The 116,631-nt window shown below is 45.8% G+C and overlaps 2 protein-coding genes across 6 annotated transcripts; one reads left to right on the forward strand and one right to left on the reverse strand.

Annotated features, from left to right (window-relative positions):
• Positions 1-34,706: 34,706 nt before the first annotated feature.
• hmgcs1 (3-hydroxy-3-methylglutaryl-CoA synthase 1 (soluble)) lies at positions 34,707-94,556 on the forward strand. 5 transcript variants are annotated; one of them, XM_060834438.1, is made up of 9 exons: positions 34,707-34,940; positions 80,878-81,335; positions 82,116-82,241; positions 85,439-85,603; positions 87,554-87,722; positions 88,012-88,182; positions 88,294-88,526; positions 92,134-92,300; positions 93,834-94,556. In XM_060834438.1, exons 2-9 carry the CDS (start codon positions 80,888-80,890, stop codon positions 93,921-93,923), a joined length of 1,569 nt encoding a protein of 522 aa, XP_060690421.1. In that variant the 5' UTR covers positions 34,707-34,940; positions 80,878-80,887; the 3' UTR covers positions 93,924-94,556. The 5 variants fall into 5 exon arrangements, with proteins under 5 accessions (XP_060690421.1, XP_060690406.1, XP_060690428.1 ...); XM_060834423.1 differs by lacking the exon at positions 34,707-34,940 and adding an exon at positions 65,129-65,309; XM_060834445.1 differs by lacking the exon at positions 34,707-34,940 and adding an exon at positions 78,252-78,317.
• Positions 94,557-97,858: 3,302 nt separating this feature from the next.
• LOC132826648 (serine/threonine-protein kinase NIM1-like) lies at positions 97,859-116,160 on the reverse strand. The gene is made up of 3 exons (XM_060842634.1): positions 115,357-116,160; positions 112,180-112,448; positions 97,859-100,437 (listed from the first exon to the last, which is right to left on the reverse strand). Exons 1-3 carry the CDS (start codon positions 115,643-115,645, stop codon positions 99,694-99,696), a joined length of 1,302 nt encoding a protein of 433 aa, XP_060698617.1. The 5' UTR covers positions 115,646-116,160; the 3' UTR covers positions 97,859-99,693.
• Positions 116,161-116,631: the final 471 nt, after the last annotated feature.

Consider the following 116,631-nt stretch of genomic DNA (forward strand, 5'->3'; position numbering starts at 1 on the left):
AGCAGGAAAATCTTGGATGCTGCCTGAACTGCTGTGCTCTTCCAGCACCACTAATCTAGAATCTGGTTTCCAGCATCTGCAGTCATTGTTTTTACCTTGTTCATCCGCAATGACATGCGCTTTTCCAGCACCACACATCTTGACTCCTGATCGGTCAGTGTGTCAGCTCATAGAATCCCTCCGGTGTGGAAGCAGGTCAATCGAGTTCACACCGACCCTCTGAAGGGCAACCCACACCCCAATCCTATCCCCGCTACCCTGCCTTCCCAATGGCTCATTCACCTAACCGGCACAACTTTGGGCTGAGAGAGGAAACCCACACAGACACGGGGAGAATGTTCACGCAACAAAGGACACAAATTAGCTGGAGCAATGTAACCATCCTAACTCAAGTCAAAACAAAGACACGATGGAGAATTCCTTAAAGCCTGGCTCGCCAACCAGAAGTCAGTCAATAGACACATTGAACTGGAGCCTATATAGAAACCACTCAGACACAGGACTGGGGGTACCAACAAACAGAAACACAGAAATACCAGGCAGGACAGCCCACCAACACCTTGTCAAAGACAAACTGATGATGTCACCTCATGAGGCAACCAAAAACACACCAGTTCGACAAAAGAGTCCATGACTTAAATAGTTGAAGTCAACTAGGAGAAAGGGGGGACTGCTGACGAGATCAGAGTCGAGAGCTTGGCGCTGGAAGAGCACAGCAGGTCAGGCAGCATCCAAAAAGTAGGAAAATTGACCTTTCAGGCATAAGCCTTTCATCAGGTGTCTCTGTTTTGGCCGCACTAGGATGGTTACACCATCCCAGTTGAATTTGTGTCCTTTGTTGTCTGAATATTGTGTGGGTATCCTCCAGATGCTCCAGTTTTCTCTCTCAGTCCAAAGTTGTGTAGGTTAGGTGAATGAGCCATGGGAAATGTAGGATTGGGTAGATGAATTGTTCTTTGGAGGTCAGTGTGGACTCAATGGGCCAAATGGCCTGCTTCCACACTGGAGGGATTCTATGAACTGACATCCAGTGTCAAAAAGTGTGGTCCTGGAAAAGCACATATCATTGCTGATGAAGAGCTTATGCTGGACCCAAAAAAAATTAGATTACAGCTACACATAGTATATCCCTAAAAATAGTATAACCATGTGTCAGAAAAGCAAGAAGATAAACATCACAGTCTCTCTCCAATGGCTCTCTGCAGTAGACCAAAACAGGAGGTCTCCATGTGGTCTGACTGATGGCGACCACCAAGCACTGCCCTGGGCTGCTGGTCACTGGTGTCCTCTCTCCAGAGGACTGGGCTGGGTGTCCAAGACTGAGAGAAGGGAGGAAAACTGGGAGAAAAGAATGAATGGTCAGAGCAGATAAGCTCTGGCTGGTGCATCTTGCTCTGCTGCCATCTTAGCAGGCATTTTCATTATATGAGCATTAATTTTATTGATTATTACAGTATCTTTGTCACTAACACCATTGATTTTTGATTTATACTTTGTCCTACAGTTGTCCTACAAATTACTCCCACAAATGCCTTGATATTTCTGATCTCCACACAAACTGATTAAATACCTTGATTTTTCCAGTCTTATATCAATTTGACCCCACCTCCATTTCCTTTCTCCCTGCCCTTCCAAAATACCAAATACAGGGAGAGACAGTGAGGTCTGCAGATGCTGGAGATCAGAGTTGAGTGTGTGTTGCTGAAAAATCACAGCAGGTCAGGCAGCATCCAAGGAGCAGGAAAATTGACATTTCGGGCTGGATCCCTTCATCGGGAATATAGTTGACTATTCTTTTCCCAGACCTGATCACTTTACAATCACGCCTCTGTATTGGCTATCTGTTTATTCATCTATCTTGTTGATGTCGCACAGATTCAGGGCACGAGGAAGAAGAGTGGAAACAGTGTGAGAGTAAGAAAACTGGCACCAACATGAAAGGTCGGATGGCCTCTACCTGTACTACAACATTTCTAAAGCTTGTTTGATTATCGTTCTGTCTTTATTATTTTTCCTGACTGATTTTTCTAGGACTTTCTTTACTTTGTATGATCTGTCACTTTCTGTCAGACACTGGCCATTGTTAGCTGCATTGTTACACTGCAACAATGCAGGGTGGCTGAGCAGAGGCTGATTGCCAAGTTTGGTACCCATGCGGATGGCCTCAACCAGGACCTTGGGTTCATATCACACTGCAGGTGACCCCACTGAACTACACTCTCTCTCTCTCTCGCTCTCTCTCTCACATGCACACACACTCCTACACACCCATACACTCACACAGACCCAGTCTCCTACACAAGCTATCTCATATGTTCATCCATACACCCCTCACACACACACCGTCTCACAGACTTATACCCCTTTACACTCACGCACATACACATACACACACTCACAGACACTCACACCCACCCCCCCCCCCATGCACACACATAAGTTTGTAAGATGAATTTGTACTTGCAGAATTACATTTTGTTTTGCTCAACAACTGCATGAATCTGTGTAAAATTCTGTAAATCCTCTTTTTAGAAATAGAATCAGTCTGAACTTGGGAGACAAGACAGACAGACTTTAACCTTACACATTCAATGCATTATCTGAGCTGACATGGCTATTGTGAAAGTTCATTTGAAAATGTAACTTCAAAACAATTTCTGGGATTTACATATGAAAGAACTGAAACCAACATGGTCATTCTAAAAGATAAGAGATTAACAGACAGTCCAGGTCTTTTTCAATATATCATTTCAGTTGCATCACACTGTAAACTTTTTTTCTATAAATGCTGTGCTTTACGATCTTATATCCCACAACCACCTGATAAAAGAACAGTGCTCCGAAAGCTAGTGCTTCCAAATTAATCTGTTGGATTATAAGACCATAAGATATAGGAGTGGAAGTAAGGCCATTCGGCCCATCGAGTCCACTCCGCCATTCAATCATGGCTGATGGGCATTTCAACTCCACTTACCCGCATTCTCCCCGTAGCCCTTAATTCCTTGTGACATCAAGAATTTATCAATCTCTGCCTTGAAGACATTTAGCATCCCGGCCTCCACTGCACTCTGCGGCAATGAATTCCACAGGCCCACCACTCTATCGCTGAAGAAATGTCTCCGCATTTCTGTTCTGAATTTACCCCCTCTAATTCTACGGCTGTGTCCACGGGTCCTAGTCTCCTCGCCTAACGGAAACAATTTCCAAGCCATGTATAATCTGGTGTTGTGTGATTTTTAACTTTGTATATCCCAGTCCAACACCGGCACCTCCAAATCATACCTATAACCCTGCATTCTGCATTCACATTCGACCTTCCACAGTGAATGACTTCACACTTTTCCAGGTTGAACTCCATCTGCCACTTATCAGCCCAGTTCTGCATCCTGTCAGTGTCGCACTGCAACTTACAACAGCCCTCCTCACTATCCACCACTCCACCAACCTTCATGTCATCAGCAAACTTACACTTCTTCATTCACGTCATTTATAAAAGTCACAAAGAACAGAGTTCCCAGAACCGATCCCTGGTCACTGGTCACCATGCTCCAGGCTGAATACTTTCCATTGAATACCACCTGCTGTCTTCTATGGGCCAGCCAATTCTGTATTCAGACAGCCATGGGGAACCCTTTCAAATGGTTTGGTAAAATCCATGGACACCATATCCATTGCTCTACCTTCATCAATGTGTTTTGTCAAAGAATTCATGTTTGTGACACATGACCTGCCCCTCTCAAAGCCATGCTGGCTCTCTCTAATCAAGCTATTGTTTTCCAAGTAATCATAAATCCTGTCTCTCAAAATCCTCTCCAATAGTTTGTCCATCACAGCTATAAGACTGACTAATCTGTAATTCCCAGGATTATCCCTATTCCCTTTCTTGAACCATGGAATAACATTTGCCACCCTCCAATCATCTGGCACTACTCCAGTGGACAATGAGAACACAAATATCATCACCAAAGGCACAGCAATCTCTTCCATCACTTCCTGCAGTAACCTTGGGTATATCCCATCTGGCCCAGGGGACTTATCTATCCTTATGTTTTTCAAAATTTTCAGCACATTCTCCTTAACATCAACCTGTTCGAATATATCAGTCTGTTTCCAGCTGTCTTTACAAATGTCAAGGTCCTTCTCAGTAGTGAATACTGAAATAAAGTATTCATTCAGAACCTCCCCACCTTCTCCAATTCCAGGCACGAGTTCCCTCCACTTTTCCTGATCGTTCCTACCCTCACTCTGGCCATCCTCTTCATGTCCATGACACCAAAGCCACATTTGATGAGTGTGGTATCGAGGCAATGGGCCAAAGGGTGTTTTCTCTTGCTGTAAAAACTCTAATTCTTAAAGAGCTGCAGTAATATTGGAGCTAATGAGAATCAGGGTAAAACTCTCCATTGCTTTCAGTGATAACTGGAACAGAGCAACATGATTGTGGTTGTTGGAAGTCAGCCGTCTCAACTGCAGGACATCTTTGCAGGAGTTCCTCATGGGAGTGCCCTGGCCGAATCAGCTTTATCGATGACATCCCTACCATCATAAGTTGAGAAGTGGAGATTTTCACTGATGATTGTCCAATATTCACTACCGTTCGTGACTCATCAGATACTGAAGCTATCCATGTTCAAATGCAGCAAGGCCTGGACAATTCTTGTCGCATAATTGCCAAACAATGACCATCTCCAACAAGGGAGAATCTAATCAGTGCCACCTGACATTGAGTGGCTTTGCCATCATTGAATTTCTCCCACAATGTTTCGGTTTACCATCGAACAGAAACTGACTACAAGAACAGGTCAGAAGTTAGGAATCCTGCAGAGAGTAACTGATCTGCTTACTCCCCAAAGTCTGTACACTGTCTTCAAGGCACAAGTCAGAAGTGTGATGAAATACTCTCCTTCCCAGGATATGTGCAGCTACAACAACACTTATAAAGCTTGACACCATCCATGACAAAGCAGCCCACTTGATTGGCACAACATCCACAAACATTGATTCCTTTCACCACTGATACTCATTAGCAGCAGTATACTTAGGTACTTTCAGACCTAAGATGGTGCACTGAAGGATGATTATAAACTTTCCACTGTGCTCATTTGAGTACATGCGATCGTAAAGCTAATTCAATTCAATTCACTTCCTGTGACTAAATAAAAAATAAACAACCTTTTGAATTCTAAATTTTAAAACAATGATATTTTTAAATTCTTGGATTGGCATCATGATCAACTAGTTGTTACCTATTCTGAATTGTCCTTTGAAATGTGTGGCATGCAAGGCCATTTCTACGGGCTGTTCAGAGTGAACCACACTGCTCTAGGCCTGAAGTCACATGTAACCAAGACAGGAAGGGGTGGTAGATTTCCTTCCCTAAAGGACACATGAACATATCAGTTGGGAGAAAGAGGCCATTTGACCCACTGAGCCTCCTTTGCCATTTAATAAGGTCATAACTAATCTGATTGCAACCTCAACTTCATGTCACAATATAACCCTGATAACCACTCCACTATCATGTATCTATCCTCTGCAACCTCAAATATATTTAAAGAATCTGTTTCCACTCCTCTGAGGGAAGAGAATTTCAAAGACCCTTTGAGAGAAAAAAACTCTTCATCGTCTTGACCTTTTTAAATGTAAAAAGATGTTTTGACCAACCCTACACAAAAAACAGAGAAAGTGAGAACTGTGGATGCTGGAGATCACAGTGGAGAGTAGGGTGCTGGAAAAGCATAGCAGGTCAGGCAGCATCCGAGGAGCAGGAGAATCGACATTTCGGGCATAAGCCCTTTATCAGGAATATAAAACAAGGGTTTGGCCTCAACTGAAGATTTGAAGCCAATTCTGGGCATCATATTATACTCTAGAAAGGATATAAAGTCTTTGTAAGGTTTAGGATTGAATACGCTGGTCCCATTTGTCTTTGAGAAGAGAATTAAGGCGAGAGGAGATTTAATTGAGGTGTTGATAATCATGAGGGATCAGGACATGGTAGATAAAGAAGAGACTATTCCCATTGATGGAAGGATTTGGAACCAAAGGACATAGATTTAAGATGATCGTCAAAAGAGTCAACAAAGACATGAACAAAAACTTTTCCACGCAGCACGTGTTTGGGAACTGGAATCTGCTGCCTGAGTGGACAGTCAAGGCAGGTTTAATCAAGGCTTTCAAAAGGGAATGGGATTATTATTCAAAGAGAATTGGGAGAAAAAAAAACTTCTTGTCACAATGAGTAGTTAGGGAAAGGAATGCCCTGCCTATAGTGGAGGCAAGTTCAATGAGACATTGGATTATTATTTGACGAGAAATAATGTGCAAGGTTAGGGTGATAAAGCAGATTGGCTCAAGGTAATGACATATATTTGAAGAGCCAAATGGTCTCCCTCTCCACTGTAACAACTCTATGATTCTATGAAAGCTTCAGCACAAAGACTTGTGGTGGGGGCTACACATTTTTCAATCTGTTTATTATGCATTTATTGATGTACATTTATGGATGTATCACATGTAACATTTTGAGGATATAATCTGCTCTTTAATTCAAGATTGCTAAATTTTAAACATCATGAATCCATTCATTTCTTTGCTTAAATATATGTTTAAATTACTGGGTGTTTGCTGGACTTCTTTGGTATGAGTTAATCCACTGTAGCTGGCCAAAAGTACACTGTGTATATTTTAATTCCACTGTTCACAGGTGTGATGCAGGCACATTAGTGAATTCATATTTTTCGAACGTGAAGGCTGTGATCATTAATGTAAGTGTATTCCCCTTTTGTTTGAAAAATCCGGGTGCACCAGGGAATTCCATATTCCCATGCTGAATAATTCCACTGTCCTCTGCAAAGGATATCAAATTCCAGCTGGGGTCTGAGCTCCATGTTGTCTGCTAATCCATGCTCTTGCACAAATCCTGGTGCACATAATGGTACTTTATGTGCTAGCCTGAGCATATGTCAATGTCTTATGGCAGAATCCAATCCTAATTACCTATAATTATTGGATATTACCAATACTAGGAAGCCTATTGTATGCCACTAATTTCTCCCTAAACCATCAGCACCCCGCAAACGAGTTTTGACCCACTCTGTGGTGGAGATGATGATCTCTTTTATTCAGTGAAACTTAGAAAATAGAAGGATTAGGCCATTTAGCCCTCCAAGCCTGTTCTGGTGTTCAACATGATCATGGCTGATCACCTAACACAGTTAATGTTTCACAACCAGAGTCTAGTCTCAAACTACTGGACTCAAAACGTTAAGTCTGTTTTCTCACAACAGATACTGATTTCCTCCAGCAATTTCTGTTTTTGCATCCAATGCAGTACCTGGTTTTCCACTTTTACCCCATACCCTTTGAACCCTTTAGCCATAAGAAATATATCCATCTCAGCAAGTGGCCATGACTTGAAACTCACAGCCCCCAAGGGGGATAGAATTGAGAATATAAGTAATTGTTTTTTAAAAAAATGAATACATACTTGAGGAAAATGAACCTACAGAGGGCCAGCATTAATTTGAGGGACCAAATGGCTTCCTTCTGTATCATAAAGCCTCTGACAATAACAAAATAGCAGGGGTGGTTCATAACTGCAGCCTTTAACAGTGTCAAGCTTTAAAAACCTTTCAAAAAGAAGCATCCCTCTACAGTGACCCAGCTCACTTCACACACACACACACACACACACAGGAACTGGAGGTGGAACTGTGAGATAATTGAGGTATGCATCATGCTGCTAATTCCTGACTCTACTTGGGAACCTTCATCAGAGAATATTCGCCATTGGTAGGTGTGGATCAGTTTCTGAAATCATCACACAAAAACTGCTTTTTTTTAAAATTCACTTTTAATTTCAATTGTGGAACATAGGCAAGACTGGCTGGAGCAGCATTTATTATCTGTCCCTAGTTGCCCTTGAGAAGGTGGTGGTGAGCTGCCTTCTTAAACTGCTGCAGTTGATGGGCTGTGGGTAGACCCACAATACTATTAGGGAGGGATCCTCAGGCATTTGACCCAGTGACACTGAAGGAACGGTGAACTATTTCCAAATCAGGATGGTGAGTGATTTTGAGGGGAACCTGCAGGTGGTGTTGTTTCCATGTATTTGTTGCCTTTGACCTTCTAAATTCAGGGAAGGTGAGGCCGAATGGTGTTATCACTTGACTACTAATCTAGAACATTATGGGGTCTGGATTCAAATTCAACCATGGTGGAATATGAAATTAATATAAAAGGAAAATTTGGGTTTAAAAGTCTAATGTGACTATGACACAAGTGCTGATTGTTGAGAACATTAATGTCCTTTAGGGATGGAAATTTAGTCTGCATGTGACTCTGGACTCCCTGCAATATGGTTGTTTTTTATATAAATATTTTTATTGAATAAAAAGATTTTAGGGTTTTTTTAACAAAATTACAAAACTAGTACAAAATAGTATGACCACTGTCCACATAATAGCAACAATAAAACAAAAAGAAAAAAACGAACTGCTAATCTACTCCACAAACTATCAAAACACAAAAAGAATGAAAAAAGTCTATAAAAATTAAAGTTCAGTAAATAACCAATAAGAAAGAAGAAAAAAATAAATAAACAGACAAAATAAACTTGTACCAAGTTATAACAAGATAGCTTAAGTCACATTCAATTAAATTACTACACTCAGTGCCCTCTCATCACAGCCCTCCAACACTGGGAGCAATAGTGAGTGGACGCATATTTACACGGGATTCTTCCTCCCAGGGGCTCCCGAACCGACAGGCACAGTCCTCACGGCTAGACAAAGGCCTTGGATAATATACACGATACATCTACATCAATATAATTCAAAAAGGGTCACCATGTTCTACAGAACAATTTTGTTTTATGGTGGACCATCCTCGTAAGAAAGTCCAGGGGGATGTGTACCATAACTATCCTACGCCAGCTCGAGAGTCCTGGGAGATTTTTCAATACCCAGTTCAATGTTCTTCCTCGCACAGAAAGAAAGAATGGTAAATAGTTTCTTCACATGTACATTCAGGGAGGGAAGATTTGGAAAACCCAAAAGGAGGGACACCAGATCCAACCCACTCTCAGTTCCCAAAACCTTTGCCAAAGCACTCGCTACATCATCCCAATACCTGCGGATCTTGTGGCATGTCCATAAACAATGGGTAAGAGTACCAACCTCTGTTTTACACTTGGGGCACATTGGGGAAGATCCATCTTAAACTTCACAAGTCGTTTTGGTGTCAGGTGGATCCTATGGAGTACTTTCAGTTGAATAGCCTGAGACCTATTACAGATAGAGATCTTCCTAACATTTTCCCAAATGTCATCCCACATCTCTGAGGAAATTTCCACCCCTAATTCTTGAGTCCAGGTTTTATATAGTCATTCCATGTCCTTCGACACGTTACTCCCTAGTAAATGATAGAGAGCGCTAACCGAAGGGGCGCCTGCTAACTGAGGGGGCGCCCGCTGACCAGAGCACCCTCTTCTCCATGTCCGATTTGTAAGGATTGACCATCAATGTGGTTTTTTTTATACGAAGTCTCTAACTTGGAAGGTTTGAAAGAGATCCTTACTAGGTAGCCCGAACTTCTGACCCAGTTGTTCGAAGGACATCATGAGCTCCCCATCGAATAGTCTCCCAAACAGGAGATTTCTCTGGACTCCCAAAGCTTAAAGCCAGAGTCATAGAGAAGCACAGAAACTGACCCTTCGGTCCAACCTGTCCATGCTGACCAGATATCCCAACCCAATCTAGTTCCACCTGCCAGCACCCAGCCATATCCCTCCAAACCCTTTCTATTCATATACCCATCCAAATGCCTTTTAAATGTTGCAATTGTACCAGTCTCCATCACTTCCTCTGGCAGCTCATTCCATACAAGCACCACCCTCTGCGTGAAAAGGTTGCCCCTTAGGTCTCTTTTATATCTTTCCCCTCTCACCCTAAACCTATGCCCTTTAGTTCTGGACTCCGCCACCCCAGGGAAAAGACTTTGTCTATTTATCCTATCCATGCCCCTCATAATTTTGTAAACCTCAATAAGGTCACTCCTCAGCCTCCGACGCTCCAGGGAAAACAGTCCCAGCCTGTTCAGCCTCTCCCTGTAGCTCAGATTCTCTAACCCTGGTAACATCCTTGTAAATCTTTTCTGAACTCTTTCAAGTTTCACAACATCTTTCTGATAGGAAGGAGACCAGAATTGCATGCAATATTCCAACAGAGGCTGGAATTCTAATATTCCCAACATAGGAGTAAAAGGGGAGGTTTTTTTGTAAATTGCCCTCACCCTGCCACATCATCCTCCAAGCTTTGACTATGTTTAGGACAATTGGACTTTTACACTGATCCATAACAATTCTCACCTTGTCCATAAACATCAGGGGGCATTTTGCCTGAGAGGCCTTGATATCCAACCAGATTGATCGCGGATCAGGAGAGGCCCAATCAGCCACAAAGGATAACAAGGAACTCAGTTGGTACTTCCTGAAGTCTGGAAAATCTAGACCATCGGGGTCATTATATTGGGATCCGTCTGAATGGCTTCTGCCAACAACTCGATCACCAGTGTAAATAATAGTGGCAAAAGGGGGCACCCTTGACAACAGCCTCTGCCAATGCTAAAACTATCTGATCTTATACCATTAATGAGCACAGCTGCTTTCGGGCCACTATACAGCACTGCCACCCATTTGGTAAAAGCCTCTCCAAGATCAAACCGTTCCATGACATAAAAGAGTATGGCCATTCCACTCGATCACTTGCAGCTTTCTGTGTCTAGGGAATCTACCAAACCCAATATCACTCTTTGCTGACATACCTGAACCATATTTAACACTCTTCTAATATTATTGGCAGACCTGCGACTCTTAATTAAACCTGTCTGGCCCTCCTTTACAATAAACGGCAATACCCTCTCCAGCCTTAATGCCAGCATTTTCAACAGGATTTTGAAATCCACATTCCTTAATGATATAGGCCTGTACAAAGTGCAATCTTCTGGGGCTTTCCCTTTCTTAAGGATGAGACTGATATTTGCTTCTCTCAAAGAGGATGGGAGGCTACCTTGACTGAATGAATATAAGTACATATCCAAGAGTGGCCCAGCCAGTTCGTCTGTAAAATCCTTATAGAACTCACTTTGAAATCCATCTGGCCCAGGCGCTTTACCCCTCTGGAGCATCCTCACCATCTCCTGCACTTCCTGAATTGTCAAGGGGGCACTCAAAAAGGACACCTGCTCTGAGCTTACACCCGAAAGGTCCATATTCTTAAAAAAGGACTCCATCTTCCTCATTCTATCCCCACAGCCCTCCAACTGATACAGCTCAAAATAGAACTTTCTAAGTGCTGCATTAATCTTTATGGCATCACAAGTCAAAGTACCAGCACTCTCTCTAATAGATGCTATAGATTGGGGAGCATTCTTCTTTCTGGCCAAATACACTAAATACCTACCCGGTTTATCACCGTACTCAAATAGTCTCTGTTTCATAAATAAGACTTCCCTCCTTGCTGTTTGGGTAAGTGCAGCATTCAAAGTAGTCCTGAGGGCTGTAATCTGCTGTAATTTAGTTATGGATGGCCTGTCAAAATTTGCTAACTCAGCTGCCTTCAAACGAGCCTCAAACCGACATCGCAGTTCTCCCTTCTGTCGTTTCCGGGTCACAGAGTAAGAAGTAATCAAGCCCCACGCATTGGCCTTGGCAGTCTCCCACATCACCGATGGGTTGCTGGCCTTACCTGAGTTGATATCCCAAAAAATTTTGAACTCCTGCGAAAAGTATTCTACAAGCTTACTATCTTTCAGGAGGAAAGGGTCCATACGCCAATGCTGGGAATCCATCTCACCAACTCCGACCTTAACCTCTATATACACTGCCGCATGGTCAGATACAGCTATATTCCCTATTTTGCAGGACAATACCAATTTCAAAAAGGTTGATGGGACAAACAAACAACATGTCAGTTCTGGTATGGCACTTATGTGGGTTAGAATAAAAGATAAAATCTCTACCCTTGGGGTGAAGGCATCTCCATACGTCCACCAATCCCAACTCCCTGTTCAAGTCCACCAGTTGCCTAGATTGCGGAGACATACCCACAGGACCCCTAGGCATCCTGTCCACCACAGGGTCAATAATTCGGTTGAAATCGCCCCCTATAATTGTATGCCACACCCCAAGGGCCATCAATCTGGAGAGCGTATCCATTCCGAATTTAAAGGGATGTGCCGGGGGGCAGTATATATTCAGAATCCCATACTCCTCTCCACGTATTAAAGCTTTAAGTATTGTGAACATCCCAGACTCATCCTTTATTTGGCCTAGCATTTGAAACGTGAGGTTCTTCCAGATGAGAATGGCCACTCTTCTACTTTTCAAGTTAAAAGATGAGAAAAACACCCGGCTGAATCCTCCCTGTTGCAGCTTCAAATGCTCCTTATCAATCAAGTGTGTTTCCTGTAATAAGGCTACATCGACCTTCTCTTTTCTAAGACTTGACAATGTCTTTTTTCTTTTAATTGGTGAGTGACTCTCTTTAACATTCCAGGTGCACCATTTAATTGAATGACTAGCCATGATCATGTCCGAGTCCCACCCAGGAGGAAGAACCCCACTCATAGCACACCAAGTAAAGACCGTATATAGTTCACATAGATTTAAAAACACAACTTGTAAAATACTAAATCAAAACGACTAACAACTACTTCTACACTTATACAATAACAACACAAAATGTAAGTAAAAGGATTTGGAGATGCCGGAGTTGGACTGGGGTGTACAAAGTTAAAAAATCACACAACACCAGGTTATAGCCCAACAGATTTAATTGGAAGCACACTAGCTTTTGGATGAAGGAGCGGCGCTCTGAAAGCTAGTGCTTCCAATTAAACCTGTTGGACTATAACCTGGTGTTGTGTGATTTGTAACTAACTAAAAGGAAACTTCCCCCTTGTCCACGGGGGAGCACCCCTACAGCCTGATAATCCCACCGTGACTCCTTCCAGCTGGAGCATGCCCCGGCCAGATAACACAATGTAAGAAAAACAGATACCAATATCTTATGACAAGAAAGTTAAAAGTGGGGACCCAACCCATTCCTTCCATACTGTAACCCTAGGCACTCCTGGCAGAACAACAACATCACAAAAAATTATATAAAATTATAATCCTGACATATATTGAAAGGAAAACCAATATTACACCCCAACAACCAGGTAAACCATGCAAATTCCAGACAAAAACAAAAAGAAGAAAAAAGAAGGGGGAAGGAGCAGATGATAATAATTGTCCATATAATTCAGGCCAATCAGTCCTTTGCCTTTTCCGGTGAACCAAAGTTAATCACAGACCCTCCATGGCTGAAACACAGTATTGCTGGGTATTTCATAGAATACTGAATATTCAGGTCCCTCAGACACTTCTTTACCTCATCAAAGGCCTTCCTCTTGCAAATCACGATTGGGGAAAAGTTGTGAAAAAGCATAGTTCTTGATCCCTTGAACGCCATAGCTTGGAGAACCTTTCCCTGTGCTGTAGAGGCTTCCAGCATCATTTGTTTGTCTCTATAATGTTGGAGTCACACTAGGACCGGGCGGGGGCACTGGTCCAATCCAGGCCTGTGCACTGTGACCTGGAGGGCCTGCTCGACCTGGCCCACCTCAGCTTCCAGCCTTAGAAACTCTGGGAGCCATTGCTCCAACAAGCTGACAAGCTGGCCTTCTTCTGCCCGTTCAGGAAGCCCCAGCAACCAGATATTCTTTGAGGTCATCGACCTGCTCTTCCAAGGCCCGCTCTCGGCATTTCAGAGCCTGGACCAGACTTGTTGAGGATTCAGCCGCAGTCTCGGAAGACTGCGGCCCATTGCTCCGCCCCTCCAACTCGCTGTCCAAGACTCTGAATCTCCAGATCATGACTCTGCAACATGACCAATATCAATTCCCACCTGGCCCAGTTCTCCTCCATTGATGCATTGATCCTCTCTTGGAGTTTTATGAACTCCGAGACCAAACACTTCTCTGCAGGTAAGTCCCCAGAGCGGCCGCGGAGGCCAATACCGTGGCCGCAGTTGCATCCATTACTGCGGGGGGGAGGGTGGTCCCTGCCTGCTGCAAGCTCTGTGCTCCTTTTCCTTTAATCATGTTAAAATGCACCACACTGCTCAACGTGCAAAATAACTCTAGTAGCCAGGAAAAAGAAACTATTTTTATCATTTTAAGAGGTGAAGGGAGGGTAAGTGCCCCACTTTGTCTGGGTTCTGGGCTGAGCTCAGCAAACACAGACCTACTGGGTGGCCGCCATCTTGAATCCCCCATGGATGTCTCTTAACCGCCTTCTGTGCAATCATGGATGGGCAATACTGGCCTGACCAGTTATGCCCACAACTCATGATTGAAGTTCAAAAGAGGTTTGTGGGTTGAAAGGTGCTGTTTTAGGAGTCTTGGTGGATTCCTGCAGTGCGCCTCGCAGATGAACATTATCCAGGTCTTGCACTAGGCAAGATCTTTAATAATTTTCATATACAATTCCAACAAGTATAGCATGTGCATTTTTACTTCATAAATATCTGCAGCTGTTTATAGTTTAGAAGGAAACTATTCTCCTCATTTAATTGTGGCAGCTCTTTGAAAAAGCATTCCAATTAGTGCTACTCCCTAGTGTCCCTACTTCCATTTCCTTTTCCTTTTCCAGGATTTATCCAATTTGCTTGGAAAGTTATTTTTGAATTTACAACTCCTGCACTTCCAGGTGGCACGTTCACGACAGAAATGTTCAGACTTGCACGACACTTATAAATTCTTTCATGAATTGATCGGACACCAAAAATCACGAGGGGATATCAATTGTACATCACGAAGCGTGTCGTTTCTATCCTCTCATTCCCTCCTCTTCCTCCCCCAAGCACCTGACTGTGCCTATTTGCCGCTTTGTGAAATAACCAGCACCAACTAGTTCTTTTCCCAAAAGATGAACTAATTTGTATATTCAGGGACTGGCCAACGGAAGCAGAGGCTGGGAACTTTCCCAGAGCAAATTGCAAAGTTGTCCAACTGGCCAAGCTCAATGAGGTGAGTGGAGGTGACAGTGATTTAGTTGCGATGTCACAGGACCAGTGTGAGGAATGGTATATAACTTACATTGAAGGCGATTGGGTGTCGCTTATTTCTCTGGAAAGTTTCCTTTAAATAACACAAAACCGCAGCAGATCCAACATTTCTCAGAAAGCAGGTGATTGTATTCCTCTGGGGAGTTCATGGAAATATGCCTTCAGTCAAAGAACCTGTTGGCTTTACAACAAATAGGTAAACATGTTAGTCCATTAGCTTGATCTAGGAAAAAGTGAGGACCGCAGATGCTGGAGATCAGAGTCAAAGAGTGTCTTGCTGGAAAAGCACAGCCGGCCAGGCAGCATCCGAGGAGCAGGAGAGTCGACGTTTCAAGTATAAACTTTTCATCAGGAATGAGGGGGTGGCCCAAGGAGGCTGAGAGATAAATGGGGGGGAGTGATCTGGGGCTGGAGCATAGGTACCTGGAAATGTGATAGGTAGATGAAGGTGGGAGTGAAGTTTGGAGAGGAGGTTAGAGTGGATAGATGGGAAGGAAGATGGACAGGTAGGATAGTTCGAGAGGGCAGCGCTGAGTTGGAAGGTTGGATCTGGGATAAGGTGGAGGAGGGGAAATGAGGAAATTGGTGAAATCCATTTTGATCCTGTGCAGTTGGAGGGTCCCAAGGCAGAAGATGAAGTGTTCTTCCTCCAGGCATCGGGTGGCTAGAGTATGGCAGTGGAGAAGGCCCAGGACTTATGTGTCCCTGGCAGAGTGGGAGGAGGAGTTAAAGTGTTTGGCCACAGGGTGGTGGGATTGCCTAACTTGATCTGAAGGACAAGACAGGAACAAGTTTAGTTTCTCTCCTAGAAGGTGTTTTTCAGGGCAGTTCAAGGAACCAGTTACCTCAGTAGAGAGGTTTCATTTTGAAGCTTCTAAGCCAGGAGAGTTTATTGGCTGTTTTTGTTGTTTATTCACTGACTGGGTAAGCATTTATTGCTTGTACCTAGTTGCCCTTGAGAAGGTGGTGGTGATCTGCCTTCTTGAACCACTGTAGTCCATGTACAAAGCCTGCACGTTAATAGAAATGAGGAAAGTTTAAGCTCACAGAATGGTGAAAATGTCATGCCAACAGATGAGAAATAGACTCACTGAATTGTCTGTATCGTCCACAACAAATAAACTATGAGGCATCAGTAGGCACCTGAAGAATTGAGATTGGGTATAATTTCTCTGGACTTGAGAGTCTATGGTAGATGGCGCTGGCCAAAAGATTGAGACATCATGTTGTAGTGTGCTTTAGATCTTTCACAAAGTCTTCTATATTTGGGCAGCTTGTTTTTTTTTAAATTTCTTCTTTTGTGTAACAAACTTGAGTTTTGTTGTTGAAAAAAAATCTGCAGCTTTGTGTGAATGTTTCAGTGACTGACTATCACGTTAACTAACTTCAAAAGTTACACGTAAGATCTATCATGCTAGATTTCGTACTGGTGTCTGACTTGTCCAGTCATACCATCAGCTAGGATCATAACACCAGTAATCCAGAGGCCCAGGCTAATGCTCTTGGGATGTAAGTTCAAACGCTACCACTACAGCCTAAGGGGCAACTTTTTTCACGGAGAGAGCTGCCAGAAGCTGGTACAATGACAGCATTTAAAAGGCATTTGGATGGGTATATGAATAGCAAGGGTTTAGAGGGATATAAATCAAGTGCTGGCAAATGGGACTAGATTCGGTTAGGATATATGTTCAGCATGGACGAATTGGACCAAAGGTTCTGTTTCCGTGCTGTACATCTCAATAACTATGACTCTATGACTCTATTGTCAGAAATGATGAACAAGCAACTCAATTCGAGGCATGCTGTCCACATTCCATGATTTTTTTTAAAAATGTTCTTCTTAATGCTGTAATTGAACAAGCTTTGCTCTCTATAATTCCGCTTTGTCTGTTGTGCTGCTGTTGCTCGATGTCAGATTAAACCAGAAAAACATCAGTTTCTAGAATGTTATGAGGTCCTGAGGGATCTAGACCTGAATTCAAACTAAAGCTTGGAGCAAGGAGCTTGCTTGTGAACATATAAAACCCATTTGAAGTGAGAGTAACTACTCTGTTTTCCAAAAGAAAAATGAAGCATTTAGAGCTGGAGGACACTCTCAGCAGCTTTAGAACATTTGAATATAAACCATTTGAGCTGGAGTAAGCCAGTTACAGCCTGTCCTACACTTCAGTAAAATTATGGTTGATCTTTTGCCTCAAACCCATTTTGCCAGCCTTTTGCCATAACTGAGGATAGGAGGGAAGAATGAACAGAGGACAATAATGTTCAATGCAGATGAAAAAAGCTGAAGAAGCTCAAATACATCGTAAATATCAGCATGGACTGGTTAGGTTGAACCGTTGGTGGTTGGGGCCAAATGGCCTGTTAATATGCCACCTATTTTACACAATTACCTTCAGATTCCTTTGTACGTGAATATCTGTTGATACTCAATTACTGAGCATCCACTGGCTGCTAAGTTATAGAATTTCAGAGGATCCAGAATTGTTTTGCATTTGTTTTTTATTCATTTAGAGGATGTTGGCATCACTGTCTATGCCAGCATTTATAGCCCATCCCTAACTGCCCAGGGGATAGTTAAGAGTCAACTGTTGGCCAGGAGTCACATGTAAACTAGAACAGTTTCCTTCCCTGAAGGATATTATTGAACCAAATGGGTTTTTCCAACAATCAACAATGGTGTTATTGTGATCATTAGACTCTTAAAGCAGGGTTTCTCCTCATCTTAGTCCTAAATGATTATCCTGAGACTTTACTCCACATTTCTAGACATTTTAGGTGTGTGTGGTGTGTGTGTATATTTGTGTTTGGGGGGGTTGCTGTTGTGGGGTGGGGAGGGTGAGCAGGTGGAAAGCCAGCATCATGCAGTTGAGCCCCTCACAAATGTTACACACTTCAATGAATTTTACTTTGTGCACCAAAACCCCTTTTGCCAACTTGGCATTGGGCTCGATGTCATAAAGGTGATCATCCTGATCCTTCAGAGGCAGAAGTTGACTCATTGTTTTGAAGAAGAGAGTTGTGTCATGTGGTGGTGAGTGAGTATTATTGTTTTTGTCTTACTGGACCTGCCAGTTCCAATTCCTCCAGTGACCATTGAGATCACCAGAGTTGAGATTATCCATGGCAGGGGTAGACAGATTGTAGGGAATCTAAGTGATGTAAGGGATATGGAGATAATGAAGGAAGATGGCATTGATTTAGATCATCAGCTGTCATTTTGTTGAACAGTGAAATAGTTTCAAAGGGACAAATACCCAACTCCAGCTCATATTTCTTATGTTTTCATGCTGACTGCTGGTTTATTTCCTGGCTGCTGTGGGACGGCAGAATCTGGTGTAAAATTAAATAGTGAATTAGAGGACAACTTTTTAATTCAGAAAATGAGTAACTGGCTAAGGATGGAATTAAAGGTCATTAAGAAAAGTACAGACCTAGGTAGAGTCGTAGAGTCATACAGCACAGAAACAGACCTCTGTGTCCAACCAATCCATGATGGACATAATCCCAAACTAAACTAGTTCCACCTGCCTGCTTCTGGCCCACATCCCTTTAAACTTTACTTATTCACCTTATCTAAAGGTTTTTAGAATGACTTGTAATTGTGCCCATATCCACGATTCATTCCACATGTGAGCCACACTCTGTGTAAAACATTTGCCCCTCATGTCCTTTTAAGCCTCTCTCTTCTCACCTTAAAGATGTGCCCCCTTGTTTTGAAATCCCCCATCCTCGGGAAAACACCTACCACTACCTCTGTCTATGAACATACATACCTTGTAGTTGATGGGACCAATCATGTTTCAGCAGTGATCTTCAGCTTTTCTTAGGCTTGCCCATACAATTTATTAACACAGTACAATGCAAAACATCAGTTGCAAAAACTGTTTGTGCATTTTAAGTTATTAAACATCATTAATTGGCAGTGTCCAGCACTTATTGTATCAAACACACCGTCAATCTCCTCCCAAAGTCTCATATCAGAGGTGTTCCGAATGAGTTAAGAATGAGCTGAGCAGGCCAGGGCAACTGTGTGTCTGACTGAAATAAAACACTCTAGTTCTGGGGGATGGAGTGGGGAAGGGGAGGGTTTGGGGTGAGGTGGGTCAAAATTTGGCCCCCTGCCATTCTTCACAATCAATGGAAATGAGCTTAAAGATTAAGGGTACGCAGCCATCATTTAGAACATAGAATATAGAACAATACAGCACAGAACAGGCCCTTCGGCCCTCGACGTTGCACCAACCTGTGAACTAATCTAAGCCCATCCCCCAACACTATCCCATCATCATCCATGTGCCTATCCAACAATTAGTTAAATCTCCCTAATGTGGCTGAGTTAACTACATTGGCAGGCAGGGCATTTGAGTAAAGAACCTGGCTCTGACATCTGTCGGGTAAAAAATGAGGTCTGCAGATGCTGGAGATCACAGCTGCAAATGTGTTGCTGGTCAAAGCACAGCAGGTTAGGCAGCATCTCAGGAATAGAGAATTCAACGTTTCGAGCATAAGCCCTTCATCAGGAATAAGAGAGAGAGAGCCAAGCAGGCTGAGATAAAAGGTAGGGAGGAGGGACTAGGGGGAGGGGCGATGGAGGTGGGATAGGTGGAAGGAGGTCAAGGTGAGGGTGATAGGCCGGAGTGGGGTGGGGGCGGAGAGGTCAGGAAGAGGATTGCAGGTTAGGAGGGCGGTGCTGAGTTGAGGGAACCGACTGAGACAAGGTGGGGGGAGGGGAAATGAGGAAGCTGGAGAAATCTGAATTCATACCTTGTGGTTGGAGGGTTCCCAGGCGGAAGATGAGGCGCTCCTCCTCCAGCCGTCGTGTAGTTGTGTTCTGCCGGTGGAGGAGTCCAAGGACCTGCATGTCCTCGGTGGAGTGGGAGGGGGAGTTAAAGTGTTGAGCCACGGGGTGATTGGGTTGGTTGGTTCGGGCGGCCCAGAGGTGTTCTCTGAAGCGTTCCGCAAGTAAGCGGCCTGTCTCACCAATATAGAGGAGGCCACATCGGGTGCAGCGGATGCAATAGATGATGTGTGTGGAGGTACAGGTGAACTTGTGGCGGATATGGAAGGATCCCTTGGGGCCTTGGAGGGAAGTGAGTGTGGAGGTGTGGGCGCAAGTTTTACATTTCCTGCGGTTGCAGGGGAAGGTGCCGGGGGTGGAGGTTGGGTTGGTGGGGGGTGTGGATCTGACAAGGGAGTCACGAAGGGAGTGGTCCTTGCGGAACGCTGATAGGGGAGGGGAGGGAAATATATCCTTGGTGGTGGGGTCCGTTTGGAGGTGGCGGAAATGGCGGCGGATAATACGTTGTATGCGCAGGTTGGTGGGGTGGTAGGTGAGAACCAGTGGGGTTCTGTCTTGGTGGCGGTTGGAGGAGCGGGGCTCAAGGGCGGAGGAGCGGGAAGTGGAGGAGATGCGGTGGAGGGCATCGTCGATCACGTCTGGGGGGAATCTGCAGTCCTTGAAGAAGGAGGCCATCTGGGTTGTGCGGTGTTGGAATTGGTCCTCCTGGGAGCAGATGCGGCGGAGACGAAGGAATTGGGAATATGGGATGGCGTTTTTACAGGGGGCAGGGTGGGAGGAGGTGTAGTCCAGGTAGCTGTGGGAGTCAGTCGGTTTATAATAGATGTCTGTGTTGAGTCGGTCGCCCGAGATAGAAATGGAAAGGTCTAGGAAGGGGAGGGAGGAGTCTGAGACAGTCCAGGTGAATTTGAGGTCAGGATGGAAGGTGTTAGTAAAGTTGATGAACTGTTCAACCTCCTCGTGGGAGCACGAGGCAGCGCCGATACAGTCATCGATGTAGCGGAGGAAAAGGTGGGGGGTGGTGCCAGTGTAGTTGCGGAAGATGGACTGTTCCACGTATCCTACGAAGAGGCAGGCATAGCTGGGGCCCATGCGGGTGCCCATGGCAACTCCTTTAGTTTGGAGGAAGTGGGAGGATTGAAAAGAGAAGTTATTCAGGGTGAGGACCAGTTCAGTCAGTCGAAGGAGGGTGTCAGTGGAAGGGTACTGGTTAGTGCGGCGGGAAAGGAAGAAGCGGAGGGCTTTGAGTCCTTCGTGATGGGGGATGGAGGTGTACAGGGACTGGATGTCCATAGTGAAAATAAGGCGTTGGGGACCGGGGAAGCGAAAATCCTGGAGGAGGTGGAGTGCGTGGGTGGTGTCCCGAACGTAGGTGGGGAGTTCTTGGACTAAAGGGGACAGGACCGTGTCGAGGTATTGGGAGATGAGTTCGGTGGGGCAGGAGCAGGCTGAGACAATGGGTCGGCCGGGGCAGGCAGGTTTGTGGATTTTGGGCAGGAGGTAGAAACGGGCGGTGCGGGGTTGTGGGACTATGAGGTTGGAGGCGGTGGATGGGAGATCCCCTGAGGTGATGAGGTCCTGGATGGTCTGGGAGATGATGGTTTGGTGGTGGGAGGTGGGGTCGTGGTCAAGGGGGCGATAAGAGGAGGCGTCCGCGAGCTGGCGTTTGGCTTCAGCGGTGTACAGGTCAGTGCGCCAAACTACCACCGCGCCTCCCTTGTCTGCGGGTTTGATGGTGAGGTTGGGATTGGAGCGGAGGGAGTGGAGGGCTGCACGTTCTGAGGGTGAGAGGTTGGAGTGGGTGAGAGGGGTGGACAGGTTGAGTCGGTTGATGTCACGGCGGCAGTTGGCTATAAAGAGGTCGAGGGCGGGTAGGAGGGGCTATAAAGAGGTCGAGGGCGGGTAGGAGGGGCTATAAAGAGGTCGAGGGCGGGTAGGAGGGGCTATAAAGAGGTCGAGGGCGGGTAGGAGGGCTATAAAGAGGTCGAGGGCGGGTAGGAGGGGCTATAAAGAGGTCGAGGGCGGGTAGGAGGGGCTATAAAGAGGTCGAGGGCGGGTAGGAGGGCTATAAAGAGGTCGAGGGTGGGTAGGAGGGGCTATAAAGAGGTCGAGGGCGGGTAGGAGGGGCTATAAAGAGGTCGAGGGCGGGTAGGAGGGGCTATATAGAGGTCGAGGGCGGGTAGGAGGGCTATAAAGAGGTCGAGGGCGGGTAGGAGGGGCTATAAAGAGGTCGAGGGCGGGTAGGAGGGCTATAAAGAGGTCGAGGGCGGGTAGGAGGGCTATAAAGAGGTCGAGGGCGGGTAGGAGGGGCTATAAAGAGGTCGAGGGCGGGTAGGAGGGCTATAAAGAGGTCGAGGGCGGGTAGGAGGGCTATAAAGAGGTCGAGGGCGGGTGCTATAAAGAGGTCGAGGGCGGGTAATTCAGATTTCTCCAGCTTCCTCATTTCCCCTCCCCCCACCTTGTCTCAGTCGGTTCCCTCAACTCAGCACCGCCCTCCTAACCTGCAATCCTCTTCCTGACCTCTCCGCCCCCACCCCACTCCGGCCTATCACCCTCACCTTGACCTCCTTCCACCTATCCCACCTCCATCGCCCCTCCCCCTAGTCCCTCCTCCCTACCTTTTATCTCAGCCTGCTTGGCTCTCTCTCTCTTATTCCTGATGAAGGGCTTATGCTCGAAACGTCGAATTCTCTATTCCTGAGATGCTGCCTAACCTGCTGTGCTTTGACCAGCAACACATTTGCAGCTCTGACATCTGTCTTAAATCTATCACCCCTCAATTTGTAGCTATGCCCCATTGTACAAGCTGACACCACCATCCTAGGAAAAGGACTTTCACTGTCTACCCTATCCAATCCTCTGATGATCTTCTATATCTCTATCAAATCCCCTCTTAGCCTTCTTCTTTCCAATGAGAACAGACCCAAGTCTCTCAGCCTTTCCTCACTTTGATCTCGTCTGCATTGATTGCGAAGAATGGCAGGAGGCCAAATTTTGACCCACCTCACCCCAAACCTACCACTTCCCCCCTCCATCCCCCAGAACTAGAGTGTTTTATTTCAGTCAGACACACAGTTGTCCTGGCTTGCTCAGCTCATTCTTAACTCATTCAGAACCCCTCTGATATGAGACTTTGGGAGGAGATTGACTGTGTGTTTGATACAATAAATGCAGGTTCATAGCTTCTTGAAAGTGGATTCGCAGTTAGATAGGATAGTGAAGAAGGTGTTTGGTATGTTTTCCTTTATTGATCAGAGTATTGAGTACAGGACATTGGTTAGGCCACAGTTGGAAAATGCATGCAATTCTGCTCTGTTTCCTATTGGAAAGATATTGTGAAACTTGAAAGGGTTCAGAAAAGATCTACAAGGATGTTGCCAGAGTTAGAGGATTTGAGCTACAGGGAGAGGTTGAATAGGCTGGGGTTGTTTTCCCTGGAGATTCGGAGGCTGAGGGGTGACCTTATAGAGGTTTACAAAATCATGAGGAGCATGGATAGGATAAACAGACAAAGTCTTTTCCCTGGTGTGGGGGAGTCCAAAACCAGAGGGCAAAGGTTTAGGGTGAAAGGGAAAGATATAAAAGAGACCTAAGGAGCAACGTTTTCACGCAGAGGATGGTACGTGTATAGAATGAGTTGCCAGAGGAAGTGGTGGAGGTTAGCACAATTGCAACATTTAAAAGGCATTTGGATGGGTATATAAATAGGAAGGGTTTGGAAGGATGTGGGCCAGGTGCTGGCAGGTGGGATTAGATTGTGTTGGGATATCTGGTTGGCATGTACGAGTTGGACCGAAGGGTCTGTTTCTATGCTCTATGACACTATGACCTTCCCTCCAGACCAGGCAACATCCTGGTAAATCCCCTCTGCACCTTTTCCAATGCTTCCACATCCTTCCTGTAATGGGGCGACCAGAACTGTACACAATATTCCAAGTGCAGCTGCACTAGCGTTTTGAATAGTTGCAGCATGACATTGTTGTTCCAGAACTCAATCCCTCTACCAATAAAACCTAACACACGGTATGCCTTCTTAGCAGCACTATCAACCTGGATGGCAACTTTCAGGGATCTCTGCACATAGGCTCCAAGATCCCTCTGCACATCCACACTACCAAGAATCTTTCCCATTGACCCAGTACTCTGCCTTCCTGTTATTTTTCCAAAGTGCATCACCTCACATTTAGCTCTCAGCTCTCAGCCAAATTCTGTAGTTTATCCAAGTCCCCCTGCAACTTGTAACATTCTTCCACACTGTCCACTACTCCACCGACTTCAGTGTCATCTGCAAACTTACTAACCTATCCACCTATGCCTGCGTCTAAGTCATGTGTAAAAATGACAAACAGCAGTGGTCCCAAAACAGATCCTTGTGGCACACCACCAGTAACTGGACTCCAGGCTGAATATTTTCCATCAATCACCACTCACTGCCTTCTTTCAGAAAGCCAGTTTCTAATCCAAACTGCTAAATCACCCTCAATCCCATGCCTCTGCATTTTCTCCAACAGCCTACCATGTGGAACCTTATCAAAGGCTTTACTGAATCCATGTACATCACGTCAACTGCCCTACCCTCATCCACATGCTTGGTCACCTTCTCAAAAAACTCAATGCTGCTTATGAGACATGATCTGCCCTTGCTGAAACTATGTTGACTACCTGCAATCAAATTGTTGCTTGCTAGATGATTATAAATCCTATCTTTTATTATCCTTTCCAAAACTTTTCCTATAACAGACGTAAGGCTCACTAGTCTATAATTACCTGGGTCATCTCTCCTGCCTTTCTTGATCAAGGGCACAACATTTGCAATCCTCCTGTCCTGTGGTACTGAACTTGTGGACAATGACGACTCAAAGATCAAAACCAAAGTCTCCAACACCTCGTCCCTAGTTTCCCAGAGAATCCTCGGATAAATCCCATCGGCCCGGGGACTTGTCTATTTTCACTCTTTCTAGAATTGACAACACCTCTTCCTTACTAATCTCAATCCTTTCTAGTCTCACATCTCATATCTCATTCTTTTCCTCTACAATACTCTGCTTTTCCTGAGTGAAAACCAATGAGAAATATTCATTTAGTACCTTTCCAATCTCCACACTCAACTTCCCACTTCTGTCTTTGACTGGCCCTATTCCTGCCCTAGTCATCCTTTTATTCCTCATATACCTATAGACAGCTTTAGAGTTCTCCTTTATTCCATTTGCTAAAGACTGCTCATGTCCTCTCTTTGCTCTTCTTAACTCTCTGTTTAAATCCTTCCTAGCTAATCTGTAACTCTCTATCACCTCATCTGAACCATTACATCACATTGTCACATAAGTTTCTTCTTCCACTTAACAAGAGATGCAATTTCTGCAGTAAACCATGGTTCCCTTACCTTATCACTTCCTCCCTGCCTGGGGAGGCTTGTCGAACATGTCGGGTGCCCATGTTGTCGGAGTTCATTAAGACTAAGATGCAGGCAGTTGTGTTGTACCTTGCCTTCACTGGTGAATCAGTCAACAGCTACTTGCCAAAACTGGCACTTTGTTCATCTCCCTCTCTCACTACCTGCTGCAGCACAATGACCATCTGAGCTGTGGTTCTAGTCTCTGAGTCAAAGGATGTGTGTTTGAGCTGCACTCCAAAAACTTCATCATGTTCACTGGGCCAAAACTCCATTTGTGCTCATGTACTGCTGGAAGTGTCACTTTTTGGATAACAACCGCCTGTCCAAGCAGATCGAACATATCTCAGGGCATATTGTCCCCAGTGTCCTGATCAATACTACATTTGTCAGCGTCAGAGGCAGGTGACTTGGTCATTTATTACACGGTTGCATGTGGGATCTTACTGTGTACTCCTGCACTTACCTAGAGTCCCGGACTTTGATGTACTATAGTGTAGTATTCTATGGGTTCCCAGGCACTCGGAGGTTGTGGTGAGGTTGCAGAAGGTCCTATCTAAAAGCACTGAGATAATTTTTTTATATCAAGTGTCACACATGCAGCTTGAGAGATGTCCTGTGGAATGCTGGAGTGTATAACCATATTGTCGGGTAGATGCCAGTGTTGTAACTGTGTTGGAACAGCTTGGCAAGGGGAGTGGCAAGTTCTGGAGCATAAATCTTCAGTACTATTGTCGGAATGCTGTCTGGGCCCGTAGCTTTTGCAGTGTCCAGAGCCTCCAGCTTTTTCTTGATATCGCATGCAGTGAATTGAATTGGCTGAAGACTGGTATCTGTAATACTGGAGAAGGATCATCCATTTAGCACTTCTGGCTGAAGATTAATGGGCTCTTCCATCATTGAGGATGGGGATATTTGTGGAGCCTCTCCCTCCAGTGAGTTGCTTAATTGCCCACGGTCATTTATGACTGGATGTGGCAGGACTGCAGAGCTTAGATCTGTTGGTTGTGGAATTGCTTAGCTCTCTCTATCAGTTGTTGCTTATGCTGTTCTTCTATGTTGCAGCTTCAATCCTGGCTTGTTTCTCATATTAAACGTGAGGTCATCCAGAATTCTGCCATCAGTCCCTTAACCCGATTCCCTGATTCCCCCTGTGCTTACTGAGTTCTTGGGCACTGCTTCAAATTAGAATGAGGAAGAATAGCATGTGGCATTGAGAGAAATGTTTATTTCTATGCATCTTCAGTCTTTCATATGAATGTCTCAGCACGAGGAGTTCCTGAAGAGCACACATTTCGTTAGTGCTCGCCTTTTGTTCCAATCCCACTGGCACTTGCTCTTTCCCACTCGAATATTTAGCCTTTTCCTTTGTGAAATGTGACACTTTCTGGTAAGAACAACATTTATTGTCCATCCCTAATTGTTCAGAAGGCATTAAAGGTCGAAACGTTGCAGTGGGCCTGGAGTCACATATAGGCCAGACTAAGTCAGGATGGCAGATTTCTTTCCCTAAAGAGCATTAGTGAACCAGAAAGATTTTTACATCAAGTTCATGGTCACCATCTTCATGAGTAATTTTCAATTCCAGATTTTTGACCTCCACCAGCTGCCTTGGTGGGATTTGAACCTAGGTCCCAGACTATTACTCTTAACCTTTGGGCTACTAGCCCAGTGATGTCACTACTGCACCATCACCTTCCCTGAGCCTGCTACCTCCCCTGATCTCTGCACTTCCCACTGGAAATTCATTATTGAATTGTCTTCTGCCTTCCTTTCAGGCAGCACATAATAACACGACTTTAAACATATCAGCTGTGGAGGAGCGGGGGAGGCTGTCTGTCTGGCAGGGTGGGTGAGAGGAAGGAAATCATGCGGTGAAGCCTCCAACCAGATGTGGAGATCCGTTCCTGAAAGAAAGAAGGTGGATAAAAGGGGAAAGTCCAGCTTACTCATTTGTCAGTCTTTGCCAAGAAAGATGACCTCATATTTTCCTGGATTTGTGTTTTAAAAACATTGCTGGTGGACGCTTCTGGAAAATGTGCTTTAGTTCTGTCTCCAAGAGACTTGATTTCTTTTTGGCAATGGTTTGTTCTGGCTTTGTTTGCTGCCCCGATAATCCAACATCAAGTTGAATGTCGAATGTTGTTCAGGCTAACATGAAGTGGTCATGTTAGTACAGCTCTGAGTTCCTGGAGTGTCCCTGCAATCGCTTACAAATATGAATTTGGTCATTGGTGAAATTTTTACCATCGTAGAAATTGACAGGTTCGAATAATCCAAACTAAAGTTGAATTTGACCAAGGAATGGTGAGAATGTGGAAGTTGTTATTGCAGTGACTAGTTTTTCTTTTATTGCTCAAAGGACTGGGGCATCGCTGGCTGGGCAAACATTTATTGCCCGTTCCTTGTTGCCCTTGAGAAGGTGGGGGTGAGCTGCCTTCTTGAACCACTGCAGTCCACACGCTATAGGTAGACCCACAATTCCCTTAAGGAGGGAATTCAAAGATTTTGACCTAGTGACACTGAAGGAACGGAAATACATTTCCAAGTGTGGGAGGAAGTGGCATGGTGGTAATGTGGCTGGACTGGTAATTCTAGGAGAACAACATCTCATTTTCTGTTTGGGGACCCTGCAGTCTTCAGGACTCAATATAGAGTTCAATAATTTTAGAATTTGAACACCTTCCAAATCCTTTCTCCATCCCCACATCCATGCCCTGTCAACCCATTTACGCCTACTTATGGTTCCCATTTCTCCTTACCTGGCATATAATTGTCCATCGCTTTGCCTAACTGTCTTTCTCTCTCTGGGCTCCATCTCCACCTATCCTCTCATTCTCTTACCAACCCCTCTCCCTACCCCCTGTCTACAGCATCCATACCACATTTTCCCAGCTACTACTAGTTCTGATGAAGAGTCACTGGATTTGAAACATTGACTCTGCTTTCTCTGCACAGATGCTGCCAGACATGCTGAGTTTCTTCAGTACTTTCTGCTTTTGTTGTAGTAATTCTGAGACTTTGGGTTCAAATCCCCCACAGCAGCCGGTGTAACTTCAATTCGACAAACATATCTGGCATTGAGGACTCGTCTCTGTGATAGTTTCATGGCGGGTTGTTGTGAAAACACATCTAGCTCAACAATGTCCCTTTCAGGGAAAGAAATCCGTCATCCTTAGCTTGTCTGGTCTACGTGTGACACCGCTCCCACAGTCTGACTGCAGAAAAAGAATTTTTTTAAATTGTCAGGATGCAGGGTTCCCACAGTGGTGATGTTTCCATGTTGCCCTTATTCTTCTGGTTGGTGCCAGGAAAATCAAAGTGGAGAATGGGGGAATCGATCCGCAAGGATGTTGCCAGGGTTGGGGGATTTGAGCTATAGGGAGAAGTTGAATAGGCTGGAGCTGTTTTCCCTGGAGCATTGGAGTCTGAGGGGTGACTTTATAAAGGTTTGTAAAATCATGAGGGGTATGGATAGGATAAACAGACAAAATCTTTTCCCTGGGGTGGGGAAGACCAGAACTAGAGGGCATAGGTTTACAGTGAGAGGGGAAAGATATAAAAGAGACATAAGGGACAACTTTTTTACTCAGAGGGTGGTGTGTGTATGAAATAGCTGACAGAGAAGTGGTGGAGGCTGGTACAATTGCAACATTTAAAAGGCACCTGGGTGGGTATATGAATAGGAAGGCTGTGGAGGGATATGGGCCGGGTGCTGGCAGGTGGGACTAGATTGGGTTGGGATATCTGGTCAGCATGGAGGAGTTGGACCGAAGGGTCTGTTTCCGTGCTGTACATTGCTCTGACTCTATGGTGCCACTAGATGGGGCCGTTGGGGGAGTTGGCAAGTTGCTTCATTATGGATGAATTTAAAATGGGCGAGAGGGCTGGGGATGGGACAAGAAGCTGAGGAAGGAGAGAATAAAGAATATCTTTGAGAGGTTTCTATGAGGAAGGGAGTTCTGGATGGATATGAATACTGGCATGGTCTGGTTGAACAGAGTGGTCTCCTGCTGTGTCATACACGTTGCATAAACGTTAAGCTTACTTTGCCCAATTATAATGAGCAGGACAAACAGTCATTGAGGTCTTGAACCTACTCCCCCCAGTTTCAGGCCAACCTGTATCCCAGATCCATTTACCCGACTTTGCTCAAATCACCTCATCTGTTTTCTCAAAGAATTTTCATCTATCAACTTCCTTAGGAAAGTTTAACAGTCTCCAACCTACTACTCCCCACCACCTCACTGTGTCCTCTAGCATTCATGACCATTATTGGGAGTAGAGGGTTCCAAATCTTCATGACTTTTTATATGAAGAAGTACATCTGGAAATTTCACACATTTATATCTTGCAGTCATGAGGTTGAATCCCACCAAAGCTGACTGGGAGATTTGAATTCGATAAAAATTTATCATTAAAAAGCTAGCCTCACGGTGACCATGTAACCATTGTCAAAGAGTGTGTTGCTGGAAAAGCACAGCCAGTCAGGCAGCATCCAAGGAGCGGGAGAATCAAAATTTCAGGCATGAGGCCTCATTCCTGATGAAGGACTTATACCCAAAATATCAATTCTCCTGCTCCTCAGATGCTGCCTGACCAGCTGTGCACTACCCTCATTGACTCTGATCTCCAGCATCTGCATTCCTGACTTTCTCCCACCATGTAACCATTGTCGATCACCGCAAAAACCCACCCGGTTCACTAATATCCTTGCAGGGCGGGAATTCACTGCCCTCATACTGTCCTGGTGTGTCCTACATGTGACTGCAGACCCACAGCAATGTGGTTAGCTCTCAACTGCGGTCTGAAGTGTGTAATTCACCTCCTGAGTTTCCAAAGCCTGTCCAACATCCACAAGGCACACGTCAGGAGTGTGATGGAACACTCCCCATTTGTCTGGATGCAGCTCCAATAACACAGAAGTAACTCAACACCATCCAGGATGAAGCACCACGTTCACAAACATTCATCGCCAATAATGTTGAGTAGCAGCAGTATGTACTCTTTACTCAGTGCACCACAGAAATCCACCAAAAGTCCTTTGATAGCACTGTCCAAACCCATGACCACTTCCATCTAGAAGGACAAGGGCAGCAGATATATGGGAACAGCACCTCCTGAAATTTCCCCTCCAAGCTGCTCATACTTTTAACTTGGAAATTTATCACAGTCCTTTGGACAAAATCCTGGAATTCCCTCCCTAATGGCATTGTGGGTTAACCTACATCACATGGACTGCAGTGGTTCGAGAAGACAGCTCATCACCACCTTCTCAAGGGCAACAAGGGATGGGCGATAAATGCTGGCTGAGTCAGTGATGCACATGTCCCACAAGTGAAGAAAACGTAATATGGCCTGGCGAGTAAATGACAATTCGAGATGGGCACCATTGCCTCGTCATTTTTGAGCATGTTTAAAATGATCCAGAAGGCTGCTTTCGCTGTCGAGGCAAATTCCAGAGATTGGGCCTTGCATGTTCGTGCAAACATTGCTGGAATAATTTTTGGCAAGGCGGTACCAAACAAAAGAGCAATCACAAATGTCTACCCATTTTGCCCCCTATACTCTGCAGTATCATGGCTCTCTGCCCATCTTGGAGCTGCTCTGGGACTTGGACTACACATTAAATACATAAAAAGAGAAGTTTAAAGCCAAAATGTTATAAAAATAAATGGGTGATGTTGTGCAACAGTCACTGGGAAAGTCCCAAGCACTTTCCTGGAAACTGCCTTCAAATCACAAGATCTTAATGACATTCATCTATCCCTGTTTCCCTCATTTTCCAATACATATCCGATCCCTTTCTGAAAGTTATGATCGAATCTACTTCCAATGCCCTTTTGGGCAGTATGTTGCAGACCAAAGCAGATTATTGCACAAAAATATCATCATTCCCCTTCTGATTGTTTTTGCTGATTGTCTTAAAGGTGGTTACCACTACTTGTCCAAACAGGTTCTCTGCTTTGATCTTCCCACATCTCTCAGCTTGGCTCCTTTTGTTCAGAAGCGGGAAAGTATGTACATTTTGATTGAGAATCGTTAGTCCTGCCTGCCAGCATGTTTATTAAGATATTTTCAAACTAACCTTCTCAGGAATGTTATGACACACCTCTGGAGCCGGTAGGATTTCAAACCAGGTCTCCTGGCTCAGAGATAGGGACACTATCTCGCTGCCATAAAAAGCCTCTGATTATTTGCCAGCACTGCACATCTGCAAGTGTAGTGTTAGATTTGCAAACTGTCTCCCGACCTGTCACACTCTGACTACCATTACTCACTGAGCTGCTCTGCAGTGTTGCCATGTCCTTTCACTTTCAATTTATAAATCATGATCCCTCTATCACCATCTCCCCACTGTTGTAGCCCTCTTTGTGACTTTGTTCATATGATTTACCTACGCTCTAAGGAGCTTTGGTGAATTGCTACAGTGCCTCTTGGAGATAGTACACATTGCTGCTATCTGAGAACTTGCAAATGGTGCTAGACATTGTGCAGTGATGAGCAAACATCTCCGCTTCTGACCTTATGATGGAGGGAAGGTCATTGATGAAGCGGTTGAAGGTGGTTGGGCCTAGGACACTACCCTGAGGAAATCCTGCGCGAATGACTGACTTCCAACAGCCACAAGCATATTCCCATGTGTCAGGTATGACTCCAAACACTAATGAGTTTGCCTCCGATCCCCATTGATTCCAGTTTTGTTTGGATGTAGGTGTCACTGAGAAGCCATTGATTCTCCAGCTGAAGCTTCTCTTCAGAATTGTTCAGCGGGAACCAGTCAATGGATTGTTTGGATGTAATCATTAATTGATGTGTGGGGATTTTGAATAAATCAGAAGGACATTCTTATCTGTTCGACAATGTCTAAACTGCAGAGAGAAGAAAACAGTCTCGTAAATGATCTATTAGTTTGGCAAAGAATGAACTTAAACAGAAAGGTTGTGGGCCCAACACTGACCCTGGCAGAACACCACCTGTCACCAGCTGCCATCCTGAGAAAGATGCATTTATCCCCACTCTCTGCTTTCTGGCAGACAGCCAGGTTTCTATCCATGCTAGCACCTGGTCTCTAACACCATGGGCCCTGATCTTACTCAGTAGCTTCCTGTGCAGCACCTTGCCAAAGGCTTCTGGAAGTCCAAGTAATAACATCCCTTGGCTCTCCTTGGTCTAACCTGCATGTTACCTCGTCAAAGAATTCTAGCAGATTGTCAGATATGACCTCCCTTTGATGAAACCATATTGAACTTTGCTCTATTTTACTATGCACTTCCGAGTATTCAGAAATCTCAGAATTCAGAAAGGACTCCAATACTTACCAATGACTGAGGGCAAGCAAATTGGCCTGTAATTTCCCACCTTTTGCCTTACTCTCTTCTTAAACAGGGGATTATATTCACGATTTTCCAGTCCTCTGGGACCCTCTCTGACGCTACTGATTCCTGGAAGATCTTCGCTACTGCCTCCATTATCTCTTCAGCTATCTCCTTCAAAGCTCTGGGGTGTAGTCCATCTGGTCCAGGTGATTTATTGACTTTCAGACCTTTTAGTTTTTCTAGCAACTTCTCTTTGGTGATGGCCACTGTACTCACCTCTGCCTCCGACTCTTGAATTTTTGGGATGTTACTCGTGTGTTCACATTTTTCACCATAGGGTAGGGTGTATGAAATAACTCCATGAAGGCAGGTATACCGCCATTAAGTCACCCTTTATTACACGGGCAATGTACATGACGCTAACCTAGCTAGCTCAGTGCTGGCTCCTAGAGTCAGTAAAAACCCTGTCACTCCTGTTTCTATCTGTCAGCCAGGATTCCCTGATAGAACCAGACTAACAGTCCCACTCAGGGAACTCATGTTCTATGAGATCCACCTGGCTGACCTCATTCGAAGTACTACAGGGTGGGTCGAGGTGGGTTGCTGTTTGAAGAGTCAGTGTGGACTCAGTGGCCTGCTTCCACACTGTAGGGACTCGATGACAAATTAATTTATTTTGATTCAGATACTGAGTGCATTTAAGTACAACTCACCCCAGTCCTGTATTGACTGCTTCCCTTCTCATAGTTGTCCCCTCATGTGCTTTACTTGAAGTTAGTTTCTTGACCCTTTCCATACACTCTTTTATGGATTATTACTTTTTTGGTTCTATTTTCTAATTTCGCCCTTAGCTGCTCATATTCCCTTGTCTGAAAGTCCTTCTGAAAGTCCAAGTAATAACGTCCCTTGGCACTCCTTGGTCTAACCTGCTTGTTACCTCATCAAAGAATTCTAACAGATTTGTCAGGCATGACCTTCCCTTGATGAAATCATGCTGAACTTTGCTCTATTTTACCATGAGCAGAAAATTCGACGTTTTGGGCCAGAGCCCTTCATCAGGAAGGGCTCTGGCCCGAAACATCGAACTTTCTGTTCCTTGGATGCTACCTGACCTGCTGTGCTTTAACCAGCAACACATTTTCAGCTCTGATCTCCAGCATCTGCAGACCTCACATTTTACTCTATTTTACCATGCACTTCCAAGTATTCAGAAATGTCATCCTTCACAATGGGCTCCAATACTTACCAATCTCTATGACTCAATGACTCTATGACCGAGGCCAAGCACATCGGCCTGTAATTTCCCATCTTTTGCCGTACTCCCTTCTTAAATGGGGGTTATGGTAACAATTTTCCAGTCCTTTGGGTCCCTCTCTGACTCCAGTGATTCCTAAAAGATCTTTGCTAATGTCCCTACTATCTGATCAGCTATCTCCTTCAGAGTTCTGGGGTATAGTCCATCGAGTGATTTATCCACTTTCAGACCGTTCAGTTTTTCTAGCAACTTCACCATGGTGATGGCATTATACTCACCTCTGCCTCAGACTCTTACCTCATCCCAACTGTATGCTTGAAGTTTATTTTAACATTTTTTGCTAACTTTTGGTATTGTACACAACGTCTTCAATTTATTTTTGCTAGTTTGTGCTATTCTGCTGATCTTTGGTAATATTTTGCAATTTTGCTGTTTAATTTTGGAAGGTCCTCCTGCTTTTTGATCTTTCTTGTTTGTGGTTGCAGTTTGATGGTTGTCATTTCCAGCTATTTTGGCGAGTTTTTTTTTTGTAATTTATATCTTTATTGGCAATCTCTGTCATAATATTCGCTGCAGCTTAATTTTGGTCAATTATGCTGGGTGTTTTTTTTAACAATTTCATGTCTTTTTTTAAACTGGTTCGGCTTTAGATTTTGTTGCATTTGGTCATTTTGTTTCTGAATTTGGTGAGATTTCCATATTTTTACTGATTTGTTGTTGATTTGGTACTTTTGCAGATTTTAAGTGATTTTTTTTGGCTGCTTTTGATGATTTTTGGAGGTTTTTTGATGATTTTGCTGATGCTGGTGATCCCTATTGCAGCGCATGCGCAGTGCGGCTTCCTGCTGCTGTCCAAGATGGCGGCGCCCATGACCCGCTGCCGGAGGTCGCGAGGGAAATAGAGACGCCTTTAGGTTAACGTCGCCCTCAGCAACAACAACAAAAACAGAGAACCGCGGATCTCCAATACAGTCAGCACCATCTTCACCCACCGAGAGCAGCGGCCTGAGGTTCCTCAGGAGAGCGGGAGGCTCCCGGGGACAGGCGGCGGCCTGGCCAGGTAACCAGGGGCAACGCGGCCCCATACCCGGGGGTGGGGGGGGGAAGGGGGAGTGAGGAGAGGAGAGGAGAGGAGGGGGACTGAGGGGGAGGGGGGAGGAGGGGAGTGAGGGGGAGGGGGGAGGAGAGCAGTGAGGAGAGGAGGAGGAGGGGTCGGGAGGAGGGGAGGAGAGGAGGAGGGAGAGGGAGGAAAGGAGGAGGGGTGGGGAGGAGGAGGAGGAGGGAGGAGGAGGGGGGAGTGTGGAGAGGCGGAGGGGGGGGTGTGTGGAGAGGCGGAGGGGGGGGTGTGTGGAGAGGCGGAGGGGGGGGTGTGTGGAGGTGAGGAGGGGGGGAGGGAGGAGAGGGGGAGGAAGGGGGGGGGGGAGGGAGGAGAGGGGGAGGAAGGGGGGGAGAAGCGGGAGTAAGGAGAGGGCACGGGAGGGAGCGCGAGGAGGGGGGCGAGAGAGAGAGAGAAAGGGGAGTGAGGAGAGGGGGTGGAGGGAAGTGAGAAATGGGGAGGGAATGGGACGGAGAGAAATGGGAAGGAGACAGAAAGGAACGGGAGAGACAAATGTGGGGTAGAGAGAAGGGGGAGGGACGGGGAGAGAAGAGGGAGAGAGTGAAGTGGGGGTGAGAAGAGTGGATGGAGGCGAGAGAGAGACAGCAGGGGAGGGGAGGGGGGAGTGGGAGAGAGATGCGAGAGAATGCGAAAGGGGTAATGAGAAGAGGGGACGGGGCGACAGCGACAGAACAGGGGAGGGAGGGATACAGAAAGGAAGGGGAGAGAGAAATGTGGGGTGGAGTGAAGGGAAGGAGGGAGGAGGGAGAGTGAATGGGAGGGATTGAGAGAAGGGGATGAGGAGGGAGGGAAGGGGGTGGATCGAAGGATAGGGAGGGTGGGAGGAGAGGGAAAGGAGGCAGAAATGGGAGGGGGGAAGAAGATGGTGAGAGGAGGGGGAGCGGGAGAGGAGGAATGAAGGAGGGCGAAAGGACGAGAGTGTGGAGAGATGATGGGGGAGACAGGGTCAGGGTGGAGAGAGAGAGAGAGAGACTGGGAGACAAGGAAATGGAAAGGATAAAGAATCCTATGGAGAGTAACTCAACCACCTGACTTACCAAAACTGTTGCACTGGGGTGGTGGCAGTATAGTGGGTAATATCACTGGATAAGTAATCCAGGACCACAGATCAATGTTCTGGGAACATGGGTTTGAATTTCACCATAGCAGGAGGAATGGTTTCAATTCCATTAAAGATCTTAAAAGACAGCTAGCCTGACGATGACCACTTAGCCACGATTGATTGTTATAAAGATCCAAAAGAGAAAATGCTGGAAAATCTCAGCAGGTCTGGCAGCATCTGTAAGGAGAGACAAGAGCTGACGTTTCGAGTCTAACTGACCCTTTGTCAAAGTGCTTTGACCAGCTTTCAGTTAGACTAGAAACGTCAGTTCTTTTCTCTCCGTACAGATGCTGCCAGACCTGCTGAGATTTTCCAGCATTTTCTCTTTTGGTTTCAGATTCCAGCGTCTGCAGTAATTTGCTTTTATTTATTATAAAGATCCATCTGCTACACGAATGTACTTTAGGAAAGCAAACTTGCTATTCAGTCTGACTCCAGATATACAACAATATGATTGACCCTAACAGCACTCTGGGCTCCTCAGGATGGGTAATAAATGCTGAGTTAGCAGGAAAATCAACACCCCCATGAACAAATTTAACAAAAAAAAAGCATAATGGCATACTGCACGTTTGCCTGCATTTTGGTCAAAAAATGGGAAGACGACCTATTATCTTAATGGGGGAGATATCTGAATGCTCCAGTGCAGAGGGATCTGGGTGTACTCATTCAAGAGTCACAGAAAACTAGCATGTATAGACAGCAAATAATAAAGAAAGTGAATGGAATATTAGCCTTTATAACTAAAGGAATAAAATATAAAAGTAAGTAAGTATTATTGCAACTATACTAGCATCATCCAAGGAGCAGAAGAATTGACATTCCAAGCATAAGCCTTTCATCAGGAAGCCCTCCCTTCCTGATGAAGGGCTTATGCTCGAAACGTCGGTTCTCCTGCAGTCTTCACTTTCTCCCGGAGATGAGGGGTTTGTAACATGAAGAGAGATTGAACAGTTTAGGCCGATACTGTCTGGAATTTGGAAGAATGAGGGAAGATCAGATTGAGATATTGAAGATGATTAAAAGATGTGTTTAAAATAGATGTGGAGCAGATGCTTCCTTTTGTGGGGAATTCTCGGGCGGGTGGTCATAGTCATACGATAAGGACTAGCCAATGTAAAACAAAGTTGAAGAGAAACTACTTCCAATTCGCTACCCCTAGGTGCAGTGGATGCTGGGACAGTGAGTAAATTTATGGAGGAGTTACACGGAGTTTTAATTGGTAATGGGTTGAAGGGATATGGAGAGTAAGCAGGAACATGTGGGTGAGGAGCACATCAGCCATGATCGACTGGAAGAGCAAACTCAATGGGCCAAATGGCGAAGCAGACTTGATGGGCCAAATGGCCTAATTCTGGTCCTGCATCTCATGAATTTATGAAGATCAACAGCAATGCTCTGATCAGCCCTCTGTTAACTTTCCTAGAAACTCCATGTTAGCTAGATGTGATTTTACCACGCAACATAACTGCTGGCTTGTTGATTGACCAATTTTTTTGTCCCAAGTGTCTCTTCATTTTGTCCCAAATTATTGTTACTGCTAGTTTCCCACCATCAAAATTAAAGGAACTGGAGTTGCTGGGGATATCTTATCACTTTTTGCAATATATGTAATTTTCAAATCCTGCAGAAACACCCCATTCGCTTCGGGATGACTAAAAAAATTAATGCCTGGTGTTTCCCCAATTTCCACTAATTTCTGCATTTCATCTGGTCCTGTTAAATACAGGTACATATCTAATGTTTCCTCCTTATTAATTTTAAATCTTCTGTGTGTCTGAATTGCCTTTTGTTTTTCCGTGACCTTCGCAACATCTTTTTACTTGGTAAAGACAAATGTCAGGTGTTAGTTTAATAACTCAGCCATTCTTCCTGACTCCATATGTCAATCCCTTTTGCTTTGGTCCCTAATTAGCTCCACAGCTCCTTTAGCCACTCCTATCATTTACCTGTCTAAGGAAAACCTGAGATTCTCCTTGTGGTTGTTGCTAGTCTCTTTTCGTACTCCCTCATTGCTTCCCCTATTTGCTCATTAGTTTCCTTTTTGAACTTTTAGATTCAGACTGCAATTGCATTTTTTTATCTGACGTCTAAGTGAGCTTTTCCTCTTTTAGGTTCTGTTGTTAGGGCTTATGCCTGAAATGTCGATTCTCCTGCTTCTCAGATGCTGCCTAACCAGCTGCGCTTTTCCAGCACCACACTCTTCAACTCTGACCCCCAGCATCTTCAGTGCTCACTTTCTCCCACTAGTTCTTTTTGCCCTACCTTTCCCTGTTAAGGGAATGTTCCTTAACCTGTTGTCATTGAAGAAACTTGGAAATAAATTTACACACAGGGATCCAGAAATGGTGATATGATAATGTCAAGTTCTTTGTGACCTTGCTTGAAAGATGGCAAGGGCACTCGGGAAAACTCTCTGCTTTTCTTCGCAAAAATGCCAAGAGATCTTTTACATCCATTCAAGGGAGGGCAGAACGGATCTTGGTTTAACATCCCACCTGAAAGATGGCAGTGTTGCACTCATCATTACAGGAACACAACAATTACTGAGCCAGATTTTGTTTTTTTTTTAATTTGATACAATGTCTAATTACAGTCATAAATTCAGTCAAACTCAGCACCTCTGGCAGCATCTGTGGAAAGGAGAGTCAATGTTTCAGACTGTTGACACACAGTTTGATGCAAAAGTCACTGGATAGTGACTGGACAGTGTGGCACTGATACGAGAAAAGACTTGTAACCTTCTAACCTGCGTGGTCTACCACTACACCCATATGCTGAAAATGTGTTGCTGGAAAAGCGCAGCAGGTCAGGCAGCATCCAAGGGACAGGAGATTCGATGTTTCGGGCATAAGCCCTTCTTCAGGATTCCTGAAGAAGGGCTCATGCCCGAAACGTCAAATCTCCTGCTCCTTGGATGCTGCCTGACCTGCTGCACTTTCCCAGCAACACATTTTCAACTCTGATCTCCAGCATCTGCAGACCTCACTTTCTCCACTGCACCCATATGTTGAGGATAACTCCGGAAATATTATTAATGGAGATGTTAGAATCCATAAAGAGGGTATAAAAACTAGCATAAACACTTACCCTGAATGTGTGTAGCATTCAAAATAAGGGAGATGAGTTAATGGCACAGATCATTGCGAATGAGTATGATTTAGGAGCCATCACGGAGATAAGATTGCAGGATGGTCACGACTGGGGGTTAAATATCCAAGGATATCAGATATTTGGAAGGACAGACAGGAATGTAAGGGATGTGGTGTAGCTGTGATATTTAAGGATGACATCAGGGTGGTGGTGAGAGCTGATACAGATTCTATGGAGAATAAGATTGAATCCATTTGGGTGGAAATTAGAGATGTTATGAAGAAAAGGTCACTGATCGACAGAATCTATAGGCCACCAAATAATACTATCACACTGGGGCAGCCAACAAGCGAATAAATAAGCAAAGCCTTTAAAAACGGTATGGCAATTATCATGGGGGACTTTAATCTGCAGGTGGATTGGTCGAATCAGGTTGGTCAGGGTAGCCTTGAGGAGGAGTTCATTGAATGTATCTGCATTAGTTTTCTTGAACAGTATGTAACGGAACCGACAAGGAAGCAAGCTACCCGAGATTGGGTTCTGTGTCATGGGACAGGAATAATTAGTGATCTCATAGTTAGGGTACCCTTTGGAAGGAATGATCACAGTATTAGTGAGTTTTGGGAAGATTTGTACCACAGGTTGGTTTCTGGATGTAGGTTTGCTTTCAGATGTTTCGTCACCATACTAGGTAACATCATCAGTGAGCCTCTGGATGAAGCACTGTGGCATGGCCCATTTTCTATTTATGTGTTTAGATTTCCTTGGGTCGGGATGTCATTTCCTGTGGTGACAAAATTTCCTGTTCTTTTTCTCAGGGGGTGGTAAATGGGATCAAAGTCAATGTGTTTGTTGATAGAGCTCCAGTTGGAATGCCATGACTCTAGGAATTCTCATGCGTGTCTCTGTTTAGCTTCTCTGAGGATGGATGTGTTGTCCCAGTCAAAGTGGTGTCCTTCCTCATCTATATGTACGGATACTAGTGAGAGTGGGTCATGTCTCTGGCGAGTTGATGTTCATGTATCCTGGAGACTACTTTTCTGCTTGTTTGTCCAATGTAGTGTTTGTTACAGTTCTTACAAGGTATTCTGTAAATGACATTAGTTTTGCTTGTTGTCTGTATAGGGTCTTTCAAGTTCATTAGCTGCTGTTTTAGTGTGTTGGTGGGTTTGTGGGCTACCATGATGCCAAGGGGTCTGAGCAGTCTGGCAGTCATTTCTGAGATGTCTTTGACGTAGGGGAGAGTGACTAGGGTTTCTGGACATATTTTGTTTGCTTGTTTGGGTTTGTTGCTGAGAAATCAGCCGACTGTGTTCATTGGGTACCTGTTCTTTTTCAATACACTGCATAAATGATTTTCCTCTGCTTTGCGTAGTCCCTCTGTGCTGCAGTGTGCAGTGGCTCATTGAAATAATGTTCGTTTGTGGGTGTTGGGATGATTGCTTCTGTAGTTCAGTATTCGATCAGTATGTGTTGTTTTTCTGTAGACGCTGGTTTGAAGTTCCCCATTGGCTGTTCACTCTACTGTGACATCTAGGAATGGCAGTTTATTGTTGTTTTCCTCTTTCGTGCATTTTAGTCAGTAAGGGTATTATTGATGATCTTGAAGGTTCCTTCTAATGTGTTTTGTTTAGTGATGACAAAGGTGTCATCCAGATAATGGACCCAAAATTTGGGTCCGCTACGTGGATGACAAAGCGGCCACAACCACCCGATGAAGGAGCAGCGCTCCGAAAGCTAGTGCTTCCAATTAAACCTGTTGGACTATAACCTGGTGTTGTGGGATTTGTAACTTTGTACACCTCTAGTTCAACATCAGCATCTCCAAATCTTGCCCAGTCAAATAACTGAGGCTTCCTCGTTGAATGTTTTTTTTTGAACTAAGATAATTTTTTTGAATAGTAAAGGAACTAAGGGATATGGTGAGAGGGTGGGTAAATGGAACTGAGACCATGAAAAGATCAACCATGATCTTATTGAAAGGCGGAGCAGGCCCGAGGGGCCAAATGGCCTACTCCTGCTCCTAGTTCTTAAGGCCTTATGTTCAGTGTGTAATAATTCCAGGTCCACTGGTGTGCAATGGAAAAACTGTAAAGAAAAGTGCTGCTTTTTTCACTTGTTATGTATGCTATGGTATTTAGACATGTGATAATGGATTCTGATTTAGTTTCAGTATGTGCTAGTTCAGAGAGAGCTGTGGGCTAATATAGCTGAACATCTGACCTACTGAATTAGGTGAAAGTTGATCATCTTGTTTAGATAGGAAGTGGGGATTGTCGCTGAGTCAGGCCAGTTTGCTGCCATAGTTATTAAATCTCTATTCTGTTTGCACTTTTCCTATTTCTGCTAGTGTAGATGGCATGTTTATTCGCCAGTACCTTTGTTTGAAATCCTGGAATGTTGGACTATGGAACATATACAACAGGAATTACGATCCCAATGAAATTCTTATCCTTCAACTCACTGTTGAAAGTGATGACTGAATAGATTCATTCAGCTGTTGCCACACTGAACCAGCCTTCTACTTGGATCACTTGAATTTGTTTTTGTGGCAGATCATGCCATTAGCTATCCAATCCTTCCTCTGCATTTCTGAATTTTCGTGTTCTCTGTATGTCTGTGTGCAGGGCCACAAAATGTATTCCAGCAGTTGGCATTGTTGAGGCATGTCTATAACTATCACAGCTTTCTTGCAGTGGTGAACACATTCATGGGCTCAGCACTATTCAGCGTTAGCTCTGAGTCACTTTTGCCTCTTGAGTCACAACAGTGAGAGTTCAAATTCTAAACATTGCTGAGACTGCAGTGCTGTCCTTAAAGTTTTGTATTGTCAGAAATGCTGTCTTATCGCATGAGGGATTAATCTGTGACTTGATCTGTTTTCTTAATGTCACTAAATAGATTACCTGATCATTATCATGTTTGTGTGTAAATTGGCTTCTGTGTTGCCCACATTATAGTGGTGAAATGTGGTGCAGTGATAGTGTCCCTATCTCTGGGTTATGAGGCCCAAGGTCAGATCCAATCTGTTCCAAAGCTGTGCATCATAATATCTCTGAACAGTTTATAGAATACACTTCGCAAACACTCTGTAAGTTGCAAATTACTTTGGAATGTTCTGAGCTTGGAAAAGGTGCTACGGAAATGCACATGGTCATTCGGTATTTGTGAATCACATTATATTGACCTGATGTGTTCTTTGAAAAGTATTGTGTGTGTGTGTGTGTGTGTGTGCGCGCGCACGCTTTGCTCTTTATTTGTCATCTTTTACAGTGCTGAACAAAACATCCAGTAAACAGAGGATGTGATTTTTGAAATGTGAAAGGCAATTTGAGGGTTTGTTGGTCAGAGAACTGAGGAAGGTAGTTCACTCGGAGAGAAGATAGAAATAGTGTGTGTGGAGGCTGCATGAATGAAAATGCTGGTGTGGTCTCTCTGCTGTTTGGGTTGTGGAAAGCATGTGAAGATATGGTGGAGAATGAAGAGAAGGAACATGGGGAAGGAGTGGGGAAGAGTTGTGCTCCTTTTCATTCTTCAAAAGAGTAGATCAAAGTTTCTCCCATTTCACAAATGTATGAGAAACCAGTCATTTGTTTGTGAATAGCTGGATAATGCTGAAAATCATGTACTGGAGGCAGTTCTGCAAGGCTTCTCTGGCAGCACCTTCCAAACCCACAATCTGTGCCATGTAGAAGGACAAGGGCAGCAGATACGCGGGAAGACCACCTTCTGCAACTTCCAAAACAAAAACCCTTTTGCCTCTGTGCAATCTGTATCCCTCCATTCCCTAGGAGACAGTGAAGTCTGCAGATGCTGGAGATCTCTCTATTCGCTGCCTATTCACGTATCCGTCAAGATGCCTTTAAAACATTGCTTTTGAATCTGTCTCCTCCGGCACCACATTCCAGGCACTTAGAGTCATGGGGATATCCAGCATGGAAACAGATCCTTCAGTCTAACTCATTCATTCCAACCAGATGTCCTTTATAAATCTAATTCCATTTGCCAGCAGTTGGCCCATATTGCTTTTAAACCTTACCTATTCATATACCCATCTGGATGCCTTTTAAATGTTGTAATTGTACCAGCCTCTATCACTTCCTCTTCCTCAGACACCCTCTGTATGATAAGGTTTCTTTTATATCTTTCCCCTCTCATCTTAAACCTCTGCCCACTAGATTTGGACTCCCCCCACCCTGAAGAAAAGATCTTGCTTGTTTACCCTATCCATGCCCCTCATGATTTTATAAACTTCTATAAGGTCACCATCGCGCCCCCCCCCCCCCCCCAAAGCCTCCGATGCTCCAGGGAAAACTGTCCCAGCCTATCCAGCCTCTCCCTATAACTCAAATTCTCCAACCCTGGCAACATCCATGTAAATCTTTTCTGAACCCTTTCGAGTTTTCCAACATCCTTCCTACAGGAGGGAGACCGGAATTGCATGCAATACTCCAAAAGTGGCTGAACCAATATCCTGTACAGCTGAAACATGACCTCCCGATTCCAATACTCAGTGCACTTACCAAAAAGCAAGGCATACCAAATGCCGCCTTCACTATCCTACCTACCTACAACTCCACTTTCAAGGAGCTAGGAACCTGCACTCCAAGGCCTCTTTGTTCAGCAACATTCCCCTGGGCCTTACCATTAAGTGTATAAGTCCCCCCGGTTAGCCTTTCCAAAATGCACCACCTCACATTTATCAAAATTAAATTCCATCTACCAATCCTTGGCCCATTGGCCCATCTGATCAAGATCCCATTGTATTCTGAGGTAATCTTCTTCGCTGTCCACCACATCTCCAATTTTTAGTGTGATCTGCAAACTTACTAACCACACTTCCTATGTTCACACCTAAATCATTTACATAAATAACAAAAAGCAGTGGACCCAGTACCAACCCTTGTGGCATACAACTTACTAGCCTCTGTGTAAAAACAAAACTTGCCTACCATATCTCCTTTAGAATTAGAATTGGCTTTATGGTCACGTGCACTTGAATGAGTTAGCGTGTGAGCAGGATGCTGTGTTAAAATGGCTGGCTACAGGAAGGTCAGGGTCATGATTGTGCTTGGACCAGAGGCATTCTCCAAAGTGGTCACCCAGTCTGTGCTTGATTCATAGAGTAGGCCTCATTGGGTGAAGTGCATGCAGTACACCAGATTGGAGGAGGTGTGACTTCGCCTCTTGTATGAGTCAGCCATGAGGAACTTTGTCAAAGGCCTTGCTAAAGTCACTACAGGTAACATCTACTGCCCTGCACTCATCAATTATCTTTATCATTTTCTCCAAGAACACAATTGAGTTTGTGAGATACAACCTTCCCTGCACAACACCATGCTGCCTATTGCTAATAAGTTCATATTTCTTTCAAGTATGAGTAAATCCTATGCCTAGGAATCTTCTCCAGTAATTTCCCTACCAGTGATGCAAGGCTCGCTGGCCTGTAATTTCTCAAATTATCCCTGTTGCCATTCTTAAACAAAGGAACAATTCTCCAGTCAAAGGCCTGTATCCCCTTTAGTCACAGGAGCGGTCTCAAAGATTTTGTACAAGGCACCAGCCATTCCCTCACCCACCTCCCTCAGCATTTTGAGTTTGATTTACTGTTGTCACGTACTGAGATACAGTGAAAAGTATTGTTTTGCATGTACTATACAGTAGATCGTACCATACAAAGCACATGAGGGTAGCAGAATACAGTGTTACAGCTGCAGGGAGAGATATCAACAAACATTTGAGTGGTTCATTCAAAAGTCTAATAACAGTAGTGAAGAAGCATTCTTGAATTTATTCATATGTTTATTCAAACTTGTATATTGTCTGCCTGACAGAAGAGGGTGGAAAAGAGTATCATTGGGGTGGGTAATCTTTGATGTTGGTTACTTTCCTGAGGCATGGGAAGTGTAGGTGGAGCCAATGGATGGAAGGCTGGTTTGCATGATGGACTGGGCAGTGTTCATGACTCTGTAATTTCTTGCAGTCTTGGGAAGAGCAGCTGCTGGAATAGATGTGATCAGGTCCTGGGGACTTGTCTACCTTCATGCTTTTCAAAACACCCAACACGTTTTTTACGTTGACTTTTCAACTACAAGAGGATGGAGGTTTAAGGTGAGAGAAGGAACGTTTAAGGGAGAAGTGCGGGGAAAGCTTTTTCTCACAGAGGGTGGTTGGTGCCTGGAACACATTAGGAGAAGGTGAGGACTGTACATATTGGAGATCAGAGTCGAGAGTGTGGTTCTGGAGAAGTCAGACAGCATCCAAGGAATAGGAGAATTGACGTTTCAGGCATCAGCCCTTGATTAAAACCAAAGATGACACTTCATGAAGGGCTTATGCCTGAAACGTCGATTCTCCTGCTCCTCGGATGCTGCCTGACTTGCTGTGCTTTTCCAGCACCACACTCTTGGCTTGGAACATACTGCCAGTGAAGTTGGTGGAAGCAGGTACATTAGCAGTATTTAAGGTGTATCTCAATAGATACGTGAACGGGAGTCAAACAGAGATAGAAATCATGCATGGACAATAACTAGTGGGTCTAAATATGTATTAGAATCAGCACAGGCTTGGTGGGCTGAAGAATCCGTTCCTGTGCTGTATTGTTTTGTATGTGCCTTAGAATATCAACATACCCCTCCCTGGACTCACCTGAGACTGACATTCCTGATGAAGGGCTTATGTCTGAAATGTTGACACTCCTCCTCCTCCTCCTGCCTAATCTGTTGTGCTTTACCAGTGCCACACTTTTCAATACTAAACCTTACGTATGCTTCCTTTTTCTTTTTGATTAAGATCTCAATTTCTCTTGTCATCCAAGGTGCCTGAATTTTGCCATCCTTTTCTTTCATTATCACAGGAAATGCCAGTCCTGCACTCTCATCAACTGACCTTTGAAAAATTCCCACGTGCCAGAAATGAATTTACCCTCAAAAAGCCACCCCAATCTACATTCCCCAGTTCCTACCTAATGTTGTGATAGTTAGCCTTCCCCCAGTTTAGTACTTTCACCTGAAGGCTACTTTTGACCTTATCCATAAGTGACTTAACACATGGAGAATTATAGTCACTGTTTGCAAAATGCTCCGTTACTGAAGCTTTGATCACCTGGCCGGGCCCCTTCCCTCGTTGGATTATTTACGTATTGTTTCAAACACTATCCTGGACACACCTAACAAATTCCTGACTCCATCTAAGACCCTGACATTAAATGTGTCCCAGTCAGGATACGGGATGTTAAAATCACCCATCAAAAGAACACTATTGCTTTTAAATTTTCCCGTAATCTGTCCACATATCTGTTCTTCCATCACTCTCTGGCTGTTGGGAGGCCTGTAGTATAATTCAATTAAAGTGATTGCACCCTTCCTATTCCTGAGTGCTATTTGTTTGAACCTAGCTGGATGTGCCCTCCAAGGTGTCCTCCCTCAGTACAGCTGTGATATTCTCCCTTATAAGTAATGCAACTCCCTCACCTGTTTTACATCTATCTCTATCTCACCTGAAACATCTAAATCCCACAGCATTAATCTACCAGTCTCGTCCCTCTCACAATCAAGGTCTGAAACAAAAAAGAGAAATTGCTGGTGAAACTCAGCAGGTCTGGCAGCATCTGTGGGAAGAAAGCAGAGTTAATGTCTCAAGTCTAGTGATGTTTCATCAGGGTCATTCTGATAGAGTCCATAAGACCATTAGATAAAGAAGCAGAATTAGGCCATTTAACCCCTTAAGACTTGCTCCACCATTCAATCATGGCTGATATGCTTCTTAACCCCATTCTCCTACCTTCTCCCTGTTACCCTTGATCCCCTTACCAATCAAAAACCAGTTTATCTCTGTGTTGATTACCGTCATAGAGTCCGACAGCATGGAGACAGGCCCTTCAGCCCAAACTGGTCTGTGCAGACCAAAATATCCATCTATGCTAACCTCATTTCCTTGCAATTGGCCCATAGTCTTCTAATCCTTTCCTATCCTTGTATTTGTCCAAATGACTTTTAAATGTTGTTAAAGTACCTATCTCAACCACTTCTGTTGGCAGCTTTTTCCATGTGCGTACCACCCTCTGTGTAAAACAGTAGCCCCTCAGGCTCCCTTTTATCCTTTCCCCTCTATCCTTAAATTGTTGCCCTCTAGCCCTTGGTTCCCCAACTCTGGGAAAAAGACTGAGGGCATTCACCCTATCCATGCCTCTCATGTTCTTATACACCTCTTATAAAATCCCCCTCCATCTCCCATGCTCTGAAGTAAAATTAGAATCCATCATTAAGGATGTGGTTTCTAAATTCTTAGAAGAGCAGAGTCTGATTAGAACAAGTCAACATGGATTTCGTAAGGGGAGGTCATGCCTGACAAACCTGTTGGAATTTTTTGAAGAGGTGACAAGTAGGTTAGACCAGGGAAACCCAGTGGGTGTGGTCTATCTAGACTTCTAAAAGGCCTTTGATAAGGTGCTACATGGGAGGCTGCTGAGCAAGGTGAGGGCCCATGGTGTTCGAGGTGAGCTGCTGGGATGGATTGAGGATTGGCTGTCTGACAGAAGGCAGAGAGTTGGGATAAAAGGTTCTTTTTCGGAATGGCAAAAGGTTCTTTTTCGAATGGTGTCCCGCAGGGTTCAGTGTTGGGGCCACAGCTATTCGCATTATATATTAATGATTTGGATGAAGGGATTGGGGGCATTCTAGCGAAGTTTGCAGATGATACGAAGTGAGGTGGACAGGCAGGTAGTACTGAGAAAGTGGGGAGGCTACAGAAGGATCTAGACAGTTTGGGAGAGTGGTCCAGGATATGGTTGATGGAATTCAACATGAGCAAATGCGAGGTCTTGCACTTTGGCAAAAAGAATAAAAGCATAGACTACTTTCTAAATGGTGAGAAAATTAGTAAAGCCCAGGCACAAAGGGATCTGGGAGTGCTAGTCGAGGATTCTCTAAAGGTAAACATGCAAGTTGAGTCCGTGATTAAGAAAGCAAATGCAACGTTGTCACTTATCTCAAGAGGGTTGGAATATAAAAGCAGAGATGTGTTACTAAGACTTTATAAAGCTCTGGTTAGGCCCCATTTGGAGTAGTGTGTCCAGTTTTGGTCCCCACACCTCAGGAAGGACATATTGGCACTGGAACGTGTCCAGCAGAGATTCACACGGATGATCCCTGGAATGGTAGGTCTAACATATGAGGAACGGCTGAGAATCCTGGGATTGTATTCATTGGAGTTTAGAAGATTAAGGGGAGACTTAATAGAGACGTACAAGATATGGGTTGGAAAGGGTGGACGCTAGGAAATTGTTTCCATTAGGCGAGGAGATTAGGACCTGTGGACACAGCCTTAGAATTAGAGGGAGTCAATTCAGAACAGAAATGCGGAGACATTTCTTCAGCCAGAGGGTGGTGGGCCTGTGGAATTCATTGCCACGGAGTGCAGTGGAGGCCGGGACGCTAAATGTCTTCAAAGCAGAGATTGATAGATTCTTGTTGTCTCGAGGAATTAAGGGCTACGGGGAGAATGCTGGTAAGTGGAGTTGAAATGCCCATCGGCCATGATTGAATGGCGGAGTGGACTCGATGGGCCGAATGGCCTTACTTCCATTCCTATGTCTTATGGTCTTAAAATGTCCTAGTTCGTCCAAACTCTCTCTACAACTCAGACCCTTGAGTCCTGGCAACATCCTTGTAAATTTCTTTTGTGCTCTTTCCAGTTTAATACAATTCTTCCTATAGCAAGGTGACCCAGACTGAACACAGTACTCCAAGTGCAGCCTCACCAATGTACTGTACACCTGCAACATAACTTCCCAACTTCTATTCTCAGTGCCACTGTGTAGTGCATTGTGCCAAACATAGTCTTCATTGCCCTGTCTACCTGTGACTCCATTTTCAGAGAACCTTGAACCTGAACTCCAAGATCTCTCTGTTCTACTGCGCTCCTTAAGGCCCGACCATTCACCATGAAGCTTCTGCCTTGATTTAACTTTCCCAAATGCAAGACATCGCACATTTATATTAAGCTCCATTTACTACTCAGCCCACTTCCCCAGCTGACCAAGGTCCTGTTGCAATTTCTGATAACCTTCCTCATTATCCACGATACTTCCTGATTAGTGTCATCTGCAAACTTACTGATCATGCCTTGTACATTCTCATCCAAATCATTGGCAACAATAACAGACGGCAATGTGTCTAGCACCGACCCCGAGGCATGCTGTTAGTCACAGGCCTCCAGTCTGACAAGTATCTTTCCACTTTGCTTCCTACCATCAAGCCAATTGTGTATCCAATTTGCCCACTGAATTCCATGCAATCTAACCTTCCAGAGCAGCCAACTGGGTGAAACCTTGTCAAAGGCCTTACTGAAATCCATACATACTATGTCACCGGCCCTGCCCTTGTCAACCTTCCTGGTCAGTTCATGGAAGAACTCTATCCAATTTGTGAGACATGATCTCTCACGCACAAAGCCATGCTGACTACTCCAAATCCAACCCTGTCTTTCCAAATGCATGTATTGTCTTATTCCTGAGAATCTTCTCAAGTAACTTACCTCCCACATATTTTAGGTTTACCGGCCTATAGCTCCCAGTTTTTTCTTTGCAGCCCTTCTTGAACAAGGGGACAACATTCGCTACCCTCCAGTCTTCCAGGACCTCACCCATGGCTAATGATGATGCAAAAATATCAGCCAGGGCCCCGCATTTTTTTTCTCTAGCCTCTTGGATATATCTGGTTTGGACCAGGAGATTTATCCACCTTCTTACATTTTAATACAGCCTCCTCTACAGCAATATTGGACTGTCATCAAGATATCATCGCTAACTTCCTCAAGTTCCCAAGTTGTCTTGTTTTTCTCCACAGTAAAAACAAAGGAGAAATATTCATCAAGGACCTCCCCCATCTCCTGTGGTTCTACACGTATTTGTCCATTTTGGTCCTTGAGGGGTCCTATTCTCTCTGGAGTTACTTTTTTCTTTAAGTGTCAAAGAAAAAAATATCATTAGCCTAATCTTCTCAGGCAAGGCTATCTCGTGCCCCCTTTTTGCCATCCTGATTTCCTCCTTCAGTAAACTCCTGTGTCACCCATCCACCTCCAGAGAGTCCCTTGATTCCAGCTGCATGTACCTGATCCTTTTTTCTGGTCCAAGCCTCAATATCTCTTGTCATCCAGGGTTTCCTATTCCTGCCCACCTTGCCCTTCACCTTCTCAGGAACATTTAGACCTCGAACTCTTTTAAAGGCCTCACACTTTTTCAGAGATCCCTTTGCCTACAAACAAACTACTCCAATCAATCTCTGCAAGCTCCTGTCTCATTCACCTTGCCCCAGTTTAGAACTTGAACCTGTGGACCAGTTTTGTCCCTCTCCGTAACTATTTTAATAAACCTGTTTACTGGTCCCAAAGTGCTCCCTCACTGTCACCAAGTCACCTGTCCTTCTGTGTTTCCCACTCAGTGACTTGGCCTCTACAGCCTTCAGTGGTAATGAGTTCCACATATTCACCATCCCTCTGTCTGAAGAAGTTCCTCCTCATATCAATTTTACAGGGTCTGAGGCTGTGCCCTCGGTTCCTAGTCTGTCCTACCAGTGGAAACATCTTCTCCACGTCCAATCTATCCAGGCCCCTCAGTATCTGTAAGTTTCAATCAACTTCTCCCTCATCCTTCTAAACTCCACGTGTGGACTAGTCCTCAACCGCTCCTCATGAGACAAGCTCTTCACCCTGGGATCATTCTTGTAAACTTCCTCTGGACTGCCTCCAGCATCATCATATCTTCCATAGATACAAGGTGCAAAACTGCTCACAATATTCCAAATATGGTCTCACCTGTACCTTATACAGCCTCAGCAGTACTGCTCTGCTTTTGTATCCTAATTATCTTGAAATGCATGCTAACATTGCATTTGCCTTCCTAACTGCCAATAGAACCTCCATGTTAGGCTTCAAAAAATCCTGAACTATGACTCCTAAATCCCTTTGTGCTTCAGATTTCCAAAGCATTCCACATTTAGAAAATAGTCTGCACCTCCACTCTTCTTTTGTTACATGTTCAAAAACTAGTGAGTGCTTCTGATCATTTTGGACTGTTCAGTGAATACAGGCTGATTTTATTCCATTTGCATCTCAATAAGGTGTGAGTATCTTACTGATGTGAGCCTGGATGAAGCTGCTCATAATCAGGGGAGACATTTGTTAGGTTAAGATTTTCTGCTTTTCAGTGAGGCAACACTGGTTTTCTGTCCACATCATATCACCGGTGAATCATTTTAACACCAGCAGTAAGGATTTTGTTTTGCAGTGGTGCTCCTGTTGTGTGAGCTGCTCTGAGATCTACCTATTGTGTTTTAATTGAGGCTTCAGTGTTGAGCTCTTCAGTCTATGTGTAGTGTATCATTGGCATTTTTAAATATATCGCAGAACAAGGCCCAAACTGCTTGACATTTCTTCTGGGGATAGTATCTCTGATGATGAACTGCTTTTAAACTGAACCAAGGATCAGTCACGTGGAAAGTCTTTTCTGGAAATTGTAGCAGCTGATTATACTATGTTATGCAGTATTGTTCAGCAACTGTCCAGCCAGCCCTTTCACCTACATTTCACCATGCTGTCAGCTTTGAGGTCACAGTCCAAGTAAATAGTTTTGTGCAGTCTGTTCTGTTGTTGTGAACTTGGTGACGTTTATCTGTTGATAAGCTGAGTAAAGGTCCGGGGTGTCCATGGTCAGGTTGAGGTAAGGGTATTGAGGGCAATGTAACTGTTTGTTAACCCATTCCAACCTGTGAATTCTATGCATGTCAAAGTGAGGAATGTTATTGCCAAGGAATGGGACAGGTTTTTCTTTCAGACAACCAATGTCCACATAAAGCAACAGACCAGAAACACAGTCCAGTTCCGTCACCTGAGAAACGATGCAAAATGCCTCAACCCTAATCTCAGAAGATTCTTAAAAGGATGAATAGAGTAGTTAGGATCACTTTGCTCTTGTGGCAGAGTTCGAATACAATGGTGATGTCAGGAAGTACGTGCACCAAGTCAAATGGAAATCTGGAATGCTGTCTCTGCTCCCAGAGCTTTCAGTGCTGTGGAGCAGTTGAAGCTTTCAAGACTGAGATTGAAAGGTTTTTGTTGTTTGAGGGTGTGAAGGGATATGGAGTTAAATTCAGGTTGGTCATGATCTAATTATCATGGTGGAACAGGCCAGAGAGTGAAGAGCTCATTCTAGTCATATGCCTTTTCCCACTTTGCCAGGTGAATACTTTCATTGTTCAAACTAAATCATGTGTGTTATCTCTAAAATGGATTATCACTTGTGTATTAATACTGTCGGTATTGGGCCATGTATCTGGGAGGGTTCCTGGTGTCCTCAGCTGCTGGGGGGACATTGCATGGATGAACCTCTCAGCCTAGTGGAATTGTCTCATCAGGTAGCTGACCGTTGTTCCTGGTTCTTCAAGATGTGGACAGTATGTATTGAACTCATTGGATTCTCCCCCTCAATCATCATGTCACACTCCACAGAAATGGACTATTTGGCCCCTTGTGTTTTTTTGGAAAGAGCTGTTCAACTAGTCCCACACTCATTCTGTTCTCTCCCTATAGCCCTGCAGAGTTTCTTCCTTAAAGTATTCAGTCAATTTTCTTTGAAAATTGTGATTGAATCTGCTTCCACTTGCCCTTTCAGGCAGCACATTCTAGATCACATAAAGTTACTGTGTAAAAATAAACATTTCTTCTAACCTGTTTTTTTGCCAATAATCTTAATTTGGTCATCTCTTTTTTCACTACATGTCCCTCCTAGGGATTGGTTTCTTCGCCTATGAGCTGAAAAAGTTTGCCAGAAAATGTTACTCGAGAGGTGATAAGGTGCGGAAGCATCTGTTACCCAAGGCCAGCAGTTAAGCTTATTAAAACATCAGTACTGCTGACTCAACAATAATACGCTAATTGAAGATCACATCTGGAACTGCAAACTTTATGGCCCCATTGCCTATTCATACCCATTAAACTAATGAGGACTGAGAGTGAAGATTCTTAAAGGAGCTTTAGCATGTTAGAGGTGTAGTGGATAGTGAACAAAATTACCTCAGATTACAATGGGATCTTGATCAGATGGACCAATGGGCTGAGAAGTGGCAGATGGAGTTTCATTTAGATAAATGTGAGGTGCTGCATTTTGGGAAAGCAAATCTTAGCAGGACTTATACACTTAATGGTAAGGTCCTAGGGTGTGTTGCTGAACAAAGAGACCTTGGAGTGCAGGTTCATAGCTCCTTGAAAGTGGAGTCGCAGGTAGATAGGATAGTGAAGAAGGCGTTTGGTATGCCTTCCTTTATTGGTCAGTGTATTGAGTACAGGAGTTGGGAGGTCATGTTGCGGCTGTACAAGACATTGGTTAGGCCACTGTTGGAATATTACATGCAGTTCTGGTCTCCTTATCAGAAAGATGTTTTGAAACTTGAAAGGGTTCAGAAAAGATTTATAAGGATGTTGTTAGGGTTGGAGGATTTGAGCTGTCGGGAGAGGCTGAATGGGCTGGGGCTGTTTTACCTGGAGCGTTGGAGGCTGAGGGGTGACCTTATAGAGTTTTATAAACTCATGAGGGGCATGGATAGGATAAATAGGGAATGTCTTTTCCTTGGGGGAGTCCAGAACTTGACGTAGGTTTAGGGTGAGAGGGGAAAGATATAAAAGAGACCTAAGGGGTAATCTTTTCACGCAGAGTGTGGTACGTGTATGGAATGAGCTGTCAGAGGAAGTGGTGGAGGCTGGTACAATTGCAACATTTAAAAAGCATCTGGATGAGTATATGAATTGGAAGGGTTTTGAGGGATGTGGGCCGGGTGCTGGCAGGTGGGACTAGATTGGGTTGGGATATCTGGTCAGCATGGACAGGTTGGACGAAAGGGTCTGGTTCCGTGCTGTACATCTCTATGACTCTGTGTTTGATCTGAAATGTGAGTTGCAGGTTTGCTTTATCAGACTGGGGCTTTAATCTGTTCAAGACGGATTCAGAAATTATATTGAGGATTAAGAATTTAGGAGTAACCAGCAGAGTTGAGTACAATTTTTTTACTAGGAGAAAGTGAGGTCTGCAGATGCTGGTGATCAGAGTCGAGAGTGTGTTGCTGGAAAAGTACAGCAGGTCAGGCAGCATCCGAGGAACAGGAGAATCATTCCTGATGAAGGGCTCTGGCCCGAAACGTAGATTCTCCTGCTCCTTGGATGCTGCCTAGCCTGCTGTGTTTTTCCAGCAACACACTCGCAGCTGCAACCTTTCACTGTCAATGTTGATGAGGTGAACAAGGGAGAATCTATTTGTGCGCATTGGTGAATTGGTCATGGGAAGGCCTGAGTTTAATGGTGTCATTAATAGTCTAGAGAGGATTGTTAGAGCATGTAATGCCCCTCTTGAAACAGAAGTGAAAACAGAATTTATCATTTCTGCCAGGGAAGTATAAATATTTGAAATAGGAAAGTTTAAAAGGTGACGGGGAATGAGACAAAAGAGTTTGCTCTTTTACGGGGTTTGTACAGGTGTGATGAATTGAACTGAGGCACACTGAAAAGCTTTGTGTTGTGAGCAATACAGGCAGATCACACAGTTAAGTAGCATAGATAGGTAAATAATATGTAAACAGCGGCAAAAACAAAGACATAGGTACAGGCGAATGTTAAGAGTTTGTGAGACCCTTCAGTATTCTAACACGGCGGCACGGTGGAACAGTGGTTAGCACTGCTGCCTCACAGCGCCTGAGACCCGGGTTCAATTCCCGACTCAGGCGACAGACTGTGTGGAGTTTGCACGTTCTCCCCATGTCTGCGTGGGTTTCCTCCGGGTGCTCCGGTTTCCTCCCACAGTCCAAAGATGTGCGGGTCAGGTGAATTGGCCATGCTAAATTGCCCGTAGTGTTAGGTAAGGGGTAAATGTAGGGGTATGGGTGGGTTGCGCTTCGGCGGGTCAGTGTGGACTTATTGGGCCGAAGGGTCTGTTTCCAAACTGTAAGTAATCTAATCTAAACAGTAGGGTAGAAACTGTTGCTAAACCGGCTGGTGCGTGTTCAGGCTTCTGTACCTTCTCCCCGATGGTGGAGGTTGTAGAAAAACATTGCCGGGGGGATGGGTCTTTGAGAATGCTGGTGGCCTTTCCTTGACAGTGGGGTAAAAACAATGACTGCAGATGCTGGAAACCAGATTCTGGATTAGTGGCGCTGGAAGAGCACAGCAGTTCAGGCAGCATCCAATGACCAGCGAAATCGACGTTTCGGGCAAAAGCCCTTCATCAGGAATAAAGGCAGTGAGCCTGAAGTGTGGAGAGATAAGCCAGGGGAGGGTGGGGGTGGGGAGAGAGTAGCTGCAAATGTGTTGCTGGTCAAAGCACAGCAGGTTAGGCAGCATCTCAGGAATAGAGAATTCGACGTTTCGAGCATAAGCCCTTCATCAGGAATAAGAGAGAGAGAGCCAAGCAGGCTGAGATAAAAGGTAGGGAGGAGGGACTAAGGGGAGGGGCGATGGAGGTGGGATAGGTGGAAGGAGGTCAAGGTGAGGGTGATAGGCCGGAGTGGGGTGGGGGCGGAGAGGTCAGGAAGAGGATTGCAGGTTAGGAGGGCGGTGCTGAGTTGAGGGAACCGACTGAGACAAGGTGGGGGGAGGGGAAATGAGGAAGCTGGAGAAATCTGAATTCATACCTTGTGGTTGGAGAGTTCCCAGGCGGAAGATGAGGCGCTCCTCCTCCAGCCGTCGTGTAGTTGTGTTCTGCCGGTGGAGGAGTCCAAGGACCTGCATGTCCTCGGTGGAGTGGGAGGGGAGTTAAAGTGTTGAGCCACGGGGTGATTGGGTTGGTTGGTTCGGGCGGCCCAGAGGTGTTCTCTGAAGCGTTCCGCAAGTAAGCGGCCTGTCTCACCAATATAGAGGAGGCCACATCGGGTGCAGCGGATGCAATAGATGATGTGTGTGGAGGTACAGGTGAACTTGTGGCGGATATGGAAGGATCCCTTGGGGCCTTGGAGGGAAGTGAGTGTGGAGGTGTGGGCGCAAGTTTTGCATTTCCTGCGGTTGCAGGGGAAGGTGCCGGGGGTGGAGGTTGGGTTGGTGGGGGGTGTGGATCTGACAAGGGAGTCACGAAGGGAGTGGTCCTTGCGGAACGCTGATAGGGGAGGGGAGGGAAATATATCCTTGGTGGTGGGGTCCGTTTGGAGGTGGCGGAAATGACGGCGGATGATACGTTGTATGCGGAGGTTGGTGGGGTGGTAGGTGAGAACCAGTGGGGTTCTGTCTTGGTGGCGGTTGGAGGAGCGGGGCTCAAGGGCAGAGGAGCGGGAAGTGGAGGAGATGCGGTGGAGGGCATCGTCGATCACGTCTGGGGGGAATCTGCGGTCCTTGAAGAAGGAGGCCATCTGGGCTGTGCGGTGTTGGAATTGGTCCTCCTGGGAGCAGATGCGGCGGAGACGAAGGAATTGGGAATATGGGATGGCGTTTTTACAGGGGGCAGGGTGGGAGGAGGTGTAGTCCAGGTAGCTGTGGGAGTCAGTCGGTTTATAATAGATGTCTGTGTTGAGTCGGTCGCCCGAGATAGAAATGGAAAGGTCTAGGAAGGGGAGGGAGGAGTCTGAGACAGTCCAGGTGAATTTCAGGTCGGGATGGAAGGTGTTAGTAAAGTTGATGAACTGTTCAACCTCCTCGTGGGAGCACGAGGCAGCGCCGATACAGTCATCGATGTAGCGGAGGAAAAGGTGGGGGCTGGTGCCAGTGTAGTTGCGGAAGATGGACTGTTCCACATATCCTACGAAGAGGCAGGCATAGCTGGGGCCCATGCGGGTGCCCATGGCAACTCCTTTAGTTTGGAGGAAGTGGGAGGATTGAAAAGAGAAGTTATTCAGGGTGAGGACCAGTTCAGTCAGTCGAAGGAGGGTGTCAGTGGAAGGGTACTGGTTGGTGCGGCGGGAAAGGAAGAAGCGGAGGGCTTTGAGTCCTTCGTGATGGGGGATGGAGGTGTACAGGGACTGGATGTCCATAGTGAAAATAAGGCGTTGGGGACCGGGGAAGCGAAAATCCTGGAGGAGGTGGAGGGCGTGGGTGGTGTCCCGAACGTAGGTGGGGAGTTCTTGGACTAAAGGGGACAGGACCGTGTCGAGGTATTGGGAGATGAAGAGAGTAGCATAGAGTACAATAGGTGAGTGGGGGGCCTGGTAGATGGATTCTATAGCCGGGAGGTTGGCCCTTGTAATTGTCCGGGCCGAGTTCACCACTCTCTGTAACCGTCTCCGATCTTGAATGGTACAGTTGCCATACTAGGTACTGATACAACCCGATAGAATGCTGTTCTATAAAATTCCTATGATTCTAATTCAGTTGTGGGTGAAGTTACCAGAAGCAGATATTGGCACAAAAACTTACTTTATTGGCAGTAAAGATGAGACTTTGGACACAGCACAGGCTGGCCAAGGTTAGTTGTTCATTTTCATTGGATATGTATTGCATATCCCAACTGTCTGCTTATTGAGTTTGAGTTTGGAACTGGCCTGCCTTGTTGCCCATTGTTCAATCAAATGAAACACCATCCTGTTTTTCCCTAGAGTGCATTCTTACAAAGAAACAGCATGCCTCTGATCTGTGGTAACTTGCTGGATTTTTGTTTTTGCAAGTTCTATCTATGTTGGATAAGACCTTTGCAAATCCCATCAGTGCATAGTGGGTTAAGGATCTGACAAGCTCGATTTTGCAGCCTCAGTGGACAGTGCATTGCACAGTAGAGTATAATAACTTCTTTATTCTTGTCACATTTACCCGAGAGCCTGACTGGTTTTTGTTCCCAGTCAGTAAGGCAACATACCACCTCTCGGATATCTGGAGCTTGGAAAGTAAGGCAGACATTACTGAAATGTGACATTGTCTCAGGAATTCACTGTAAACAGGTTCTGGAATTTGCATTTTAATCACCTTCAAAGAGCTGTCTCCATTTCCTACCTTAGCAAGGATCTACAAATGGAAATGGCTTTTGACACATTCACCCTCTCCCTTAAAGAATTCCAGACCCAAATGAGTCAGGCAAACATCTTAGATTTGTTCACAGCCACCATTTTATATTAGCACAGCGCTGACATCGACTTCATTAATAGGGAAAAGCAAGAGAAACTGGGTGTGGACAGCAAAGGAAGTTACCTCGGAGTACAACAGGATCTAAGATCAGATGGTCCAATGGGGTGAGGAGTGGCAGATGGAGTTTAATTTAGATAAATGCAAGGTGCTGCATTTTGGGAAAGCAAATCAGGACAGGACTGATGCAGTTTTAATGGTAAGGTCTTGGAGAATGTTGCTGCACAAAGAGATCTTGGAACGCAGGTTCATTGTTCCTTGAAAGTAGAGTTGCAGGTAGATAGGATTGTGAAGGAAGTGTTTGGTATGCTTTCCTTTATTGGTCAGAGCATTGAGTACAGGAGTTGGGAGGTCATGTTGCAGCTGTACAGGACATTGGTTAGGCCACTGTTGGAATATTGTGTGCAGTTCTGATATCCTTCCGATCAAAAGGATATTATGAAACTTGCAAATCTTTTCTGAACTCTTTCAAGGATGTTGCCAGGGTTGGAGGATTTCAGCTATAGGGAGAGGCTGAATAGGCTGGAACTGTTTTCTTTGGAAGGTCAGCAGCTGAGGGATGACCGTATAGAGATTTTTAAAATCACGAAGGGCATGAATAGGATAAGTAGACAAGGTCTTTTCCATGGAGTGGGGAAGTCCAAAACTAGAGGGCACAGGTTTAGGGTGAGAGAGGAAAGATATAAAAGGGATCTTAGGGGCAATGTTTTCATGCAGAGGGTAGTGCATGTATGGAATGAGCTGCCAGAGGAAGTGATGGAGGCTGGTATAATTACAATGTATAGTGCATTCGAATTCTTGCAGGTCAGCAGAGCAAATTAAGTCTTTAATATCTCACATGGATGAGTTGAATCGAAGGGTCTGTTTCCATGCTGTACTTCTCTACAACTCTATCTCCAGGTCATTGAGCAGTCACCTGCTGCCCCTTGAATAATGTGCAGGTCATGACTTAAATTCTCATGTTGGAGTTTCCCCCACAATGCTGCAGCAACTTGTCTCTATACTGTACCTTTAACATAGTCAAATGACCCAAGGTGCTTCACAGGAGCAGTGATTATCACAGAATTGTGCCTGCCCACTTCTATTACCAAATGCCAATCTGCTGCCTTTTCCTGTAATGTCTGCACATCATTTCTATCCAAATAACCATCCAGTGCCCTCTTGAATGCCTCTGATGAGCCTGATTTCGACATGCTCAAGGCAGTGTATACCCTACCACCTTTGTGAAAATGTTTTTTTCTCATCACCATTGCTTTATTTAGGCAGCACTTTTAAAATCTTCCTACCTTCCTGAACTTGTTCCTTTTCTGAGTGAGAACAGCTTCTCCCTCTGTGTACTGTCCAGCCCACTCATGATTTTGAAAACCTCCATCAAATCTCTGCTTGGGGGCTCCTTCTCTGCAGGGAGAACAGTCCCAACTGCATCAATCTATTCTCATCACTAAAGTTTCTCATCTCTGGAAGCATTCCAGTAATAATTGCTTCTGCTCTCTCTGCAATGCATTTGCATCTCTCCTGTAATGTGGTGCTCACACTGTACGCATTACTCCAGTTAAGTTACGAGTGGTGTGATTATACAAGTTCAACGTTATTCGTTGCTGTTGTACTCTATATCCCTCTCAAGAAAGCTGAAACACTGAGTGCTTTATTAACTGATTTCTCCCACGTCCTTGTCATAATCAATGATTTGTGCACACATTTGTACCAGGTCCTTCTGCTCATGTTTCTGCTTTAGCATTGTATCTCTGACTCAGGTGCATCACCTCACACTTCCCTGCATTGAACCTCATCTGCCACTTATCTGCCCACTCATCCAACTTGCCAATATCCTTTTGATAGTTCCACACTATCCTCTTCATGGCTTACAATTCTTCTACGTTTGGGCGATCAGCAGCCTTGAACATTGTACCCTGTACACCAAGATCCAGATCAATAATATACATCTGAAAAAGCAAGTGTCCCAATGGTGACCCCTGGGGAGAACTGCATTACAGGAACTGGAAAATATCCACTGACCATTCCTCTCTGTTTCCTATCACTCACTTGGCCAATTTGTATCTGCGCTGCCACTGTCCCCTTTTATACCACAACCTATTCCTTTTCTCAAAAAAAATTGTTCTGGAAATCCATCTAAGCTACATTACCCGTATTGGAGAAAGTGAGGTCTGCAAATGCTGGAGATCAGAGCTGAAAATGTGTTGCTGGAAAAGCGCAGCAGGTCAGGCAGCATCCAAGGAACAGGAGATTTGATGTTTTCGTTATGCCCAAAACGTCGAATTTCCTGTTCCTTGGATGCTGCCTGACCTGCTGCGCTTTTCCAGCAACACATTTTCAGCACATTACCCTCATTGACCCTTTCTGTTACCTCCTGGAAAAATTCCGGAAAGTTAGTTAAACGTGATTTCCTCTTTAGAAATTCATTCCAAGTCATCCTGGTCAACCCATCTCTTTCCATGTGAATACTAATTCTATTCTTGATCATTTTTTTTTGGAGGTTTTCCCATCACTGAAGTTAAATTAAATGCTTTGTCATTGCTGGGATTATCCTTAAAATCTGTCTTGATCAAGGCTGTTATGTTTTTGAATTCTCCAATCTTCTGGTACCCTTCCTGAGTCCAGAGAAGGTGAAAGGTTATGGTCAGTGCGTCCACAATTTTTACCATTACTTCCTTCAAAATCTTTAGATGCATCTTATCTGGTCCCGGTATCTTGTCCACTTTAAGTGGCAACAATCTGTACTTCTTCCTTATTAATTGTGAACACTTCCAGTGACTGAGCTCCCCAATTTATCAGGTAAAAACAATGTCTGCAGATGCTGGAAACCAGATTCTGGATTAGATTAGATTACTTACAGTGTGGAAACAGGCCCTTCGGCCCAACAAGTCCACACCGACCCGCCGAAGCGCAACCCACCCATATCCCTACATTTACCCCTTACCTAACACTACGGGCAATTTAGCATGGCCAATTCACCTGACCCGCACATCTTTGGACTGTGGGAGGAAACCGGAGCACCCGGAGGAAACCCACGCAGACACGGGGAGAACGTGCAAACTCCACACAGTCAGTCGCCTGAGACGGGAATTGAACCCGGGTCTCAGGCGCTGTGAGGCAGCAGTGCTAACCACTGTGCCACTGTGCCGCCCACAGTCCTGGTGAGGGGCTTTTGCCCGAAACGGTGATTTTACTGCTCCTCAGATGCTGTCTGAACTGCTGTGCTTTTCCAGCACCACTAATCCAGAATCCCCAATTTGTCACAATGGCATGGGCAGCAGCAGTATCCTTTGTTAAAAAGACACATGTAAAGTATTTATTCAACACCTCAGCCATGCCCTGTACTTCTATTTGTAAATCCCCTTTTTGATCTTGAATTGGCTTTATTCACCCTTTAGTCGCTCTCTTACAGTTTACATGCCTGGGCAAAGCTTTGGGATTTATATTCGTTAGCTACAAGTCTTTTATCATTGTCCTCTTTGCTTCTCTTGCTTTTTCACTTCTTTCCAAACCCTAGGTATTTCGGTTGATTCTCAATTGTATTTTCTGCATTACAGCTGTCATATACACACTTATTCTTTCTGCTGTTAATTTCTACTGCCATTGTCACTCGGGAAATTTGAATTTGTTTGCCTTACTGTTTGCATTTAGAGGGGAATTACCTCAAATGTACCTGAACCACTTGCTCTTTGAAGGTGGCACATTATTCAGCTCCTGCTTTTATTCCAATCAATTTTATTCAGCTTTGTCCTCGCCCCTTTTAAGTCAGCTCTCTGCCAATTGATTTTCCTTGCTCTTAGATTGTTACATGTCTCCTAAATGTTACCCCACCGACACTTGATTCACTTGGTCCATCTGATTTCCAAGGACCGGTTCCAACAGTTCATCCTTCCTTGTTGGAATGGGTGCATACCTCTGTAGGATGTTCTCGAACACAATCTAGGAACATTTGCTCCTTTGTTCTACCAGTATCCCAGCCGATATTTGGATAATTGAAGTTCAAAATTTTCATTCCCTTCTAATGTTAGCATTTCTCTGTAATTTCCCTGCCGATTTGTTAATCTACGTCCTTTTCATTAGTCGGCGGTCTGTAGACTACCCCGAGCAGTGTAATTGCACCCTTTTACTCCATAGTTCTGGCTAAATTGACTCTGTCTTTGAACTCTGAGACTTCCTCTTTCTCCAGCACTCTCTTACCCAATACTGCTGTCCATCCTCCTTTCATCCCTTTTCTATCTTTCATGAATAATTTATGCCCAGCAATATTTAACACCCAATCTTGTCCTTCCTTGAGCCAGGCCTCTATTACTGCTACAACATCATAATTACACATGATAATCTGCATCTGTAACTATGCTCTATCTATTTGCATGCGTTAACTCTGTTTTAGACTTCCCTTCTTTTTACCCTGCTCCATTTTCACCGATTAACTTACTGTTCTCTCTGCTAATGCCAGTTGTATCCTCTGTGTTGTCCTCTGTTATTCTTTCTTGGCTCCACACTCCTGTCAATTTAGTTTAAAGCCCTCCCAATGGCATGAACAAAGGAACACATCTGTTCAGACGCAGAGTATCTGGTTGTTCAGGTACCATCTTCCCCAGAACCCAGCTGCTTCCCAGCAATCTGAAGCCCTCCCTGCTGCAGCACCTTTCCAAGCATGCATTCATCTGCCTTGTCCTCCTATTTCCTCCAGTCTTCAATGGAGGACATATTAGGACAGATGACCAAGAGCTAGGTCACGTGAATTTCAGCTATCACGAGGGGGCATAGCTTTAAATTAAGGGGTGATAGGTATAGGACTGATGTTAGGGGTAGATTCTTTACTCAGCCAGTCGTGAGTTCGTGGAATGCCCTGCCAGTAACAGTGGTGGACTCTCCCTCTTTATGGGCATTTAAACGGGCATTGGATAGGCATATGGAGGAAAGTGGGCTAGTGTAGGTGAGGTGGGCTTGGATCGGCGCAGCATCGAGGGCCGAAGAGCCTGTACTGCACTGTATTTTTCTATGTTCTACAAGAAGTTTCTTAAAGGAGGAGGCAGAGGGTGCAAGGTTCTGGAAAGGAATTTGACCATCAGTGGTGGGAAAAGGGAACATACAAGATGCCAAAATTGGAGAAGTGCAGAGTTACCACGAACAGAGCAATTTACCACAGCTTGCAGAAATTTCTGGAAGGAACACAGTACCTTTTTTGCATCCTGCAGACATCCTAAAAATGCCCCACATGCAATTACATATTATGGAACCATTGCCAGCTCTTTTGTTGGCACAAATGCAGCCAAACTCTACACCATTACAACCATCAAACAGCGATTCAGATGAAAAAATCTGGTAATGTGCTTAGTTTTATTATTTGAGGGATAAATGTTGGCCAAGATATTGGGGAGAGCTCCCGTGCTGTTCTTCAGATGAGGCTGAGGAAACTTGCAAGCTCCTGAGAGGAGTTTAACTCCATATCTGATCAACAATGGAGAGGTCAGTGTGGAATATGTGTTTGAGCATTTTGAAATGGTACTTGTTGCTGTTGATTTCAGTGTGTGGATCAGACTCTTATTTTGTTTGATTATGTATTTTGGAATGCATTCTGTTGTATCAAAAGGTGCCATAAAAGTGCAGAATGTGGAATTATTGCAGTGGGGTTAAATTTGCATTTCAATAAGGGATCTAAACTTATGGAGTGTGTTCCTTCGAGAAGGAAAAAAATGAAAGGTAATTAGTTGAAGTATTCAAACTAATGATGCGTCTGGACAGAGTAAATAGGGAGAAACTATCCCAATTGATAGAAGGATTGAGGAGGAGAGCGGACAGATTGTAGGTAATGGGCGGAATGGGAGAAATGGTTTCACACAGCGGATGTGTAGGATTTGTAATGCGATGGTGTGTTGAAGGTAATTCCTGAAAGGGAAGAATACAGGATTATAGGAAAATCACCTGGGTAAGCAAACTGCTCCTTCTGAGAGCCAGACTACACTTGACAGGCCAAATGGCCTCTTGTAATATAAGCATTTGGGATTCTGAGAGACCATTCCTCACCTGAATATTTTTAACAACAATTTGCGTTAAAGCAGTGTAAATTATTGGTTAATTGAGTAGAAAATATCTGATGAAGGGCTTTTGCCCGAAACGTCGAATTTCCTGTTCCTTGGATGCTGCCTGACCTAACCAGCAACCCATTTTCAGCTCTAGAAAATATCTACAATTGAGAAAAGGAATAGGGCCAAGCAGATAGAATAAAGGTGTTTGTAATGGCTGCAGGTTGAAAATCAGGGGGTCACGGCCATAGGATGAGTTGCAAGGTTTAAGATGATAACCTGTTGTTTTGTGGTTGTGGGCCAGTGGAATAACTGAGCAGAGTTTGGTCAAATGGTGGGGGAGAGAGTGAGCACATAGGATCAGCTTCATACAGAGGGCAAACACCAAAAGATGGATTCACCCATTGGGCCATCCACCTCCTGAGTGTCGACTTGAATCCTGACACTACTTCCATCTCCCTGAGCAAGCCAGCTGGACCTAAGATTAGTGTCTCATCTGAAAGGCAGCAACTTTACCTTGTGAACTGGCCAGCAGATTGATTCAAGAGAATGGTTGTCTGCCCATTTCCTCTGTTTCTTTCTCAAGTGAAGCAAGATTTTTATTTTGAGTTTTTGTGAACGATGTTCTGAAAGTAGGGGAAAGGTTAGCTTGCTTCTAATCAGTAAGCTCAGTGCCAAACCAATGGGTAAATGATTAATGAGTTTGCTGGGACTGCATAGTTGAATGGTTTGTGCTGATCTTTGATACGGAACATGACGTGTACAGTACTGGGTGGGAGAGAAGGGGTGTCCTGAGTGCTCTATAAATGCTGCACGTATGATGCTCAGTGTCTCAGTGGATGCCATTAGTTTCCTTCACTCTCTCAACATGTTTCGAACACTTACCAGACTCAGCCGACTTGTGTATGCAGATAGTGTGTGTGCTGGACAAAACCTCAGCTCCCAGAGCCAGCGGGTTATTTTCACAACTTGCCGACAAGCAACTGTCAAGGTTAAGCCCCCAGTGAAAAGGAGGTAGGTTTGACAGAGTTGGTGAGGATGATTTCCACATAGTGTTCTAGTTCTGTCTGAGTGGGTCGTGCTTGTCCCTGAAATCATATCACAGGCCTCTGAACCTGCTACGTCTCCGCTGGCCCGCTGTAGGAATGCCTCTGCCACTCCCATTCTTTGCCTTTCCCTGCTGGCCCTGTAAATTTTGTGTCTTTTGGAATCCAAAATTGCCCCTGCCTTCACCACTTTCAAGCAGTGAATCCTAACCACTTCCTGTGTAAAAGGAAATCATCCTTTTGCCAATCACTTTAAACCTGTGTGCCCCCTGAAGTCAATTCTGTTTTTAAATCCTTTCATGAATATGAGCTCAGTGACTTGCTGATTTCTAATTGTCCTGGAGAATGTGATGATGAATTTCCTTGAACTGCTGCAGTCCATTTGTAATAAGAACACCCACAGTGCTGTGACACCGAAGGAATAGGAATGTGTTTCCAAGTCAGCAGAATGAGAATTCGGTTTATTGTCATGTGTACTCAAGTATAGAAATTCTGGAGTACAGTGAAAAGTCACCCCACATGTGCCCATCTTAGGTACAAAGCACCGAGGTGAGTGTCTTGGTGGTGGTGTTCCCATGAGTTTGCTGATCCAGTTCTTTTTGGTTGTATAGAATTAGAAGGTGCTGTCGGTGGAGTTTTGGTGAGTCACTGCAGTGCAGATGTAGATGGTACACACGGCCGCCACTGTGCATCTGAGGTAGAAGGAGTGAATGTTGAAGGTGCCAATCACGCAGGCTGCTTAGTTCTTGCTTAGTCACGCTTCTGGAGTGTTATTGTAGCAACAATTGGGGAATATTACATCACATGTCTAACTTGTGCCACAAGATGGTGGACAAGCTTTGGGCAGTCAGGGAGGAGAGTTACTCGCTGCAGGATGTCTATCCTGGTCCTGTTAGCCGCAGTATTTGTACAGCTGGTCCATTTCAGCTTCTGGTCACTGCTAACCTCCAGATTGTTGATAGTGGGGGATTAATTGAAGGATTTGCTATGAAGGTAGTTAGATGGGAGAAACCATCTTTCAGGTGGAACAATAAGCTGAGTCCTTGTCCCCTCAAGATCCCACAGTACCATTATAAAAGCAAAAAGATGAGGTCACAACCCCCCTTTGCCATCCTAGCTAATGTTTTTTCTCAGTCAGCAGCATTTGGGCACATGATCGGATCATCATCAGTAGTTGTGCATCCCACCCTATGCCAGTAACAATACTTACAAAGAAATGTCATTGGCTGCTTAGCTTTTTGAATCATCTCAGTATCATAAAAGGCACTATATAAATGCCAGTGTTTTTCTTGTATGACGAGTGTCCACAGCTGCAGCCAATCATGGTTTGGCTTCTCAAAAGATTGAAGGGTGTGCTGTAAAAACAAAATCCTGTTGATGCTGGAAGTCTGACATCAAACTGAGGATACTGGGGAACCTCCGGTCTAGCAGGATCTGTGAGGAGAGAAACAGTTAATGTTTTGAGTCCAGCCTGACACTTCTTCAGAAGTACGTGGTTTGGATGGGATGATGTCTCTGTTCCTCTGAAATGCCCCACCTCACTTCTGTTTAAAAAAAAAACAATCTTGTGATTAACCACACTGCTTTAACCTTGCAATTCTGTAGCCTCCACCCCTTGTGCCCCCTCAACTCTCCCTGCTCCTTAGTGAACCCCTCCAACCTCACTGCTCCTCCACTGCAACCCCTCATCTCTCCAAACCTCTTGGAGTTCCCTTCTTACTCCTCTCTCCTCTCCCCACGCCCGACTCTATGCTTGTGCTCACCCTTCCTCCCTGATCTCTCTTGCGTGCCCCCCCCCCGCTTTGCCCTCTTCACTACCCCCTACCCCACTCCTTTCTCCTCCTTCCTACACACCACCTCCCCATCCTCTTCCTTGCTTGTTTTCCTTAGTTTTGGTGCCCATTCTGTTCCCTTCAGTAGCACATTGGAACTCATCTTGTGTAGCAGGGTTCCACACAAGTGGGTGCGAGATTGCAGTCCAGCCTTTAGAGCATGTGGGAGGTATGCCCGGTTTTGATTTGCTTGCATGTTCCTTTATGATGTTGTTTTGAAATTCCAGTATTCCACAATGGCTAGACTTGGTCACCTAGCAACTAACTTTTATCCGTCAGCTTCCTGGCGTGTTGGCAGAAAGTTTCATTCAGTGTACAGTCGGCCTTTCTTGTTTATGCCAGGAACAGAAATATAGCTTGGCTGTGCTCAAATTGCCTTCCAATGCAAACTCCCAGCTGGCACATCATCAACACCAATGCTGCACTGAAACCATTGTGTCCTACTAAAGGCTTGCATTTTGCAGTGCCTGTCACTTCCTCCGAGTCCCAAAGTGCCATACTGTTATTTTTGATGTCTGGTTACTGCTGTAATGTAGGGAATGTTAATAAACTGGGAGAGTTTTGAGCCTAAGGGTGGTGGTTGTAGGGGAGCTGGGATGGGGAATGCATGGTGAAGATGTGGGATCTGTGAGAGAGACTGAGTGAGAGAGCAGCTCTGCTAGCATGATGGTTGTGGTGAAGGCTGAATCCATTACATCAGGGGTTGGGTGTTGGACCCTGTTGATGTAATAGCAAAAGGCCAGTTACAGCCACACAATTAGTCCCAGCACCTCTTCAGCTGAGATGTCACACTGGTCTTCATCCAGCTCTGGCATTATGATGCCCTGGGAAGGACCAGATGTGGCCTTTATAACATGGGCGCACTTTGCTATTTGCTGCTGTAAGTGTGAAGTCATCATCCCTTGAACAGTTCGCTTCATCACCCCCCCCCCCCCCCCCCCCCCCCCCCCCCCCACCCCCAATGTGTCAGAGCTAGGATTGATTTGGCTCATTTGAGCTGAAATCAGACAGATTTTGCTCAAAAAGACACAGCAGCTTCTTTCAGCAATCTGAAAGGGAATGGAAGAGTTAATCTTCTGGGTGGGGCCCTGATGGGCCAGATCTGGGGTTTTCCTGTCATTTATTTTCTTTTCAGACACTGACTGAACTGGTGTTGCAATAAAAGGAAGTGTGTGATTTATACACTGCCTCCTAACGTCAAGACTAATCCTGTGTTTCTTCATAGGAGCACAGTCATATGAAAACAAACATCAAGCCAAGAAAATATTGAAGTGGTGTGTGGGGATGAAGATTTGTTTTGTCCTTTCTTTGATCTGGACAGTACTGGCATGGTCACCATTTATTGTGCTGAGTGGCTTGCTTGGCCATTTTAGAGGGCAGTTAAGTGCATCCTCATTGGTATGCTCCTGGAGTCTCCCATATGCTAGACCTGATAAAGATGGCCGATTTCCTTCCTTCAAGAAACATAGAATATAGAACATTACTGCGCAGTACAGGCCCTTTGGCTCTCGATGTTGCGCCGAGCTATGGAACCAATCCGAAGCCCCTCTAACCTACACTATTCCATTCTCGTCCATATGTCTATCCAATGACCAGTTAAATGTCCATAAAGTTGGTGAGTCTACTACTATTGCAGGCAGTGCATTCCATACCCCTATTACTCTGCGTAAAGAAACTTACTCTGACTTCTGTCCTATATCTGTCAACCCCTCAATTTAAAGCTATGTCCGCTCATGCTAGCCATCACCATCTGAGGGAAAAGGCTCTCACTGTCCAACCCAAGTAATCCTCTGATTATTGTATATGTCTCAATTAAGTCACCTCTCAACCTTCTTCGCTCTAATGAAAACAGCCTCAAGTCCCTCAGCCTTTCCTCATAAGGCCCTCCCTCCGTACTAGGCAACATCCTAGTAAATCTCCTCTGAGCCCTTTCCAAAGCTTCCACATCTTTCCTATAATGCGGTGACCAGAACTGTACGCAATACTCCACCAGAGTTCTGTACAGCTGCAGCATGATCTCGTGGGTCCGCAACTCAATGCCTCTACCAAAAAAAGCTAACATGCCGTATGCCTTCTTAACAACCCTATCAACCTGGGTGGCAACTTTCTGGGATCAGTGCACATGGACACCGAGATATCTCTGCTCATCTACACTACCAAGAATTTTACCTTAGACCCAGTACTCTTTATTCCAGTTGCTCCTTCCAAAGTGAATCACCTCACACTTTTCCGCATTAAACTCCATTTGCCACCTCTCAGCCCAGCTCTGCAGCTTATATATGTGTCTCTGTGACTTACAACATCCTTCGTCACTATCCACAACTCTACCTCGGTGTCATCTGCAAATTTACGAACTCATCCTTTTTTGCCCTAATCCAATAGTGATGACAAACAACAGTGGACCCACAACACATCTTTGGGGTGTCCCACTTGTAAATGAACTCCAGAATGAACATTTTCCATCAACCATTACCCTCAATCCTGTGCCCACCTGGGGAACCTTATCAAACGTTTTACTGAAACCGATATACACCAAGTCAACTGCTTTACTGTCATCCACCTTTTTGGTCACCTTCTCAAAGAACTCCATAAGGCTTGTGAGACACAACCTACCCTTCACAAAACCGTGCTGAATATCCCGAATCAACTTATTTCTTTCTAGATGATTATGAATCCTATTTCTTACAATCCTTTCCAAAACTTTACCCGCAATCAAAATAAGGTTCACAGGTCTATAATTTCCAGAGTTGGCTTTACTCTCCTTCATGAACAAGGGAACGACATTTGCTATCCTCCAGTCTTCTGGCATTATTCTTATAGACAATGACAAGCAAGTTTTTATAATAATTAATAAAAGTTGACAGTCACTGTTGCTGAGACTAGCTTTTGATTCCAGATTTATTAATTTTTTAAAATGTAAATCCCATCAGCTAACATACTGGAAATTGAACCTGAACGTTAATCTGGCCTCTGGATTACTAATCCAGTAATATTACCACTGCGCCACAATCTCATCCAATATATTCATCTGTATCTGCTTCCAGATAAAATATTAAAATTGATAAATTCAGTGGCATAATGTTTGGCCCAAGTGGAGGTGGCAATATATAGGGAGGGGATTGACGTTTATTTTCTGAATAGGTGAAGGAGGGAATGGTAGTGCTGAGCTGGAGGATGCCAAGTATTTACAGTTTGCTTCAGATTTCTCAGCTTTGTGATCTGTGAGGCTTTAAAGGGGAGGTGATGAGAAATGGAGGTGTGTGAGCAGAGCCTGGCAGCTACCATAAAAGGGGGTCCCACAGTCTGCTACAGGCTTATCAACAGTAAAATGAAACGTGGGGTTAATTAGGCACCAAAGGAGGAATTGAGGAATGTGACAGACGGTATTGCTAAAATATTAAACTGGTAAAATAAAACAAAGATTTGAAACAAAAATCAGAAATTGCTGGAGAAGTTCACTAGGTCTGGCAGCACCTGTGGGAAGAAAGCAGAGTTAACGTTTTGATTCTTCATTAGAACGGTTTAACTATAGAGCCACAGAGTCATAGACATGTACAGCATGGAAACAGACCCTTCGGTCCAACCTCTCCATGCCGACCGGATATCCCAACCCAACTAGACCCACCAGCCAACACTTAGCCCATATCCCTCCAAACCCTTCCTATTCATATACCCATCCAAATGCCTCATAAATGTTGCAATTGTACCAGCCTGCACCACTTCCTCTGGCAGCTCATTCCATACACATACCACCCTCTGCGTGAAAAAGTTGCCCCTTAGGTCTCTTATATCTTTCCCCTCTCACCCTAAACCTATGCCCTCTAGTTCTGGACTCCCTGACCCCAGGGAAAAGACCTTGTCTATTTATCCTATCCATGTCCCTCATGATTTTGTAAACCTCTATTAGGTCACTCCTCAGCCTTTGACGCTCCAGGGAAAATAGACACAGCCTGTTCAGACTCTCCCTGTAGCTCAGATCCTCCAGCCCTGGCAACATCCTTGCAAATCTTTTCTGAACCCTTTCAAGTTTCACAACATCTTTCTGATAGGAAGGAGACCAGAATTGCGCACACTATTCCAACAGTGGCTTAACCAATGTCCTGTACAGCCGTAACATGACCTCCCAACTCCTGTACTCAATACTCTGACCAATAAAGGAAAGCATACCAAATGCCTTCTTCACTATCCTATCTACCTGCGAGTCCACTTTCAAGGAGCTATGAACCTGCACTCCAAGGTCTCTTTGTTCAGCAACACTCCCTAGGACCGTACCATTAAGTGTATAAGTCCTGCTAAGATTTGTTTTCCCAAAATACAGCACCTCGCATTTATCTGAATTAAACTCCATCTGCCACTTCTCAGCCCATTGGTCCAAATCCTGTTGTAATCTGAGGTAACCCTCTTCGCTGTCCACTACCCCTCCAATTTTGGTGTCATCTGCAAACTTACTAACTTTACCTCTTCTGCTCACATCCAAATCATTTATGTAAACGATAGAAAGTAGAGGGCTCAGCACTGATCCTTGTGGCATTCCACTGGTCACAGGCCTCCAGTCAGAAAAACAACTATCCACCACCACCCCCCTCTGTCTTCTACCTTTGAGCCAGTTCTGTATCCGAATGGCTAGTTCTCCCTGTATTCCATGAGATCTCACCTGCTTACCAGTCTCCCATGGGGAACCTTGTCTTACTGAAGTCCATATAGATCACATCTACTGCTCTGCCCTCAATCTTCTTTGTTACTTCTTCAAAAAACTCAATCAAGTTTGTGAGACATGATTTCCCACGGACAAAGCCATGTTGACTATCCCAAATCAGCCCTTGCCTTTCCAAATACATGTACATCCTGTCCCTCAGGATTCACTCCAACAACTTGCCCATCACCGAGGTCAGGCTCAACGGGTCTATAGTTCCCTGGCTTGTCTTTACCACCCTTCTTAAACAGTGGCACCACGTTTGCCAACCTCTAGTCTTCCGGCACCTCACCTGTGACTATCAATGATACAAATATCTCAGCAAGAAGCCCAGCAATCACTTCTCTAGCTTCATCAGGTGTACCCAAGAACTCTGTGGGAAGTCCTGGGGATTTATCTACTTTTATCCTTCTCAAGACATCCAGCACTTCCTCCTCTGTAATCTGGACATTTTGCAAGATGTCACCATCTATTTCCCTACAGTCTATATCTTCCATATCCTTTTCCACAGTAAATACTGATGCAAAATACTCATTTAATATCTCCCCCATTTTCTGTGGCTCCACACAAAGGCCGCATTGCTGATCTTTGAGGGGCCCTATTCTCTCCCTAGTTACCCTTTTGTCCTGAATATATTTGTAAAAACCCTTTGGATTCTCCTTAATTCTATTTGCTAAAGCTATCTCATGTCCCTGTTTTGCCCTCCTGATTTCCCTCCTAAGTTTAGTCCTACTTTCTTTATACTCTTCTAAGGATTCACTTGATCTACCCTGTCTATACCTGACACATACTTTCTTCTTTTTCTTAACCAAACCCTCAATTTCTTGAGTCATCCAGCATTCCCGAGACCTACCAGCCTTCCCTTTCACCCTGACAGAAATATACTTTCTCTGGATTCTTGTTATCTTATTTCTGAAGGCTTCCCATTTTCCAGCCGTCCCGTTACCTGCGAACATCTGTCCCCCAATCAGCTTTCAAAAGTTCTTGCCTAATACCGTCAAATTTGGCCTTCCTCCAATTTAGAACTTCAACTTTTAGATCTGGTCTATCCTTTTCCATCACTATTTTAAAATAAATAGAATTATGATCGCTGGCCCCAAAGTGCTCCCCCACTGACACCTCAGACACCTGCCCTGCCTTATTTCCCAAGAGTAGGTCAAGTTTTGCACCTTCTCTAGTATGTACATTCACATACTGAATCAGAAAATTGTCTTGTACACACTTAGGAAATTCCTCTCCATCTAAACCTTTAACACAATGGCAGTCCCAATCGATGCTTGGAAAGTTAAAATCCCCTACCATAACTACCCTGTTATTCTTAAGATAGCTGAGATCTCCTTACAAGTTTGTTTCTCAATTTCCCTCTGACTATTGGGGGGTTTATAATACAATCCCAATAAGGTGATCATCTCTTTCTTATTTTTCAGTTCTATCCAAATAACTTCCCTGGATGTATTTCCGGGAATATCTTCCCTCAGCACATCTGTAATGCTATCCCTTATCAAAAATGCCACTCCCCCTCCTCTCTTGCCTCCCTTTCTATCCTTCCTGTAGCATTTGCATCCTGGAACATTAAGCTTCCAGTCCTGCCCATCCCTGAGCTATGTTTCCATAATTGCTATGATATCCCAGTCCCATGTTCCTAACCATGCCCTGAGTTCACCTGCCTTCCCTGTTAAGTCCATTTGCATTGAAATAAATGCAGTTTAATTTATTAGTCTTACCTTGTCCCTGCCTGCCCTGACTGTTTGACTCACTTCTGTTCTCAGCTGTACCCGTCTCAGATCGATCTCTTTCCTCACTATCTCCCTGGGTCCCACTCCCCAACCTTAATAGTTTAAATCCTCTCAAGCAGTTCGAGCAAATCTCCCTGCCAGTATATTAGTCCCCTTCCAATTTAGGTGCAATCCATCCATCTTGTACAGGTCACTTCTACCCCAGAAGAGATTCCAATGATCCAAAAATGTGAATCCTTCTCCCATACACCAGCTCCTCAGCCATGCATTCATTTGCTCTATCCTCCTATTCCTGCCCTTACTAGCTCGTAGCACTGGGAGTAATCCAGAGATTGCTACCCTTGAGGACCTCCTTTTTAAATTTCTGCCTAACTCTCTGTAATCTCCCTCCAGAATCTCAACCTTTTCCCTTCCTATATCGTTGGTTCCAATGTGGACAATGACCTCTTGCTGGCCCCTCTCCCCCGTGAGAACATTCTATCTTTCAAAGAGCTACTGTACAGTATTGATTAGGTCAGTGTTGTTAATATGGTGTACCAATGAACATAGAAATTAGGAGGAGGAATAAGCTTCTTAGATCCTTGAATAACATCATAGCTGATCTAATTACTTCACATTCCTGCCTATGTCTGATTACCTTTCAGCCTTTCGTTGCCAAGAATCTTCAACTCTGTTAAAAATACTCCAAGACTCTGCTTCCACTACTTTTTAAGGAATATAATTCCAAAGACTTATAGTCACCTGAGAGAAAAAAATATTGTTTCATTTCTGTTTTAAATGAGCGATTCCCTTTTAAATGGTGACCCCTAGGTTCTCCCAAATGGGGAACACCTTTTCCACAGCCGAAGGATCTTTTATGTTTCAATCAACATGTTTCAATCTTAATCTTCCAAACTCCAGTGGATCCAAGCCTAGCTTGTCCAACCTTTCCTTGTAAGACAACCTGCCCATTGGCCGTATTGGTCTCGTAAACCTTCTCTGAACTGCTTCCAATACATTTACACCTTCCTTAAATAAGGCGGCTAGTGGTGTACAATGTGTACAGAATGTGGTCTCACCAATTGCCTGTATAAGTGAAGCATAATCTCCTTAATTTGTATTTGGTTCATTTTGACAAACAATAACTTTCTATTAACAATCCTAATTACTTTTTGTAAATGCATACTTGCCTTTTGCAATTCATCTGCTATGAGATCTAGATCCTTCTACATCTCCGAGCTCTGCAGTCCGTTCCTATTAGGATAAAATTATGCTTTTTCACACTTCCCCAAAAGGGTAATCTCTCATTTTCCCCACATTTTCTCCATTTGGCGGACCTTTGTCCACTTAGTTAATCTATGTATATGGTTGTAGTTGTTGGAGGTCAGTCATCTCAGCTCCAGGGCAAAGTTCCTCAGGGTAGTGTCTTTGGCCCAACCATTTCAACTGTTTCATCAAAGACCTTCCCACTGATGACAGTACAATGTTCAGCACCATTTATGAATCCTCAGGTATTGAAGTAGTCTGTGTTCAAATGCAGCAAGACCTGGCTTCAGCTGACAAGTGGCAAGTAGCATTGATGCCACATAAATGCCAGGCAATGACCATCTCTAATAACAGACGATCTAACCACTTTCCCTTGGCATTCAATGGTTTAGCATCACTAAATCCCCCACTATCAATATCCTAGTGGTTACCATTGACTAGAAACTTAACTGGACTTGCCATGTAAACACAGTGGCTACAAGAGCAGGTCAGAGGCTAGGAATACTGCGGCGAATAACTCATCACCTGACTCCCCAAAACCTGTCCATGTCTATAAGCCACAAGTCAAGGATGTGATGGAATATTCCCCACTTGCTCGGTTGAATACAGCTCCAACAGCACTCGAGAAACTTGATACCATCCAGGACAAAGCAGTCCACTTGATTGGCACCATGACTTTAAACATCCACTACCCCCCCTCCACCGAGGCTCAGTAGCAGCAGCATGTACTATCTACAAGATGCACTCCAAAAACTCACCAAAGTTCATGACACTGCATCTTCAGAACTCACAACCATTACCATTTGTTCTTTGTTATTGTGTGCTGTCTACAAAACGTGTGAGCAACTAGAAAAACAATTCTGCTTTGTAAATGGATTTTCCTCCCAGTCCCCAAATGCTGAATGGGAGGGAGAGATTGGGTTTGGAGAGTATCAAATGGATCCAAGCTTTTTTACAGGGCCATTATTCTCCCAAAACTCTGACACTTATAGGTATTACTCTGCTGCTTCCTTGTCTCTGACCTTTTCTTAGTTCTCTCTCTTTCTCCCCTTCTCTCACTCGCAAACCTCCCCCGCCCCCACATGACCTCTTCATTCCATTTTCTCAGCTCCCGCCCCCCCACCTTCCTATAAGACCATAAACACACAGGAACAGGAGTAGGCAATTCAGTCCCTTGTGCTTGCTCCACCATGTAATAGGATCGTGGATGATCTGACGTTCCTGACACACGTTTTCCTGCCTTTTCCCCATAACACCTGATTCTTTCCTGGTCAAGAATCCATCTATCTTGGATTTAAATACACAAGGACTCTGCCTTCACACTTCTCTGTGGCAAGGAGTTCCAAAGACACTCAAACCTCAGAAGAAATTCTTCCTCATCTTAGTCTTAAATTGACGCCCCTTTATGATTAGATTCCATACAGTGTGGAAGTTGGCCCTTCAGCCCAACAAGTCCACACTGACCTTTCGAAGAGCAACCCACCCAGACCCAATCCCCTACATTTACCCCTGATTAATGCACCTACCACTACGGGCAATTTAGCAAGGCCAATGCACCTGACCTGCACATCTTTGGACTGTGGGAAGAAACTGGAGCCCCCGGAGGAAACCCACTCAGACACGGAGAGAATGTGCAAACTCCACACGGACAATTGCCTGAGGCAGGAATTGAATCTGGGTCCCTGGCACTGTGAGGTAGCAGTGCTAACCACTGTGCCACCCTGAGACTGTTTCATGCAGTGAAATGTCCTCTCAGCATTTATCCTGAAAAACTCCATAAGAATCTGATATGGTGCAGATTGATCACAATCCATTCTTCTAAATTCTAATGAGCGTATTAAACCTTTGCTGATAAGACAGTCCCTTCACACCAGGATAATCCTGGTGAATCTTCCCTAAACAAATGACAATAAAATATTTCTTAAAATAAGGGGCCAAAGCTGCCCACAATATTCCAGATGTGGCCTCACCAGCATCTTGTATGGTTGCAGTAAAATGTTCCTACTCCTATACTCCAACTGCTTGCCTTTCTGATGATCTGTTGCACATACTAGCTTTCTCCCTTGTACGCTCCATTTATCCTGTCCTAGCCAACCCTCTTTATTGTTCCTGCTCCCCCATCATTCACTCCATTCTTATCCCCCCTTCCCCCACATTCTTGCACCTCCCCACATTCTTGCACCTCCCCACTCTGGTCAACTCCCTCCCTCCCACCCCCCATCCTCTCCCTGTCCCCCCCCCGTCCTCTTCATCCACCTCCCCCCACCCTTGTCCTCTCCCTCTCTCCTTCGCTCCCATCACCTGTCCTCTCCCTCTCTCCTCCCTCAACCACCGTCCTCTCCCTCTCTCCTCCCCCATCCTCTCCCTCTCCTCTTCCCTCCCATCCTCTCCCTCTCTCCACCAACCTCATCCTCTCTCTGTCCACCCTCACCCTCTCTCTCTCTCTCCCCACCCTCACTCATTCTGTCCCCCTCACGCCCCCGTCCTCTCCCTCTCTCCCCCCCATCCTCTCCCTCTCTCCCCCCCATCTTCTCCCTTTCCTCTTCCCCCCCCCCATCCTCTCCCTTTCTCCACCAACCTCATCCTCTCTGCCCGCCCTCACCCTCTCTCTGTCCACCCTCACCCTCCCTCTCTCTCTCCCCACCCTCACTCACTCTCTCCCCCTCACGCCCCCGTCCTCTCCCTCTCTCTCTCCCCGCACCCCTGTCTTCTCCATCTCCACACCCTGCTCTCCCTACTTCGCCCCTTCTCTCCTCACCTTTGCCCCCTCTCTGCCCCTCCCCACCCCTGCCCCCCTCTCCCCACCCCTGCCCCCCTCTCCCCACCCCTGCCCCCTTCCCCCTCTCCCCAACCCGTCCCCTCTCCCCAACCCGTCCCCTCTCTCTCCCACTCCACCTTCTCTTCACCCCCCCGTCCTCTCTTTCTCCCCCCTTTTTTCCCTTTCCGCCCTCCTCCCTCTCTCCACCATATCATCTCCCTCTCCGCCCCATCCTCTCATTTTCCTCTCTCCTTTTTCCCTTTCTTACTCTCCTTTCTTCCTCTCTCTCAAACTTCTTTCATCTTTCTCTCCTGTTTCTCTTTTTCCTCTTTGTCTCTTTCACTCTTTCTTTGTGTGTGTCTGTCTGTCTCTCTCTCTCTCTCCCTCCTTTTTCTCTTTCTCTCTCTTACTTCTTTCACCTTCTCTCTCGTCTCCTCTTTCTCTGACCACCTCCTCTCCTCTCTTTCCCTGTTCCCTCCCCTCTCCAGTGTGGAGTTGCGGAGAGAGCCAACAGTCTCCTTCCAATAATGAGCTGTCACTGCTGCTGCTGCTGCATCATATCAGGAGCACGGGCTGATTGGCTGAAGCTCAGTCAGAACACTGTTCTGATCAGCTGGCGAGGGTGGAGCTGAAGTGTGTAGCTCTGTGCCTCCGTGGTTGCTGCTTTGCGCATTGATGTGAGTGGAGTGCAGACACTACTGGCACCAGGCAGGTAGAGTACAGGCAAATCTGTAAGAGGCAGCACTCGGGGCACTGTGTGCTGAAGTATTCTTGTTCCTGCATTGCTATATGATGCAGGAAGACATCTCTGGTAAACTGTGAGCAGACGAGTGACTACATCGGGGTTTGCTTAACATTTGAAGCTGGTTTGAATCATTCTGTTCAAAATTGTTGGGAGAATTGTTATCAGGTTGTTGCCATGAGACCGCCATTCTTTACCTGTGTGTGTGTGTGTGTGTGTGTGTGTGTGTGTGTGTGTGTGAAAGGAATTGTTTGCACCAATATCTGCAGTGTATCTCAGAGGAGAAATTGAAGTTGGGATTGTCAAGTGTGTGAAAGGGAATTAAGTTTTAAATGGGGTGGCGATTGTGATGCATTGATAAGCAGGATCTGGAATCTAGTCACACAGGGTCTTTGTATATACATGCAGGTATACTGTCCACATGCTGTATTGTCAGCAGCATTTGGGATCTAGTTATCTCTGTGGACCTGGCGTGCTCTTACAAGAGAGTGTGATTCTGGTTTGGGTTTCTCGTTTTTTTTATAGCGTCAGGATTTTAGTTTGTGTATCTGCCTCAGTCAGGTTTTGTAACTGTTTTCCCCGATAGCTCCCTCATCTTGTGGTGAATTCTGTGTTTAATCACATCTTCCTGCCACTTTCTGAAGATGCTGATGTTCAACGTGCCAGCTCATGGCAATGGGTCAGTGCGGTCCCAAGTTGGTGAGCACTGGACAGGGCTTATGTCTTGTTTTAACTGGGCCTGGATGGACTATGTACACTCTGACAAACTGAGCCACACATGATGCTGGGGGGAAGGTACGACAGAGATAAAAATGTTCTTGGCTGCGGTTAGCTGATCCACTGCAGTCAGTACATGAGCTTTAACGGCCAGTTGCTAGGTTTGAACTGTGCTGAATTACCTGAAGGATATTGGAGATCAGAAAATCTGCCCATTCCCTATCCAAGCTTTAAGGAGAAATCTCCTGGGAGTACTCACGGTCCAACAAGACCTCTGTGCGGAAAGAATATAGTTCAAAATAATGCTTGGCTGTGATGCCCCTAGTGATCAAATTGTGATGCAGCAGCCACACAGGCAAGGGCGATGGCCCTTCAGCAGAGGAATGCTGAGGAACCTGCGTTCACAACCCTATTCCATCCTTTTCTCCAATGTAGGAGGACATTCAAAATTACATGACCAAGGATGCTTTGAGACTTATTCGCCATCATTAAGCAGTTGCTTTATTCCTGATGAAGGGCTTTTGCCCAAAACGTTGATTTCACTGCTCGTTGGATGCTGCCTGAACTGCTGTGCTCTTCCAGCACCACTAATCCAGAAGTTGCTTCTGGAGCTGAGTGAACAGTGTATTAAATGAATCAATTTCCTGTGATTCATGTATAGTCTTGCTTGAATCTGACAGTTTCTAATTGTCAGATAATTAGATACACTCCCAAAAGAACTAACTCTCACAGGGGGACACTTCCAAAAGGTCCTGACTCTCGCTGGGGGAGCGGTTCCTGTCGATGCTGATTCTCACTGGGTGAACAGTTCCTGTCGATGCTGACTCTCACTGGGGGGACGGTTCCTGTCGATGCTGACTCTCGCTGGGGAGACAGTTCCTGTCGGTGCTGACTTTCACTGGGGGGACAGTTCCTGTTGGTGTTGACTCTCACTGGGGGACAGTTCCTGTCGGTGTTGACTCACTGGGGGAACAGTTCCTGTCGGTGTTGACTCTCACTGGGGGAACAGTTCATGTTGGTGTTGACTCTCGCTGGGGGAGCAGTTCCTGTTGGTGTTGACTCTCGCTGGGGGACAGTTCCTGTTGGTGTTGACTCTTGCTGGGGGACAGTTCCTGTTGGTGTTGACTCTCGCTGGGGGACAGTTCCTGTTGGTGTTGACTCTCGCTGGGGAACAGTTCCTGTTGGTGTTGACTCTCGCTGGGGGAACAGTTCCTGTTGGTGTTGACTCTCGCTGGGGGACAGTTCTTGTCGGTGTTGACTCTCGCTGGGGGGACAGTTCCTGTTGGCGTTGACTCTCGCTGGGGGGACAGTTCCTGTCGGTGCTGATTCTCACTGGGGGACAGTTCCTGTTGATGCTGACTCTCACTGGGGGGACAGTTCCTGTCGGTGCTGACTCTCGCTGGGGGGACAGTTCCTGGAGGTGCTGATTCTCACTGGGGGAAAGTTCCTGTTGATGCTGACTCTCGCTGGGGGGACAGTTCCTGGAGGTGCTGATTCTCACTGGGGGACAGTTCCTGTTGATGCTGACTCTCGCTTGGGGGACAGTTCCTGTCGGTGCTGACTCTCGCTTGGGGGACAGTTCCTGTCGATGCTGACTCTCACTGGGGGAACAGTTCCTGTCGGTGCTGACTCTCGCTGGGGGACAGTTCCTGGAGGCACTGACTCTCCTCTTGAATTTGTACATTCCCGAAAGTAGAAGCCCAGTGTATGTAATTTCTGATTAGATTTTAATTCTTGGGATCTGGTGATTTTTGTGCCTGGTGATTAGACTAAGTGCTGCATTGATTTTTCACTCCTGTCTGCTTCTCCACAGTCTTTCCACAATGCCCGGATCACTTCCTGCCAACGCTGAGGCCAGCTGGCCCAAGGATGTGGGAATCATTGCCATGGAGATCTACTTCCCGTCTCAGTTTGTGGAGCAGACAGAACTGGAGAAGTTCGATGGGGTGGACGCAGGCAAGTACACGGTGGGCCTGGGTCAGTCCAGGATGGGTTTCTGTTCTGACCGTGAGGACATCAACTCCTTGTGCCTGACCGCTGTTCACCGGCTGCTGGAGAGGAACAACCTCCCATACGAGAGCATCGGGCGACTGGAGGTGGGCACAGAGACTATCATCGATAAGTCCAAGTCAGTGAAGACCGTTCTGATGCAACTGTTTGAGGAGTCTGGGAACACTGACATCGAAGGCATTGACACCACTAATGCCTGCTATGGTGGGACCGCTGCACTCTTCAACTCTGTCAACTGGGTGGAGTCCAGTTCCTGGGATGGTGAGTCTGTGCTGTCCAGAAACCTGTTTCTCCCCATCCCACCCAGACTAGGAACTTTCTCAAGTCTATCTAGTTTTGATGTACACTGCAGGGAAAGGCCGTGTATTTACAAAGTGCCTTTCACATCCTCAGGACATGGCAAAGCATTACAGCCAGTTAATTATATTTTCAGGATAAGTCATTGTTGTAATGTGCCTCACATTAGAGGTTGCATATCCTCGTAGCTAATACAGATGTGATCTCTAATCATATTGACACTGTACCTCTCACAGGTAATGTATGTGTCACAATGTGTGTGTGTCAGCTATGAGGCATAGATGGTGTCTGCAAATAGCTCTTTGTATTTTACTGGGAGGACTTGTCTAGCTGGCTGATTTCTGAGCTGTGTTAAAGACCTGCGGGTGAGTGTGGCTTTGGGAAGGTGTCATCTGTCGCTGTGATGATGAAATTTCAATAGAGAGGTTTCTGCCTCTGTGCAATCCTTATCTCCTAAACGTTCCTATTCTATCTGCTTCCACCACCCATCTGGCACTTACCACCCGATATGTCAAAAAATACTTGCCTCTCACATCTCCTTTAATGTTAGTCTCTTTTAAACCTATGGTCCCTATTAATTGACATTTTTACACCGGGAAAAAGTCTCTGACTGTCCATTCTATCCATTTCTCCCATAATTTTATAAACTTCTATCAGGTTGCTCCTTCATGCTCTGATATTCAAGTGGAAATAAAGCAAGTTTGTGTAATTTTGACCCTGTTTGGTGTTGTTTTCGGCTTACAGGGCGCTATGCACTAGTTGTTGCTGGTGATATTGCCGTCTATGCCACTGGGAGTGCCCGTCCCACCGGTGGTGCCGGTGCCATTGCCATGTTGGTCGGTCCAAATGCTCCGCTGGGATTTGAGCGAGGTACGTAGACATGGACAGCCCTGTGAGTGTTGTGAAACAGGATCTAATACATCCCACTGAGGCTGTCAGCACCATTCATATGCAGACTAGTTGTTATTAGAAGGATAGACTTGCATTTTGTGGTGCTGTTTATAACCTCTGAAGGCCAAAAGCAGTTTTGAAACACACTCACCCCGATAATGTTGGAATCAGAGTGGGTAGGCTGGGCACACCAAAGTCCCGAAAGAGCAGTGGCGTGATGTCACTGACATCCCTTGCTTGCTCCCCCACTCAGTTGCTCGCTTTCAGTTAACTCACTCATTCTAAGTTCACTCAGACACTGTCTCAATCTCCCACTTGCTCTCCTCCTGGCAGGTTTAGCTTCCCCCACTTCCCCTCTCTCTCGCACTTGTCCCCGCCATACACTCCCACTATCATACTCACTCCTGAAGATGCCTTACCTCCGTATACTCAACAGCCCCATTCCCTCTAAAACCAATAGGAAGAAGCATTCCTACTCTTACCCATAGCTCAGCACCTCAGAACATAGGAATATGAGTTGGCTATTCAGCCCATCTACATTCAGTTAGATCACAGTCCGTTTGCCGACCCTGATTTCATATCCCTGGATAGTCTTTCCCAGCAAATTTCATCAGTTTCTTTTGTCATTGCCAGGAAGAGAGATTCCCAACCTTCCCACCTGCCATTTTGGAATGTGCAGGTGAGGAGCTGTGCTTCTGATCAATCTTCAAAAGAACAAAGAACAATATAGCACAGAAACAGGCCTTTCGGCCCACCCAAGACTGTACTGACATGTGATGCCTTTCTAAACTAAAGACACCCTGCCTCTGTGCAGTTCCCACCTCTTAAACATTCCTATTCTGTCTGCCTCCACCACCACCTCTGGCAACGCATTCTCGGCACTTGCCACCTTATGTGTAAAAAAAAACTTGCCCCTCACATCTCCTTTAATGTTAGTGTCTTTTAAACCCATGTTCCCTATTAACTGAAGTTTCTACCCTGAGAAAAAGTCTCCAACTGTCCATTCTATCCATGCCTCCCATAATTTTGTAAACTTCGATCAGGGTTCCTCTCTTGTCCTCTGATATTCAGTTGAAAATAAACCAAGTTTGTCCAATCTCTCCTCATAGCTAATTCCCTCCAAAGCAAGCAATGTCCTGGTTAGCTGTTTCTGTAATCTCGCCAAAGCCTCCACATCTTTCTGGTTCAGTATTCCTATGTAACCTAATTAAAGCTCTATCCTGCTGCGACATGACTTGGACTCTTTGTACAAGTCAATTTTTGTACAACTCAATTTTTGTACTCTTTGCCTCTACCAACGAAGGCAAGCATACGATCTTCCTTATTGACTACCTCATCCACGTATGTTGCCGCTTAAACAGAGGACCTGGAAGCCTAGACCCCTTTGTGTGCTGATGCTACTAAGTGTGCTGCCACTTCCTGTATACTTCCCTTCTGCATGAGATCTCCCAAAGGCATCACCCAGGATTTGTCAGATTAAACTCCATATGCCATTTCTCCGCCCAAGTCTCCAGCCTGTCTATATCCTGCTGTATCTTCTGGCAATCTTCCTCATTATCTGTAACTCTGCCAATCTTTGTCATCCACAAACTTAAGTACATACATTAGACGCCTTCACTTTCCTCCATATTGTTTATTTATATTATAAACAGGGTTCCCAGCACTGATCCCTGTGGAACACCGCTCATCACAGACCTCCAATCAGAAAACATGCTTCCACCCCCTCCTCAATCATCATTGTCACTTACTCAAAAATACTCAATCAAGTTTGTGAGACCCCACTTTCCCTTTAATTGGGCCAGTTGCAATGGCCTCTGAAGGACTGTGTATGGCAGCAGCTTCCAGAAGTGGAAGCCAGTTCCTCAAACACCAGTTGACGCGTGGGGAGTGGCACCTCAGTTTAGAGGGAGCATTGCGTCAGGTGATGTGATTTTTTTAAATTCTTTATGCTTTCTGGGATGCGGGGGGTCACTAGCAAGGCCAGCATTTTTGTTGTCCATCCCTAATTTCCCGTGACCAGCTCATGTGGCCATTTGAGCAATCAGCCCACAGTCCACCACACTACTGTGGGTCTGGAGTCACATGTAAGCCAGACAGTAAGGACAGGCAGACTTCCTTCCTCGAAGGAAATTAGTGGACCAGGTGGGTTTTCTCCAACAGTTGTCAGTGGTTACATGTTCACTAGTCGAGTAGATTTTCCTTTCAGACTCCCTTGTTTTTAGTTGAATTTAGATTCCACCATCTGCCGTGTTGGGATTCGAGCCCACATCCCCCGATTTAAGTCTGGGCTTTGGATAATGAGTTGCTGTTTGCACCTTTGTGCAAAGTTCAGGGATCTGGGCTCATGCTTGGCATTCCCATTCCGACCCTTATCCCAAGCTCCCAGCCTTGTGCTTTTGGTTAGGTGGAAAGCAGAATTCAGTCCTTGGTCTGGGAGGAGCTGGCGTTGTGAGTAACCTCTCGTTGTAGTTGTCACAGCACCAGGATCATGCAGCACTCAACAAACTGCCAGTCTGGAGCACTCTGTATTGGTGAAGAGATCTCAAAATAAATCCAGTTAGTGATGAAATAAAAACCAGCAACAAAGTCTTTCACTTTTGCCAAGAGATGTCTTGTATGATCAAGTGAAGCACTGAATCTTCCCTGCCTTTTGAGGCCAGAGTTAGTTGTTAGAGCTCCAATTCTTATTTTGCAGTCCTGTGTCACTGTCGGCAGGTGGCGATGTTCCATTGCATTCCTTCAAACAACTGACTGTTTCACTTGTTTACTTTGCATTAGTTCATATATAATTAATTTTTGATTGAATTTTTCTTTTGCTCTTTATGTTCTTCTTTTTTATTGGGATATTTGGCTTCCACCTGAGAGGGTATCCAGGACTTTGGGTTGATGCCCCAGCTGAAAGGTCTGTCCGTGCTGCACTGGAGTGTTACCCTGGATTATGAGCTTACATCTTTGGATTGGGGCTAGCAGCCTTGAGTTTTACTCCGATGAGAGTGTGACCCATTGGGCTGTGACTGTGACTGGTTTTTACAACTCAACATTAGTCACTGTCGGCATATCTTGCAGGTGGCTGTGAATGTATAACATTTCCTGCCCAAGGGCTGCAGGAAGGTTTGCTGTCTTTAATGTCTTAGGGTTGTGCAGGTAACGGCTGATTGTTTGTCACTGACTTATAGGACTCCGGGGAACACACATGCAGCACGCATACGATTTCTACAAGCCGGACATGGTGTCAGAGTACCCAGTGGTGGATGGGAAGCTTTCGATACAGTGCTACCTCAGCGCATTAGATCACTGTTACAAAGTTTACTGCAACAAGTATCAGGCACAGAAACAAAAAGGTAGGCTGGTGGGTTGCGAGTTGGCAAGACCTAATAGAAATGACTTCCATTTGCTTCACTGTTTTGCATATGCCCTCTTTAACAAGTGTGGCAGCCCTTCTTGTTTTATCCCATTGGCACCTTACACTTTACTTCTTCACAAAGCTGTTCCCCAGATTATCAAAACCAATAACTGTTGACAGTATTGTTAGTGTCTTTACTTGTTGAATGTCATCAAAATCCAGAATTTATCCAGCTAAAACTGACAGTGGGTTATCAGACTTGGAAAATTAATCACTTAGCATTTCAGAGTTCTCTCATTTACTTTTAAGACAGGTGCCACATAGGCATAAGTACAGAATAAAGTCCCTTCTACTCTTTTAAAGTGAAAATAAAACTCCCTTGACATTGTCCTACCAAAAACCTCCAGGAGGTGGACAGCATAAGGTTAGATACAGAGTAAAACTCTGCACTGTCCTCCTCAAACACTCCCAGGATGGGTACAGCATGGAGTTAGGTAAAGATTCAAACTCCCTCTACTCTTTTAAAAAAAGTAACTACAAGTAAATCTCTCTCTACTCTTTGAAACTGAAGTTCTTTTTACACTGTCCCCATCAAACACTCCCAGGGCAAGGAAAGGGCAGGATTAGATACAGGGTAACTAACAATGGTGTACTCATGTTCGCCATTGTCCTCCTTTTCCACATGATCTGGGTCGCAGACATCCATGGAAAATGCTTTGCCCTGTTTAAATTTCCAAGCTAAAAGTGCTGGGCTGTCGAGAATGTGTAGCTTCTGTTCGTGTGTATACTATGTCTCAAACCATCTTTAAAGGAGTACTCTGCACATTGTGCATCAATTCTTTGATGAAGACTATCTACAGAGAATGAAAGCACAGGACTTTGAATGGATTTTACGTAATGAAGTATTGTGCATTCTTGTACTTTTGAAAGTATTTTCAAATGTCTAATTTTCATCAGTTTTGGGAGCCATAACAGCATTAAGTTATACCTATTGGAAAGGCTGGACTAGCTCTTCAGGGGTATAGGTGTTATGTCATAACTTCGTAGTTGGCGTGTTAGACAGAGTCCAGGAATATGCTCTTCTGGTCAGAGTCTTATTCTAACAGACACATCACAAATCTCCAACAATACTGATTATTTCCCATGTACTTCCCCACATATACACATAGTCATAGAATTTTATGCATGCATAGTCAAATGCTCACTCACTAATCCCTTGTTAAGTACCCTAGCCAGAACCCACTAGATGTTAAGAACCTGAAGTAGTTCAGATGGGCCGAATGGCCTTACTTCCAGTCCTATGTCTTATGGACAGATTGGCAGGAAGGAGATCACAGAGTAATTTCTTCCCCTTTAGTAAATCTACTTTTTCCCCTGGGGGCAGTGGAGGCTGAGTCCTGAATATATTCAGGGCTTAGTTAATAGACTTTTGATTGACAAGGGACTGGACAGAACAGTGGAGTTGAGGTCACGGTCATTTTTTAAATTATTTGTTCATAACATGTTTCTGTTGCTGGCTGGCATTTATTAAATGGCCCCAACTGCCCTTTTCTTCATTCACTTGTGGAACAGGGGTGTCACTGGCTGGACTGACATTTATTGCCCATCTCTAGTTGTGCTAGAACTGAACACCGTGCTCCAGGTAGAAACTAATTAAATTCACCTAAGAGCATAACCTCCTTAGATTTGTAATACAGCTCTCCTTTTATAAAGGTTGAAATTGCAGCAAGTTGTCATTAGCTTTAGTGCCTTTAGTTAAATGTGAGAGAATCCCAGCTATATGTATATAGGTCAGATTAACTTGTCCAGCTGCTTCTTACCTGTGTGCTATTTACCATGGAGTGTGTCTTGGTTGTACACCCATTTGAGAGCACTTGTCACTGACAGTGGGGTCACATGAATTTAATCTCTGTCATACAGCAGTAATCTGGTGAATATTGTGTTTCAGAGGGCAGCGATGCTCGCTTTACTCTCCAGGATTTTGACTACATGGTATTCCACACCCCTTACTGCAAACTGGTCCAGAAATCTGTGGCCCGGCTGCTTCTCAACGATTTCCTACATGACTCCAACCCCAACACAGAGAGTGGTATCTTCAGCGGCCTGGAGGCCTTCAGGTGAGCGGATTTTGTGACTCGTCATGGGGCCCGCTTCCCAGACAATAAAAGCCAAACACTGAGGATGCAGGGGTTCTGATTTAAAACCCGGAAATGCCGGAGAACCTCAGGCAGGTTTTGCTGCTTCTGTGAAGAGGGGGAAAAGAGTGTCGACGAAGAGGAGGTGTATTGAACTCGAAACATTAATTCCCATTCCTCTCTCTCGACAGATGCTGCCACTCATGCTGTCAATGGTGGGGTCTGGGGGTTTGCATTACCGGGATTAACATGTTTCCTGTTTCGTTCACAGAGATATGAAACTTGAGGACACTTACTTCGATCGGGACGTGGAGAAAGCTTTCCTGAAGGCAAGCAGCGATATTTTTAAGCAGAAGACGCATCCATCACTGATGCTTTCCAACCAGAATGGGAACATGTACACGCCCTCTGTCTACGGCTGCCTGTCCGCCGTGTTAAGCCAGTAAGTCCCTCTCGCGGCCTTTCTCCCACCTCCCTGTGCTGCTGGTCCCTCATCCCCTCCGTGCCACCTGCCTTTGCTTTCAGCAATAACAGTGGATTTCTCAATTTACAGGCGCTCTGCCCAGCAGTTGGCCGGCCAGAGGATTGGCCTGTTCTCCTATGGCTCGGGATTTGCTGCTACCCTGTACTCGCTCCGCGTCACCCAGGACGCGACACCCGGATCTGCGCTGGACAAGCTGATGTCCAGTTTGTCAGACCTGCAGGTCAGGCTGGACTCGCGCAAGAAGGTGTCACCGGAAGTATTCGCCACCAGCATGAAGCTGAGGGAGGAAACCCATCATTTGGGTAAGGTCATTGCTGGGAGGAATATTTGCTGCTTTTGGTGGAGATAGAAATAAGCGTGAAATTGGAGCAATCCGAATGTGTCAGTAACAGCCTGAGAGAGGGGTTCACAGAGTGCTGTTGAGATGGTTCTACTCTACTAAACAAAGCAGAGAGTTGGCTGTATTAGGCTTGGTGTTATGTAATATGACAGGTTTAATTAATAACCTCAGGTGAAAGGCATCCCTAGGTAGCAGCAATCGCAAGGCGATTGAGTTTTACTTCTGGTTTGAAAGGGAGAAGAGTAGCTCTAAGACTAATGTTTACACTGAAATAAGGGTAACAATGTGGGCACAAAAGCTGAGTTAGCTGGAGTGGAATGGAATGCTAGGCTGGAGGTTTGATCAATAGAGATGCAGAGGCTGACATTTAAGGGGATATAAAGAAAGTAGTGAGTTTTTAAAGATGTGTAGCTCAAGTTGAGGTTTTGGATGTAGGTTTGCTCACTGAGCTGGAAGGTTCATTCCCAGATGTTTCGTTACCCTACTAGATAATATCTTTAGTGGGCGAACAATGCTGAAACTTCCTGCTTTCTATTTATATCTTTTGGTTGGTAATGTCATTTCCTGTGGTGAAGTCACTTCCTGTTCCTTTTCTCAGGAGGTGGTAGATGGGGTCTAACTCGATGTGTCTGTTGTTAGAATTCCAGTTGGAATGTCATGCTTCCAGGAAAGCGTGGCATTCCAACTGGAACTCTGTCAAGAGACACATTGAGTTAGACCCCATCTACCACCCCCTGAGAAAAGGAACAGGAAGTGACTTCACCACAGGAAATGACATCACCAACCCAAACATACAAATAGAAAGCAGGAATTTCCAACATTGCTTCGCCTGAGGCCCACTGAAGATGTTACCTAGTAGGGTAACGAAATGTCTGGGAATGAACCTTCCAGCTCTGTGTGCAAATCTACATCTAAAATATAAAGCAACTTTCTCGAGTGAGGGCTCGCACCATGGTTAACTAAATAATCGAGGAGAGAGGATGGAACTATAAGACGAGTAGCAAGTCAGATGATTGGTTAAAATACAAAGATGACAGAGGAAGATTGAAAGGTTAAGCAAGAGTTTGAGAGGAAACTAGCTGGAAATGTGAAAACCGATAGCAAGAATGGGGAGTTATGGGGAAATTTATGGGAGCGTTTGATAGATTCTTGTTGAGCAGGGTGTCCAAGGGTTTTTGGGATCATTGGGAACATGGAATTCAAAACACAAAGGCGATCAACCATGATGGTCCTGAGTGATGGAGCAGGCCTGACAGAGGCAAACGGCCTGTCCCTGCTCCTAATTTGCACGTGATTAGATTAGATTCCCTACAGTGTGGAAACAGGCCCTTCAGCCCAACAAGTCCACACCGACCCTCTGAAGAGTAACCCACCCAGACCCATTTCCCTGCGACTAATGCACCTAACACTATGGGCAATTTAGCATGGCCAATTCACCTGACCCACACATCTATGGACTGTGGGAGGAAACTGGAGGACCTGGAGAAAACCTATGCAGACACGGGGAGAATGTGCAAACTCCACACAGTCAGTCACCTGAGGCTGGAATCAAACCTGGGACCATGGTGGTGTGAGGCAGCAGTACTAACCACTGAACCACTGTGCCGCCATCTATCCAGGAAGTGTGCGAATATGGAGTTAAAAATCTCACAACCCCAGGTTATAGTCCAGGTTTAATTGGAAGCACTAGCTTTCGGAGCACTGCTCCTCCTACAATTACCTGATGAAGGAGCAACACTCCAAAAAAACTAGTGCTTCCAAATAGACCCGTTGGGCTATAACCTGGTGTTGTGTGATTTTTAACTTTGTCTACCCCAGTCCAACACTGGCATCTCCACGTCAGGAGAATATGGAGTTTACAATCGCAGGGAGTAGTTGAGGTGATTGTATAAATGTATTTAAGGGGAAACGATATCAACACATGAACCAGAAAGGAAATTAGGAAAACATTGGGGTTAAGTGAACAGGTGCAAATGTGTTGCTGGTCAAAGCACAGCAGGTTAGGCAGCATCTCAGGAATAGAGAATTCGACGTTTCGAGCATAAGCCCTTCATCAGGAATAAGAGAGAGAGAGCCAAGCCGGCTGAGATAAAAGGTAGGGAGGAGGGACTAGGGGGAGGGGCGATGGAGGTGGGATAGGTGGAAGGAGGTCAAGGTGAGGGTGATAGGCCGGAGTGGGGTGGGGGCGGAGAGGTCAGGAAGAGGATTGCAGGTTAGGAGGGCGGTGCTGAGTTGAGGGAACCGACTGAGACAAGGTGGGGGGAGGGGAAATGAGGAAGCTGGAGAAATCTGAATTCATACCTTGTGGTTGGAGGGTTCCCAGGCGGAAGATGAGGCGCTCCTCCTCCAGCCGTCGTGTAGTTGTGTTCTGCCGGTGGAGGAGTCCAAGGACCTGCATGTCCTCGGTGGAGTGGGAGGGGGAGTTAAAGTGTTGAGCCACGGGGTGGTTGGGTTGGTTGGTTCGGGCGGCCCAGAGGTGTTCTCTGAAGCGTTCCGCAAGTAAGCGGCCTGTCTCACCAATATAGAGGAGGCCACATCGGGTGCAGCGGATGCAATAGATGATGTGTGTGGAGGTACAGGTGAACTTGTGGTCTTCCGCCTGGGAACCCTCCAACCACAAGGTATGAATTCAGATTTCTCCAGCTTCCTCATTTCCCCTCCCCCCACCTTGTCTCAGTCGGTTCCCTCAACTCAGCACCGCCCTCCTAACCTACAATCCTCTTCCTGACCTCTCCGCCCCCACCCCACTCCGGCCTATCACCCTCACCTTGACCTCCTTCCACCTATCCCACCTCCATCGCCCCTCCCCCTAGTCCCTCCTCCCTACCTTTTATCTCAGCCGGCTTGGCTCTCTCTCTCTTATTCCTGATGAAGGGCTTATGCTCGAAACGTCGAATTCTCTATTCCTGAGATGCTGCCTAACCTGCTGTGCTTTGACCAGCAACACATTTGCAGCTGTGATCTCCAGCATCTGCAGACCTCATTTTTTACTCGTTAGGTGAACAGGGGCATAAACCTCAAAATCAGAGTGATTACTATCAACACGAGAACACCCTACTCCTGGGGGATACCAGCTGTTCACGACAGGCCCTGTGTTAGTAAGCACTGTCGATGCCACCGGGCTGTGGGTAACCTCGGCCACCACTCCTTCACTGCACTTGTACCACTGTTACTTTGCCTGACTCTCTCCAGCTGCAGTCTGGCCTGGCCTGGCCTGGCCTGGCCCAGCCCAGCCCAGCCCAGTGAGGGTCTCTTCCCAGAGCCCCGAGGCCAAGCTCCGCAGTGTTCCAGTTACAGCGATGCATGGACAAAGCTTGGTTCTGAATTTTACATTTCCATCCAGTCTGAATGACTAAAGTGTTGACTTTGCACAAGATCATTGATTGTGTCACTTGGATCCAGAGCCCTCCAGAATAGGCGTGTTTCACTGCATGTGCTGAGAGTTTGTGGAGTTCGTTCTTTCTTTAGTGTTGCTTTGAATCTCAGCTTTCTTTATCCCTTGTTACACCATCACAGTGGGTCTCCTCTCCCGCTCTCGTTTAATTTGTCTTGGTTTGTTTTCCCCACAGCAAACCACCAGCCACAGAGTGCAGTAGAGGACCTGTTCCCTGGCACGTGGTATCTCACCCGAGTGGATGACAAACATCGTCGTGACTACGCTCGGAGGCCAGTCCTGGAGAACAGCAGCTTTGAGGCTGGGTCAGGTGTTCTCCAGAGCAAAACCACCGCGGCTGAGGTATGTGGGACCCAAAATACCATTATCAGTAAATCCCAGTATTCCTCAGAATGATTGAAGGGAACTGACATTTGTCAAAGCATTTCATTTCATTTGAAACATGTATAATGTCTAGTGAAGGGGAGTGTGCGTTAGACAGAACCGAGACATTGAAGAAAGGGAGCTCATTTGAATGTTCCTCTTCAGATGTGAATTTGGGTCATGTGGTATTTGAATTTCAGTGTCAGGGTGTTGCCAGTGTGTGTCGCCTGTGTTTCCAAAGACCGATGGGGATCCTATCAAACTATTTATCCTTTTAGCTGTTCATGACAAGCAAGGTGTAGACTATAACTAGCTAATCCATACTGACAAAACCCCCGACACACTGTTTGACACTAAATGTGAATCTGCAATTGGACAGCATTTACTGGATAATCCTGAAACATGTGAAGAGTTACACTGACCACTAACTTGGCATTATCACTTGGCTTACAGGATGGCAAGCTTGTGTGTACTAGAAGCTACATGCATTAATTTCTTTTTAGATAGAAAGCACTTACACACATTTTATCTGATTCAACTGAATAAAATACATGACATTCGCTGGTTCATTTGTCTAGGCAGTTGCCCTGAACAATCGGGGCCTTCTTGCCTGTCTTTAAAATGTAAACACAGCCCGCAGTTTACTGTTATCATCATTAATTAATGCGTTCTCCACGACAACACTTCTATCAATCAGTGCGCTATCCTTGGGCAATGTACATGTTGGTCTTCTCCTTGAATTTGTTTTCTTGGTTGGATGAATACAAGATGCAAAACTTTCTCAATCTCCACTTTGTCAGTTCAAAATAATCATTTGGTATCGGCCAGTTGTTCTCTGAGGAACAGGGAGGTAGGCAGAGAGCAAGGTGAAGTGGTCGGAAATGAGAAGGGAAGTTGTGAGCAGAATCTTCAGTGAGAAAAGAGGAAGCCAAGGTTTGAAATAAGAAACTGGGCAATATGAATAGATTAGAAATAATCCAGTGTGTGCCTGGAGAGTGACTAGATTGAGAGATCATTTTGGGCGCTGGGTCATGGGACTGACACAATCGTTGGATCCAATGGGATTATAGGATCTGGTGAGGTTGGGGGATCTAGACATTTGGGGCAGAAGGATCTGAACGGTTGGTGGAAATGTGGGATCTGATGGGATTATGGAATCCCAGGAACTGGAGTTATGGGATCCGACAACAGGTCTGATGGGATTACAGGATCTAGTGGGGTGATGGGATTGGGTGGGCTGGTGCATTTGAGGCAGTAATAGGATGACGTTGGATTGTGGGACATTGTGTTAAGGAAGATGGTGCAGGGCTGTGGTGTGAAGGTGGGGTGACTGTTTCAAGGACAGAAGTTCTTGATTGGTAAGGGGATTGAAGTTACGAGGAGAAGGCAGGAGAATGGGGTTGAGAAGCATATCAGTCATGATTGAATGTTGGAGCAGATTTGATGGGCCAAATGGCCTAACTCTGCTCCTCTATCTTATGGATGTGCTGAAGATGTCCATGTTATTCACAGTGTGCACCAAGTCCTGCCAAGAAAATGCCCAGGATTCCAGGAACAGCTGCACAAGCTGGCACTGCTAACCTCAGCAACGGAGAGCACTGAGCTGACGTCGAGAATGTGGGGGAGCAAAGAGGACAAGAGAGAGAAAATGAACAATCTCCCCCAGCCCCGGCAAGTCTGATCCATGTGGGTGGGATTCCTCTGACTTCTGGGGAAGGAACGCTGGATAGATATCTGAAAATGAATTCTTGGGTCTTCTGCAAGAAGGTGTCCCAGACCAGCCACCTGATGTACAGTCAGTCTGCAGCACACACCTTTTTTTTCAAACTTTGTTTGCATTCAAACATTGTATTTTAAAATTCTGTTTACTGTGCGTGGAACGGGTGGGTGAGCTTTGAATGCTTGTACGTTGCATTCGATCTGTGCGCTCCCGTGCGCTCCCTTTACTGCTTTGTAATTTAGCTGTTTGCTTCCTTTCTGTTTGATGTGATATTTATGTCTGTGCAGTGAGTTGGTGCCCAAGCCGATGAAGTACAGACAAACCTCAGTTGTTCATTGATGCATCATCTTCTCCCCACGCCCAGTAGCTGTTTCTGATCGTGTTGAAATTTAATTTTATCCAGTGAAAAAGAAAATCCTGAACCTGCACATGTTCTGAAGTGAGTTATAAAATGTAGGATCTGTTGTAAAGTTCTTTTTAAATTAAAAAAAAAGTGTACAAACTCACGAAACGGATATCTTTGGGTTCAGTTTTCATTTTGAAAGTTGTATTAATGTCAATCTGTTTGGATGTGTTATGAAACGTCTCCGTGACAAATGGGACTTGAACCTGGATAAAGTAACTCTGCCACCCCTTCATAGGAGCCTCCTGCTCACTTCAAAAGTATTTTCTAAATCAATTATGTTTCAAATTTCTTCATGGTATGTGGGCATTACTGGCTGGGCCAGCATTTATCGTCCATTTAATTGCCCAGAGGTCAATTCAGAGTCAACCATTGAGAGTCTGGAGTCACACCGGCCAGACCATGTAAAGTCAAGCTTCCTTCCCAGCAAAGGCAGTTGGAGCTGAGGTGAATAATGTTTCTCTGATTGGAATGAAAAATGTTGTGGGTTCCTCTTGAGCTCTGTAATACAACTACCACCTCAAAATGACTCAAGTGCTTGGAGCACAATTTGAAATTTGCGGGTGATTAAAAAACCCAGCAACAAAAATGTGACTCTGACAACAGCCAATTTCTGAAAGACATAGAGAAACCGAGCAGGTGAAGTATAATAGGGATGTGTGAGAGATGCTGCAGTTTGCGAGAGATGACGAGGAGAGACAGTCTAATCTATTGGTAATCTTTCAAATTGGTATCAGAGCAGAGGAACCCAACCAATTCACAAACCTCGAGGTCGCAGGTCTTGTTACTGTAATGGTTAGGGGATATAGAATACGAGAGAAGTAGGGTGTACTGTACTTGTGTGAAGCACTAGTTCATCCTCAGCTGGAATACTGTGTCTAGGTTCAGGCCCTGTACCTTAGGAAGAATGAGAAGACATTGAGGAGAGTGCAGAAAGGATTTACACGAATGGTTTCAGCATTGAGAAATTTCATTTATGAAAATGGATTGGAGATTTTGGGACTGTTTCCCTTGATGAAGGCTAAGAGTAGATTTGATCAAAATGTTCAAAACCATGAAGGATCTGGGTAGGGAGGGAGAGACTGTTCCCTTTGGGACAAGGATTGTGAGCAAGTGGGATCAGATTTAAGGTATTTGGAAAAAGAAGCAATGGAGCATGAGGCTGAATATTTTCATGTAGCGAGTGTTCAGGGTTTGGAGTGCATTGGCTGACAATGTAGCGGAGGCTGGTTCAATCAATGCCTTCAAGTGGGAATAGGATCATTACCTGAACTGGTTTGTCTGACTCTAGAATGTGCAGGGTTATGAAGAGAAGGTGAGAGTGTGGCACAAGGTGAAATACTCGATCAGCATACACACAATGGGCCAAACGGCCTTGTGCATTGTGACCATTCTGTGGGGCACATGGTTTTGTAAACCAGGATGAATACAGTCTTAGCTGGAGAATTCTGGGATCCGCATTTTAAGAGGAATGCTAGGGCCTTGGTGAGTAATACCAGGGATGAGTGTCTCCCATATTGTGAAGAGACGGGAGAGGCTATATTCATCTCTTTTCGAGTTGTAAAATTAAGATTTGGGTTACTAGAGGCATTCCAAAATATGAAGTTTTGATAGAAAAGGCAGAAACACACAAGGTGGTAACAAAGAATCACACGTTTACATCATTTCACCGGAGAAGAAATGAGAAGGCTTTTCACTGTCAAGAGTGGGTAAGGTCTGCAATATGTTGCCTGAAAGAATGACAAAATTAGATTCCATTGGCACCTTCAGAAGGCAATTGAGTCGGTACTTGAGGAGGATTGATCTGCAGGGTTGAGATAAAAATTGGAGAGCTCTCTCAGAGCAGTCAGATTGTGACTGTAAGACAGCCAAGAGCAACAAGGATGTGGGAAATAGATGCCTGTCTTGCCCCAGAGACTCCCACATCTGGAGAGTTCATTTTGAGCAACATTTTTCAATTAAAATACCGTAAAAACTGTTGAAAGCTGAAGAGTGAGTTGTTTTTTCCTACCATTAAAGTCTCAGATGCATTCTACAGCACCTTCCAAACTCATGACCACTCCTATCTAGAAGGACAAGGACAGCACATACATGGGAACACTATGTATGTTCCTCTCCAACTCACTGACCATCCTGACTTGGAAATATATTGCCATTCCTTCACTGTGGCTGGGTCAAAATCCTGGAATTCCCTCCCTAGCAACATTGTGGGTCAACCTGAAACACATGGACTGGAGCAGTTCAGGTATGGAACTCAACACTACCTTCTCAAAGGCAACTAGGAATGGGTAATAAATGCTGGCCCAGCCAACGTCACCCATACCCTGTAAATGAATTTTTAACAGCCCTCCAGAGGAGGAAACTTGTCACCATTGGGCTGACCTGGAACCCTTGTCCTATATCCCATAACTGTCCTGAAATGCCTAATTGTCATCTGAAATAGCTTTATGAACAACACAGTTGTATCAACCACTCTCAAGACAGGTGATGTGCAATAGATGTTGGTCTTGTCATTAACATTCCTGTCCTGAGAATGAATATTTTTTAAAAAAGCTATCTAGCTAGCCCTTTCACCTACATTTCATCAGGCTGAGAGCTTTGAGGTCAGAATAAGTAGGTGACAGTCAAAGTAAATAGTTTTGTGCAGCCTGTTCTGTTGATGTGAACTTTGTAACATTTATCTGTTGATAAGCTGAACAAAGTTCTGGGGCATCCGTTATCAGGTTGAGGTAAGGGTATTGAGGGCAATGTCACTGTTTGTTAACTCATTCCAACCTGTGAATTCTGTGCATGTCAAAGTGAGGAGTGTTATTGCCAGGGAATGGGACAGGTTTCTCATTCAGACACCCTGTGTCTACATAACGCAACAGACGGGAGAGACAGTCCAGTTCTGCCACCTGAGAGAGGATGCAACGTGTCTCTGCCCCAATATCCTTAAAGGGGGTGATGGAGTAGTTAGGATCACTTTACTCTTGTGGCAGAGTCGAAGACAATGGGGCATAATCTTAAAATTAAAGTTGGTTCATTTACTTAAGAATACACGCATTTACTGCTCCTGGTGGGGAATACTCGATAATACCTTAGTATGATTGATTTGGTGCTAGTTTAAAACGGAAGTTCAGAGGTATGTAATAGCATCTCTGCATTTTTGTATCATCATTCACTCAAAGGATGTGGTGTTACTGGCTGAATCAACATTTATTGCCCATCCCTAATTGCCCAGAGGGTTTGGAATCACATGTTGGCCAGACCAGATATGGGCGTCAGTTTCCTTCCCTAAAGAACATCTGTGAACCAGATGGGATTATTTTCCAACAACTGACAATGGTTTCATGGTCATCATTAGACTCTTCATTCCAGATTATTTTATTGAATTCAGATTCCACCATCTGCCATGATGAGATCTGAAGCTGGATCCCAGAATATTACCTGGCTTAACAGTCGAGCACCAGGCCATCACTGTCCTTTAAATAGAGAGAAGAGAAAGAACACATGAATTAGGAGCAGGACTCAATGAACAGTGATGGCAGGAAGTACTTGCACCAAGTCCAGTGGAAACCTGGAACTCTGTCTCTGTTCCCAGAGCTTTGGTGCTGTGGACCAATTGGAGATTAAAGACTGAAAGGTTTTTGCTGGGTCAGAGTATGAAGGGATAACGGAGTTGATTTCAGATTGGTCATAATCTACCTCTTGTGGTGGAACAGGTTAGCTTCCTTTCCACAGCTTCCCATCTTGAGCCTTAGCCCCATTCACATTCTGCTACACCACTGTGACCTTCCTAGTTTTGTGTTGTGGCTCCCTGACAGCGAGGAATTCAATTCTGCCCTGGCCCAACTCCACAACAAACTCAACTCATGCTGCACTATCGTTGAGGTTTTCCTCTGATTGAGCTGTCCCCGAATTGTCAAACCAGACCCCAGAGACAAAGGTTCAGAGTTTAAACCAATACGGTGTTTGTTTGACATTTAACATTAACTAACCCCCTCCCCATCCTCAATACATGAGCTTCCAAAGAGAAAAACAACCTATGGGACTTCCCCCAAGTCCAAACTGAGAACGTAGAACAGTACAGCACAGAATAGGCCCTTCAGCCCTTGATGTTGTACTGGCCCCGACAAACAGAACACAAGGGGAAATCTTAGGACAACTGGCGTAGAGATGAGTTTAGTTATTGAAACATACATAGAAACTAGGAGCAGGAGTAGACCATTTGGCCCTTCAAGCCTGCTCCAAAACTCAATATGATGGTGGTTGATCCTCTAACTCAATGCTCTAATCCCGCTTTCTTCCAATGCCCTTTGGTGCCTCAAAATCTAAAAGTATATCTGTCTCTTTCTTGAATATATCTAGTGATTTGGCATCCGCAGCCTTTTGTGGTAGACAATTCCACAAGATCACTTTAAGATGATGAAATATGTTTCCATTTAGTCTGCAGTGGTCTACCCTGTGTCCTGGGACTCTATCCCCTGGATCTAGACTCCCCATCCGGGGGAAACATCTTTCCTGCATCTAGTCTGTCATGCCCTGTTAGAATTTTATACGTTTCAATCAAATCCCCTGTCACCCTCTAATGAATACAGGCCCAGGTGAAGTATGGGACAATACTGGCAGTATTAGTCCAGTGTACCTTTGCTGCACTCCCTCTATGGGAGGTCTATTCTTTCTTAAGCAGATGCTCAAAGGGGAAGTGAGAGAGCCAAAAGGGAGAGAGAGAGATGTTTGGAGGGGGGAATTGTTGAGCTCAGTGCCAGATAAGCACATCCACCCACAAGGATCACAGGACCAGGACAAGGAGGCTAAACAATACCTGCAAAGCTATTGGTCGTTCAGTGAGTGTGTGGATGTCCATTGCCTGAGCTCTGGGGAGGAAGGATTAGAAGGTACACAAGGAACTGGCACAAAGGGAACCCTGAGATTTTGAAGGGTTATCGGACTGAGGGTGGAAACACAGAATGGTCATGGAGGAATCTGAATCCGAGGATAAGAATTTTAAAAATAGAAGCTTTGGTCAAACAACAAGGAGGGCAATTTCGCTGGTGGTTTGTCGTGGTATTGAGGTGCTTAGATCCAAATCCAACCTTGCAGTCCAAGCTATCGGTTTCCCTCTGGGCACCTCTGGTATATTTAACACAAAAACACATGCCCACTGGGCACCAATCTATTGGCAAGCGACAGTTACAGCTTGTTACAAAATAGAAAATCGTTCTTCCTGCTTGGGAAGCTGGTGAGACCTGCCCCTCTGGTTCATCTTACAAAATCAAACACAGCTTGGAGGTCTGCCGCGCCACCCCGCGCTCTTTCCTCGGCTCCTTGGCTCCAGCCAGTTGCCGGGAGAGTGCCGGCACGGTGTCAGGGGCTCTCCTCCTCTGCACCCGGTGCAGCACGATGCGGTAAGTGCCCGTGATGGGGCTGCGCGAGTCCTTGCCGCTGTTGTCCAGGATGTGGGTGTCCGTCACCCCCAGGCGGGTCAGCGCCCGCTTCACCTCGGCCTGGTCCCCCCTCAGAGCCTCGGCAGAGCCGGCCAGGTGGGAGGGGTCCAGCCGGAAGGGCTCGTGGCCCTTCGGGAGCCGGACGCCCCCCATCCACTCACTGCGGGCGATCTGAGCCACGGTGTGCCGCTCAGTAGGTGCCGGTCTCAGGATACCGCGGATCAGCCTCTGGCACGGCTCAGTCAGATGCTGTGGCAACTGGTAGCTGCCCTCCAGGATGCACTTCTTCAGCTTGGCCACAGTGTCTGCCCGGAAGGGCATGGTGCCCACCACCATGAAGTACAGCAGCACCCCCAAAGCCCAGATGTCCACGAAGATCCCCACGTAATTCTCATCACGGAAAAGCTCAGGTGCGGCGTAGGGGGGTGAGCCGCAGAAGGTGCTGAGCAGCTGGTCTCTGCGGCACGTGGTGCTGAAGCCAAAGTCGCCCACCTTCACGCAGCTGTCGGTCACGTAGAAAACGTTCTCCGCCTTCAGGTCCCGGTGAATCGTATTGTTCTCATGCTGCGAGAGCAAGGAGGGAGGGTGGGGGAGGGGGAGGGGGGAGGAGACAGGAATCACAACCGGTCAAATAAAATCAAACCACCGCGGGCACTGCAAATCTGACATGGAAACTGCTGGAGAAGTGGCAACAGCCCTGGCAGCAGCTGAGGTGTGGGGAACAGGACCAGCTAGTGAACTAGAACAGCAACCACCCCAGCACTCACAAACGGAGCTGTGTTAGAACATTATTCAGATAAGCAATGACATACTACAGCAACCCAGATCTCCAGAAGACAGAACAGAAACGCCTATTCAAGGCATTTAAACAAAATAGGTGCCCCAAGAGCACTATCCTCCAATACTTACTTAACAAATCTAAAAGAAGAATACACTACATGACCAGACAAAATAGTGACCACATTGTATATCAAGGACATATTAGAAATGACTACCTGAATACTCAGAACGCAGGACTTAAAAATGTGCTGCTGGAAAAGCGCAGCAGATCAGGCAGCATCCAAAGAGAAGGAGAATTGATGTTTCGGGCATAAGCCCTTCTTCAGGAATGAGGAGAGTGTGCCAAGCAGACTAAGATAACAGGTAGGGAGGAGGGACTTGGGGGAGGGGTGTTGGGAATGCGATAGGTGGAAGGAGGTTAAGGTGAGGGTGATAGGCCGGAGAGGGGGTGAGGGTGGAGAGGTCGGGAAGAAGATTGCAGGTCAAGAAGGCGGTGCTGAGTCTGAGGGTTGGGACTGAGATAAGGTGGGGGGAGGGGAAATGAGGAAGCTGGAGAAATCTGCGTTCATCCCCTGTGGTTGGAGGGTTCCTAGGCGGAAGATGAGTCGCTCTTCCTCCAGGCGTCGTGTTGCTATGGTCTGGCGATGGAGGAGGCCAAGAACCTGCATGTCCTTGGCAGAGTGGGAGGGGGAGTTAAAGTGTTCAGCCATGGGGCGGTTGGGCTGGTTGGTCCGGGTGCCCCAGAGGTGTTCTCTGAAACGGCCTGTCTCCCCAATGTAGAGGAGGCCACATCAGGTGCAGCGGATGCAGTAAATGATGTGTGTGGAGGTGCAGGTGAGTTTGTGGCAGATATCGAAGGATCCCTTGGGGCCTTGGAGTGAAGTAAGGGGGGAGGTGTGGGCGCAAGTTTTGCATTTCTTGCGGTTGCAGGAGAAGGTGCCGGGAGTGGAGGTTGGGTTGGTGGGCGATGTGGACCTGACAAGGGAGTCATGGAGGGAGTGGTCTTTCCGGAACACTGATAGGTGTGGGGAGGGAAATATATCCTTGATGGTGGGATCCGTTTGGAGATGGCGGAAATGACGAAGGATGATAAAATGTATATGGAGGTTGGTGGGGTGGTAGGTGAGAACCAGTGGGGTTCTGTCCTGGTGGCGATTGGAGGAGTGGGGTTCAAGGGCGGAGGAGTGGGAAGTGGAGGAGATGCGGTGGAGAGCATCGTCAACCACATCTGAGGGGAAATAGCGGTGTTTGAAGAAGGAGGGCATCTGGGTTGTTCAGTATTGGAACTGGTCCTCCTGGGAGCAGATGTGGCGAAGGCGAAGGAATTGGGAATATGGGGTGGCGTTTTTACAGGGGGCAGGGTGGGAAGAGGTGTAGTCTAGGTAGCTGTGGGAGTCAGTCGGTTTATAGTAGATGTCTGTGTTGAGTCGGTTGTCTGAGATAGAGATGGAGAGGTCTAGGAAGGGGAGGGAGGAGTCTGAGACAGTCCAGGTAAATTTGAGGTCGGGGTGGAAGGTGTTGGTAAAGTGGATGAACTGTTCAACCTTCCTCATGGGAGCACGAGGCAGCGCCGATACAGTCATCGATGTAGCGGAGGAAAAGGTGGGGGGTGGTGCCAGTGTAGCTGCGGAAGATGGACTGTTCCACATATCCAACGAAGTGGCAGGTATAGCTGGGGCCCATGGCTACTCCTTTGGTTTGGAGGAAGTGGGAGGATTGGAAGGAGAAGTTGTTCAGGGTGAGGACCAGTTCAGTCAGTCGAAGGAGGGTGTCAGTGGAAGGGTACTGGTTGGTTCGGTGGGAAAGGAAGAAGCGGAGGGGGATGGAAGTGTATAGGGACTGGATGTCCATAGTGAAGATAAGGTGTTGGGGGCCGAGGAAGCGAAAATCATGGAGGAGGTGGAGGGCGTGGGTGGTGTCCCGAATGTAGGTGGGGAGTTCATGGACTAAGGGGGACAGGACCGTGTCGAGGTATGCAGAAATGAGTTTGGGTGGGGCAGGAGCAGGCTGAGACAATGGGTCGGCCGGGGCAGTCAGGTTTGTGGATTTTGGGCAGGAGGTAGAAACGGGCGGTGCGGGGTTGTGGGACTATGAGGTTGGAGGCGGTGGAAGGGAGATCCCCTGAGGTGATGAGGTTATGGATGGTCTGGGAGATGATGGTTTGGTGGTGGGAGGTGGGGTCATGGTCAAGGGGGCAGTAGGGGGAGGTGTCCACGAGCTGGCGTTTAACCTCAGCAATATAAAGATTGGTGCGCCAAACTACCACCGCGCCTCCCTTTCCATGAGCTGAACGCAGAGAAACTTAGTGGTCCACAAACCAGTGAACACCTTTCACCAGCTCTACACAAAGGTTAAAGACCTGAAACCTACATCCAATAGAATGAGCATGATCTATAAGATACCCTGTAAGGACAAAGGGCAACTAGGGAGAAAATAGGGCCCCTCAAAGATCAGCAAGGTGGCCTTTGTGTGGAGCCACAGAAAATGGGGTAAATACATATTCCCAATTCCTTCGTCTCCGCCGCATCTGCTCCCAGGAGGACCAGTTCAAATACCATACAGCCCAGATGGCCTCCTTCTTCAAGGAATGCAGATTCCCCCCAGACGTGATTGACGATGCCCTCCACAGCATCTCCTCCACTTCCTGCTCCTCCGCCCTTGAGCCCCGCCCCTCCAACTGCCACCTAGACAGAACCCCACTGGTTCTCACCTACCACCCCACCAACCTCCATATACAGCGTATCATCCGCCGTCATTTCCGCCAACTCCAAACGGACCCCACCACCAGGGATATATTTCCCTCCCCTCCCCTATCAGCGTTCCGCAAAGACCACTCCCTTCGTGACTCCCTCGTCAGGTCCACACCCCCCACCAACCCAACCTCCACTCCCGGCACCTTCCCCTGCAACCGCAGGAAATGTAAAACTTGCGCCCACACCTCCTCCCTCACTTCCCTCCAAGGCCCCAAGGGATCCTTCCATATCCGCCACAAATTCACCTGCACCTCCACACACATCATCTATTGCATCCACTGCACCCGATGTGGCCTCCTCTATATTGGGGAGACAGGCCGCCTACTTGCAGAACGCTTCAAGGAACACCTCTGGGACGCCCGAACCAACCAACCCAACCACCCCATGGCTCAACACTTTAACTCTCCCTCCCATTCCACCGAAGACATGCAGGTCCTTGTACTCCTCCATCGCCAGAACATAACAACACGACGGTTGGAGGAAGAGTGCCTCATCTTCCGCCTGGGAACTCTCCAGCCACAAGGGATGAACTCAGATTTCTCCAGTTTCCTCATTTCCCCTCCCCCCACCTTGTCTCAGTCGATTCCCTTGAACTCAGCACCGCCCTCCTAACCTGCAATCCTCTTCCTGACCTCTCCGCCCCCACCCCACTCCGGCCTACTACCCTCACCTTGACCTCCTTCCACCTATCACATCTCCATCGCCCCTCCCCCAAGTCCCTCCTCCCTACCTTTTATCTTAGCCTGCCTGGCACCCTCTCCTCATTCCTGATGAAGGGCTCTGGCCCGAAACGTCGAATTTCCTGTTCCTTGGATGCTGCCTGACCTGCTGTGCTTTAACCAGCAACACATTTTCAGCTCTAAATACTAAATGAGTATTTTACATCAGTATTTACAGTGGAAAAGGATTTGGAAGATATAGAATGTAGGGAAATAGATGGTGACACCTTGAAAAAAGTTCATATTACAGAGGAGGAAGTGCTGGATGTCTTGAAAATGCACAAAGGTGGATAAATCTCCAGGACCTGATCAGGTGTGGCCTAGAACTCTGTGGAAGGCTAGGGGAATGATTGCTGGGCCTCTTGATGAGATATTTGTATATATAGTTGCAGGTGAGGTGGCACCATGTTTGCCAACCTCCAGTAGCGGAAGACTGGAAGTTGGCAAATGTGGTGCCACTGTTTAAGAAAGGTGGTAAGGACAAACCAGGTAACCATAGACCAGTGAGCCTGACGTCGGTGGTGGGCAAGTTGTTGGAGGGAATCCTGAGGGACAGGATTTACATGTATTTGGAAAGGCAAGGACTGATTCGGGATAGTCAACATGGCTTTGTGTGTGGGAAATCATGTCTCACAAACTTGATTGTGTTTTTTGAAGAAGTAACAAAGAGGATTGATGAAAGCAGAGCAGTAGATGTGATCTATATGGACTTCAGTAAGGCATTCGACAAGATTCCCCATGGGAGACTGTTTAGCAAGGTTAGATCTCATGGAATATAGGGAGAACCAGCCATTTGGATACAGAACTGGCTCAAAGCTAGAAGATAGAGAATGGTGGTGGAGGGTTGTTTTTCAGACTGGAGGCCTGTGACCAATGGAGTGCCACAAGGATTGTTGCTGGATCCTCTTCTTTTTGACATTTATATAAATGATTTGGATGTGAGCATAAGGGGTATGATTAGTAAGTTTGCAGATGACACCAAAATTGGAGGTTTGGTGGACAGCGAAGAAAGTTACTTCAGATTACAACAGGATCTTGATCAGATGGGCCAATAGGCAGATGGAATTTAATTCAGATGAATGTGAGGTGCTGCATTTTGGGAAAGCAAATTTTAATGGTAAGGTCCTAGGGAGTGTTGCTGAACAAAGAGACCTTGGAGTGCAGGTTCATAGTTCCTTGAAAGTGGAATCGCAGGTAGATAGGATAGTGAAGAAGGCGTTTGGTTTGCTTTCCTTTATTGGTCAGAGTATTGAGTACAGGAGTTGGGAGGTCATGTTGCGGCTGTACAGGACATTGGTTAGGGCACTGTTGGAATATTGCGTGCAATTCTGGTCTCCTTCCTATCGGAAAGATGTTGTGAAACTTGAAAGGGTTCAGAAAAGATTTACAAGGATGTTGTTAGGGTTGGAGGATTTGAGCTGTAGGGAGGTTGAACAGGCTGGGGCTGTTTTCCCTGCAGCGTCGGAGGCTGAGGAGTGACCTTATAGAGGTTTACAAAATTATGAGGGACATGGATAGCGTAACTAGACAAAGTCTTTTCCCTGGGGTCGGGGAGTCCAGAACTAGAAGGCATAGGTTTAGGGTGAGAGGGGAAAGCTATAAAAGAGACCTAAGGGGCAACCTTTTAATGCAGAGGGTGGTACATGTATGGAATGAGTTGCCAGAGGAAGTGGTGGATGCTGGTACAATTGCAACATTTAAGAGGCATTTGGATGGATATATGAATAGGAAGGGTTTGGAGGGATACGGACCGGGTGCTGGCAGGTGGGACTAGATTGGGTTGGGATATCTGATCGGCATGGACGGGTTGGACCAAAGGGTCTGTTTCCATGCTGTACATCTCTATGACTCTATGACTGTGAAAAACACTACATAGGACAAACAGGAAGAAATCTGACTGTACGAATGCACAAACATTAGCTCGCCACTGTCAGACGCAGCAGTACTGTCTCATTTCAAACCACACAGACAACAAGGGATACAAATTCAACTGGGACGATATAACCATCCCAGTACAGGTGAAACGGAGACACGCCAGAGGATTCCTTCAAGCCTGACACTTCAACCGGAAATCAATCAATAAACACATTGACTGGACCGCATACACAAACCACTCAGACACAGAACCGCAAGTACCAAAAAAAGCCGCGTAAATACCAGGTGGGACAGACCACCAACACTGTATCGAAGATGCACTGATGATGTCACCTAGCAAGGCAACAAAATGTCTACAGAAAACCACACCGACTCGGCTAACAAATCTACTCATCCACAACCCGAGTTACAAATCTTTTCAAAAACTCGAAACACCTATGGGCGTGACACCCTCAAATTAACCCAATGATGGGAGACCAACACCACCTGCCTGAAAGCCATGTATGAAAAACTGTATTTCCTACATGAATGTCTTAGGAAACAGGTACTGCCAACAAATTTAAAATACAAACCGCCTGTCAACAGCCAGCAGGCAAGAAAAACAGCAGGACAGAATTGCTGCAAAATGCTAAGGGTTATGATCACAGATGCCCACAACCGTCTCCACAAATATAAACGAGAAATTGCACGCCAAAACACTCTGTCCTCCAATACCACCGACCCAGAATGGACCACCCATTAGAACAAGCCAAGACTATACAACAACACAGGAGACAAGCACTACAGGAAAAACGATCAAAACTCACGCACAACGATACAGACAACACAGAGACATGGATAAAGAGCCTCTCAGACAGACCACTCAAAGACTCAGGAAAATCCATCCTGTTACATGGACTAAACCTTTACGACAAAAGTGCCAGCAAAACCAACTTCCTTCAGCATGATAGGCCACACTGAAAATCTACGGACTGGATGAAGAAACACAGTAGACTATCAGACAGATGGTAGCTCCCATTCTCAACAGAACAGGAAACTGGATCACACTCATCACAGAAGACAGGAAAGCACTGGGGAAACTCAAAAGGGATGAGAACATAGTAATACTACCAGAGGACAAAGGAAGGATGACAGTAATACGAAACAGGGACCAGTACATGGAGAAAGCAAACAAACCACTCCGTGATACTGCTACTTACCAACAGATGGCGATAGACACAACCCCACAACTCAAGAATAGGATTACCATGAAACCAAAGCAACTTCTGTACACTGGGCAGGAGATATCAGCAAAACAAACCTGCAAAAGAAGAAACCCAACGGATCCAACCCAACCTGATTCTACAAGACTACCCAAGGTTCACAAAGCAGGAACACCTCTCAGAGCTATTCTCTCACTCCCAGGGACACCTACCTCTGGGCGAGCCAAAGAGTTACAAACAAGACTAAAACACCTCACAGAATTCTCCAACCACTCCATTCACTCCTCCCAAGTGTTCCTCAACATCATCAGAAATACCACAATAGAGGAGGATGAAATAATGATTTCATTTGATGTAACAGCACACTTGACATCTGTAGACAATGACCTAGCCAAGGATACCAATGCCACATTATTGGACAAAGTGGTTACTGGGATACCAAAGACACCAGCAGCATCAAACAGAACAGCATGCTAATACTACTACACCTATGCCTCAAAACTCACTTTACAGTCAATGGACAAGTGTACAGACAAGCTAACGGCACACCAATGGGGTCCCCGATATCAGGACTGATAACAGAAGCAATAATGCAATGCTTGGAATGGACAGCTGTCCCCACCACCCAGCCCAAACTCTGGCTCTGGTATGTAGATGACCTTTGCCATCATTAAACGTACACATCTGGAAGAAATCCACCATCAAATCAATAAGATCCTCACCAGAATAAAGTTCACAGCAGACTCCCTTCCTGGACATATTAGTGGAACACACACCGGTGAACTCCAGACCAGTGTGTACAGGAAGATCACCCACACAGACCAGATACTGGTGATGGGATGGGAAGGCCATCCATAGGCCATCCCACCCAGAACTCAGTTTTCGAGGTGGCAAGGAAAAGGTGGGCATCCCTCTATTGCCAACCCCTTACCCACCCTGCTATCTCTGGAGGGTCAGGTTCTGCCCACAAGCCTCACATTGGATGATGATTATTTTACATAAAGTGTTTCTGGTCAATGGTGACCCCCAGGATGTTGATAGTGGGGGATTCCATAATGGCAACACCATTGAATGTCAAGAAGTGTTGGTTGCATTGTCTCTTATTGGAAAAGGTTATTGCAAAGCATCTGTGTGGCCTGAATGTTACCTGCCACTCTACAGCCCAAGCCTAGACATTGTCCAGTTCTTGCTGCATTTGGACATGGACTACTTCAGTTTCTGAGGAGCTACGAATGATGTTAAACCTTGTGCAATCATTGGCAAACATCCCCACTTCTGACCTTATGATGGAATGGAGGTCACTGATGAAGCAGCTGAAGATGGTTGGGTCTAGGACTGCAGATGCTGGAAACCAGAGTTTAGATTCGAGTGGAGCTGAAAAAGCACAGCAGGTCAGGCAGCATCCGAGGAGCAGGAAAATCGATGTTTCGGGCAAAAGCCTATTCTCCGTCGCATCCAAACAGCTTTAATTTTATTTACTAACCTGTTATGGAGGGCTTTATCAAAAGCCGAGTGAAAATGAAATAAACATCCATCTATGTTATGAGTAACATCCTCAAAAAACTCCTGTTTATCAAACAGGATTTCCTTTTCATAAGCCCACACTGACTCTGCACAATGTTGCCATTCATGTCTAAATGCCCAATTATCATGTCATTAGACCGACAGACCTGGACAGCACAGAAGGAGACTACTCCACCCATTGTGCCCGTGCTGGTCTGACTGCACTAATCCCATTTTCCAGCATTTGGCCCAAGGCATTGGAGGCACTGGTGATGCAAGTGAATAACAAAAAGCTGCTTAAATTTCTGACCCAACCACCTTTTCAGGCAGTGAGCTCCAGACTCTCATCACCCTCAACTCTCCTCTTAAACGTCTACCTCTTACCTTAAATTTACAGCCCACAGCTATTGATTCTGCCACAAATGGGAAAAGCCTTTCCCATCCAACCTGTCTATGCCCCACCTATCCTTTTCCACCACTATTCAGGTCCCTCTCAGCCTTTACTGCTGCAAGGAAAGCCAACTCAGTCTATTCAATCTTTCCTCATAGCTCAGCCCCTCCAGCCCAGGCAACACTCTGGTAAATCTGTGGGTGGGACAATGGCACAGTGGTTAGCACTGTTGCCTCACAGCGCCAGAGACCCGGGTTCAATTCCCGCCTCAGGCGACTGACTGTGTGGAATTTGCACATTGTCTGTGTGGGTTTCCTCCCACAGTCCAAAAATGTGCAGGTTAGGTGAATTGGCCATGCTAAATTGCCTGTAGTGTTAGGTGCAGGGGTAAATGTAGGGGAATGGGTGGGTTGCGCTTCAGCGGGTCGGTGTGGACTTGTTGGGCCGAAGGGCCTGTTTCCACACAGTAAGTAATCCTCTCCAATTTCTCTACTCAAATCATATCCTTCCCTTAATGTGGTGACCGGAACTGCACACAGTTGAGGCCTGACTAGCATTTATAATGGATTCTAACACTTTTTCCTAACACTGACATCAAGTTAAGAAGTTTGGAATTCCCTACTGTCCCTCCTCCTCCCTTCTTGAATCATGGAGTTATGTTTCCCACCTTCCAGTCTGTAGGATCCTTTCAAAATTCTGTAGAATTACAAAAAATAACCACTAATGCATCCACTCTCCCAATTCCGACTTCTTCCAACACTTGAGGATGAGGCTCAGCAGGTCCAGGAGATATATCAACCCGAGTACGATCTCTTTACTAATACTGACATCTTTCAGATCTTCAGTTTCACCGTCTTTTGGTGCGCTAGAATTTCTGACAGATTGTCTGCTTCCTCTTACTGGAACTAAACAAGCAGGAGGCTGGAAGAACACAGCAGCCAGGCAGCATCAGGAGGCTGGAAGAACACAGCAGGCCAGGCAGCATCAGGAGGTGAAGGAGTCACCTTCTGAAGGATTAAACCCAAAATATTGACCCCTCCCAGCCTCCTGATGCTGCCTGGCCTGCTGTGTCCTTCCACCCGCCTGATGCTGCCTGTCTTGCTGTGTCCTTCCACCCTCCTGATGCTGCCTGTCTTGCTGTGTCCTTCCAGCCTCCTGATGCTGCCTGTCTTGCTGTGTCCTTCCAGCCTCCTGATGCTGCCTGGCCTGGTGTGTCCTTCCACCCTCCTGATGCTGCCTGTCTTGCTGTGTCCTTCCAGCCTCCTGATGCTGCCTGGCCTGGTGTGTCCTTCCACCTCCTGATGCTGCCTGGCCTAGTGTGTCCTTCCAGCCGCCAGGCCACTTTGGATTCCAGCATCTGCAATTGTTTTTTTGTCCTCTTACTGGAAGACAGATGCAAAGTATTTGTTTAGTTTCTCCTGCATATCTCTTTTCTCCCCAGTAAGTTTTCTGGCTCCCCGTCTAAAACAGGCCTACATTCATCTTTGCTAAACCTTTCTCTTTGACACATCAATAGAAGCTTTCACAGTCCACTCTTATATTGCGCACTCGCTTACACTTATATTCTCCTCTTTCTTCCTCACCAGTTTCTTGGACTTCCTTCGCTGGGGTTTAACTTGTTCCCAATCCTCAGGCTACATTCCACAATCTTACCAGCCACCTGGCTTCATCTAATGCGATCTTTAATATGTTTATGTTAATTTGGGTGTCTGTGCCCTAAAGGAATGTATGTCTGTTGTAGACCTTATAGTATTTCTTAGTACCAGCCAATGTTGGTCAACTGATCAATATTTTAACATAATCTCCCAACCCACCTTGCTGCTCATACCCCCTTAGCTTGCTTTGCTCAGATTTAAGATCCTAATTTGTCAATGTCATGTTCAAACTTCATATTATTTTTGTTTGTTGATGGGATGGGGGGCATCACATGCAAGGCCAGGATTAATTGCCCAGAGGGCAGTTAGGAGTTAACCATGTTGCCGTGGATCTGGAGTCACATACAGACCAGTTTCCTCATTTCCCCTCCCCCACCTTGTCTCAGCCAATTCCCTTGAACTCAGCACCGCCCTCCTAACCTGCAATCTTCTTCCTGACCTCTCCGCCCCCACCCCACTCCAGCCTATCACCCTCACCTTGACCTCCTTCCACCTATCCCATCTCCATCGCCCCTCCCCCAAGTCCCTCCTCCCTACCTTTTATCTTAGCCTGCTGGACACACTTCCCTCATTCCTGATGAAGGGCTTATGCCCTAAACATCGAATTTCCTGCTCCTTGGATGCTGCCTGACCTGCTGTGCTTTTCCAGCAACACATTTTCAGCTCACATATAGACCAGACCAGACGAGGACAGCAGATTTCCTTCCCTAAAAGGCATTAGTGAACCAGATGGGTTTTTACACAACAATCCAGCGATGGTCACTACTCTGGCAACTTTTATTCCAGATTTTTCTTTTAATTCAACTCAAATTTCACTCTCTGCTGGGGTGCGATTTGAACTCACATCACTGGAACAGGGTTCAGATTTATAAGCCCAGTGCCAATACCACTGCACCACAAGCTCCCTGATGGTCAGTAGTACTCTGGTGATTGAGGAAAGAGTGGAGGTGGCAGTTTTTAATCATAACTTTAAAAAGGAACACACACTTGATAAAACAATTTATAAAAAAAGGAGCACAGGGCCACAGCAGAAGTAGTGGGACCAAACAGGTATCTCTTTGAACGGCATGGTGGCACAGTGGTTAGCACTGCAGCCTCACAGCGCCAGAGATCCAGGTTCAATTCCCACCTCAGGTGACTGACTGTGTGGACTTTGCACATTCTCACCGTGTCTGTGTGGGTTTCCTCCGTGTGCTCCGGTTTCCTCCCATAGTCCAAAAAATGTGCAGGTTAGGTGAATTGGCCACGCTAAATTGTCTGTAGTGTTAGGTGAAGGGGTAAATGTAGGGGAGTGGGTTGCACTTCGGCGGGTTGGTGCGGACTTGTTGGGCCGAAGGGCCTGTTTCCACACTGTAAGTAATCTAAGAACCAGTAGAAGAACAATGGGCCTCTCCTAAGCTGTAACTCTCCAGCATTGTGTGTGCTTACCATGTGTTTAACAGCTGAGACAATCTGTGCAAAGACCACCTTGCTGTCCTCCTCGGAGAGTCTGCCCTCGGTGCTGATTTTGGTGAACAGTTCGCCCCCACCAGCATACTCCATGACCAAGTGAAGTTTGGACAAAGTCTCGATCACTTCGTAGAGCCTGATGATGTTGGGGTGGTGTAGGCGCTCCATGCTGGAGATCTCCCGAGACAGCAGCTGCTGGGTCTTCTGTCCCAGTTTTGCCTTGTCCAATATCTTGATGGCGACTTTCTCTAAATGTGAGAAAGAAACCAGGTCACACCACCTCTCCCTCTGCAAGGAGACTCAGGTACAAACACAGATTGATACCAATGGCATGTTAATGATATTGTTGAGATACAAAGGGCCATGGGCTTGTTTAATGAAATACCTCGAGTACTTCTTAAGAGAGACTGCTGCATTGGGTTCGAGCAACTCCCCAAAACTACATTTCTATCCCAATTTTGTGTAACTGTCATTTTTCGGGTTTTCTTTAGTTACAGATCCTCTTTAAAGGGTTACTTCCTTCTAACACAAAATAATTTAGTGAGAGAGTGGTGCAGGAGCATTATCACTCCCCGACCCAAGTGCTGAATGAAAAGCGGTGTCTCCCAATACCCTCAGACTTCACGCGGGTACAATTCTAGCAGCGACACCACGTCAAAGTTCAATGATATAGTGTGCACGCCCACACGCGTGGTAGGAGTGAGGATTGAGGCAGCGAAGATGGGGGGGGAGGGGGGGGAGAGGATGTGGGGCAAGAGGATAGGGGGTGGAGTGGGGATGGGCGAAGGATGGGGATGGAGGAAGGGGGGTGTGAGGATGTAGGGGAGTTGTAGATGGAGGAAAGTGAGAACGGCTATGGGTGAGGATGGGAGTGTGATGATGGGGAAGAATGAGAGAGTGAAGATGGGGGAATATGAGGATGGAGGGGAGTGAGGACTGGTTGGGGTTAGTGAGGATGGGGCTGGTGAGACCATAGCTGAAAATGTGTTGCTGGAAAAGCGCAGCAGGTTAGGCAGCATCCAAGGAACAGGAGATTCGACGTTTTGGGCATAAGCCCTTCTTCGGGAATGAAGGGCTTATGCCCGAAACGTCGAATCTCCTGTTCCTTGGATGCTGCCTGACCTGCTGCGCTTTTCCAGCAACACATTTTCAGCTCTGATCTCCAGCATCTACAGACCTCACTTCCTCCCTGGTGAGAACATAGTCAGTGAGAATGAGAGATGGAAGGGAGGGAGGACATGGAACAGGGGCAGGTCAGTGAGGATGAAGAATTGTCAACAAGCTGTATTAGGGAGACAAAGGCTCCCCCTCTTCCAGCCCCCCAATTACCAAGTCATATTCCCCCACCCCTGCTTGGTGGTCCACCTCCTCCCTCTCTGGCACTCCTGTCAGTGAATACAGACTAATGTAAATTCCAGCCTGAGATGCAATGACCAATTAACACCCAGCAACTGAGTGTTTGATCCAGTTCATTAACATGGAACTGGATCTACCCAAATGCTCATGAACAATAACACTCACTTTCCACAGGTTTATATCCTAACTAGACTGATTAGGTTCAAGGACTGCTCTCTTTCTCTCGAACTGAAAATAACAAATGCTGGAGCTCCCAGCAGGTCAGGCAGCATCCATGGAGAGAGAGCGAACTAACGTTTCTGGTCGAGATGACTCTTTATCAGAGCTGCTCGGTTTTAAGTACAGATTCCAGCATCTGCAGCAGTTTGCTCCTGCATTCCTCGCTCTCTCTCTCTCTCACATGACTTATAGAAAATAGCAGGTAGGTCCAATCAGTTCATTTCTTAAAAACAGCAACGAGCTGCAGTACGGAAGGGTACACTACAATGCTTTGTATCTAACCCCATGCTGTCTCTATCTTGGGAGTGTTTGATGAAAGAATTTCAATAACATATTTTCTGTTGTGTGTGTGTGGTACAATCATGCAGCAATGGTGACAACCCCACCATGAACCTGGGGGTGGGTGGTATTCTCTCCCTTCCCTCTGCCTGCTGTATTAAACCGTTGCTCCTTATTGAGGGTCTCGCCTCTTCACTAACTATACACAGCTTGTGGGTTCAGTTAGCAGTCTGGTCTCAAATCCTATTCTGGGCTCCCAGTATTGTATCCTGCTCCTTTTGACCTGTTTGAGGGATAATCAAATACCTGTCTGTGCTTCTGCTAGACTCAGTTATCAAAATTGCAGCCCTCTCCTGGCTGAGTGAACCTCACAGGTTCTACCCTCTGTACATCTCAGCTCCTTCACATCTCTACTCCACATCTAATTTCACTTCCGTTCACCCACGGGGATTTTCAAACTTCACCCTTGATGCCAGGTCCATGGTTTTTTCCATCTGTGTCTGTGTCAGCCTCTCTGAGATATCTGCCCTTCACTACCTCCAGCTGCCAGAGGAAGGGGTGGAGGCTGGTACATTTACAGCATTTAAAAGGCATCTGGATGGGTAACTGAATAGGAAGGGTTGAGAGGGATATGGGCCAAGTGCTGGCAAATGGGACTAGATTAGGTTAGGATATCTGGTCGGCATGGATGAGTTGGACTGAAGGGTCTGTTTTTGTGCAGTACATCTCTATAACTCTTGACCATTCCCGATTTTAATTGCTCCACCACCTGCCTGGGCCCGAAATCCTGGAATTTGCTTCCTAAACTCTCCGTCTCTCTCGGTCTCTCACTCTCCTGCTTTATGATGCCCATCACATCTTTCCTTTTTGACCTTCCTTCTGTGTTAACATTGCCCTGACGGTCTCACTGTCAAATTGCTGTTTGAGACGACAAACAGAAAATGCTGGGGAAACTCAGCAGGTATGGCTGCACTGTGGTGAGAGAAACAGCGTTAATGTTTCAGCAGTGAACCAGAACCCCAGAACAGTTCCGAAGAAGGGTCAATGGACTCGAAACATTAACCTCTCCACAGATGCTGCCAGACCTGCTGAGTTTCTCCAGCACTTGCTGTTTTGTCTCGGATTTCAGGCGGTTGTGTATTTGGTTTTGCTATTGGGCTGAAATGCCTCAGGATGATTGTGACCGTATTAAAGAGGCTGGACACAAGCTGCTGTCGTTACTTTGCTGAGCATCGGTCAGCAGTGAGCGGCCGGGCACGCCATCAGTACAGAGCAACCCCTGGTCTTGGGGGCTCTCGTTACCTCTGGTGAGCAAGTGGATGCCGAGTTTGACCTGTGAGAAGTTTCCACTGCCTATCTCGCCTCGCACGCGGTAGAACCCGATCCGCTTCCCCAGCGTCAGCTCCTTGACCGCCCGCTCATCGTGTGCCATCTCCTGTGACAGTTTCTCCAGAGGGGTCAGTCTACGTGGCTGCCCAGCCCCCTCCTCAAAGATCTCTGGCCGAGTGCTGTCCTCCGAGCTGTTGTCCCGACTCCACTGGGGATAGTGCTGGTTCACCATGGTGCCACCATTGGCATAGACTGTGGTCATAGTCTGGAAGGGGCACTTCTCCGCGTTCGGAATGGGCTCTCCTTTCTAAGCCTACATCCCACCTGGATCTTGGCCTGTGCCCTGGTGGGTAATACTCTGGCTGCGGAGATGAATGAAAGGTTCTGGGTTCAAATCCCACTCCCGTTCTTGGATACAACAGAGAAAAATCAAAGTGACAATCCTAGCACACTGTCAAAGGGAGGCACAGATTTTGTAAATGAGGGATCCACAAATCAGACTCTCTCACATGGGTGTGAGAAGTTCCATGGTCACTATCTTGTGGAGCAGGACCCTCAACTGATACCACTTAGAAAAAAACAGGTTATCTGGTTAATATTGTATTGCTGTTTGTGGAATCTTGCTGTATGCAAATCAGCTGCCAGGTTTCCAAATATTACAACAGTGATGACACTTTTCATTGGCTAATCAAGCGGTCCAGGATGTCCTGAAGTCGTGCAAGTCACTATATAAATGCAAATCTTTCTCAGCTGGAGTTCAAGGTCCAGGCCATGGAATAACTTGGCCTTCATGGGCCTCCTGTTTCCCATGAAGCCCTTCACTGCCTTCCAGGTAGGAGCGTTAAACGGGCTAGAATGGACAAACCACAGAATGAGAAGTAAGGTCTATGGATAGTTTGACAGAGTAGTTATTTTTCTCTGAGCACAGACTGGGCGCAGCTTCCTCTTGTCTATTGGTGGAGACTTCACTGGAGATTCACCAGCAAGGGGGCAAGCCTGTCACTCAAAACATACATCCTTCAGCCCTTCCTTTATATTTACTGAAAGCTGCCTCATGTTCCAACATCCCTCAGGAAACAGGTGAGCAGGAACTAATGTACCCAGGAGACTTCACTCATGGGAGGGAGGTATAGCAGGTCAGGTGCAGAGATGGTGGAGGTACGTATTGGCTTAGCACACCTTCAGTTTTGGCATTCGGTCCAGTGGAGGAAAGCCTCTCTCACTCTCTGAGCTTCAAGTGTCAGCTGA

The sequence above is a fragment of the Hemiscyllium ocellatum genome, chromosome 2 (assembly GCF_020745735.1).
Source record: "Hemiscyllium ocellatum isolate sHemOce1 chromosome 2, sHemOce1.pat.X.cur, whole genome shotgun sequence".
Classification (NCBI taxonomy): Eukaryota; Metazoa; Chordata; class Chondrichthyes; order Orectolobiformes; family Hemiscylliidae; genus Hemiscyllium; species Hemiscyllium ocellatum.

Coding starts and splice junctions, on each gene's coding strand:
- hmgcs1 (XM_060834423.1), top strand. CDS start 65,164: ATGTTTCGAACACTTACCAGACTCAGCCGACTTGTGTATGCAGATAGT. Junction 87,723..88,011: donor AGCGGCCTGGAGGCCTTCAG/GTGAGCGGATTT, acceptor TTTCGTTCACAG/AGATATGAAACTTGAGGACA. Junction 92,301..93,833: donor GCAAAACCACCGCGGCTGAG/GTATGTGGGACC, acceptor TGTTATTCACAG/TGTGCACCAAGTCCTGCCAA.
- LOC132826648 (XM_060842634.1), bottom strand. CDS start 115,645: ATGACCACAGTCTATGCCAATGGTGGCACCATGGTGAACCAGCACTAT. Junction 112,449..115,356: donor CATCCACTTGCTCACCAGAG/GTAACGAGAGCC, acceptor TCTCACATTTAG/AGAAAGTCGCCATCAAGATA. Junction 100,438..112,179: donor TCTCAGCTGTTAAACACATG/GTAAGCACACAC, acceptor TTGCTCTCGCAG/CATGAGAACAATACGATTCA.